This window comes from Pan troglodytes, chromosome 5 (assembly GCF_028858775.2).
Source record: "Pan troglodytes isolate AG18354 chromosome 5, NHGRI_mPanTro3-v2.0_pri, whole genome shotgun sequence".
Lineage (NCBI taxonomy): Eukaryota > Metazoa > Chordata > Mammalia > Primates > Hominidae > Pan > Pan troglodytes.
This window is the reverse complement of record NC_072403.2, coordinates 71,873,091-72,017,269: the sequence shown is the minus strand read 5'-3', so window position 1 is coordinate 72,017,269 and position 144,179 is coordinate 71,873,091. Positions and strand designations below refer to the sequence as shown.

Sequence of the window (144,179 nt, the reverse complement as noted above, 5' to 3'; positions counted from 1 at the left end):
AATTGTTTGCAAGTTGAGATAAAATTTGGTAGTGCATCTTTTAAATCATATTAGCTATCCATTGGTATGACTGATATATGGTAATAGAGTTGTTTAATGACAAATTTAAAGATAAAGAATTGATATTTACTATAACTCCTGGAGGTGTACATATGAGTGGTTCACACCCATAAGAAATAAAATTTCCAGCTTCCATGTATAAGATATCAGACTTCAAAAAATGTTCAATGAGTATTACATGAGTTACTAGTGGTATTTAGTAGACCACTACAACTGGAGAGAGTGAATGAAATAACATTTTTATATAGGGTTCGAACAATTACTGCTCACTTGAAAAAGCTTGCCCATGATTTCTGCATGTGTATATGTGAGGCATAGCAATGGACTCATGAGACTGATTTTCACACCAATCTGAATGCTCATTTGGAATGCTGCATTTCAAACTCCCACTTTGGTGACAACAGACTTGCTCTATTTTTATTGTTGTTTCTCCAATATTTTCAGGACTCTCTAAGGCTCTCAACAGTCAGTTCATTCACTTTGTGCAATGTAAGAAAATGAAAAAAATAAACTTTATTGTATTATGCCATGCAGATTTGGGTGTTTTTTGCTACTCCAGTTTAACCTAGCCTATCTTGATAAATTCAGCATCTACAGAAATAATTCAATATCTAATAGCATGTCAGTAAAGCTGTTTAAAAGTGTTGAGAAGTAGTTTAATCTTCTGGTTTAAAATGCTTTAAATTATCTCTAAATATAGGAATCGTACTGTAGACTAAGGCAAGGTTAAACTTCAGGAACAAAAAAAGTGGCCTCATATTTGGAGAAAAAAGGATTTAAAACAAACAGCCAAGCATTTATAGTTCAGGGAATGATGCATTGCCCAGTGTGACAGACAAGAGTAAATTGTCCAGTGCAGTTGGCATTTACAGTAAGAGATTGGTGGGGGTTGATAATAATGGGCAGTAATGTAAAGTAAATGGCAAAATTAGAAAGTGACATTCTTTGAAAGGTCTTGAATGTTCTGCTAAATAGTTTGAATTTTATGGAGCAGGCAATATCATGGAGTAGTAAAGTGACGTAATCAAAACTGTTAAGGGGAAAGTAATTCTGCAGTGTGAAGAATCCTAGGAGAGGACTGGGTCTTGAGGTTGGTTAACAGGTTTTTGCCATAGTTCAGACAACAGCTAATGAGAGCCATAATGTTATTAGAAAGACATAAAGAACTGTAATGCTAATCTCTTGATAATTAATTCAAAGCACTTTTTACTATACCACGTTACCTAAAGATTAACTTTCATTACATTTTTTACTATATTGATGATTTTGATAGTATAAGAAAAATGTTAAACATTGTGATTTCTCTACACAGTATATGACATTGAATAAACTTCTGGGAATACCTTATCTTGACAATTACATTACTATCTAACAAGGTTGCCTTCAGCTAGTTTACATATAAAGAGGATAAACTGTATATTCTTTTATTTATCTAAAACCCTGAAAAAATAAAGTAGACTATTTCAATGAAATTACTTCGATACCTTTCTGTCCTTATAAATTCATAAGAAAATTATTTTTAAATTAAGATAAAATCAATTACTATTATTATACTATAGATTATTTTTAAATAACAGAGTTAAACAGATAAAATACATACATTCTCAAGGCCATAGTTTACCCATATTAAATTGGGATTGTAATGTTGCCTACTTCATAAGATTATTGTGGATATTAAATAAAATAATATTTATAAAGCACTTGAATTATCTGACACAGTGTAGACTATATAAATATTAGTATTATTAATATTTTTACTATATCAGTCATCAAATAGAAGTAACAGACAAAAATAGAAGTAAAAAAATGAAGTGACAAATGGGTCATTTAATATTATGACAAAATTATGACAAATACTGGCAATAATGTGTTTTCTTTTGCAGAGCTTTTAAATATAGAAATAATTTTAAAATTTAAAAACATTTAAACGTTAAAATTGTCTAAATTATTTTTTCCATCCATTCAACTGATTTTAGTAAGCATCTATTATGTACATTATTCAAGTTTCTGAGCTGGAAAGACATAAAAACACAGTTCTAGCCCCTAAAATTTTAATTCAAATGGGGGAAAAGCCATTTTTAAAAGTAAATATGATTGAAAACATAATATATTAATAAAATTGCATGCAAAAGGTAGTAAGAATATAGCTAATCAGAGCACTTAGACACCTTTTTTAATAGATGGTAGGGTTTTACAGAGAAATTCAGTATCTGTGTTGAATTTTGATGTAAAACTCAGTATATTAAGGACACAACGGTGGAAAACTTTCTACAGAAGTAGAAGGGATGCACACAAGCACATAACAGCAAGTTCATAATAATGGTACATAGTGTTTTTGCTGGGAGTGAGATGAATGGTAATGACAGGAATAAAAATCAGAGGTCTATTTTACAGATAACAAAACTGGGATGGAAAGACTATGGATTGTTTGACCCATTGAGCCAACAAATAGAAGGGTGCTGATTTCAACACAAATATTTTCTGAAATATTTTTGATGTTCTACATTGCTTTAATTTTGAAAGATTTTTTTTCAAACCACTTATGTTTAAACATAAACATAAGTTTATGTTTATGGAACATAACATATCAAAAGGAAACATGTTTCCTTTTGAAGCAATATCTCAGTAGAGTAGTGTTTCTCAGCTGGCTCATTGGCCCCTATTGATCTTGTAACATTTCCAAAACACTTATGAATAATACCATGGTTTACCATCATTTCTAGTGAAAAGTATGGATAAATTATAAGCAGAGGATTGGAGATACATCTCCTTTGACACAACAGCAGTGAATAAAAGGGTGGCCGTGTGTCAGGAGGTGATCAGCAATGGGCCATGTGGAAAGAAAAGGAAGCATACTTCCAGTTCCATTTATATATCAGACATCAGACAGGATGAGGCAGAGGGCAAATTATTTACTGACCACAGCACAAAACATGAGTTTGAAGTGAGTATATCAAAAGCTGTCTTCTAATTATAAAATTATATAAAGTTAAGGCTTCCAAAATAAATAACACTACAAGGTGATGGGGAGGGGATTTTAAATAAAATATGGGTTATGTCCCTATGCTCAAGTAGCTTATTCTCCAACAGGTTAAACAGTACATATGTATTGGTATTAGCAAAATAACGGATGCAAGTGCAGCATTGAATCTGTAGGTGGTGGAAAGAGAAGAAAACATTATTTTTCACTGAAGAATCAAAAACAAAGTCACTGAAGAGAAATAATGTGTAGAACCCTTGAAGGGAAAGCATAATTCACATTGAAAAAACTGTGGCGGCTGGTGTGAGGGCCTTGGTGAGTCATTGGTTGGGGACTTTCTTGAAAATTGGTTGAAAATGACAGGGAAGACAATCTTCTTTCTTTTTGTCATATTAGAGAATCATATTCCTACATTCCACTAAATGAATTCCTCTGTATTTTATAATAGTAAAATATGGCTACTTGGTAGATGTAACATGTGCATTTCATAAAACTACAACCTCCCTAAGCAACATCAAGTCGATGAGAAACTGAATGGTGTCATTTGCACCGTATTATGTAAGATGTTTGGGCTAATTAATTTTTAGCTTGAGGTATACTTTTTATTGACAAATCAGAAAATTTATACAAGTGTTAGAAAATATGCTTGTGTGTTCCCTTATGACATATTTAAATATCTTTGAAGGAAATAAATTATTTTAAATTGACATTGTCTTGTATCACTTTGGCAATAATAATGAATATAGAGCCAAATGACTAACATAATTGGCCGTTCTGAGATGAAAAGAGCAGTGGGGAACCAGAAAAATTCAAAATGATCACCTTTTTTCAATTAATAGAGGCTTTTTGAAAAAGAAAAAAAATATTTTCTATATTTTTTTCACTCTGCAACAGAGTTAACTGTATCACCTTGGATATACCCAGAGATCTTCTGGGGAGAGTTTGTACTATTTTATCATTCTGAAAGTGCTTTTTCTATGCTCTCTAAATCTGGAAGTGGAGAAACAGGTACCTTACTTCAAAAAATAATATTAATACATCACTTCTTTTTATGTTATTTATTCACATGTTAATGTAGCAGACCTTCAGGGAGCATCTGAAATGTTGACTCATGCTATAGAAGCATGCAATATAAAGACAGACATGTGAATAGTTAACTACAAGTAAAGGCACCAGGGACAGGAGGGCAGCATGCACAGATGGCAGTGAGGAGGAATTAACTATTGGTGTCCAGGATTGCTAATTAAAAGCTCCCTGGGCTGAATGGCCTAATGATTTTCTTTTTTTAAAAATAGAAAAGTCAGAACAAACCTGGCAACACTGGCTTACACCTGTAATCCTAGCACTTTGGGAGGCCAAGGCAGGAAGATCGCTTGAGGCCAGTAGTTTCAGACCAGCTTAGACAACATAGCAAGACCCGGTTTCTACAAAAGTTATTTCAAAAAAATAACTGAGCATGCTGGCATGTACCTGTAGCCTTAGCTACTTGGGAGGCTGAGGTGGGAAGATAGCTTGAGCCCAGGAGTTTGAGGTTACAGTGAGCTATGAACATGCTACTGCACTCCAGCCCCTGGGCAATGGAGACCTTGTCTCTTAAAAAAAATCACAACAGTAATGTTTTAATACAACAGTCATACAAATTAAATGATGTTTTTATTCCTTTTACCATTTTAAAAAAGAGGAAGTTAAGCCTTTTGGGTGTTTAAGTGACTTTTTTAATAGAGCAAGAATTGGGCCGAGGACACAATCATGATGATATTTACCTGATATGAAGTGTTTACTATGTGCCAGGAACTGTGTTAAGTATTTGGTATTTTTTCTTTTCACTTACTATTCAGAGCAAACTATGAAGTAGAACCTATTTGTGGAGTATAATGTGAGGCAGAAATACAGTGTATGATACCACATGAGAAAACTTGTCAAATTAAGGAGAGACATTGGGAAAGAGTTATAAGAACTTGTGAACACAAAAATATCTTTGGTAATTCAAACTTGATAGTATTCTGCTGACTTAATTATAATGTGAAATAAAACAGAAAGATATTTGTAAATTTACGTTTTCTCACCTATATTTCCCGTTGGCCATTGCCTCATGGCCAAGAGACCCAGGAGAATCAGCTCAGCTTCAAAGAAAATGTGGCTGTCCATTTTCCTGAATGATGTGTTTCCTCTCCTTTACTGTAGCCAAAAAGAGGAACATAAGTGAAAAGTACAACTGAAACAACACAAATGCTGTATCATTTGGTAGTTTAGGAAAACTGAAGTTTCAGTAAATTACCCAAAGCCTCTCAGGTTAGCAAATTGAACCTAGGCTTTCTGACTACAAAGATTGTTTAACAAATATACTGTATTGTTCTTCTTGAGTACTAACCATGCTACATCTTAACAAAGACCTTCTTCTGATGCAGGTTTGTGAAACAGTCTACTGTACATGAAAATTTACCATGTCAAATCAATTCTGATGAACTAGTAATTCACCATGGCCATCAATATTAATAGCAGGAAGTGAAAAGAAATGATCTGTGGTGCCTGTCATCTCGAGTATGCAAATTTATAATTAATAAGCTTCTGGGATGCCAAAAGGACTTAAGAGTTGTTTTTAAAATGTTCTTTCATATTCATTCTATAATTCTAAGCAATAATCTTTATGAACAAAGAAAAATAAATAAAGGTTGAGTTTATGCTACTAGAAAATATATGTGCTATTTCCTAGTCACCCTGTTTCTAGAACAGGGAAATAACCCCCCATGGTATCACATATGTGTAATTTCATTATACTTTAATAATAGGAAAATATCATTGAAGATTTATGCTAGCCTTAGTTGAACAAGTTATAAATTTATATATAGAAGTCACTGAAACATCTGTGTCTGATAATGAACAAAAATAAGTTTATTATAGCTCACTACAGTGGATAAAAAACACCACATTGACAGAATATAAGCAATGTCACAGAGGAGAAAGTTAGAAATAAGATATTTACCGGGCTCTGGAGGGAAGTTTCAAATGATCAAAGAAGAGGGCCTTTTAGGTTGGAGAACTAAAAATGGACAAAAATGGGGATATAAGAATTTATAATTAATGAGCATAATTAAGGTTGTTGATAAGTAAACTCATTTTGACCAGTTGAGCAAATAATTGTTTCTTGATAAGAATGTCTTGAAACAAAAGGTGAAGTTATTTATTGGTTTAGTCTGATTTTTCCAGCACAAAATTTTTCTGAAACCAATAACTAAGTCATGTTCCCATAGGCGGTCTACAGTCTTATCTAAAATCATGTTGACGACAGATGACACTATGTGAGACCCATTCTGGCTGGTGATCCGTGAGTCCCAAAGTGGGAGTCCCAGAGATCTTCTTTGCTTCTAGTTGTGCCCATTTGTAGCACTGATTACATAATTAATGGCTTCTATCATTCTAACATCTATCAAAAGGTAATGGAAACACATTTTTAATTTGGAAATAGACACACGGTTTTTATTTATCGTTTTTGTTGAAATTTAACTGACATAATTGTATTTATCATTTACTAATATTTACTTTGTAAGTGGCATTAAGATTTCCATGTTGTTGCTGTAATCATAAAATCCAGAAAGGTCATATTAGCAAATTTTTCATTCATTAGTCTTTAAGTGTGTCAGTTGGTACTGACTGCAGACTGACTTATGAATACCAATTACCATTATTTCTATTTATTCATATTAAAGTATTTACTTGTAATAATATTTTGTGTGCTACATCTTTGAGTAAATATTTCACATTAAGATAAATGCTGTAACATTAGTATGCCACTACATTTGCTATACTCTTTAACCTAATAAAGAACACCGCATGATTGTTACTGATTAAACTTAGACTTTTATATTTCAACTCATAATGTTACCAAATACATAAAGTTATAAGAAAGCAAATATCCCCAGAGTTTTATAAAATTACACATATATCTTCCTCTTTTATTTCAGAAACTTCTCATTTTCTTCTAAATCTTCATTGGTTGCCTAATGAGTATAAGTTGACTAATAAATGCTGGATAGTAACTATCATAAACATATTTTTTCATCAAAATAAATGAAAGATCAAAGCTGAAAATTAGTAATTTCTTGTGGCAAAATTGTAGGCTAAATATTACAATTTTAACTCACTTTAGTTTGTAAAAGTACAGTCTTTCATCTTTCATGGGATAACAAAGTGTTTTTAGTTTAATCTCCTCACAAAGGTATGCTTTACAACTAAGGAATAGTATGTGTGGGATTATTAAAGGATGTCATTACAGTGATTTTTAGCTGCTTCTACCCGTAACTTCTTTGTATTAGGTCTCATCTAAGTGCACCTAAGTGTTATTTTTTATGAATAAGTGTCAGGGTGTAAATTGGTATTTGAGAAATACTTTCTCTCTATTTTTGATGTACCTATATCATATTTAAATTCCTTCTATTGAGGTAATACATCGTTTTTCTAAATTTTATAGGTGAAATATTTACATGGTTTCTCAAATTCCTCATTAAATTGATGAGCAAACAGACTTAAAGTTATATTTTGTGTTTCTCAGAAAAGTAAAACCTGAGTTTGATATTCTGAAGGTGGCCAAATATGTATCTTTCAAGTCAAAATGAGGGGGAAACAGTTGGTTTTATAAACACCCCAAATCTATTAACCAAATTTGATTGTGTGTTTTTCTTCTGATCTGCGTTCTTATCACCACACTTCTCCCATGTTGACTTCTGAAATAAATCAATCTGTAATGGGCCACGTGAAGAACAGTCTCAAATAACTGGGAGAACTGACCCATAGAGGCTCCTTCTCACCTCTGTCAAACAAAATGATAAAAATGGCAGTGACAGCAGCACGACCATATTTACTTGGCCTGCATTAGCAAGATCACCAGACGTGAAGGCTTATGGACACCTAGAATCTTGCAGCTGTATTTGACTTGTATTTTAATTTGGTCTTTCCATTTCCTTTTATAGTACATTTTTGTGTAGTAACACAGTACATTTCCAGAATTACTATAAAGCAAACAGGAAATCTCTGATATTGTAATACATGTACACAATGTGTAATGATCAAATGAAGGTATTTAAGATATCTATCACCTCAAATTTTTTTTGTGTTGGGAACATTTCAGTTTTTGCTTCTAGCTCTTATGAAATATAAAATAAGTTGTTAACTACAGTCACCCTACTGTGCTATTGAAGACTAGAACTTATGTCTTCTATCTAATTATATGTTTGTACATATTAGTCAACTCTCTTCACTTCCCCCATCAAAGAGTGTGATGCTTCCAGCTTTGTTCTTTTTGCTCAATATTGCTTTGGTTATTTGGAGTATTGTGATTCCATACAAATTCTAGCATTGCTATTTTCTAGTTCTGTGAAGAATGTCATTGGTATTGTGATACAGATTGCATTGACTTTGTAGATTGCTTTTAGAAGTGTGTTCATTTAAAAAATATTAATTCTTCTGATCCATGAGCATTGAGTATCCTTTCATTTGCTTGTGGCCCCTTCAATTTATTTCATCAGTGTTTTGTTGTTTCCCTTATAGAGGTCTTTTAACTCCTTTGTTAAATTTATTCCTAGGTATTTTTGTAGTTATTGTGAATAGGATTATTTTCTTGATTAATTTTTCAGCTTCTTTGTTGTTGGTATATAGAAACACTATTGATTTTTGTATATTGATTTTGTGTCTGGGCTTTACTGAACTTTTTAAATCAATTCTAAGTGTCTTTTGGCCTAGTCTTTAGGCTTTTCTTTATATAGGATTATATCACCTGCAGACAGACAATTTGACTTCCTCTTTTCTAATCTTGATGGCTTTTATTTTTCGTTCTTGTCTAATTGCTCTACCTAAAATTCCAATGCTATGTTAAATAAGAGTAAGGAACGTGGGCATACTTTTCTTGTGGATATAATATTCTTGACCTGCAGAATTTTTTTCTTTTAGTACTTAAATTTATCCTCCCAGTCTCTCCTATCCTTATGTGACTTGATGCCTTTTTCTCTCTCTGTTTATACAGTTCTCCCTTTGTCTTTGACTTTTGACAGTATGACAATAGTGTCCCTTGGAAGAAGGCTTTTTTGGGTTGAGTCTATTTGGGGAACCTTCAGCTTTTTATGTATGGATGTCTATGTCTCTTGGAAGCCTTGGGAAGTTTTAAGCTATAATTTTGTTAAATAGGTTTTCTATGCCTTTGTCCAACTCATCTCCTTCTAAAATTCTCAAAATTCAAATATTTGTTCTCTTTATGGTGTCCCATATGTCCTGTTGGCTTTTTTATTCTTATGTATTCCTTTTTTTTCTTTGTTTTTGTCAATGTTAGCATAAAAGACTTATCTTCAAGTTTGGAAATTTTTTTTTCTGCTTAAGCTAGTCCAAGTTTGTCCAACTTGCAGCCCATGGGCCATATGCAGCCTTGGATGCCTTAGGATGTGGTCCAACAGTAATTCGTAAGCTTTCTTAAAACATTATGAGACTTTTTGCATTTTTTTAGCTCATTAGCTATAGTTAGTGTATTTTATGTGTGGCCCAAGACAATTCTTCTTCTTCCAGTGTAACCCAGGGCAAAAGATTGGACACCCCGATCTAGTCTGTGGTTGAGGATCTTGATTGTATTTTTCATTTCATTCAATGAGTCATTCAATTCTAGAATTTCTATTCAGTTGTTTTTAAATAATATCTATTTTGTTTTTTAATTTCTCATTCAGATTATCAACTGTTTTCCTGATTATTTTTCTATTGTTTATCTGTATTCTGTGTTACCTCACAATTTCTTTAATATCACTATTTCTAATTATTTTTCCAGAATTTCCTAGTGTAGGGTCCAGCCCCACAGGGTCCATGGGTTTTTCGCTGTGTGTGGAGACAAGAGAGCGTAGAAATAAAGACACAAGACAAAGAGAAAAGACAACTAGGCCCGGGGGACCACTACCACCAAGACGCAGAGACCGGTAGTGGCCCCGAATGCCAGGCTGCGCTGATACTTATTGGATACAAGACAAAGGGGCAGGATAAGGAGTGTGAGCCATCTCCAATGATAGGTAAGGTCACGTGGGTCACGTGTCCACTGGACAGGGGGCCCTTCCCTGCCTGGCAGCCAAGGCAGAGAGAGAGAGGGAGAGAGAGAAACAGCTTACAGCATTATTTTTGCATATCAGAGACTTTTAGTACTTTCACTAATTTTGCTACTGTTATCTAAAAGGCAGAGCCAGGTGTACAGGATGGAACATGCAGGCGGACTAGGAGCGTGACCACTGAAGCACAGCATCACAGGGAGACGGTTAGGCCTCTGGATAACTGTGGGTGGGCCTGACTAATGTCAGGCCCTCCACAAGAGGTGTAGGAGTAGAGTCTTCTCTAAACTCCCCCAGGGAAAGGGAGACTCCCTTTCCTGGTCCACTAAGTAGCGGGTGTTTTTCCTTGACACTAATGCTATCCCTAGACTACGGTCCGCTTGGCAAGGGGCGTCTTCCCAGAAGCTGGCGTCACCCAAGGAGCCCTCTGGTGGCCCTGTCTGGACATAACAGAAGGCTCGCGCTCTTGTCTTCTGGTCACTTCTCATTATGTCCCCTCAGCTCCTATCTCTGTATGGCCTGGCTGTTCCTCGGTTATGATTATAGAGCGAGGATTATTATAACATTGGAATAAAGAGTAAGTACTACTAACTAATGATTAATTATATTTATATATAATCATATCTAAGATCTATATCTGGTATAACTATTCTTGTTTTATATTTTATTATACAGGAACAGCTCGTGCCCTCGGTCTCCTGCCTCGGCACCTGGGTGGCTTGCCGCCCACATCCTAGTTTTATTATTAGAGTTGCTTAGCAGATTATTAGAAAAATGCAAATCAAAATCACAATAAGATACCATCTCACACCAGTCAAAATGGCTGTTAATAAAAAGTCAAAAAATAACAGATGCTAGCGAGGTCGCAGAGAAAAAAGAAAACTTATACACTGCTGTTGAGAATGTAAATTATTTGAGCCATTGTGGAAACCAGTTTGGCAATTTCTCAAATAACTTAAAACAGAATTGACCCAGAAATCCCAACATTGGGTATATACCCAAAGGAGTATAAATCATCCTACCAAAAAGACACATGCACATGTGTGTTCACTGCAGCACTAGTCACAATAGCAAAGACATAGAATAAATGTAAATGCCCATCAGTGGCAGACTGGATAAAGAAAGCATGATATGTATATACCACGGAATACTACACAGCCATGAAGAAATGAGGTAATGTCCTTTACAGCAACAAAGATGAAATTGGACGCCATTATTCTAAGCAAACTAACTCGGGAACAGAAAACCAAATACCACATGTTCTCACTTATAAGTGGGAGCTAAACATTAAGTACATTTGGACACAAAGAAAGGAACAGCAGACACCAGGACCTACTTGAAGGTGGAGGGTGGGAGGAGGGTGAGGATCAAAAAATACATATTGGGTAGTATGTTTTATTACCTGTGTGATCAAATAATCTGTACACCAAGTTCCTGTGACATGCAATTTACCTATGCAACAAACTTGCACACGTACCCCTGAACATAAAATAAAAGCTTTAAAAAGGGAGAGAATTATTTTGTTCCTTTGGAGTTGTCATAATATTTTGGTTTCTCATATCTGTGTAGCAACGTAAAGACACAAGAAACATGAAACAGTCACTTCTTGCAATTGTTTGGATTGGTGTTCATAAGGAAAGACATTTCCCAAAAATGTATTTATGATATGTTCAGGAAAGGTTGATTCTAAATGGACACAGTAATGTAATCTTCATGTGAGTTCTTTAGCTGTAATCAGTGGCAGTGGTGTCAGTTCCTCAGTAGCTTAGGCTGTGTTTATTATTGGAAGCTGTGACAAGGCTTTGTTGGGAACAAGGATGCCAGGCAGTCCAGTCCTTGGACACCTGTAATGATGGCAACAAGCTGGATGTGCTGGTCTTTGGGCCACTGGTGGTGGTGTGGGCAGTGGTATTGATGGGTCTGGGCAGGCTGGTTCTCAGGTCTCCAGACAGCTTGCTTGGGTGCTGGCAGTGGCAGTGGTGGGTTGAGTGCATGAATTAGTCCCTTGACCCCCAAGTAGTATACATGTTGTCAATGGTGGTAGTAGCAGATGCCGGCCAACCCTGAAGCCCCTGAGTGGCACATACAGGTGCCAGCAGTGGCATTAATAGGCTGGACAGGCCAATCCCCAAACCCCTTGCGTGGCATATGCAGATGGGTGCCAGCAGTGGCAGTGGCAAGCTGAGTAGGCTGATCCCTGGGTCCCCAAAAGGTGCATGCAGGTGCCAGCTGTGGGTGGGGTGGGCACTCCCTTATTCCTCTGGATGATACTTCCATATACTGGTAGCAGTGTGAAGAGCAGGCCTATGGCTAGGTCCCCAATAATGTACACAAGCAGTAGTGGTGGGAAAGCAGGCTCATTCTCATGTACCCAGAATGTGTGCGTGGATGTCTTCAGTGGTGGTAATAAGTGGGGTGGTCCTTCCCTCAGGTTCCTCCAGATGTTGTGCACAGATGTCAGCTGTAGCAGGCAGAGCTGATCAATCTCCAGGCCCTAATTCTTCTTTTTGATCAACTCATTAGAATTTACCATGTTGATGAATATTGCATACTTCCTAGTACATATAAGCAAGAGTTTCTTCAGGATGTAAGCATACAATTGGACTTGCTAGATCATAGAGGGTAAAAAAATTAAATTTTTCTTAATTATGTCAAATCAGTTTTTCAAATGCTATCATCTATTTCTAGCCCTACTGACATTATATAACTGTTCTAGCTATTTTAAAATCTTGGAAACACCTGGAATTTTCAGACTGCAATATTTTTGCCAATAAGATAGTTATTTAAAAAAAATCTTAATCAGAGTAATTACATTCCCTGAATACTAATAAATATCAGCATTCCCTGAATACTAATAAATATCAGCATTTTGTCCCATGTTATTAGAAGTTTGCATTTTCTCTTTTGAGAGGAGTTTTTGTAAGACTTTTACACATTTATTTGACTGGATTAATTGCTTTTATTCTTATTAGACTATTGAAGTTTTAGTTTGTCTGTTTGTAGTGAACTTTGGATACCTATCTTCTGTCAGTTATAAGTTACACAAATGTCTTCTCGCTGTTTCTGACTTTTCTTTCCTTTTTATACTTTAGTGTCTTCAGATTAACAGATTTTTTTAGAATTTTAAGTTAAATATATTAAATGACACAAATTGTATATATCTATCATGTGCAACATAATATTTTGAAATATCTATAAATTGTAAAATGGCTAAATCAAGCCAATCAATATGTACATCATCTCACAATACATATCAATTTTTGTGGTAGTAACACTTAAAATGTACACTCTTTGCAATTTTCAAGAATATATTAATATATTGTTATTAACTAGAGTCACCATTTTGTACAATAGATATCTTTAACTTACTCCTTCTAATTGACACTGTACATCCTTTGACCAATATCTTCTCAACCTCCTCCCAAATCCCTGCTAACCAACATTCTACTCTCTGTTTCTTATGAGTTCAACATTTTGGATTCCACATGTAAGTAAGATCATGTCGTATTTGTCTTTCTGTTCCTGGCTTATTCACCTTACATGGTGCTCCCCAACTTCATCTTTTGTCTTGCAAATGACAGGGGTTCTTCCTTTTTTAAGGCTGAATAGTATTCCATTTTGTATATATGCTACATTTTCTTTATCCATTCATCCACTGCTGGATATTTAGATTGATTTTATAAATATCTATTACAAATAATGCTGCAATAAACATGGGGGTGCAGATATCTTTTTTGACATACTCATTTCATTACCTTTGGATGTATACCCAGGAGTGGGATTGCTAGATTATATTATAGTGCTATTTTTTATTTTCTTGAAGAACCTAATACCATTTTCCATAATGGCTGTTCTAATTTATATCCCTATCAACAATGTTCAAGTGTCCCCTTTTGCCACATCTTATTGAATACTTGTTATCTTTCATCTTTTAGATAATAACCATTCTAACAGGCATGAGGTATTATTTCATTGTGGTTTCAATTTATGTTTTTCTACTGATTAGTGATCTTGAGTATTCTTTTCATATACTGTTGGCCATTTGTCTTCTTTTAAGAAGAGTCTATTCATGCCCTTTACTCATTTTTAGAGTTGGAATATTTGTTTTCTTGCTACTGAGTTGTTTCAGTTTCTTAAATATTTTACATATTAATCTCTTAACAGATGTATGGTTTCCAAATATTTTCTCCAATTCTGCAGGTTGTTTCTTCACGGTGGTAATTATTTCCTGGGCTACGCAGAAGATTTTTAATTTGATGTAATCTCATTTGTCTATTTTTTTTTTTTTTTTTACTTTTTTGGCCTATGCTTTTGGTTCACATCCAAAAACATCTTTTCTCAGACCAATGTCATGAACTTCTTCCTCAATGTTTTCTTCAACTAATTTTACAGTTTCGGGTCTTACATTTAAGTGTTTAATCTTTTCAGTTTATTTAATTACATGGTGTGATGTAAAGGTTTATTTTTATTAGTCTGCATGTGGATAACCACTTTCCTCAACACCATTTATAAAAGATATCACTTTCCTTGACATCTTTGCCAAAATTCATTGGCCTTAAATGCATATATTTGTTTCTGGACTCTCTGTTCTGTTCTCTTGGACTGTGTGTCTGTTTTATGCCAGTACTATTGCTGTCTTGATTATTATAGCTTGGTAGTAGATTTTGAAATCAAGTAGTATGCTGCCTCCAGCTTTGTTCTTTTCGCTGAAGTTTGCTTTGGCTATCTAGGATTTTTCTTGTGGCTCCACACAAAATTTTTATTTTTTTTTCTATTTTTGTAAGAATGTCATTGAGATGTTGACAGGGATTACATAGAATCTGTAGATCACTTTGGGTAGTATGAACACATTTAAACAATGTTTACTCTTCAAACATATGAACAAAGGATATCGTTTTCTTTATTTGCGTTTCTTCAGTTTATTTCGTCAATGTTGTTTTGTTTTCAATGTACAGGTCTTTTATCTCTTTTATTAAATTTACTCCTAAGTATTTTACTTATTTACTTATTCTAATATTCATTTATTTATTTTGTAACAAGAATTGTTCTCTTGAATTATTTTTCGTTTTATTTTTAAATGATAGTTTTATTTAAAACATTGCTAGTTCTTTAAAGATTTGTTTTCCAGATTTAATAAAACATTTTTATTTTTATCTTAAGGTAGCTGTAGTTTACATTTGGTTGAAAAAGCATATATTTGTGAACCAAGATGAAATATTTTTTCTCTCTAGAATTCAGAAAGTATTAGTACTTTGTATTTTTATAGCAATGTAGTTATTTGTATAAGTTCAATAATAATCTGTTCTCTTTATAACAGAACATAGTAGGAAACATTTGTTATATCACCCAATTATCTTGACTTCTTTTTTGTAGAGTCTGTTGTTAGTATATAGAGACATTACCAATTTTTGTTGATTTAGTACTTTGCAACTTTGCTGAATTTGTTTGTTAGTTCTAATGGTCTTTTTAGTTGAGTCTTTAGTGTTTCCATATATAAGATTATGTTGCTTGTAAACAGGGACAATTTAACTATTTCTTTTTCAATTTGGCTGCCTTTTATCATTTTTTTCTTTGCTAATTACTTTGGCTTGGACTTCCAGGATTATGTTGAATATAAAGCACCCTCGTCTTGTTCCTGATCTAAGAAATGTGAATGTGAGAACTTATAACTTTTCACATTCTGATATTAGCTGTAGGTTTATCATCTATAGCTTATTTTGCTTTGAGATGCATTCCTTCTATACCTAGTTTGTTGAGAGTTTTTTATCACGAAGGAATGTTGAGTCTTGTCAAATGATTTTTTTGCTTCTATTGAGATGATCACATGATTTTTGTCCTTTGTTCTGTTAATATAATGTATCACAATTATAGATTTGGGTAGGTTGAACCATCCTTGTATCCCTGGGATAAACCCCATTTGTTCATGGAAAACAATGATTTTAATGTGTTGTTCAATTTTGATTTGCTAGTATTTTGTTGAGAAGTATATAGGAGTATCTTATGTTTCAAGGACGTTGGTCTGTAATTTTCTCTTTTTGTTGTGACCTTATCTGGCTTTGATATAAGGGTAATGGGATAATGCTAGCTTCATGCAATGAATTTGGAAGTATTCCCTCCTCTTTAATATTTTGGGAGAGTTTGATAAGAATTGGTATAAGTTCATTAATTTTTTGGTAGAAGTTAGCAGTGAAGCCATCAGCGGGGATTTTGTTTGATAAGAAACACATTATTACTGATTCAGTCTTCTTATTTGCTATCTCTTATGATCCTTTATATTTCTGTGGTATTATTTGTAATGTGTCTTTTTCATTTTTGATTTCATTTATTTGACTTTACATTCATAGTGACATGCTTATAGAGTGAAGCATAATATCTTCTTGTGCTCTTATATTTTCCACTAAGTTATGCATCTAATTGCATTATTTTCACTTTTCCCTAACTTTCAAAATCTGAAAATTTAAAATATCAAATATTCAAAGTCTCCCATTGGCTTTACAATATTCTATAAGGTACTGAAAATTATTATCAAGGCAATTCTAGAATGTAAGGATCAGCCTGAAGGCAGCAAAGGCTTAACTAATATTTGTATATTTAGATGAAAAGTAGTTCAATATATCATAATGTAGAATGTTTCCCTAGAAGGATAGCTGACTACAGGCCTAGCATCTGTTGATAAACTTATCTTGTTAACAAACCAAAGGTCAGAATTGTAATATAATCCTGATATGGGAGGCAGAGTGCACACATATTTTGGATGTACCTTTAAGATTAAAGCTGAGGGGCCAGGCACAGTGGCTCCCGCCTGTAATCCCAGCACTTTGGGAGGCCTAGGTGGGCAGATCACCAGGTCAGGAGATCGAGACCATCCTGGCTAACACGGTGAAACCCCGTCTCTAGTAAAAAAAATCCAAAAAATAATTAGCCGGGCGTGGTGGCGGGCGCCTGTAGTCCCAGCTGCTTAGGAGGCCTTGGCAGGAGAATGGCGTGAACCTGGGAGGCGAAGCTTGCAGTGAGCCAGAGATCTCGCCACTGCACTCCAGCCTGGGCGACAGAGCGAGACTCCATCTCAAAAAAAAAAAAAAAAAAAGATTAAAGCTGAGAATAAGCTATACTTGAAAGCAGTTCTGTAGAGAAGTAGGAAAGAATTTTGATAGCTTTTTAAACGAAAGATATAGAATAATTAAAATTAGCATTCCAGTTGAAGATAATGAAATAATTTACATAGATTTACCTGTACTCCCTCCTGAAATCCCGCAAATAATTAGTAAAATATTTGTTAAAGCTAGCAACCCACTAGAATAAGACAGGAGGAGAAAAAAGACAAAATCTTGGAAGCTAAAAAACAATTAAACAAGTATTAACAGACTTGGGAGATCTGAGAATTTGGAAACTGAAATTGGCAGTGAGAAAACTGGTGAAGCATGATGATTGATAGCACAGCATCCACAAAAGCCTCAGGAAGTGGTGACACTAGATAACCAGAAGGATGAGTAAAAGTGGATTAAAAATTCTACTAGTTAAATGTTTTCAAGTTGATACATTTTTCACCAAACCATCTATGTGCTGACATATCCAACAGTCTTTGAATAAAATCACACTAATTTTTAACCTTAATATGTCAGAGAATTCTGCATAACCCACTGAGCCCAGTGAGATGTACAAGGACATCCAGATGACAGGAAACTTCAAATTTGTACAAGATATTTTCTTAATTAAATACTGTTTTTATATCTCTCATTTTGATTGCAATTTATTCTCTAAGCATTATGTCATCCAAGTTAGTCAATACATCTGTATCTTACACAACTTTAAAATTAAAAGGATTTAAGTTACACAATGAAATTATTTCTCAATAAAATTGTGAAGTAGGTTTTTTATAACAGGAAAAATAGAAATATTAAGTGCTTGTTACAGTTTTGAGAAACTCTAATAGTTAACAAACACATTTTAAAGCATTTTATACACAAATTGTTACTTCTTAAATGTTTCCTGTCCATTCATTTACAAGTATAATATAGATAAGTAATATAAAATCTGTAAGTTTCTAGAAGGGAAATTTATTGCTTTTTTTAATAAAAGAAAAACAACTTAGCCTTTTTATTCAATAGTATGAGTTCCAAATTATTTCTTCAAAATCAAAATAAAATTAATTTTCAAAATATGCATCCTGAAAACAAACTTGCCAAAACTATCATATTGAAAATATTTTAAAATGACAATTTTTATATAGACATATTATCATAATTGTTTCCAAAATTTACACAACTATAAAGTAATGAGTCCACATTCAAACTAGGTCTTCTGAGTAAAGATCCACTCTTCTTACTGTTAAAATTATTGCTCTCGTTCAGCTTTCAGTAATATAAATGTGCATTTCTGTTAAACCACTGGAATTTCCACAGTCACTGGAGTATAAAGAAAATAAGGCAAAATATTTTTTAAATGTGTCTAAAGAACACAAAATCTATATTTAATGTACTTGTTCCTCAATCTTCCATTAATGCCACCACCAGACTGTTACCATATATAAACCCCTGCTAGTCATTTCTCCTAAACCTGCCCTCCCTGACTGCTCATCTCCATGTTGGGAATTGCAGTTTTTTGGCTTGTAAACCTTCCTCCTGCATCTCACAATCAATCAATCAATCAATCAGTCAATCAATCCTCTCTCATTTCTTTTATCCACAATATAATCCAGGAAGAGTAATGGTTTGAAAGAATGTCATATAATGCAAATAATTGAGAAAAAATCATATTTATGTGGTTAATGCATTAACTTATTTTAATCATAGACTTTTAGATAACCAAAAGGCATACTAAAATGTTAGTGGTCAATAAGCCTTAGAGTTTTCAACAAGCAGCTATTCTCAATATAAATATTCCTTACATGAAACTTCCAACCTCCAACATTGCCTGAGGGGAAATGTTCACCTGCAGGAAGCACTCCCATCAGCGGGAGTCATATTAAGGACTGCCCTGTGTTTGTGCACTATGTTTGTGTGTGTCTATGCTCAGTATAATATTACATGTACTTTTTTATTTGCATATTCTTTGTCTGTATACCTATATCCCCAAATTTTGAGAAGAATGATTTTTTCTTTCTGTACCTTCCTCTGAAGCCAACTGCTGGTTAATAGTAGAAATCAGTGCTGAATTTTTAACAATGTTGAAAAATCAGATGAAGAGTTGAAAATCACATTTGATTAAAAGCTGATTGCTAGAAATAAGGTAAAATATGAAAAATCACTATCAACACCTCTACTCCTCCTCTTAACTATCAGAAAACCTGAACATTAAGAAGAATTAAAGCTGATGATTTCCAAGACAGCTTGAGGAGGACCATTAGACCATAGGCATTTCTGAAGCAAAGTGATAGATTGTGAAATAAAATTCACTTTAGAAAGATACTACATTAGTAAATACAAAGAATGTATAATTATATCTCATCATATATGAGTAAAGAATTGTTCGCTTTTTTAAGCATAAGGAATCTATGGAATCTATGTGACTCTCTAAACATTGCTTCAAACAAGCAGCAACATATCTGGAAAATTAGGAATGAGATTTTCCAATGTGTGTTAATTGTAACATACATTATTGAGATAGATTATTTGATTATGTTGCATATGGGAATAGTACTGAGAGTAGCATTTGTATTTTGTTTCACTGGAGATTAAACAAGCAACACACATCAGTGATCAACTTTTAGATCTTGTTAAGTCCTTAATTTTCAAATGTATTATGGATAATCATTACAGCATAAATCCAATGGCTTCTGAAGGCTATATAACATAACTACTTAATATTTATCCACATTTTATGCCATAGTGTATTATAATTATGCCCATTGAGATGACAAAGTTTCTCATTCAATATATTTTTTAAAAACATTTTGTCATCACCAATCTTCTACTTAGAAAATGGAATCTGTTGAAATTGTAAGAAAAAATAATAATATAGGGACCTGGCATTGAAACAATGGGCTCCATCCAAAATTTGAATAAAAGTCATTGAGGAAAGAGTCCTGGCACAACAGTCACTAGTTTTTGGGGTTTTGTCTTTTTTTTTTTTTTTTTCTGGATTTTACTTGGCCAGGAGATGTGATGGTTAATATTGAGTGTCAACTTGATTGGATTGAAGGATGCAAAGTATTGTTCTTGGGTGTGTCTATGAGAGTATTGCTAAAGGAAATTAACATTTGAGTCAGTGGACTGTGAGAGACAGACCCACCCTCAATCTGGGTGGGCACTATCTAATCAGCTGTCAGTGCAGCTAGAATAAATCGGGCAGAAGAAAGTGGAGTGAAGAGACTGTTCAGTCTTCCAGCATTCATCTTTTTCCCATGCTGGCTGCTTCCTGCCCTCAAACATCAGACTCAGCTCTTGGATTCTTGGACTCACACCAGTGATTTTCCAGGGGCTCTCAGGCCTTCAACCACAGACTGCAGGCTGCACTGTCGGCTTCCCTACTTTTGAGGTTTGGGGACTCAGACTGGCTTCCTTGCTGCTCAGCTTGCAGATGGCCTATTGTGGTACTTCACCTTGTGATAGTGTGAGTTAATTCTCCTAATAAAATCCCCTTCAAATATAAGTATATCCCATTAGTTCTCTCTCTTTAGAGAACACTAATACAAGAGATGAAAGGTTTAAGAAAAAATAAGGATTCCCCAGTGTTCTCATACTCTCATTTAACTGCAGAAATACATTTTCTCATCACATTACCTTTTAAATAGTGCATAGACTTCCAGCCTATTTATGAAACCCTGTGTAGCCTATGATATTCTTTACATATTCAACAACAGAAGAAGGAAAAGGAAAAAGATTATACAAGTCATCTCAAAGATTAAACATGTTAATTTCAAATTATTATGAACTTGCTATGAGTTTAATAGTTACTTATAAGTTATTTTTTAAAAACATAATTCTCAAAACCTAGCTTATGATACATTTTGGAACTCACTGGTAAGTGGAGCAGTGTTTATACATTCACTAATACTAATTGTTACACCACTCTCTCAATGTGGAATTCGTATAAGGAACCACACTGGATGTCTTAGAAATGAGAATGTTTAAAGTATTGCAAAGACTGTGTTTAACATAATGAACAGTCTGTTCACACAGGATAAAACTGGTGTTAAAAAACATGTGCCTTGATGAATGAAGCCCATTTCTAAGTTCCATGATTTTGAACAAATTACCTTCACAAGCCTCGGTTATTTAGCATAAAAAATATAGGGATCAAAGGATTTCCATGGAGGGGTGGAACAAGATGATACAGTAGTACTTTCCATAAGTTTTTACTAATATTTTTAGTAACCTGGAGAAATATGCAAATATCCCATTAAAAAAATCAGATTCAATCCAAATAAGACTATCGAAAGATATAATCATATTCTCAAAAAATCAGAGATAATAAGAGGATGCTAAGACCATCAAAAGAAAAGAAGCAAATAAAATATAAGGGAGTTTCAACATGCCTAGCTGCAGACTTTGCAGCCAAAACCTTATGTGCCAGGAGATTGTGGAATGATAGAGTCAAAGTGCTGAAGAAAAAGAAAAAAAACAAATTATTAACCAAGATTATCTTACCCATCAAAGCCATCCTTCAGAAATAAAGGAGAAATAGACTTTTCTAACACACAAAGCCCAAGGGAGTTTATCACCACCAGACTTGTTTTAGATGAAATGCTAAAGATAGTTCTTCAAGCTAAAAAAAAGGTACTAAGCAACACAAAAACATTTAGAAGTATAAAACTGACTAGTACAAGTAAGTATACAGTCAAATTCAGAATATTGTAATACTGTAAGGGTGGTATGTAAATCACATATATCTGTAGTCTAAAGGTTTGAAAAACTATCAAAAATAATAGGTGCAATAATTTCTGAAGGTATATGTAATTTAAGAAAATGTAACTTGTGACATCATGAATTTACAATGTGGGCCGTAAATGGAGTCAAAGTGTAGAGATTTCTTTTTTCTGATCATAGTTACATTGTCATTCATTAAAATAATCTATTATAACTACAAAATTTTTTTATATAATAAGCCCCATGGTAACCACAAAGCAAAATCCTATAGATACACACACACAAACAAAATAAAAAGCAACAAGAAAGGATTTATAGAAAAGCTAGAAAACTGCAGTTATAAGTCCGTATCTATCAGTAGTTACCCTGAATGTAAATGGAGTAAATTCTCCAGTCAAAAACATAGCATGACAAATGGGGGGGAAAAAAATGACCCAACTACATGCTGCCTACAAGAGACTCATTTCACTTGTAAGGACCCACAAATTGAAAATGAAGAACTGAAAAAAGATATTTCAGAAAAATGGAAACCAAAAGAAAGAGTAGCTATCCATATTTCAGATAAAATGGATTTTAATTCAAAAATGACGTTAAAAAGACAAAGGAGGTCACTATAGTATGATAAAGTGGTCAATTCAACAAGAGGATATAACAATATATGCAGCAAGCATCAGAGGATCTAAACACATAAAGAAAATATCAATAGATACGAAGGGAGAGAGAGACTGCAATATGATAATAGTAGGCAATTTCAGTGCCTCACTTTTAGCAATGAACAGATTATCCAAACGTAAAATCAGAAAAGGATCATGAAACTTAAAATGTATTCCAGAGCAAATGGACCTAAAGACACATATACAGAAAATTTTATTTAACATCTGCAGAGTATGCATTTTTTCAACTAAACATAAAACATTCTCTAGGATAGATCATATATAAAACCACAAAAAGTCTGAAAACTGTAAGAAGACTGCAATCATATCAAGTATCATTTTTGACCATGGTGGTATAAAATGTGAAATCAATAACAAAAGAAATATTGGAAAATTAACAAATACATACAAATTAACATGCTTCTAAACAACTAAGGAGTTAATAAATAAATTGAAAGGAAGTTTAAAATGTTCTTAAGACAAACAAAAATGAAAACACAGCATACAAAAACCTATGGGTTACCTCAAAAGCAGTTCTAAGGGGTAAGTTTGTAGCAATAAACACCTACATCAAAAAAGGTCATAATAACATTGGCTTTACACACTTTTCAGATTGAAGTTAGAATGAATTAGGTAATGTATGTAAAAGTGCTATGTAAAGAGTAAAGGACAATGTAATATGCATTATTCTTATAAGTAAAATTTATAGCCTTAACAATTAGACAGTTAAAAATGTGAGCTGTTTTTTTAATAATGGGAAATGAGAGTCTTTTATGTACCACAGTGGAAGCCTTAGGGCTCCTTCCAGATCTGTTTAATATGGTAATGCCATGTGCTTCAGACTTTTCCAAATACATGCCTCAGAAAAATTTAGAGCATATGCCTGCAAAAAAACCCACTTTATAAATGAAATTTTGTTGCAATAACTTTCTATTTTATTACAAGAAAATGTTTTCTTCCCTAAATACAATCTGGAGCAAATTCTAACATCTAGTGTTCTTATATAGTATAACATAACAACCCTCTTGTAGCCATGGTATTGATGAAAAAACTGAAAGATTCAAGGAGGTTAAAAGATTTCTTCAAGATCCCATATATGTAATTGGTAAACAACATAATTAAACTCAAGAGGACTAGCTAAAATTGACCTGTTGTACCTACAGGCTTATAATAAATTTTACCCTAGTTTTATGGGTAAAGGTAAGGAAAGTGGAGAAGTGAAATGACTTCACAAATTAAGGTACCAAATTAATATTAAAACTAAGTCTTCTTGAAGTCAGTCCTTTTCAACTATAACATTCTGATTCTTAATCAATAAATTAAATGAAACCTTTTGTAGTTAGTTTAGGATGTGTGAAATCCACAATTTTGTTGTTTGACATGGAATTTGAGTGGTGAGTCAACTAAAACTCTTACACAAATTTGTGTTACCAAATTTGTTTAAAGAAGCTAAATAAAACTTTGGTATGAAAATCAGAAAAGGTATCATGAACAATGAAAATTCAAAGGCAATGTCAATCATCAACATAGATGCAAATATCCTAAATATAAATTATTAAAAATGAAATTCATATGTGTACATACCATCAGAACAGTTGATATATTCCTGGGGTAAAATAATGGGTTAATATTAAAATACCAAAGTTGTTCACAGTATAATCATATCAGTAAGTGAACAAACGTAATTAATGTTAAATTCTGTCAAAATTTCTAGCAAACTAAGAATAGAAGGAAAGTTTTTTAATGAGTTAAAGGGTATCACTTATAAAAGAACTGAAAACTTCATGTCCTTTGCAGGGAAATGGATGAAGCTAGAAACCATCATTCTCAGTAAAATAACACAGGAACACAAAACCAAACACCACATGTTCTCACTCATAAGTGGGATTTGAAAAACGAGAACACGTAGACACAGGGAAGGGAATATCACACACCAGGTCTTGTCGGGAGGGTTGGGGACATGGGGAGGGAGTGCATTAGGACAAATACCTAATGCATGTGGGGCTTAAAACCTAGATGATGGGTTGATAGGTGCAGCAAACCACCATGGCACATGTCTACCTATGTAACATACCTGCATGTTCAGCACATAGATCCCAGAACTTAAAATAAAATAAAATAATAATAATAATAATAAAACAAAAGAACAGAAAACTTTGAACTCAAATGTGAAAGCTTAAAAGTCTTACATGAAAAATCAAAACAAGAAAAGAAATCTTATTGTCATTATTTCAGTTCAGTGTTGTTTCTGAAGGTTCTAGGCAGGGAATAAACTAGTAAACTATTTTAAGAATTAGAAACAAAAGAAGGGTCTCATTATTCACAGATGATATAGTATTATTAAAAATAAACGTGTTTGGGTGTGGTGGCTCATGCCTGCCTATAATCGTAACACTCTGTGAGGCAGAGGAGGGAGGATTGCCTGAGTCCAAGAGTTCAACATCAGCCTGGGTAACATAGCGAGATCCTGTCTCCACACACACACAAATAAATAAATAGAAGTAGAAGAGTTCGACAAGGTTGCTCAATATGTAAATGAATTGCATGTCTATACATCAATATAATGAGTTAAATATATGTTATAAAATATTTTAAAATGGCAACAAATTAATAAGATTTCTATAAGTTAACTTGAGAAAGTAAGCACATGCTCTTTATGAAGATAAATTATGAAACTACATTAAAAATGTCATAGAAGTTGTCATATAAGGGAGACATCTACCGTATCCACATACAAGAAGATAAAATATCACAAGGATGTAAATTAGAGTTATCCCTACATATCTCTTTGTGGTGGGCATTGGTTCCAAAATTCCCACACACACCAATACCAAAATCTGTGGATACTTAAGTAATGCAGTTGGCACTACAAAAATCCAGTAGAACCCCCACATATGAAAAGTGTCCCCCACACAACCCTACATATAGATTTCTTATACCACAAGTATATATGTTGTATTTTTGGTTGGCATTTTGTTGGAGATACAGAACCCACTAATTGGGAGTACAGAATGTATTTATTGAAAAAAAATTAGCATTTAAGTGGACCTGCACAGATCAAACTCATGTTGTTCAAGGGTCAAGTGTACTTTTACATTTTCAGTAAAATCAATGGAATTCACATTATTTTCTAATGAGTTTTTATGCAACTTAATAGGATGCTTGCATATGTAGCTAATTTCAATATTTATATAAAAGGGCACAGGGCAAAAATAAAACAACACAACCCTGAAGAAGAAGAACAATATGCAGAACTTGACCTATGCTATACAAAATCTCATCAAAAAACCAATTAACTCTGTGTTTGATTGGCTGAGAGTTGACAATCTGTCAAATGGAATAGGATAATGAGCCCAGAAACAGATTCAGGTACATGGAAGAACACTGCCTGACAGAGCCAAAATACAGAAGAATAAAGGAAGGATGATTGTTTTGTATGTTATCCTAGAATAATTGGTACTCTACATTCCAAGGCCAAAGGCAGGGGTGGAAGGATTCTATACAGAGTGAATGCTAAACAGTTTTGTCATAGCCAACTGGTAACAAATGTTTTTTTTTTATTATTATTATACTTTAAGTTTTAGGGTACATGTGCACAACGTGCGGGTTTGTTACATATGTATATATGTGCCAAGTTGGTGTGCTGCACACATTAACTCGTCATTTAGCATTAGGTATATCTCCCAATGCTATCCCTCCCCCCTCCCCCCACCCCTCAACAGTCCCCGGTGTGTGATTTTCCCCTTCCTGTGTCCATGTGTTCTCATTGTTCAATTCCCACCTACGAGTGAGAACATGTGTTGTTTGGTTTTTTGTCCTTGCGATAGTGTGCTGAGAATGATGGTTTCCAGCTTCATCCATGTTCCTACAAAGGACATGAACTCATCATTTTTTATGGCTGCATAGTATCCCATGGTGTAAATGTGACACATTTTCTTAATCCAGTCTATCATTGTTGGACATTTGGGTTGGTTCCAAGTCTTTGCTATTGTGAATAGTGCCGCAATAAACATACATGTGCATGTGTCTTTATAGCAGCATGATTTATAATCCTCTGGGTAGATACCCAGTAATGGGATGGCTGGGTCAAATGGTATTTCTAGTTCTAGATCCCTGAGGAATCGCCACACCAATTTCCATAATGGTTGAACTAGTTTACAGTCCCACCAACAGTGTAAAAGTGTTCCTATTTCTCCACATCCCCTCCGGCACCTGTTCTTTCCTGACTTTTTAATGATCGCCATTCTAAGTGGTGTGAGATGGTATCTCATTGTGGTTTTGATTTGCATTTCTCTGATGGCCAGTGATGATGAGCATTTTTTCATGTGTATTTTGGCTGCATAAATGTCTTCTCTTGAGAAGTGTCTGTTCATATCCTTCGGCCACTTTTTGATGGGATTGTTTGTTTTTTTTCTTGTAAATTTGTTGGAGTTCATTGCATATTCTGGATATTAGCCCTTTTTCAGATGAGGTTGCAAAAATTTTCTCCCATTCTGTAGGTTGCCTTTCACTCTGATGGTGGTTTCTTTTGGTGTGCAGAAGCTCTTTAGTTTAATTAGATCCCATTTGTCAACTTTGGCTTTTGTTGCCATTGCTTTTGGTGTTTTACACATGAAGTCCTTGCCCATGCCTATGTCCTGAATGGTATTGCCTAGGTTTTCTTCTAGGGTTTTTACGGTTTCAGGTCTAACATTTAAGTCTTTAATCCATCTTGAATTAATTTTTGTATAAGGTGTAAGGAAGGGATCCAGTTTCAGCTTTCTACATATGGCTAGCCAGTTTTCCCAGCAGCATTTATTAAATAGGGGATCGTTTCTCCATTGCTTGTTTTTGTCAGGTTTGTCAAAGATCAGATGGTTGTAGATATGCGGCATTATTTCTGAGGGCTCTGTTCTGTTCCATTGGTCTATATCTCTGTTTTGGTAACAGTAACATGCTGTTTTGGTTACTGTAGCCTTGTAGTATAGTTTGAAGTCAGGTAGTGTGATGCCTCCAGCTTTGTTCTTTCGGCTTAGGATTGATTGGCAATGCGGGCTCTTTTTTGGTTCCATATGAACTTTAAAGTAGTTTTTTCCAATTCTGTGAAGAAAGCCATTGGTAGCTTGATAGGGATGACATTGAATCTGTAAATTACCTGGGGCAGTATGGCCATTTTCACGACATTGATTCTTCCTACCCATGAGCATGGAATGTTCTTCCATTTGTTTCTGTCCTCTTTTATTTAATTGAGCAGTGGTTTGTAGTTCTCCTTGAAGAGGTCCTTCACATCCCTTGTAAGTTGGATTCCTAGGTATTTTATTCTCTTTGAAGCAATTGTGAATGGGAGTTCACTCATGATTTGGCTCTCTGTTTGTCTGTTATTGGTGTATAAGAATGCTTGTGATTTTTGCACATTGATTTTGTATCCTGAGACTTTGCTGAAGTTGCTTATCAGCTTAAGGAGATTTTGGGCTGAGACGAGGGGTTTTCTAGATATATAATGATGTTGTCTGCCAACAGGGACAATTTGACTTCCTCTTTTCCTAATTGAATGCCCTTTATTTCCTTCTCCTGCCTGATTGCCCTGGCCAGAACTTCCAACACTATGTTGAATAGGAGTGGTGAGAGAGGGCATCCCTGTCTTGTGCCACTTTTCAAAGGGAATGCTTCCAGTTCTTGCCCATTCAGTATGATATTGGCTGTGGGTTTGTCATAGATAGCTCTTATTATTTTGAGATACGTCCCATCAATACCTAATTTATTGAGAGTTTTTAGCATGAAGGTTGTTCAATTTTGTCAAAGGCTTTTTCTGCATCTATTGAGATAATCATGTGGTTTTTGTCTTTGGTTCTGTTTATATGCTGGATTACGTTTATTGATTTGCATATGTTGAACCAGCCTTGCATCCCAGGGATGAAGCCCACTTGATCATGGTGGATAAGCTTTTTGATGTGTTGCTGGATTCGGTTTGCCAGTAGTTTATTGAGGATTTTTGCATCAATGTTCGTCAAGGATATTGGTCTAAAATTCTCTTTTTTTGTTGTGTCTTTGCCAGGCTTTGGTATCAGGATGATGCTGGCCTCATAAAATGAGTTAGGGAGGATTCCCTCTTTTTCTATTGATTGGAATAGTTTCAGAAGGAATGGTACCATCTCCTCCTTGTACCTCTGGTAGAATTCGGCTGTGAATCCATCTGGTCCTGCACTTTTTTTGGTTGGTAAGCTATTAATTATTGCCTGAATTTCACAGCCTGTTATTGGTCTATTCAGAGATTCAACTTCTTCCTGGTTTAGTCTTGGGAGAGTGTGTGTGTCATGGAATTTATCCATTTCTTTTAGATTTTCTAGTTTATTTGCGTAGAGACGTTTACAGTATTCTCTGATGGTAGTTTGTATTTCTGTGGGATCAGTGGTGATATCCCCTTTGTCATTTTTTATTGCATCTATTTGATTCTTCTCTCTTTTCTTCTTTATTAGTCTTGCTAGCAGTCTATCAATTTTGTTGATCTTTTCAAAAAAACCAGCTCCTGGACTCATTGATTTTTTGAAGGGTTTTTTGTGTCTCTATTTCCTTCAGTTCTGCTCGATCTTAGTTATTTCTTGCCTTCTGCTAGCTTTTGAATGTGTTTGCTCTTGCTTCTCCAGTTCTTTTAATTGTGATGTTAGGGTCTCAATTTTAGATCTTTCCTGCTTTCTCTTGTGGGCGTTGAGTGCTATAAATTTCCCTCTATACACTGCTTTGAATGTGTCCCAGAGATTCTGATATGTTGTGTCTTTGTTCTCGTTGGTTTCAAAGAACATCTTTATTTCTGCCTTCATTTCATTATGTACCCAGTAGTCATTCAGGAGCAGGTTGTTCAGTTTCCATGTAGTTGAGTGGTTTTGAGTGAGTTTCTTAATCCTGAGTTCTAGTTTGATTGCACTGTGGTCTGAGAGACAGTTTGTTATCATTTCTGTTCTTTTACATTTGCTGAGGGGTGCTTTACTTCCAAGTATGTGGTCAATTTTGGAATAGTTGTGGTGTGGTGCTGAAAGAATGTATATTCTGTTGATTTGGGGTGGAGAGTTCTGTAAATGTCTATTAGGTCTACTTGGTGCAGAGCTGAGTTCAATTCCTGGATATCCTTGTTAACTTTCTGTCTCGTTGATCTGTCTAATGTTGACAGTGGGGTGTTAAAGTCTCCCATTATTATTGTGTGGGAGTCTAAGTCTCTTTGTAGGTCACTAAGGACTTGCTTTACGAATCTGGGTGCTCCTGTATTGGGTGCATATATATTTAGGATAGTTAGCTCTTCTTGTTGAATTGATCCCTTTACCATTATGTAATGGCCTTCTTTGTCTCTTTTTATCTTTGTTGGTTTAAAGTCTGTTTTATCAGAGACTAGGATTGCAACCCCTGCTTTTTTTTGTCTTCCATTTGCTTGGTAGATCTTCTTCCATCCCTTTATTTTGAGCCTATGTGTGTCTCTGTATGCGAGATGGGTTTCCTGAATACAGCACACTGATGGGTCTTGACTCTTTATCCAATTTGCCAGGTTGTGCCTTTTAATTGGAGCATTTATCCCATTTACATTTAAGGTTAGTATTGTTATGTGTGAATTTGATCTTGTCATTATGATGTTAGCTGGTTATTTTGCTCGTTAGTTGATGCAGTTTCTTCCTAGCCTTGATGGTCTTTACAATTTGTCATGTTTCTGCAGTGGCTGGTACCGATTGTTCCTTTTCATGTTTAGTGCTTCCTTCAGGAGCTCTTTTAGGGCAGGCCTGGTGGTGACAAAATCTCTCAGCATTTGCTTGTCTGTAACGTATTTTATTTCTCCTTCACTTATGAAGCTTAGTTTGGCTGGATATGAAATTCTGGGTTGAAAATTCTTTTCTTTAAGAATGTTGAATATTGGCCCCCACTCTCTTCTGGCTTGTAGAGTTTCTGTGGAGAGATCAGCTGTTAGTCTGATGGGCTTCCCTTTGTAGGTAACCCAACCTTTCTCTCTGGCTACCCTTAACATTTTTTCCTTCATTTCAACTTTGGTGAATCTGACAATTATGTGTCTTGGAGTTGCTCTTCTCGAGGAGTATCTTTGTGGCATTCTCTGTATTTCCTGAATTTGAATGTTGGCCTGCCTTGCTAGATTGGGGAAGTTCTCCTGGGTAATATCCTGCAGAGTGTTTTCCAACTTGGTTCCATTCTCCTCGTCACTTTCAGGTACACCAATGAGAAGTAGAGTTGGTCTTTTCACATAGTCCCATATGTCTTGGAGGCTTTGTTCATTTCTTTTTATTTTTTTTTCTCTAACCTTCTCTTCACGCTTCATTTCATTCATTTCGTCTTCCATCGCTGATACCCTTTCTTCCAGTTGATTGCGTCGGTTACTGAGGTTTGTGCATTCGTCACGTAGTTCTCCTGCCATGGTTTTCAGCTCCATGAAGTCCTTTAAGGACTTCTCTGCATTGGTTATTCTAGTTATCCATTTGTCTAATATTTTTTTAAAGTTTTTATCTTCTTTGCCATTGGTTTGAACTTCCTTCTTTAGCTCAGAGTAGTTTGATCTTCTGAAGCCTTCCTCTCTCAACTCATCAAAGTCATTCTCCGTCCAGCTTTGTTCCGTTGCTGGTGAGGAGCTGCGTTCCTTTGGAGGAGGAGAGGCTCTCTGATTTTTAGAGTTTCCCGTTTTTCTGCTCTGTTTTTTCCCCATCTTTGTGGTTTTATCTACCTCTGATCTTTGATGATGGTGACATACAGATGGGTTTTTGGTGTGGATTTCCTTTCTGTTTGTTAGTTTTCCTTCTAACAGTCAGGACCCTCAGCTGCAGGTCTGTTGGAGTTTACTGGAGGTCCACTCCAGACCCTGTTTGCCTGGGTATCAGCAGTGGAGGCTGCAGAACAGCAGATATTGGTGAACCGCAAATGCTGCTGCCTGATCGTTCCTCTGGAAGTTTTGTCTCAGAGGAGTACCCGGCTGTGTGAGATGTCAGTCCGCCCCTACTGGGGGGTGCCTCCCAGTTAGGCTACTCGGGGGTCAGGGACCCACTTGAGGAGGCAGTCTGCTGGTTCTCAGATCTCAAGCCGCATACTGGGAGAACCACTACTCTCTTCAAAGCTGTCAGACAGGGACATTTAAGTCTGCAGAGGTTATTGCTGTCTTTTGTTTGTCTGTGCCCTGCCCCCAGAGGTGGAGCCTACAGAGGCAGGAAGGCCTCCTTGAGCTGTGGTGGGCTCCACCCATTTCCAGCTTCCAGGCCACTTTGTTTACCTACTCAAGCCCAAGCAATGGCTGGCACCCCTCCCCCAGCCTCACTGCCACCTTGCAGTTTGATCTCAGACTGCTGTGCTAGCAATCAGCAAGGCTCCGTGGGCATAGGACCTTCAGAGCCACCTGCGGGATATAATCTCCTGGTGTGCCGTTTGATAAGCCCATTGGAAAAGCACAGTATTACCCGATTTTCCAGGTGCCATCTGTCACCCCTTTCTTTGACTAGGAAAGGGAATTCCCTGACCCCTTGCACTTCCCGGGTGAGGTAATGCCTCACCCTGCTTAGGCTCATGCACGGTGCACTGCACCCACTGTCCTGCACCCACTGTCCGGCACTTATGTTTTTAACCAGGGAAGTGGCATGATTTGATTTTTATTTTAGAAAGTTACTTCCTATCCTTACGGATTGCTATTAAATAATTTTTTCCCTAATCAATCTCCATTTCATGGTGAAGAGAAATATTATGATTATAGATGTTTTTCTTCCCTTCAAAAAGATCATTGATTGCTTTCAGTAAAAAAAGTTATTCAACGACTTGACTAGTCCACCTGGACATTCCCTTGCAATAATCTATTTTCATATAATCTGCCACTACTTATATATTTCCTTTAGCCACATTGAGGAGTCTCTGCAAATCTTAAACTCTGTAGTCTAGCTTTTAATTTCAGTATTATTGATTGTTTTGTAAACTTTTTTTGGCATTTTATGATTAATACTTGCTTTAAAATATGCTTTATATAAATTAGTGACTTTTGATCAATGTACTAATGAATTTGTGGAAACCTATTAAAGAAACAAATGTATTTCCTAACTTATTTTGAAACATTTTCATATAATATAAATCTTTACATTGTCAGGAAAAAAAATCAGAATTTCAAGAAGCATATGTAAAGCTTCTAATAAAACCTATCATATAGTAAATAAATAAATGCTAATTTTCCTACTTTATCCTGCTCTATTAGTGGGTATTAAGCTAATTGGGATGAGCTAAAATGGATTATGTAAATTTGGATTTTAAGGTGAATTAGACACAATTTGTAGAACACAGAAATTTAAAGTATTAAATATGCAGAGATTTTGTAATGATAAAATTCAAGCTCTTCTTTACAGAAATAACACAAAGAGACACAAGTTTTAGACAGTATCTGTGGGTAATACACCGTTGCTGATCTGCTTACTGTTAAAATCATGAATCAAGATGTGATACAGGTTTCTTAATAAACAGCATAGTAAATCTTTCAATATTAATTATATTTAAGTGTCATACATAAAATTTTTTCTCAAATTAATACTTCACTTAACAGAAAAAGTTGCAAATGTACATGAGCACCCCCCCACACACACACACATACATTATAAATTTCCATTATTGTTTCTTAGATATTGCTTTCAAGAAACCTGGAGAAAGGGATCATTTTACATTTTGGTTGCAAAATATTTCCTAACATTTATCTAATGATATATACTGCGGAGAGCAATACATAATTATTTCTTTGGGCAGTTATTCATGGATTATACTATATTGGTAATAACTACCAGATATGGGACCAAATTATATATATCTTTACTTAAGCTACCTGATCACTACAGAGTAATTATCAAACTATCAATTTTATAGAAAATCCTAGTATTCAATTATTCTCTCATAATATTCCAACTTTCACATTTAATCTTGTATATAGAAACACTAACTATAAAAAATACTTGATTTTTAAAAATTGATATAGAATTTTATGATCTGCTAACCAAAACAAAACAAAAAAAAATGAAAAATGCCCCAAGCTAAGATGCCTTTACACTTTCAAAAATATATATTTGTTTTATTAAAAGTAATATGTGGTGTTGGAGTAAATATTCATAATTAATCTGAGAGAAATATTATACTCATTTGGTGTATTTTCTATATATACACATATATACTTCAGAGTTTCTATTATTCATTTCTTCTAAAATACATGTATTCTATTATATTTCTAGTCTATTAAAAAAAACTCTGTTGCAGTAGAGAGGGAAGGTTCATTGATTCCTGATTTTTCTCTTACACAGCTTTTAAGTTTTCGTTATTCTCATGCAAGGGGAGTGGCTATTAGTATGTACTGAAAACTTAAATAATTACATGTGAAAAATAAAAGCTGGCAACTGGCAACTACCCACCTAGCAACAACCATGTTTCAAGTAAATTTTTAAATGGCTAGACTCATCCTTAAACTCCATATGAGTTTCTAGAAATAAAGGCAAGAGCTACTGCATATAAAGAGAAACAGGCAGGAAGTTGAAGATGAAAGTTAATATCTTTAGCTTGGACATGTGATTGTGTATCTTAAGTCTTTAATCTGACAATCAGATATAATTCAGGACATAATTCATGAATGTGGAGAAATACTGGAATTAGATGTTGAGGTTTTCCTCCTAACAGAATACCAGTTTTGCCCATTATGAACCCTGGTCCATAGCTCTCAGTGGGAGCTGAGTCCGTCCTCATCTCCAACAGAGGGCTTCATTGGTCACCCAGTTCTAGCCAGTTAACTTCTAGGAAAGGTTCTCCTTAACTTGAGAAAGTTTTTTCTTCCTCCTATTACAGAAGAACAGTTTTGGAAACGGAGTGACTAGCCATCACACTGGAATCATGTGAAAAGCAAGTCTCATATTAAAACTCAGCCTGTGAATATCAGAGTGGAGAGACAGGAGTAATCTAGGTATTTTATGAGAAGTCAGTTAAGCTTTTCCATAAACATACATCCATCTGAAAACCCACCCTGTTCTTGAACTTCCTTTTATTTAACCTATTTCATTTCTTTATTGCTGAAACTATTTGGAATTAGAATTTCTGGTTATTTGTACCAAAAGCATACAAAATTATAGGTATAATCATAATATGAATCCATACAATTCAGATAAAGTTTCTTCTATTTAGGAAGGTAAAAACTTAAGTGCAGAAGTTTATTATTTAATTCTAGACAATAAAAATGTATAGAATTATTATTTTACTTTAGCCCATTATTACTGAAAATAATCTCAGTATTTATGTTTTCTTCACAAAGCTATTCTGTGCTTGCTATAATCATTATTCTCATCTGTTTAAAATTTTTGCTGAGGGAAGCATAAAATAAAATCTGTACTTATATATTTAAATAGAAAACACCACAAATATGATTGAAAACTGTGTGCAAAATATCTTCCTGACTTTTAAAAATCTATATTTAACTATAATTTTCCAAGCACATTTAAACAAAAGCAATTATATTTTCTATTAGATAGTGTGTTAGTCTGTTTTGTATTGCTATCAAGAGATACCTGAGGCTGGGTAATTTATAAAAGAAAGAGGTTTAATTGGTTCATGGTTCAGCAGGCTGTACCAGCATAGCACCAACATCTCCTCAGCTTCTGGTGAGGCCCTCAGGAATCATGGTGGAGGTGAAGTGGGAGGCAGGGTGTCATATGGCAAGAGAGGAAACAAGAGAGAAAGGAAGTACCACACTCTTTTAAACAGCCATATATCATGTGAACTCAGAGTGAGAACTCACTCATTACTGTGAGGATGGCACCAAGCCATTCATGAATGATCAGCCCCAGTGATCCAAACACCTTCCACTTGGCTCCAACTTCAACATTGGGGATTACATTTCCACATGGGATTTGGAGGGGACAAACATCCAAGCTATAGTATGTGCTTTCAGATGCTTGACAGAATCATGTATCGTGCTAGGTTATTGGAATAGAATGATAAATCCAGCATACTCTCAAGTACTTTACAATTGAATGCATATATGGGTTTCTATACAGATAATTAGTCACATAATGAAAAAGCCACTGAATTTTTTAAAATCTAGTCTATAAAATATATATCTTAATAATATTAAGGAGTTTCTGAGTTTTTTATTGTCAGTTAGGCGGTATATTTCTTTCTAAAGGCTATAAAATAATATGAAAAGACTTTGAAATGTTGTGAAAAATGGTATTAGATAAAAATTTTAAAAATTAGCTTTATTTCTCAACATAAACCTCATCAAGGTCAACACACTTTTACAAGCAATGATACCAACCATTTAGTCCATCTCTAAGGAAATGAGTGTCCTGGGACCTTACCCATGTCAATGCAGCCATTTTACATTATTAACTGAAGAAAAATAAAGATTAGAAAACAAAAAGAAGTCAGAAAGAGGCAAATCAGAACTATAAGGTGGATGCCTAATGATTTTCTATTGTTAATCTCAGAAATTACCCCTAACTTCATGAGAAGAATAAGCAGGAGCATTGTCATGGTGGAGTAGTACTCTCTGGTGAAGCTTTCATGGGCATGTTTCTGCTAAAGCTTTGACTAACTTTCTTAAAACACTGTAATAATAGGGACATGTTATCCTTCTTTGGCCCTCCAGAAAGTCAAAAAGAAAAATGTCTTGAGCATCCCCCAGAAATCTTTTTAATGACTCTATTAGTCCATTTTCATGCTGCTGATAAGGTCATAACTGAGACTGGGCAGTTTACAAAAGAAAGAGTTTTATTGGACTTACAGTTCCACATGGCTGGGGAGGCCTCACAATCATGGCCAAAGACGAGGAGCAAGTCACATATTACGTAGATGGCAGCAGGCAAAGAGAGAGATTGTGCTGAGAAAAAGAGAGATGGCAGCAGGCAAAGAGAGAAACTCTTGTTTTTAAAACTATCAGATCTTGGAAGAACCATTCATAATCACAAGAACAGCACAGGAAAGACCTGCCCCCATGATTCAATCATCTCTCACCAGGTTCCTCCTACAACATGTGAGAATTATGGGAGCTACAAGATGAGATTTGGGTGAGGACACAGAGCCAAATCTTGTCATTTCACACCTGGCCCCTCCCAAAACTCATATCTTCACATTTCAAAACCAATTGTGCCTTCCCAATAGTTCCCCAAAGTCTCAACTCATTTGAGCATTAACTCAAAAGTCCACAGTCCAAAGACTCATCTGAGACAAGGCAAGTCCCTCCCCACTATGAGCCTGTAAAAGCAAAAGCAAGTTAATTGCTTCCTAGATACAATAGGGGCTACAGGCATTGGGTAAATACATCCATTCCAAATGGGAAAACTTGGCCAAAACCAAGTAGCTACAGGTCCCATGCAAGTCCAAAATCCAGCAGGGCAGTCAAATTTTAAAGCTCCAGAATGATCTCCTTTGACTCCATGTCTTACATCCAAGTCACACTGATGCAAGAAGTGGGTTCCCATTGTCTTGGGCACCTCCACAACTGTGGCTTTGCAGGGTACAGCTTCTCTCCTGGCTGCCTTCGTGGGCTGGCGTTGAGTGTCTGTGGCTTTTCCAGGTGCACAGTGCAAGCCGTCAGTGGATCTACCATTCTGAGTTCTGGAGAATGGTGGTCCTCTTCTCACAACTCCACTAGGCAGTGCCCCAGTAGGGACTCTGTGTCAGGGCTCCCACCCAACATTTCCCTTCTGCACTGCCCTGACAGAAGTTCTCCATGAGGACATTGCCCCTATAGCAAACTCCTGCCTGGGCATCCAGATGTTTCCATATATCTTCTGAAATCTAGGCAGAGGTTCCCAAATCTCAATTCTTGACTTCTGTGCACCCGCAGGCTCAACACCACATGGAAGCTTCCAAGGCTTGGGGCTTCCACCCTCTGAAGCAATGGCTCAAGCTATACCTTGGCCCCTTTTAGTCATGGCTGGAACAGCTGGAAAATAGGACATCAAATCCCTAGACTGCACACAGCGGAAATACCCTTAGCCTGGCCCACAAAATCACATTTTCCTTCTAGGTCTCCAGGCCTGTAATGAGAGGGGCTGCCATGAAGACCTCTGACATGCCTTGGAGATATTTTCCCCATTATCTTGGGGGATTAACATTTGGCTTCTCATTACTTATGCAAATATCAGCAGCAGGCTTTAATTTCTCCTCAGAAAATGGGATTTTCTTTTCTATCGCATTGTCAGGGTGCAAATTTTCTGAACTTTTATGCTCTGCTTCACTTATAAAACTGAATGCCTTTAACAGCACCCAAGTCACCTCTTGAATGTTTTGCTGCTTAGAAATTTTTTCTGCCAGATATCCTAAATCATGTTCCTCAAGTGCAAAGTTCTACAATTCTCTGGGGCAGGGGCAGAATACCTCCAGTCTCTTTTCTAAAACATAACAAGGGTCACCTTTGCTCCATTTCCCAACAAGTTCCTCATCTCTGTCTTAGACCACCTTAGCCTGGATTTCATTGTCCATATCATTATCAGCATTTTGGTCAAAGCCATTCAACAAGCCTCTAGGGAATTCCAAACTTTCCCACATTTTCCTGTCTTCTTCTGAGCCCTCCAAACTCTTCCAACCTCTGCCTGTTGCCCAGTTCCAAAGTCAATTCCACATTTTCAGGTATCTTTTCAGCAGTGCCCACTCTACTGGTACCAATTTACTTCATTAATCTGTTTTCATGCTGCTGATAAAAACATACCTGAGACTGGGTGATTTGCAAAAGAAAGAGGTTTATTGGACTTACAGTTCCACATGGCTGGAGAGGCCTCATAATCATGGTGGAAGGCAAGGAGGAGCAAGTCACCTCTTACATGGATGGCAGCAGGCAGAGATAGCTTGTGCAGGGCAACTCTTGTTTTTAAAATCATCAGATCTCATGAGACCCATTCACTATTGCAAGAACAGCACGGGAAAAACATTCAGTCATATCCCACTGGGTCCCTCCCACAACACACGGGAACTGTGGGAGCTACAAAATGAGATTTGGGTGGGGACACAGAGCCAAACCATATCAATGATGTTTGATCTTAACTGCTCCACTTTTGCTCTGACTGGACCACTTCCACCTCTTGATAGCCATTCCTTTGATTGTGCTTTGTGTTCAATATCATACTAGTGGAGCCATGTTTCATCTCCTGTTACAACTCTTCAAAGATATACTTCAAGATCTTGTTCTTGTTTGTTTAAAATTGCAATTGAAAGCTCTGTTTTGTCTACAGCTGATCTGGACACAACAGTTTTGACATCCCCTGAGTGGAAAGTTTGCTCAACTTTAATTTTTCATTCAGAGTTGTGTAACCTGAACCAGTTGAGATGTCAATAGTGTTGGCTATTGTTTTTATTGTTAATTATTGGTCCTCTTCAGTTAGGACATGAATATGATTAATTTTTCCCTTGAAAATTGATATGGATGGTCAGTCACTAAGGACTTCATCTTCAACGTAGTCTTGTCCCTTCTTAAAACAAGTTTTTCACTTGTAAACTGTGAATTTCTTTGGGGCATTGTCCACATAATTTCTTTGTAAAGCATCAATGATTTTACCATTCTTTCACCCAAGCGTCATCGTAAATTTGGTATTTGTTCTTGCTTCAATTTTAGCAGAATTCATGTTCCGATAGGGGCTGTTTTCAAACAGATGTCTTATCCTTCTTAGTAACTCAAATATATTCTGTTCAGACATGTCATGATGAGTGAAATTCATCCATAGTTTTTAAATAATACATATTTTATGTGAACTTTTTGAAGACCCCTGTATGTAATTTTTTTTAATTTCATCAATATTGGGTATATTCTTGTTGTAATGTTTGTTTTTGAAACATTTTATGCTCTTTCACAATTTGAATTTTAAATCAAACTGATACATGACTTTATTCTCAATTTGTTAAAATAAATGCCTGAAATCTTTAAAACAATTTCTTGTTGTTTGAAATGTTATTGTATTATGCTTTTAACATCACCATTGAAACGCTACATGGGGAAAAAAAATACGTCCCTATCATTTAACAACTGAAAAAATTAGAATGTCAAAATTGAAAGGACATTGTTATTTTTTCAGTCATTAACTTGTCCTTCACTAATGAAGTCAGTCCTTGATTAAACACACACACAAACACACACACATATACTCATGCTTTTATGTCTATAAAGTGCAAATGCTTCCTGGCACTATTTTGAACCTCCTTATTTCCAGTGAAAAAAATTAATTTGGGGCTTGCTGGTTATTTCTTTAGAAATTGTTACAAGTTTGAAAATGTAGCAAAATGAGTAATTCTAAAGCATCATTAAAAATTCCAAATAAAGACAGCACACATAGGATATAAAATTTCTTGAAGTTTTAAAGTACAGATTCGAAAATGAATATTATCCTGTGATAGACAGCAAACTAAAACTCACATGGTTTTATAAATAATATTTTCTAGTAGTTATAAATAATACATAATTCGAAAGTTTTAAAAGAGAAAGAAAGCTTGTGTTGGGGACGTCATGAAAATAACAAAAGAAGAAAGGAACTGGAAGAAAGGCGATATTCAAATCCATTGTTTCAGGAATCATTAGCCAAGAACAATCAATCCAGTATTTATCAAGCAAAAAAAATGATTTAATAATAATATAAAGTAGTTAACAACTTATTCAAAAATAAGCTAACTTGGTTTTATTAATCACATATTTATAAATTTAAGAAATTTAACTGTGGAGTATTTTGCTCAAAGTGTCTTCATTTTTTTCTGAAAATCTACAGCTAATTAGAATATCATTCAGAAGGTGAGAGTTGTTAAGAAACTCATATAATTTAGTGTTAATACAAAAGGTTAACAATTTCTATGCCTCTCAATAATCTCTAGCATTCCCTCACAAACCTCCCAAATTAAATTATTAACAATATTAATCATAATTTGTATCAATATCTTATATAAAGAAGAAATAAGTACATATTTAGAAAATGCGCCCTTTTCTGTTAACCTGTAACATAAAATCTAAGTAAAAGCAGTGTTGAAGAGTAATCATCTTGATTTCCTTGCCTTACAATGAGATTTTATCATGAAGCCATCAAATACAAAGAAATCATGACAAAACTGCTATGACTATTCCAAAGGAAAGAAGTGCCTGGGCTTGAAAGAGGCAGGAAAGAGACGTATGAGCCATTAGAGAAAACATGTGCTATGTTAATAATGTGAAACCTAGGTATTGAATATTTATTTCAACCTAAATTGTATTTTCTTTCTGACTCCACAGATTTCAGTTGTGTTCGTTATTATGGAGATTCTTATCTAGAATTTCAGAATGTGGCTTTAAATCCACAAAATAACATCTCCCTAGAATTTCAGACCTTCAGCTCCTATGGACTTCTGCTGTATGTCAAGCAAGACTCAAATTTAGTAGATGGATTTTTTATTCAATTGTTTATTGAAAATGGTACTTTAAAGGTAAGTTATTCAGTTCATTTAATTTTTAAAAAATTACAAAGTTGTTCTAATTATGTGCTTCATTGGTTATTTTCAAAATAAAATTTAAACTTAACTCTATATATTATACTCACCACCAGGATGTCTCTTCTTCTACTTTTATAATTTCTTTCTACGTATATATGAACCAACAACAACCAAGTATTTTTAAGCAAAAAAACTGATTTAATAATAATATAAAGTGGTTAACAACTTATTCAAAAAATAAGCTAACTGGATTTCATTAATCACATATTTATAAATTTAAAAAATATAATTGTCAGAGTATTTTGCTCAAAAGGTCTCTATTTTTTCTGGAAAATATACCTAATTAGAATATCATTCAGAAGGCAAGAGAGTGTTGTTAAGAAGCTCATATACTATACAGAGAAAAATTTACATTCATACTGATAGATCAGTTTATATATATTTAGATATTAATATTTCAAATGGTACATGATTTGAATTAACATTCATTGTCTTTTTTTCTCCTTATTTTCAACTTTTCTTCTACTTCTTTATTGACCAGTTTCCCAATTTCTTACTTTCTCAATGATAATAATTGTTACCATTTTTATAACCTTAAGGGCAGGTAGAGTCTGGGAAACCCTAGGGAATCCCAAGATATTTTTAGAGGATCCTCAAGAGAAAACCTGTTTGTAAGTTTTCTGTAGGCAAGGGGTGTTATTTGCCTTATTCACTTTTACTCTCATAAGTGTATAGTAGAGTTTTCCAGAGGCTACATGACATGCAATTATATCCTTGCTCTAATCGCTAATGTATCATTTTATTATGTATTATTGTATTTTAAAAATGTGTGTTGTAATTTTTAGCAATGTAAATATTGATAGACACAACTGAGTTAACAAAAACTCCTTGGGGTTCTCAATAAATGTTAAGAATGCAAAGAGACTGTGAGATCAAAAAGTTTGAGATTGCTGACTTTGCACTTGGTAAGTGTTATAAGAAGAACCTTTCAAAAGTCCAAGGTTATGCAGCTAATAACATTTTGAAACCAACTTCATTTGAAAGTGCATGCTCTTTTCCCAACATCATTCTACCTTAACAAATTTTCTCATATCCCTGCTCTGAATACCTGGTTTAGGGAACTCATCCCAATCATCATTGCAATAACTCAGCACAATAAGGTAATTAACTTATATAATTCTAATATATGAAACATAATAACAGCATTTGGGCTACCATTTCTTTTATGATGTGATTTAAGTGTACATGTTGTGAATTTCCATGAAAGGATGAGTTATACCTTATTATTTAAATAGGCAAATTCCCTTAGTTTGATTTTCTTTGAATGCTCATGTTTCTGAAGTAATATAATATGTATACATATAGCACCATGGCACTCCAGCCTGGGAGATAGAGCCAAAAAAAAAAGGAAAAAAAAGCTAGCCTTCATAGCCTTCATATATAATTATGTCCCAGGTATAATTCTGTGTGTTCTACTTTGATTGACTTATTTGCCCATTTATAATATTTACTTCACAATATTCATTCATTTACCAATTTAAATCACACAAAAATTTGTATTACCCCATTTTACAAGTGAGTAGATTTTAGCACAAAGCACATGTGAAGTCTCAAAACTTCCAAGTAACAGAGCTGGGATTTGAACTCTGATCATCTAGCTGAAATGTAAATGATCTTAAATTTTCTTAAGATGGAGATTGGCAAATTATTACAATTAAGTAAATAATAGTAATTATTGTAGACTTGTAAGTATATATCCTTTCTTTTTCATAAAACAAAAGGGAAAGAAATTCTATACCTCTATTCACTAGTTAGTTTTATGGTTCCTAAATATCTTCGTTTAACCTATTGTGAATTAATTTTTTTCCCATTTGATAGGGAAAGTAGTGGCTATCCATTAGTCTTAATAATACATTATTTCATAAAATATTTTCACCTACAATCCTACAAGTCTCCAATAATTCCTCCTAATGCTTCTTATTGGAGTTTTTAAAGTCAACTGACAATAAATAATCTTATAAAGGAAAGGAGTCTTTTGCAATGGCCAAATATCATAAAAAGTTAAAATATATAGCATTATCTTTATCTTTGGACTATATGTGAGAGGATTTGGGTATATCAACTTAAATACAGCTAGGGGCACAAGTTATGAAACACAATGCAAGTGAGTTTCTTAACACATGTGGGTTATAGATCACTTTTAGATACAATAAAAATATTAAAGCCCCTCTCTGGGAAAGAATAGACACAATATAATCCATATACATGTAGGCACATGCTTGCTAAGAAGCTTAATAAGCCACTATAGCACATCCATGTATTTCCTGGGGATACTTGGTTAATCATACCTGATATAGACATGATTTTTCCTCTCTAGATCATAACTTAGTTGCCATTAGCAGTAATTCTACAAATGAACCCAGACACCCTGACATCTCAAAAAACTTGGAATGAATGGTCAGTTTTCACAATCTTGAAGTTTGCCTTCCTGGGACATTAATATTGCCCTCTAGATTTTATTAACCATTCTTTGCCTTGCTCAATTGCTGTTATGTAAGGAAAATTCCTAAAATACTTGCTTTCTGCTAGTAGAGGATGTTGCTTTTCTCAACCATGTTCCTCAGAATACTGGAAAAGAATCTAGACATGTATGTGTACACATGTATGCATGTGTATTTATATCTATATAATACTCATATATTTGTATGTATTAAATCTAGGACATATCAGTTGTAAACCTTCAGTTATCACTTCTCTTTAAGTTTCAAACTTCATGTCTCTCCAAAGTGATGTAAAATATATTGATAAATTATAAAGTCCAGTGCAAATATACGGTATTAATTTCATGCTGAAAAACTGAGGACAAACTTTTTTCCCCAAACAGTACCACTTTTACTGTCCTGGTGAAGCAAAATTTAAAAGCATTAATACTACTGTTAGAGTGGACAACGGGCAAAAGTATACACTGCTTATCAGGTAAGATAATTATTTCTTTTCCACTTAATCTCATTAAGTAGCAAGGGCTATTCTTCATAATATTGTCCTTGTCATTTCAAAATTGAGGTTATACTGATTAGTATTAACATGTGCATGTGTATGAATTAATGTTTGTCAAGCTTTTCTATATATTCTAAAAAATGTACTGAGAAAAGAATATTATAGGGATTACATTATCAATGAACTCTCATAAGGAGATTTACAAAAGATCCATAAAAGCCTCATATTTTTCTCATATGGCTGTTGTAACAAATCAACTAAACTGGTAATTTCTTTTGATGAACAAAGTAAATTATATTCAGTGTAGAAAATGTGGCACTTCCAGAAAAGCATAAAGAAGGAAATTAAAATGGCCCACCACAATCCAGATTGAGTAATTAAGATATATTATTAATATTTTCAAAAGCTATGTTTGAAGGTGACCCTATCCCCAAATGCTCATGAACATCTGAAATAAATCAGTTTGCCAATCTAAGTAAACTTTTCCTCTTTCTCATTTGATTTTTAGTAAATTTTAATTTTTAATATAGATGTAATGCTTTTCTGTTATCTGCCTTACCTCCCTCCACCTTTTTTATTTCTTTGAGTGATGCTGAAAACACATACCACAGCCATAAGCTGGTATGTAGATTAAATTATTTTCTGGCAATAGATTATTTAGTAAAAGGAAACGTCTGTTTAAAGCCAATAAAAAGGGGAAAAAGAAGAAGAAGAAGAAGAAGAAGTCCTAAACAGAGACTGGGAAAAAAGTTAAATGAGAGGTTTTAAGGAAGTTCTATCTTCCTTAGGCCAGAACTACCCAAATTCTGTTATCTAGAATACAGATTCTTACAAATGATTGACCAAAAAATAATGTATCATCAAATAAATTGAGGAAAGCCTACATCACATCTACTTCCCACCCAGAATACTCAAAATGAACATGAACATTTTAAGAACTCTGAGATGCTATTTAATAAATCATATTTTTTTCTTTTTTTTCTTAATGCTTAGTGTCACTATACTTAAAAGTGCCATGACACAGACACACATTTAATATCTTTCTTCATCATTTTAATCTCCTAAATAACAAATGCTGGGGGCAGTACACTTTGGAAAATGCCATCTCAGTCGAGGTAATAATTTCCCTGGGCAGGGATGACCATCATCTGTAGGGAAGCAAGTGCATGAGCCTTGGGTGGCAGTAAGAATCAAATCATGAAGGACATAGATGGGCTCCTGAATAAAGCAAAATGACAGATTGGTATCATGAAGAGACAGAGGGAAAACCCACAGAAGCTGTTCCGGCCTCAGGCATGGTTGAAAAAGAGTAAAAAAATACATTTTTAAAAAATCATAATTATAGTTTCTTCAACAGGAATTTATATCAAGTACTAATTGTATTACATATATGAATGTATTCCTATAAACAATTATAATTATCTACACTTTTCAGATGCAAAACTGAGAGACAGGGAGATTAAGTACAGATAATGACATAACTAGAAAATGACACAATCTCAAGGCTGCTTTCACTCCAAAATCTGTAAGTGTGACGCTACAGGCCCCATGAACCATGCTAGAGAAATGTAATATGAATTGAATTCCTGTTTTCCCCCACCAGGAAAGAACTGCTGTATGTTCAAGATCAGGTAAAGATAAGAGTTATAAATGATGTGTCCAGTAAAAATACTAGCAGAAGAAACAACAATATTAATTAACACACACTAAACAATTAACATGTGCCATATGCTTTACACACACATAACTACATCTAATCATCATAAAACTTATAATGCCTATTTTACTAGGATGCTGGGCTGCCATAACAAAGTGGCAGACAAGGTGGCTCAAACAACAGAAATTAATTTTCTCACTATTCTACAGGCAATTTAATCTCACAATTGCAATTTAGTCTCACAATTCTGAGATCAAAATGACAACAGGTTTGATTTCTTCTGAGGTCTCCTTTTGCTTGTAGATGGCTGTATTCTCTCTGTGTCTTCATATCATCTCCCCTTTGTATGTGTCTATCTCCTAATTTCCTCTTGTAATAAGATCACCAGACACATTGGATTAAAGCCTACCCTAATGACCTCATTTTAGCTTATTACTTCTTTGAAGACCCTGTTTCCAAATATAGTCACATTCTCAGGTACTGATGGCTAGGGCATCAACATATGAATTTTGAGTGAAACACAATTCAGCCCATAGCAGTCATTTTGCATATTTGAAAGCTGAGACTCATAGAAGCTGGACAACTTTCTCTATCACATTGCTAGTCAGTAAGGGAGCAAGATTAGAACCCAGATCTCCTGCCCCTTGACCTGATCATTGTTTCTACTAAACATGGACAGTCTGTATTTTTAAAGTAACAAAACACTAGTCTTCTTTAAAAGAAACATTAGATGTTCAAGATTTTTTAAATCCCAAGAATACATATTTTTCACTATCCTTATTACAAAATGTCACTTTTAAGAATACTTAACCAAAAAATCACTTTCTTTTATGTTATATGACTATAATTTTGTTTCAATTTACATACACCATTGCTTCTTATTTTTATCAAAAATTAGTTGATATCCTGTCTATATCTGATCTAAATAATCTAAACTCAGAAATATTTCTTCTCAGGTTTTTGGTTTGTTTGAAGTAATAAAAAATTTATAGAAATATATTTTGTCCATGATTATCATCTATAAAGTACAAAAGTGAAGCTCCATTAATTTTATTTTTCAGTATCTTTAAAATATAGTCCTGGGGAAAAAAAGTCAAAAACACAAATTATGAGTTGAACACAATTCATGAATGTTGCAGCTAAAATTTTTTGACCATTTACATATTCTTCTAAGTAAAAGTAAATGGTGTGCACACAATTCACCCCCAGTTTTACCCTCTTTTATTTTGTTATTGTTGAAATATGGCTTTCTTCTTGAATATGAATATAGGAGAAAGATCTTGCCTTACGTACTCTTATAGAACTGGGAAGAAAAAGGACAGCAAAATTGTGCTAGGCCCATGATGATCTATCTCAGAAAAAGCGAAACAAATATGCTCTATGAAAAAGTAACCTGGCTCATTATTTTTGAGAACAAGGAAAGACAAGCTGTTCTGCAGAGCAGGATGGCCGTTGTGAAAAAGAAATGTGTGATTGCTTAAAATAACAAAAGCGGGAAGGAAAATATGGAGTGCTTAAAATCAGGTGAAATACAGTTTGGCATAATAAAGATACTAAAATCACACATACTAAAAATTATTTTAGTGACAAATTAACTATAGCTGGTGCTCATATTTTAATGAAAGGGACAGTCAAAATGGGACAAAGCAGTAAAGTTAGAAGGCAGAAAAATAGCATAGAGTATGTCATGAAGCAAAATGCAAATGGGTGAGCATTTGTCACTCCACTGTTGAACACCACCAGGTAGAACATTAAGGTAGAAGGTGCTGCTGAGAAGCTGAAGATAGTGGCACATGTATTTTCTGTAAAGCACAAATATGAGAGTCTGATGTTATAGTTTATTCATGTCTGTTGGTATAGTTATAATTATGCATGTGTATTGTATTAAGTTATTAATATACTATATACTACTTATAATCATTGCATATATTACACTATAATATATATTACATTATAATTATATACTAAAATATAATTATATTAACATAATAATTGAGTTTGCCTTTAATAACAAGTGTATTATGGGCCTTTTTCCATTTAAAGTCACCGCTTAAATTCTACCTTGTCCTTGAAGAAGGGTAGAATTTGGGATTAAAAGAGAGTTAAGTTAGGCTTTTCTGACCTCCTAAACTATGGGATTTTAGATTTTTCTAAGTATCTACCAATTAAAAATACTGCCATTAATTTTAAAAAATTACTTTATTTCTTGTCTTAGATTTAAGACAACAATGTCCTAATTTGAGTCAATATCTTAATTTGTAAGTAATTCACAAACACTCTGTCAGTTCTAAAACTGTCTCCTGGAGAAGTTATTGGTTTGGCCCTTTGGCAGCAGGTGGTTCCTATTCTACAAACTCTGCAAAGCCAAATAACCTAGAACAAATGAGAACATCTTTAATTATCCTTGAGACAATAATTTACCAGCTATGTTTATGTACAGTCATCCACATGCATTGGATACAATAAATCATTGCATTAGACATGCAATAAATTACAAAGCATTTTGAAAAAGGGCATATGATTTATATAAACAGTAAATGACATGACACTTTAGAAGACTGACATGTACCAATGAAATCCACACACTGGCAGATATTTTCTCAAGTGATATAGAACCAGATACAAAGCCTGAATGTCATTATATTAATTTGTTAGATGATAATAGGAGAAGGGTGTTCCTTAATTAAGTACTGGTATCAAAAGAAGAGAGGAAGGTAATAATTTGAGATCATTTAGGTAGGAAGGAATGATAATCGGGTATGAAAATGCAGTGGTAGTCAGGTTGTATAGGTCATCAAATGCCACAGTAAGAACTGTGAACTACATCGTATGCAATAGAGTCTTACTGGAGGATATTTAAGTAAGAGATCAGATAAATAATCAAAGGATTACTCACTGTCCTTAATAGGGTAGGCTAATCTACAGTACCCAATAGACTCTCAATGTCTGGGCTTCCCCAGATCCGCTCTACAGCTCATTTCCCGTTTCTTTCTGCGCTGGTCCTCTGAGATTTACTTGTGTGGATTAAATTAGTGGGCTCTTTTATGGATTAAATTGGGTTTTCACAAAATTTATGCATTGAAGTGTTAACCCTCAGCAGCTCAGAATGTGTGCTTATTTAGCTACAGAGTCATTACAGAGGTAATCACATTAAAATGAATTCATCAGGGTGGGCCTTAACAAAATATAATTGGTGTTTTTATAAAAAGAGAAAATTTGGGCATAGAGAGAGACCCATACAGAAGATAGACACCACGAAAACAGAAGACAGCCACCTTCAAGCCAAGGAGAAAGGTCTAGAACAGATTCTTTCTTCATATCAAAAAAATAGGGAGGCAGGAGGGTAAAGCCTGAATGTGTATTCCTTTGACCTTGTGTTGTGTCCCATGGGTTGGTTCTCTCCCTAAAGTCAAAGTCTTTGCTCCTGGCAAATGGCCTTCTACTCTGTTCTGATAACTCCTCTTTTCCTCTAGTCTTTAGATGTAGAGATAGTGTCAGAGTAACTATGTTGTGGTCCTGGCATTCTGTACAATCCTTTGTGGCTTTTCTACTCTCTGACCACATCTTTGTGAAAAGTTCCTTTATTTTACCTTACTCAAATTATATAGTTGAAGTGTTCCATGTATATTCTGCTGAGAAAATGAATTCTCCACCAGTCAGCATGGTGAAGGACTGGTGAAAGGTTTAATGGGGCAGGACTAGAAGTGGCAAATCCCACCCCTTTCTGCATTCTGTTGGCTAGAGATTAGTCACATGGAGACACTTCATGACAAGGGAAGCTGGAAAAGGTTTTCTAGCTTTGCACCCACGAGGAAGAGTACATCAGCTAAAACAATGTGGAATAAACAAGATGAGAATTATTTCTATAAGGGAAAATATAACTGTCTACCTTTAGGATAAAAACAAAAAATCAGTAAACACAATTTATAACACTTAGTAGTTGAATTTGAACCAAAGTGCTCATATTTCTTTTAATCTTGGTTTTTAGTGGTTTATTGCATTGCTTACAAAATATGTACTGATATATATGCTATTTATCTATTAAATAATTATAACTTCATCAAAATGCATAGCATGTCAGATTACATGTTTTAAATAATTGCTTCTTTCTACTATCTATTAAACTACTCCAGGATTCACCCAGTGTACTGGCGCATAATGCCTAGGAATGAAAAACTGTTTCATCATCACATCATATACCTTCTTATGTGTTTGAGTGGTAGAAAATATTATAAAAATGCAGCAAATTGTGCATTCAAAACACAGAGCAGTCTGAAAGAAACCACAAATTTTAGTAACAATTGGAACAAAGACAATGGAAACATTATCACTAGAGTAAGCATCCAAGTTTTGCACTTCATTTGGAAGACATTAAGAATGAAACCAAGAACAGGACATGTGTCGATTAGAGCAGGAACACTTTGGCTCAGAGTGCTGGAAAATCAGTGAAGTGGAACCAAACAAACAAAAATTAGCTATTTAACCACTTTCCAAAAAATAAAAAATTTGTTTCTAATGAAATGTGTACATTATCCCATTAATCCTTTAATTAACCCCTGTCAGTAGTGTCAAGAAAAACATGACCATGGAATACTGATTTTACTTTAACTTGAACAAAATAAAAAATGAACAATTGATTTTCATTTTAAATGATAATTATTCATCCAAGGAATTGTTCCTGTATCATAAACCTATTTTTCTCTTCCTTTCCAAGTGGTATATATTCCTTTAACACAAAAGATAGAGTAGGAGTGAAATTTCATCATTTAACGTGGGAAAAGAGGATCTTAAAATGTAACCTACATAGGCCAGTTAATTAGAATAGAAATTAACCATGTTTAAGTTTTTCTTTGAGACAGTGTCTCAAGAAAGAATCCTGCTCCATCACCCAGGCTGGAGTGCAGTGATGCTACCTCGGCTCACTGCAACATCCATCTCTGTGATTTAAGCGATTCTCCTTCCTCAGCCTCCCGAGTAGCTGGGATTACAGGTGCATGCCACCATGCCCAGCTAATTTTTGTATTTTTAGTAGAGATAGAGTTTCACCATGTTGGCCAGCCTGGTCTCGAACTCCTGACCTCAACTGATCCACCTGCCTTGGCCTCCCAAAGTTCTGGGATTACAGACAGGCCTGAGCCACTGCACCTGGCCTGTAATTTTTAATTCAATTTATTCCAGTGCTCTGATAAATTGGTTACCAATCACCTTTTAGGGGCTATTTTTAAACACAAAATAATTTAAAAAGTAGGACATTTCCCATCATTTTACTTGAAAACATATTACCTATTATAAAATTACTGAAATTAATCTAACAAAATATACTGCTATTATTAATACTGTTAGTCAAATCAGAGGAGCATAGAGTAATTTTGGTTTTACTTGATACATCCATTTAACATCAGAGTTTTGGGGTTTTTTTCTCTTGAAAAAGATATTTGTTATTATTCTATGGAAGTTCAGCTGAAATTATGTAGCTGATGTCAGTCTATAAGTCGTCTGGACCTCAAGAGTTTTGAGAATATTTTTGGTTGGATTTTGATCAAAAAGGGCAGATGTTACCAAAAGAAGCACATAGCAGCTGCATTTATGTGGAATTACTGGGAAGCTATTTTACCCAGGCATTTTATCATATATCTGGGATATAAAAATTCAAAGTATACACAAGTCAAAGGCCTGAGTCTTATTCTTTCAGCAAAAATAATTTCAAAATATATTTTGAAAGCACTTTTTAAAACAAGATAATAATATAGGCTAGAAATAGACAATATCATAAAGTATAATTGGCTTATTTCTGCCAAATGCATGCTTTTAGTAAGAACTGGATAATGGCAATTTAGTGACATTTACTGAGCCATACAAATGTATGCCCCTTAGATGCTCAACAACTTATGGAAACAAAGATTAGCATATCATAGTATAGGCTTCAACAGGTATCCACTGATTACTCGTGTCCTTTAATTTTACCTGAAATACGTCTTGTTTTTGATGATATTTTTTACTCTAACCTGATAAGAGAGGTTCTAGTATAAATGACCTACAGTTAAAATTTCTACTTAAATCTTTCTGCTGCATATGATTCACTTGACTCAGCTGTAATTCTAGCTTGCCTCATTTTTCTCTTATCTTTGCCAAGAGGTCAACTGTCTCCTATGCTAATACAAACATTTTGAAAACAAACTGAAAGTGGATAGTTTATAATTTTAGTATTTCATATAAGAAAACAGAGATGAAAAAATATCCTTGCTAAAAAATAAAACAAGGTTATATTAACCACATTTTTAGAAAACCTTCCTGTGAGATATTTCAGTGTAAATATAAAAATAAAGATTATGGTTATCTTATTAAGAGAAACTTGCAATATTGAAGGCAATTGTTGAATGATAAATTTTAATTCTCATTAACTTGTATTATGATCCAGTTGAGTGCATTTTGAAATGCTAGATACATAATACTTTGAATTTAAGTCTTTAAAATGTTTCTTGTAGATCACCACAGTGTAATTAGTTTACTGAATCAATAGATGTCAGAAAATTCAAAGGTTGAAAGTCAGTTGTGTTATGGGAGGTAAACTCACTTTTGAGAAACATTTAGAATAATCATTATTTCAGAAAATTAATACTTAATTCAAGTCATTTTACAAATACTATCAAATTCCTTTCAGTTTGAAAAGAACATATCCTACTTCATTAAGTGTTACTTAAGTTTTTTCTATTAATGAAAAGTTATTTTGTGAAAAGGAATTCTGAAGTATACATAATAGTTGCTTTCATGTGCTTTCTCATTCTATGTTCATTTAGATGACTTCAGAATCAAAAGTCAAGCCTATATTTGCTTCCTTCAGTTGTATATTATCAGGGTTACAATACCTAATATATTTTTGTTTACATCAAATCTTCTCAAAAAGGATACTCAAATATCTTTTTGTTATATGGCCTTTTTAAATATATAATGAGAGCATATTGAAGGTAGCAAGCTTCAAGTTAAATCAATACAACAATAGGAAAGTTAAGTTTCAAAGCATTCTAATTAGGAAGTATGGAACACTTCCAAAAGGGTCTTCACAGTTAATTGACTAGAGCCTACATGGAATAATGCAGTCTGTATATCATTTAGCTTATATACATCAGTCTCTCCCCAGGTTGACATTCTCTATAGTTGTTGGTTACCTGCTGCTTTGGTGTACTCTCTGTTATGACCTTGTAGGTTGCTTTAATTGTTAAAGCCTCATTGATCACTGCATGTCAATAAAAATGAATACATTAAGTCCATATCCACAGATTCTCTAGCAGAATACTTCTAGGAACCACTGAAATGTAAATTCCTAGATAATCCTGTCAGATGTATTTATTTTTTAAGGGAACTAACCATTAATGACTAATTATCATGCTAACTGCAATAAAACACAGTGCTAATGAAATTTGCCCAAATTTAAGCTAAAAGAAAAATTGATCTAGTTATTTTTCACTTGATAGACAAAAAGCTGAGAAACAATGATCTAGTTTTTTTTTAGAAAAGGCTTTGCAAGATTTTCATATCATTTGAAACAATGCAATAATATTATGCAAAATGGTTCTCATATATAATTGACTAAAAAATAACTAGAAATAGTGATTCTGTAATTACCAGAAACAGAATAATTCTTAAAAAGTCAGAGTTCAGCATAGCTGGAGACTTCCATTTGAAAACTGTGGATAATCATGGCATGATAAGTTGCTTATAGAAGAAGTTTAGAACAGAATGGTCACATATCTGAAGGACAGGGTTTAAGAGAAATAGTTTATCCCTCTTGCCACTGGGAGGACTTGACCCAATTCTGTCCAAAGCCAACCCCTTTGCCAACCGCTAGACTCCACCCTTTTTCACATTTTCAAGGACTTCTCTTCTTCAGGATCACCTTTATTTTCTTGTATTATCCATCTTTTTCTCTCTGCTGAACCATTTCCAAAAAAAAGAAAAAAAAGGCTTTAAAATTTCTCAGCTGCAACACAGCACCTCTCGAGATCTTATATTACTTTGATTCTGTTCCTCTTCAAAGTCAACATGTCAAAAGTTTGCCACACATGAGATTTTGATTTTGTTACTTGTTCTTTACTATTCAGTCCTATCCAATCTGGTATCCATGTTCCCACAACTGACACAGCTTTTGTTACTGTCACCTGTGAGTAGAGAATTTTATCATTCAAACTGATAAATATTTAAAAATAAAAAAGTGTTGTTAGTTATGACTCTGGGACAACATGTACAAACAGAAACTATTCTAAGCAGTGTGAGACAATGGTCACTCTATACGACCTTCATGTTGACAAAGCCAATTTTCTGTCTCCATTGTACTAAGCATTTTAGTGAATACACTCTATCATCTTGAAGTAATTTTCTATGTCTGCTTCAAAAAGAGTAAGTTGTTGGTGTTTCTCCTATCTCGGTGACCAATTATTTTTTCTCTTTTTATGCCTGTTCCAGCATGGAACTTTCTTATGAATTCTAGACTCATCTATCTAAACACCTACCTAATATTTTCTCTTGTATGCCTCATCTGTATCTTAAATTTAACATATCCAAAATACAATTCCTGGTCTCCTACTCCTAACATCGCTTCTCTACTTTCCATTCCTTCCTTCCTTCCCCATTCACACATCCCTCCATGGCCTTTTCTGTCTCAGCAAATAACACTATTGTCTACCTATATAATGAAAGTCATTTTTTACTCATCAGTTCGCTCTTTATATTCAAGCCTTTTCAGAAAGTCCTTTTCAACATTTCGTCTTACATCTACTTATTTTTTCTCTGTCACCTCTGAAACCATTCTGGTCAAAGCTTCCTTTTTTTTTTTTTTTTTTTTTTTTCTGGGATGGAGTTTTACTCTTGTTGCCCAGGCTGGAGTGCAATGGCGTGATCTCAGCTAACTGCAACTTCCGACTCCCAGGTTCAAGCGATTCTCCTGCCTCAGCCTCTCAAGTAGCTGGGATTACAGGCAGACACCACCACACCCGGCTAATTTTGGATTTTTAGTAGAGACGGGGTTATGCCATGTGGGCCAGTCTGGTCTCAAACTCCCGACCTTGGGTGATCCTCCCGTTTTGGCCTCCCAAAGTGCTGGGATTACAGGCGTGAGCCACCACACCTGGCTGCTTCCATCATTTTTTTATTTGGGCTCTGGCAGTTCTCTCTTGCCTGCTTCTCAACGTTGTAGCCACTATGGCCAGGGTGTTTTTTAAAAAAACATATTACGTCAAATCACTTCCCTGTTTGAAGGTTCTTCATTGGCTTACTTGTACTCTGAAAATAAAATCCAGACTTCTTGTCATTGCCAACAAGACCCTGCATGGTTGTGTTCCTGCCTGTGTTCCTCGACCTCACCCAATACCTGACTTCCTCCCTCTCACACGCTGCATTCACTTTGACATTCCATTACTTCTAGGACTCTCTGAAATGCTTTTTACCCCAGAGCCCTTAATCTCACTGCTTCTTCCAACTGGAATAATGTGTCGTTTTCAGTAGTTTTCTCTTCTGTTCCCACATTGGTTCCGTGTGGCCTCCTCCTCCTTCTTCAAATTTTAGGTTAAAAGTCATCTCTAGAGGTAAATCCTCCTTAACTGTTCTGTCTAAAATTTTTCCTCTCAAGTTATCTGTTATAGCACCTACTTTCATTTTATATTTACTTGTTTTACTCATTGATTTTCTATATTCCTAACCAGACTGTAAGCTTCATGTGTTCAGGGATTTCTCTGTCTTCTTCCCGGTTGAATACACACCTGGCACCTAGCGTGTAACTGGGGCATAACTTGTTGATTAATAAATAAATATTAAATAATGAATGAAAGGCAGGGATGAAACTTGATTTCAGATTCAACGGTGGGCAGGTGTTGGAGAGGAGAGAAAATTAGCACGGGAAGAAATGCAATCTTAGAGTGAGCCACATCTGTTGTCTTAAAAACACGCAGGGTTTGCAGTGAAATAAAGCAGATGCAGTTTGGTGCAGCCATAAAAATCAGAAGTTCTGTTTCAGTAGGGTCGCTAGGCTGTCTAACTACTTAGACTTAGTCACAAATATTTTTTTCTCCAGAGTTGCATGAAATTATTTGCATGCTCACAATAACCTGGGTAAAAATCTGGTACATCATAGGTATTGAATAAAATATTGATAATAAAATATCAGTGTTTTAAATGAGTCCTCCTCTCTCAAATATCTTAAAATATTTTCTGTTTTTAAACAGATGCCTATGAAGTTTACTGGATGTTTTATATTTGTGTGCATATTTTATGTAGGTCGTAAACTGTCAAAAATATGAAAACGGGGGTTGATTTAGCTGAGTTATCACTACTGTGGTTATTTTAAATAGATAAAATCATTAACTCAACTTTTGAGTCAAACTTTATATCATAATATTTTATAGTTGAAGAATATGTTATGTTAATTATTGAAGAACTTTCTCACTAAAATGGAAACTTAATTTTATTCAAATGGTTGAAAATTTTAGGATAGCATTTAAAAGGGAATGCAAAATGAAAGGTTAAGTGCTAAAATAAACATTTTCTTCCAAGAAATGTTAGCATTTAAAATAATCAAAAGTGATTGTGTTCATATTAAGTTTATATACAAGCAACTTAAGTAACGTGACCCATTCAGAATTATATAAAGCTTGCCATTGGTGATCTCATTGGCAACTCTAAAGAATTTTTTTTTCCCTCATGATGGAGTCTTGCTCTGTCGTCCAGGCTGGAGTGCAGTGGCATGATCTCGGCTCACTGCAACCTCTGCCTTCCCCGAGTTCAAGCAATTCTCCTGCCTCCGCCTCCTGAGTAGCTGGGATTACAGGCACACGCCACCACGCCTGGCTAATTTTTGTATTCTTAATAGAGTCAGGGTTTCACCATGTTAGCTAGGCTGGTCTGGAACTCTTGACCTTGTGATCCGCCTGCTTTGGCCAAGAATTTGGTTTCTTAACATACCTGTGAAAGGAAAGCGATTCCTCTGTTGGTATTATATCACCTCAAGAGGCATGACGATTCTATAATGTTAGGAAACACTACCTACTACATGTCTGTCAGTAATTAGAACTAATTAGAAACATTGTGTATATTTCAATTTGAATATACTAAACTTATAGTTAAAATGTTTAGCTGGCTGAATTTGAAATGGACATTGATTTTACAACTAGGAAATTAAATTGCTTAATGGTCTAGGTTTGATGGTTTCAAATTAATCTGTATAGCATGTGACATCTTACTTGAAATGAAAGTGGTTATACAATTGAATTGACTTCCTTTGCAATCAGTTTTCATATCAATAATTGTTAATCCATGAAGAGAAAATACTCTAAAATTAAAATCTGAGTACTTTGAGAGTGAAAACTTCGCTTATTCTTTTTTATATTCTCAAGATCTAACAAAATGCTTTGCAGAAAAATCAGTAAATCCTTACTGAGTGATTGATTGAATGAATGAATAAATGAATTAAATATTTACAAAACAGGCATTCAACATTTTCAAAACAAAATTATCTAAAAGAAAAACCAAAAAATAAAAAAGAAAGTATTTTATATGCCTATAGTCCTAATAGACATGTATTACATTTTAAAAGACACTTATAAAATGTTATCTACATAAAATGAACTATTTATTATGCACATTATTATTCTGAAGGAAAAATCTACACTACAAATGAAAGTAATGAATACTCTCAGATACACTTGTAAGGTGACAGGAATATTAAACCAAGTGGTAGCACAAGATTAACATAGACATTATGCTCATAATAATTAACCTCTCACTCCATCGTTCTAAGAACAATTAAGACCAAATGTATTAATAGGGTCTATTACACTAATGTGATAATAATAATCATGTGAAGATTACTTCTGAGACTCTTCTAATAAAAAAAGCAAAAGAGGATTCAAAGATAACACTAAGAAAATATTTTTGTACTCAACCTATTGAGGCTTCACAACAGAAAGTTCCATGTTTCCTCCCTGAGGCATCCCAGCCATTCCAATTGACCAAATACCATAAGGTTGTAAGGTACGAAGGTCCTCAGCAGATTTAAAATAGCAATATGACCTAACAACCCTTGTCCACCATTGCCTTATTTCTTGCTACAAAGTAGAACATACATGCTTATCCATATTCCAAGAGGGATAGGCCCTTGGCGTTTCTGTATCCCTTTCAGCACTGCACAGATGCCCCACACTTATTTGCCTAATGGAATGGGGCAATTGAGTGACTGTTCTCAAAACAAAGAAGGTAATATGTTTCGAGTAACATGAAGTCTTCCCTTCAATGGGCACCCTTTAAATGTCTTTATTAGGAAAAAAAAAAGTCTATCTGTCTGTCGTCTATCTATCTATCTGTCTATCTATCTATCTATTATCTATCTATCTATCTATCTATCTGTCAATCATCTAGATCAGCACTATTGACATTGGGGCTAGATAATTATTTGTTGTAAGGTGCTGTCCTTTGTATTGTAGGATGTTTAGCTGCAACTCTGGATTCTACCCCTTCCCTCAGTTGGGAGGAGCCAAAATCGTTCCAGTTGTTGTGAAATGTTTCTTGATGGGGAGGATGGAGAGGGCAAAAATCACAATCCCTGTTTGAGAACCACTGATCTACACACACACACACACACACACACACACACACACACACACACACACACCCCAAACAAAAAAATGCGCTCTCTCTCTTCTTCCCTCCCTCCCTGAAATATTTGAAAACACTAATCAGCAGTTTCCAAGTTATTACAAAAGATTGGTAATTATTTTTATTTTTGTATCCTAGTTTTGAGAAAGAGAAAAAGAGCAAGCTCTTAATCTGTGCATTTTGATTTTTTAGAAGAGTAAATAGCATACTGATTGTGTTTAGCATTTAGGAAGTGGATTATCTTTAAATGATTCATGAGCCAAAGATAAATTGTTACTTGTCAGCCTGACCTTACTAGAAGAATGTATTTAATTAAAAAAAATTCCCTAGATATGAAAGACAAAATTAACATTTATTTCTGCTTGAGAATTTAAGAGTTATACTAATGAGAAATGACATCATCCTAAATTGCCCTCCCCTTCAACCATAGCCACTGATATGATTTGGCTTTGTCCCCACCCAAATCTTATCTTGAATTGTAGGTCTCATAATCCCCACGTTCATGAGAGGGAGCCAGTAGGAGGTGATTGAATCACAGGGACAGTTTCTTCCAAGCTATTTTTATGATATTAAGTTCTCATGAGATCTGAGGGTTTTTTTAAGGGGCTTCCCCTTTTGCACTGCTTTCGTTCTTCTCCTTCCTGCTGCCATGTGAAGAAGGACATGTTTACTTCCCCTCCCACCATGATTTTAAGTTTCTTGTGGCCTCCCCAGCCATGCTGAACTGTGAGTTAATTAAACCTCTTTCATTTATAAATACCCAGTCTCAGGTATGTCTTTATTAGCAGTGTGAGAATGGACTAATACAGTATGTTGGTACCACAGAGAGTGAGGTGCTGCTGTAAAGATACCTGAAAATTTGGAAGCGACTTTGAAGCTGAGTAACAGGGAGAGGGTGAAATAGTTTGGAGGGTTCAGAAGAAGAAAGAAAAATGTGGGAAAGTTTGGAACTTCCTAGAGACTTGTTGAATAGCTTTGACCAAAATGCTGATGGTGAAATGGACAAGGAAGTCCAGGCTGAGGTGGTCTCAGATGGAGATGAAGAACTTATTGGGAACGGGAATAAAGGTGATTCTTGCTATGCTTTATCAAGGAGACTGGCAGCATTTTGTCCCTACCCAAGAGATCTGTGGAACTTTGAACATGAGAGAGATGATTTAGGGTATCTGGCAGAAGAAATTTCTAAGTGGCAAGGCATTCAAGAGGAAGCAGGGCATAAAAGTTTGAAAAATTTGCAGCCTGATGATGCAGCCTTTGATGCCCAAAGTCACAAAATACAGCTCTAGCTGTGGCTTCAGAGGGTGTAAGCTCCAAATCTTGGCAGTTTCCATGTGGTGTTGAGCCTGTGGATGCACAGAAGTTAATGGAAAACCAAAACCCATTTTCTGGGGAGAAATTCAGGCCTGCTACAGAAATTTGCATAAGTAACAAGGAGCTGAATGCTAATCACCAAGACAATGGGGAAAATATCTCCAGGGCATGTCAAAGACCTTCACGGCAGGTCCTCCCAACACAGGCCCAGAGACCTAAGAGGAAAATATGGTTCATAGGCCAGGCCCAGGCTCCCCTGGCTATGTGCAGCCTAGGGAATTGGTGCCTTGCATTCCAGCCACTGTAGCGGTGGCTCAAAGTCACAAGGTACAGTTCTGGCTGTGGCTTCAGAGGGTGTAAGCCCCAGGTCTTGGCAGTTTCCACATAGTGTTGAGCCTGTGGATGCACAGAAGTCGAGAACTGAGGTTTGGGGAGCTCTGCCTAGATTTCAGAGGTATGAAATCTAGGTGTGAAATCTTTCATACCTCCGCCAGGTATGGAAATGCCTGGATGTCTAGGCAGAAGTTTGCTTCAGGGGCAGAGCCCTCATGGAGAACCTCTGCTAGGGCAGTGCAGAAGGGAAATGTGGGGTCAAAGACCCCACACAGAATCCCCACTTGTGCACTGCCTAGTGGAGCTGTGAGAAGAAAGACACTGTCCTCCAGACCCCAGAATGGTAGATCCACCAACAACATGCACTGTGTGCCTGGAAAAGCCACAGACATTCAACACCAGCCCCTGAAAGCAGCCAGGAGGGGTTGCTGTACCCTGCAAAGCCACAGGGGCAGTGCTGCCCAAGGCTGTGGGAGCTCACCTCTTGCATCAGTGTGACTCAGATGTGAGACATGGCTTCAAAGGAGATCATTTCAGAACTTTAAGGTTTAATGACTGCCCTGTTGGATTTTGGACTTTGTTCTGGTTGACCAATTTCTCCCAGTTGGAGCAAGTGTATTTACCCAGTCCCTTTACCGCCATTTTATCTAGGAAGTAACTAACTTTCTTTTGATTTTATAGGCTTATAGGCAGAAGCAACTTGCCTTGTCTCAGATGAGACTTTGGATTTGGACTTTTAGGTTAATGCTGGAATGAGCTAAGACTTTGAGGGACTGTTGGAAAGGCATAATTGAGTTTTGAAATGTGAGGACATGAGATTTGGGAGGGCCCCGGGATAGAATGATATGATTTGGCTGTGTCCTCACCCAAATCTCATCTTAAATTGTAGTTCCCATAATTCTCATTTGGTGGAGGGAACCCCATGGGAGGTAATTGAATCATGGAGGTGGTTTCCCTCATGCTATTCTCGTGATAGCCATGCTAAACTGTGAGTCAATTAAACTTTTTTCCTTTATAAATTACCCAGTCTTGGGTATCTCTTTATTAGCAGCATGAGAATGGACTAATATAGCTACTTATAATTGTCTATAGAGAGGATTTGTGGGGAACTAGCCAGGATGAAATTTTGAGGAACTCAGATGGGAGCCATAGCGAATATTTAAATTGTAGTCAGAGTCAGGGCTGTTCTATTTGATCTTGCATTTTTCCAGTTCAGCTGACACCCTGGCACCCCCACACTACTCCAGACATTTCTGGAAGCAGAAACCTGGTGACCATTAACCACTGTTCACAAAGCATCCTTAATACCACAGCATACCTCACCTTTTCTCAGGGACTGTGTGATCAAATCACAATATAAATCTAACTTGAAACCAAAGTCGGGAATAGAGTGGAGGAGCATGACTCTGGTGAAACTTACTCTTTTTTTTCTATGGGACAGAACCTTCCCTCAATTATAGTCATATATTCCAATTGCAGCATACAGGAATCTCTGCCAATAACTCAGGTATGCAAGACATATAATTTTATTTTCTATATCTCAACTTAATTTACATTTCTAGCCCCTATTCTGATGAGATAACAGAAAATCAATTTCAGTCAATGAGAGTTTCCTTCTCTCTCCCTGTGATTTTATCACAGTGCCAAGGCATAGATGGTGCAGGTAATCACGTAGATATTAATGTGATCTGATCACACCGGTCTCTGGTGAAATAGACCTATTTTGCCTGGTTTTCTCATTCGAACACACAGAGGGCAGAACACAGGAAAGACTCCTTTAGACTTAAAGGCAAGAAAAAACTCACTTTAGTGCTTTCTGACCTATAAGAAATAGCATAGACCTGGTTATTAGAAAATAAAAAGGTTATGATTTTCCAAAGTATTACTCTGAAGCTTCTTAAGATACATACTTTAATATGTATCAAGCGTACTCAATCATGAAGAACTAAATAGCCATACCACAAATTTGCAGAGAGTTTTTTTTTTTTAAACAAGGTGTTATGTAGATAGCTACAGTATGAAATAATTAAAGGATAGCCTCTTGTGTTTGAGACCTGGATTGGAGATAATAGGAAGAGTTGGGTAGGGAACTATTGGCCCCACCCTGTGGTTTCCCTGTCTCCCCTAAAATTTCTCCTATGTCACCACTCTGGAATCTAAACAATCATATGAAAACATTTTTGAAAAACATTGTTGTGTTATAAATATTTTAATTTGAATAATATTAATAGCAAGACCGTAGGCCAGGCGCAGTGGCTCATGCCTGTAATCCCAGCATTTTGGGAGGCCAATGCAGGTGGATCCCTTGAGGTCTGGAGTTCAAGACTAGCCTGGCCTATATGGTGAAACCCATCTCCACTAAAGATACAAAACAATTAGCCAGGCTTGGTGGTGTACACCTGTAGTGCCAGCTACTTGGGAGGCTGAGGCAGAAGAATCGCTTGAACCCAGGAGGCCGAGGTTGCAGTGAGCCAAGATTGTGCCACTGCACTCCAGCCTGGGCAACACAGTGAGATGCTGTCAAAAAAAAAAAAAAAAAAAAAGCCAACCCTTACAGGTAAAAATATGCATTATTTGCTAGAGTTTAAAAACTAGATTTTTAAAATATTATTCCTGAAATAATAACTAGTATGCAACTAAATAAAAAAAATTCTTCCTGAATATCGCTGCTTTATAATTGTCAGAAACTTGTCCTTATTCAATGCAATCTAATTCACCACCAACAATATGTATCTAAATGGCCTATTTTGATAAGGTATAAATGGTTTTCACTTTTTTTTTTTAAGAGAGGAAGTAAAGCATACCAATTAAAACAAGTTTCTGGAAACAAGCAAATTAAAAGCAAATTCTAGCACTGCTACCCATTGTAAACCCCTGTACCTGTTACCAAAGAACTCAGAACCTGAAATATCTCATTTGTTAAATGCAGGTAATAATAATACCTGCTGCAGAGGGTAATTGTGCATATAGTATAAGGTACTACATATGCCTTGCATACAGAAAGTGCTCAATAAATGTTTGTAATTGTTTTTACTCTTGAGCATTTTAAAATTACAAATATATGTGTATAGCTTTTCATTGTAATGTATAAAAGCTCTAATTATCATACCACTGTGTCCAGGACCATGAAGTAATGGTTCAGTCAACATTATGTCATTATTATTGCAGTACCATACAATGTTGTCTTGAAAAGAATGAGTTCTTGAGTTGGACAACCAGAGTTCTACTACCACCATCACTTGCTGTGCAATTTGGGTCAAGTCCCACAACTTCTCAGTTTTCCTGGGTTTACTGAGGATCAGAAAAGCTAAAATAGGTGAAACCATTTAGTATCACTTAATAAATGTTAGCTAATAAGATTATTATTAGGTTATCAACATTGATTATTTTTTGTTATGTATCATTGTCTTTTACCTAAGGACAGCCATATTAAGCTGAGTAATATTTGGAAACTTTACCCAAGTGCCTGGATGGAACTTAGAAAATTTTACTAAGATGTACCACTAATGTCTCAAAAAAGTTCAAAATAAAGATGCAGAAATAAAGTTAAACCTCCAATTTCTTAGCACTTAGCTATGGTGAGTGATAAATATTAAGTATTTATAAAGTTTTGCCTAATGAATAAATGAATGAATTAAGTGTGAATAAATGAGTTAAAATAAGGAAGACAAAACAAACCAGAGGAAAAGAAAAAAAAAAAAAGAAGACCTAACGGCTTATAAAGAACTCATAAAACTCATGCAGAGATGCATTCACATACACTAAAATATGGAATAATTTTAATAAGCTCAGAAATTGAGTGGTTTACTGCTGGTTTTGTTAATCTGGCATAAGTTCAGCTGCCATAGATCAGAGACTAGAAAATGAAGATTTGATAACACCAGGATGAGAATTACTTTAAGCATCAGAATTTTATATCTGAGTTTAGGTTCTTATTCCTTTTGATTATAAATGTAGAAAAAGGGATTTGACTTTGAAAGTACTTGCTAAGGAATGATCATACAAGCAAAAACACAAATTCCAGGAACTGAGCCAGGCTATGATTTCTTCTGTCCCTGGAGTGCTTTATTTAAGGAAACCATTGATTTCTGCCACTACTCTGAAGAAATTCATGTGCGAAGGTAGCCAAAAAATCTGCCTCCAATTCAGTTTTCTAGGATCCTTTCCAAGGAGAGACCAACTTCTTTTGGAATAGCACATGAGCAGCTTTGCTGAAAGTAGCCTTTTATACATTAAGCTCAGTTTTTGTCCAATATGTTAAAAAGGAAAGACAAAACTCTCTGTGATAGTTTCTATAAAGCTTAGAAACTTCAGCTTGCTTTATTTTAATATTTAGGAGAAGAGAAATACTACTATAATCAAATGAAGTTTTTCCAAAGGGAATGTCAACAGCTTACCATTTGCCTGAGGCTTGAGAGCATTTCCTTACAAGATGCTAAAGTGCAATTAAAAACATCTAGCTTTATGCCTTATGATTTGAAGAACACTGCAAAATCACTAGCAATTTTTATTGAGTAAGCATACTTTCAAAATAGGTCAGTAAAAAATCCCACACTTTGCAGCTTAAAATAATGGAACATATGAACTTCTCCCAGTAACTGAAGCATTTACTCTTAATGCATATGGACAGAACATTGTGCCCTCAGAATGGGCCTCAGACTCATTCATAACACATCCAAGAGCAATGTGATACAGGCAGAGCATGCTTGATGTTCTCACCAAGAGTAATTCTCTATTAGGACAGAGAGAACGTAAACCATGATGACGTTTAGTCTCAGATAAACATGGCCAGTGATGCCATGACTGAGAAGCTACATAGATGCAGTTTGAATAAAACATTTATTGTTTTTTAGAGCATCAGAAAAAGCAGAATTGAAAATACAGGGGTGCCATGTGACCTTGTGGAACTTGTGCTTTGTGTGTCCGAAGACATAAGGCCTATGTTGTTGTTTGAAATGAATTTACTTATAGTTACATGAAAAACACCTGTGTGGCTCTCAGTGTACTTCAAACACCACCAAGGTTGCCACCAGATGCTAAAGGTGCTACAATCCATTTAGTGTAGTTGTTGGTTGGCAACACCCAGAATTTTTTCTTCGCCAGTGTGGTTCTTCTAGTCACATATTGCCTATTCTTGTGTTTGTGTTCATACAACTATTGTGTTTGTTGCATTTTTGCACTGGATTTTATATCAAAGTCATCTGTAATTTTATTAGAAAATTAGAGAGAGACATACTCATCCTCTCCAAATCCTACTTTATTTCAAAGGTAATTACCTATATATTTTCAGGAGTTTCTTCTATATTTCAATATTCATACTTCCAAGTAAAAAGTGTGTTTTACTGTTTTTATGTATTCATTTCCAAAATTATCACTGACTTTTTGTTACGAAGAATGAGGATTTACCTATCTTACATCAACCCTGATTGTTTTGCTTGATCATCCCCAAAATTAGGTCCATTGTTTGAAAAGCAACGGGCAAAGTATAAACCATTATAAATGGCATATGCTGATGTTTGGCACAGCCAAGTATTATACTACAGTGAGCTTTCCTTTTCTTATAACCTCACCACCTTCTGCCCAGTAAATAATGTCCTTGTTTATTATTTGCATAATTTTATTATGCTTATCTTTTTTTAACTCTTCATGAGATTTACTTTATGGCTCCTAGCAATGAAACTTCACTTTGCTATTCTTCTATGTTTGGCCAAATGGTTATTGAATGTCTTATTTTCTGTTACTTATTTTGTTTCATTTGTCTGATATAAAATGCTGGAACATAGTATATATTAGGTTTTTGAATCAAGGTTGCCTGGAAAGTGACAATCTTGCCACATCTTTATGTATATCTGTTCTACCCTCAAACTTAATTTTACACAAATTTATACACAAAACGTGAACCATTTCCCTCAGAATTTTGAAGGCATGGCTCCATTGATTTCTAGCATCCTGTGTTCCTATGAAATATCTAATAACTTTCAGATATTTATTTGTATATGATATCTTTTAATTTCTCTTCATTTCTCAGGAAACTTTTAAGGTTTCTTCTCTATTTTTAGGCTCCTGAAATTTCACAAAGTTGTACAATATTACTTCATTTTGGCTGCTATAACAAAATACTATGAACTGGGTAACTTATAAATAACAGAAAATGAATTGTCACAGTTCTGAAGGCTAGGAAGTACATCATCTAGGAACCAGCTGATTCAGTCATTGGTAAGGGCAAAATTCCTGGTTCATAGATGACGCCTTCTCATAGTGTCCTTATGTGGTGGAGAAGGTGAATGGTCTCTCTCAGACTTTTCCTCTAAAGGCACTAATCTTATTCATGAGGAATCTGCCTCCGTGACCTAACCACCTCTCAAACATGTCACATCCTAATACCATCAACTTGGGCGTTAGAATTTCAACATATGAATTTGGGAAGACAAAAATATTTAGACCATAGCATGCACTTAGTGTTTTTCCTTTATCTTTCACTCTGCTGGATTCCCATAAGCCTTTGTGGCATGGTACAGCAGTACTAGTATCTTAGTCCCTTAAATTATTTCATTGATTTTCTATATTTTTATATTTTGTCCTAACCTTTACAATATTTTCTGTACTTTGTGTTCTTCCTGATACTGTTTTTTTTTTGGGGGGGGGGAGGTTTTTTTTTGGGTGGTTGTTGTTGTTGTTGTTGTTGTTGTTGTTTGGACAAGAATAACCTTCTGTTTTCTCCCTGAGGATATTATTCAATTACAGTTTTTTGAAGATTTTGTCTGTTCTCTGATGTATCAATCGTGGTCCCAGACGGAGACAAATACATTTATAATCAAAGGGCTTAAACAGAGTTTAATGAAAAGATAATTTATAGATGTTTGGACATTGGCAAGGGAAGCATCAGGAGACTAATGATGGCTGAGAAGCCATTACCAACTGCAGGCCTGAGAAGGAGGAAGTATGACCGCAGCCTAGATCTTCGAGCTGTGTAGAAGGCACAATCTGACAGGAGTTTGGAGGGTGGAGAATAAGAACCACTGCCAAAACTATGGCAGAGTAGAGGGGATAAATATCTAATCTCTTTTAAGGGAGAGTGGGGAATATATGGCTGCACAAGGTGAGGAAGGGGAATTTACTTGCCCTGAACATAAGCTTCAACTAGTATCCACAGTTTTAATCCTGCTCCTTGCAGCCTGTATAGGAGTTTGGCCTTTTAGCAGTTTTGTGGAATAAGCTGGCTCTCTTCTACTAGTATCCTCCTCCACAGGCATGCATCATAAATTCTGCTAAATTAGTTAGCACTTCTCCATCCAAAATTTTGTCTCTGTTTTTTTTAACTTTACCATCCACTTCTATACACGTGCATTTTGTATATCTTTGTGAATTTTTAGTTTGTTTTATTCATAGTAAAGAAAAAGAAAGTTGAATCTCACTAAGCAGAGGTGATAGAAGATAATTGCACATGTCTGATTCTTTATCTTTAAACAGAACTAGTAATCCAATTAACTTTTGCGATAATATCCATTTGTGATGTAGTGGCCATGCTAATTTCCACCAGAAGAATACAGTACATGCTTCACAGCTGACACACTTGAGGTTCCTCAGGAAAAGAGAGAAAAAAAAATTTTTAAATGAGTATATTACTAGACATCAACTTTTACTATTTTTGAAAAACAAATTTGCCATTATTAACATCCTCAGCATCTCAAATGCCTTCTCCTTTTCTTCTATACTTATGCATCCTCCTATATATCTCTACCAACCCCAATATTCATCTGATATAATTAGGTAGACACAGCATTAGATAAATAAAAACTAACAAAGACCTTTCAAGATCTCCTCAGTCTCAATTGCCTGAGTCCTCATTCTTCATTATTTGTTTGGGGACAATTGTTTTAAATAGGCTATTCACATTTTTTCTTTAAAACTTCTTACACTAGTTTGTCAAAGAATGATTAATTTTTGTGTGCTTTTAGTAAAATTTACCAAAATATTATTGATTGCAAAATATAAAACAAATATAAAATATTCTGTGGATATTAGAAAATTATGTATATTCTGTGTATAGGCAAAATTTTGATGTATAGATTTTAATTACATTTTATTGGCCATATTTTTCAAATGTTCTATATTATTTATTTTTTCAGTTTATTTCATAATCTAGTAATGATGTATTAAATTTCTAGGCTATATTTGGATATCAATTCATTCCTCTTGAATTCATAACAGATTTTACTAATACACGTTTATCATTTTATATATACTTGTGTATATATACATATATGCATGCATATATAAACATATATACATATATGCATGCATATATAAACATACATACTATATATGTGTATATATTACATACATATATACAAATATACATATATGCAAACATATATGTGTCTCTCATATATGTGTATATTCATATACAATCATAATCATAGCTCACTGCAGCCTCAAACTCCTAGGCTCAAGGAGGCCTCCTAAATCAGCCTCTCAAATAGCTAGGACTACAAGTGCAAGCCACCACACCTGGCTAGTTTTGAAATAAACTTTTGTATATTAGTAGGATCTCACTATGTTGTCCAGGCTAGTCTGGAACCCCTGGCCTCAAGTGATCATCCTGCCTCAGCCTCACAAAGTGCGGATATTATAAGTTTGAGCCATGCCACTCAGCCTATTTTATATATTTAAACTGCTTTGTGACTTTTATAAATGTATGAGCCTAATTGTCTTATTTTCTGTTTTGAATTTTGATTGCTACTGACTGCTAATGCTTGACCTGATTTTTTGGATTCCATTTGTATGATCTAACTTTGCCAGCTTACTTCTGAGTCATTGGTTCTCACATGTGTCTTTTATTTAATTCTTCAAATTTGAGATACTTTAACCTAATTTCAATAATTTGTGTTCTGCTTGTTACTGTTTTATGTTTTATGGATTGTCAAGATTTTTCTCCTATATGGTGTTATATGATGCTGTATTGTAGTCATTTTCTCACTAACTTCTAATATAAACCATTATTTTATAATTTGTGAATGGTCAGGTTAATTTTTATATAAAATCTTCAATATATCATTAAATAGCTGTCATACTTAAAAATAGAACTATGGCTTTTCAACATCCCTTTAAGGAAGATTCAGTGTTTCTCTCCTGATTATCCCCACACATACACTTTGTAATGTGTAAAATCATTCATCTTGAGCTTCTAAAGACTTAAAACAGTCCACATTTTCTTAAAAGCTGATTAAACTTTATGCTGGTAGTTAAAACCAAGATTAAAATAAAGATTACTACCCAACTAAAAATTTTGAGTATCCAAAATTCTAATGTTTTTCACTCAGCATAAATGTTACAGATTTTGTCTGAGGAAAGAAAGTGTCTTTTAACAGTGCACAGAAATTTTATCATCATAGTAGGTGAGAGTACATAGACACACAGTAAAAACCAATATATACACATCAGGGTGACCATGTAATATTTCAGTCAAGCCAATGTTCTGGCTAGAGTCGATGTGTTTTATTTGTCATATTACTCTAAAAGACAAAGACAGAATTTTTCATGTTTTATGAAAATATTATAAACATGCTTTCCTCACAAATACATACACACAACAATGAATTGGGCTTCTTAGATTTAAATATGACTGTGAAAGAAAGACAGAATGGCATTTGGAACCAGATAATAAAAAATATTTAGTTTTCATTTAAATCCAACTAAGATTGTCTTTCAATGGCAGTGATTATTAGCCATCTTTTCCCCTTAGAGACAGTTTCAATTCTTGCTTCAGTGGAAGTAAAAGGCTCATTGGACATGGAGATTCCCAATAGCGACAAGATAGCAATGAGACTCATTTTCAATTAGTAAAGCCTTGAAACTAGGTATAATAAAAATCATATTCAGTCTCAGATACTATTTTGAGGATTCACTCTCATTCCATGGTAAGAAAATATAATAAATCAGATTTTATTTTTAACTTGAGTTTCCATCAGCCATCAGGGAATGCTGCAGAACAGAATCTGACTGTTGGATGCAAAGATAAAATGTTAGCCAGGACCCCAAAATGTTGTGTTAATTCACAGACTCATGGGTCCTGCCTGGTTAAATGCCCTGAATCTCTTTTTTTATCTGCACTAACACAGTCCTATTAAATCTTAAGAGTCCATGAATGCCCTAATTTTTACAATTATAAATGCCCCAGGAGTAACTCGTCTGTGTTCCCCTCTACTGATAAGAATCACTAGTTACTTTTAAAGGTAGTGCTGGATTTTTTAAACCCAGGCTATATAAAATATAAACTTACCCCTAAATAAATGAATTTGTTTTCCCTCCTTTTGTCTCCCAAATAAATCCTCACTAAGAGCACTTTCATAGTACATGTCTTTAAAAAAATTTAGATTTATCAAAATGTGCATAAATGTACTTGAGACCCTATAGACCTATCAACATAAATTGATATATCAACAAATTACCATAGTGTGTGTTACTAGCTTCCCTGAACAAAAACCATGTATCTCTTACCTTTACTCAGGTTTCATTTTGCTTTCTACTTTCTGAAACAAGCCAATGCGCCCAAAATAATAAGAGCATTTTTTCAGATTCTAATAATCAACATATAAAATTGGTGAAGTTAGTTCAACCAAAGCCTCATGACCAGTGGCATGGTCTATTTGTGGCCATGTCTTGGTAAGAGTTGCTTCGCATTTTGCTAGATTAAACTTCTAGCTCTTTGAATGGAAAGAAAAAGAAACAAAACTGTGTTATGCTCTCAAGGATCACCTTTTTCTATGTAGAAGCTCTTTAGTTTAACTTGATCCCACTTGTCAATTTTTGTTTTTGTTACAATTGCTTTTGGAGTCTGGCATGCCTGGTGACTTCTCAAAGAACTTAAAACAGAACTACCATTCAACCCAACAATCCCATTGCTGGGTATATACCTAATGGAATATAAATTGTTCTGCTATAAAAACACATGCAGTCATATGTGCATTGCAGTACTTTTTACAATAGAAAAGATATGGAATCAACCTAGATGCCCATTAATAGTGGACTGGATAAAGAAAGTGCGGTGCATATACACCATGGAATACTATGCAGCCATAAAAGGGAATGAAATCACATCCTTTTCAGTAACATAGATGCAGCTGGAGGCCATAATCCCAAGCAAATTAAAGAACAGAAAACCAAATACAACATGTTCTCACTTATAAGTGAGAGCTAAACAATGAGTACACTTGGAAACAAAAAGAACAATAAGCACAGGGCCTACTTGAAGGTTGAGAATGGGAAGAGGGTGTGAAGAATGAAAATCTTCCTATTGGTTTGTATGATTATTACCTGGGTGACAAAGTCATTTGTACACCAAACCCCAGCAACATACAATTTGCCCATGTAACAAGCCTGCACATATATGCCCTGAACATAGCAAAAATCACACTTACTTTTGCACCAACCTAATACAAGTTGGAAGAAAAAACAAAAGAGTCATATTGACTATGGTATAATTTCAGAGTTTACCAATTCTCTGTACCCTACAGACACTACAGAAGTTTGCTTTTTGTATCTCTTTTCACAGGAGAATGACTACCTTCTATATTGTATTTTTTTCTCACAGAAATACACGTTATGCAGGGCTTTCTAGGAAAGACAAACTCAGTTTTAGGAGAATACCCTGTCTTGGGATTCATACTATCCCTGTACCCCAGTTGGGGCTCAAGTCTTGGAATCACTACTTTCCCAGATATACATCTCCTTTAAGCATTCAGATTTTTAAAATTGTGGAAATATATGTACCGGTGTACTTAAAAATATTTGGTCACGGAATTGTCCTTCATGTTGTTCTTAGGCATCCTCTCTCCCTCCTCAGGTGATTGGAGGGAGGCTGAGTTGCATAGTGTGACTTAATGTTTTTCTTTCTTTTATGTAGCACTCACAATCACATTTATATTTTATATCTAAAGGTCTTACAGGCCTTGAACTATAAAGCATTATGTTTCGAACACATAGTAATGAGAAAACATTTCTTATTACTCATTATTTATTATTTATTTATTTATTTATTATTAACTCATTATTTATTCTCCATTTGCTCTTCCATTAAACCATTCCTTCTCCAAAGGTTTAGAGCAGAATAAGGAGAAATAATACTCCAAAGATAATTTATGGTAAACCTCTGTTATGTATTCCCTTTTAAAAAAAAAATAATGTGTGCGGCCGGACGCCGTGGCTCACGCGTGTAATCCCAGGACTTGAAGAGGCGGGTCAATCACCTGAGGTCAGGAGTTTGAGACCAGCCTGGCCAACATAGTGAAAGCCCATCTCTACTAAAAATACAAAAAATTAGCTGGGCGTGGTGGTGGGCATCTGTAATCTCAGCTACTCGGGAGGCTGAGGCAGGAGAATCACTTGAACCCAGGAGGTGGAGGTTGCAGTGAGCCAAGATCACACCATTGCACTCCAGCCTGGGCAACAAGAGCAAAACTCCACCTCAAAAATAATAATGATAATAATGTGTGCATACATACACATATATGTACATATAAATGCTAATACCATATAGTTATATTTTAAATTGTATGTATCTAATTCTTAAAATAGCATATAAAACATTCCTTGAAAACAATTTATATTTGTATAGTACTGAATCTGGCTTAATATCGCCTGTGAGGAATTAGAAGCCCCACTTCTTTCATTAGCATCAAGTATACCAAGATATTCCAGCACCTCTGTTTTGCCATAAATGGTGTTATCTTCCATATTAATTGATGAACCCTTTTTATTCCTTTTTTAAATTATACTTTAAGTTCTGGGGTACATGTGTAGAATGTGCAGGTTTGTTACATAGGTATACATGTGCCATGGTGCTTTGTTGCACCCATCAACCCGTCATCTACACTAGGTATTTCTCCTAATGCTATCCCTCACCCAGCCCCCCACCCCATGACAGGCCCCAGTGTGTGATGATCCCCTCCCTGTGTCCATGTGATCTCATTTTTAAACTCCCACTTATGAGTGAGAACATGCAGTGTTTGATTTTCTGTTCATGTGTTAGTTTGCTGAGAATGATGGTTTCCTGCTCTATCCATGTCCCTGCAAAGGACATGAATTCATCCTTTTTTATGGCTGCATAGTATTCCATGGTGTATATGGGCCACATTTTCTTTATCCATTCCATCATTGATGGGCATTTGGGTTGGTTCCAAGTGTTTGCACTGTGAACAGTGCTGCAATGAACATATGTGTGCATGTGTCTTTATAGTAGAATGATTTATTATCCTTCGGGTATATACCCAGTAATGGGACTGCTGGGTCAATTTTCTAGTTCTAGATCCTTAAGGAATCGCCACACTGTCTTCCACAATGGTTGAACTAATTTATACTCCTACCAACAGTGTAAAAGCATTCCTATTTCTCCACATCCTCTCCAACATCTGTTGTTTCCTGACTTGTTAATGATTGCCATTCTAACTGGCATGAGATGGTATCTCATTGCAGATTTGATTTGCATTTCTTTAATAACCAGTGATGAGCATTTTTTCATGTTAGTTGGCTGCATAAATGTCTTTTTTTGAGAAGTGTCTGTTCATATCCTTCGCTCACTTTTTGGTGGAGTTGTTTTTTTCTTGTAAATGTGTGTAAGTTCTTTGTAGATTCTGGATATTAGCCCTTTGTCAGATGGATAGATTGCAAAAATTTTCTCCCATTCTGTAGGAGGCCTGTTTACTCTGATGATAGTTTCTTTTGCTGTGCAGAAGCTCTTTAGTTTAATTAGATCCCATTTGTCAATTTTAGCTTTTGTTGCCATTGCTTTTGGTGTTTTAGTCATGAAGTCTTTGCCCATGCCTATGTCCTGAATGATACTGCCTAGGTTTTCCTCTAGGGTTTTTATAGTTTTAGGTTTTACATTTAAGTCTTTAATCCATCTTGAGTTAATTTTTGTATAAGATGTAAGGAAGGGATCCAGTTTCAGCTTTCTGCATATGGATAGCCTATTTTCCCAATGCCATTTATTAAATAGGGAATCATTTCCTTATTGCTTGTTTTTGTCAGGTTTGTCAAAGATCAAATTGTTGTAGATGTGTGGTGGTATTTCTGAGGCCTCTGTTATGTTCCACTGGTCTATGCATATCTGTTTTGCTACCAGTACCATGCTGTTTTGGTTACTGTGAACTTGTAGTACAGTTTGAAGTCAGGTAGTGTGATGCCTCCAGCTTTATTCTTTTGGCTTCACATTGTCTTGGCTATGTGGGATTTTTTTTTTGGTTCCATGTGAAATTTAAAGTAGTATTTTCCAATTCTGTGAAGAAAGTCAATGGTAGCTTGATGGGGAATAGCATTGAAATTATAAATTACTTTTCACGATATTGCTTCTTCCTATTCATGAGCATGGAATGTTTTTCCATTTGTTTGTTTCCTCTCGTTTCCTTCAGCATTGGTTTGTAGTTCTCCTTGAGGTCCTTCCCATCCTTGTAAGTTTGAATCCTAGGTATTTTATTCTCTTTGTAGCAATTGTGAAAGGGAGTTCACCCATGATTTGGCTCTCTGTTTGTCTGTTATTGGTGTATAGGAATGCTTGTGATTTTTGCACATTGATTTTGTATCCTGATATTTTGCTGAAGTTGCTTATCAGCTTAAGGAGATTTTGGGCTGAGATGATGGCATTTTCTAAATATACAATCATGTCATCTGCAAACAGAGACAATTTGACTTCTGCTTTTGCTAATTGAATATACTTTATTTCTTTCTCTTGCTTGATTGCTGGGCCAGAACTTCTAATACTATGTTGAATAGGAGTGGTAAGAGAAGGCATCCTTGTCCTGTGCCGGTTTTCAAAGGGAATACTTCCAGTTTTTGCCCATTCAGTATGATATTGGCTGTGGGTTTGTCATAAATAGCTCCAAACCAGAACAAAACAAACTCCCTTTAAGAAGAAAACTAACATCCACTGAACACCTAACTTTGTTCTAATTTCCCAAGTCTCCTATTTGGCAATGAAAGGATGGGTTAATTAAGATATACATTTTTAGCAATAACTTTAGACATGTCACTTCATGGATGTGAAAACTGAATGTGACACTGGGGCCTGTTGGGGGAATAGTCGGGGAGAGCATCAGGAAAAATAGCTAATGCATGCTGGGCTTAATACCTAGGTGATGTGTTGATAGGTGCAGCAAACCACCATGGCATACGTTTATGTATGTAACAAATCTGCACATCCTGCACAGGTACCCGAGAACTTTAAAATAAATAAAATAAAATAAATAAGAGTGTTAAAAAAAGTTAAGTGGCCTTGACTTTTTCTCTAATCCCATTTTCCCCATCAATGTTCCCACACATGGTATGATTCTGCATCAATTCTTCAGGATTTATTTCAACTCATGCCTTCTTACGTTCTGCCCCCAAGAACTTTTGTATATACTGTTCCCTCTGCCTGGCACACTCTTACCTAATTCTGCCAGTCCACTGATGCTTATTTATTATTTAGACTCCATCTCAAATCTCACTTCCTTTGGAGTGTGTTCCCTGACATTTCAGATTAAATCAGTCCCCAACCCCATTAAGCATCTTGATGTTTGATGCATATTGTCCTCTCCCTTGAGATTTGAATTACAAAAGAAGGACCCTAATGCTGTTTTGTTAATCTTGCATCCAGCGTGGACTGTCTTGCCTGACATGTGGTAGTATTTTAAAATACCTATCTGAGAAATAAAAAGTAAAATTCTGCTAGATAATAAATGGTAAAGCTGGGATTTGAAATGGAGCCTTTCTTACTCCAAAGACCAGGCTTTCCCCATTTCCTCTTAAAAGCGCACACGCGCGCGTGCACACACACACACACACACTCACACTCTATATTACAATTTAGAAAAAGGACTAGGGAACAAAAATAATTTGTGTGTTTCTGAAATTAAATTCAGATGAATCAACAGCATATATGGTTTCAAGTGAGTATGCCTCATTGTCTATTTTATCCCTCATGTGTTAAAGCAAAGTAACCTAAAAGCTCCAGTGACATTGTTGAAGGCTAATAGATTTTATGAGTTGTTGTGGATATGCAACTAGATTGAGCTAAAAACTCCCAACTATAATATTGAGCTTTATCAAACTTAATTATGTGACTAATCTGACTAGGGATTTACTCCCCAATTTTACATAATTAAATAGCCATCACTCTTGAAACTGTAATAGGCTAACCACCCCCAGCACAGAATATAAGAAATACACTTTCAAGGTAAGCCCTACACAAACTCCCAACATCTCAGCCACCCAGCGGGCTGATTTTTGGATTCACGAACAAAAAACTGGATTTTCCTCTGAAAAAATCCAGTTTCTCAGAGGAAAATTGCATTACACAAGTCATTTTGAAGGTGTCTTTTGATCTTCCCTTTATTTCTCTACATAAGCAGTCTTGCTTTATCACCTCTACTTCTGGTGTTTTCTTGAATTGTTCTTGCTGATCTGAGGAAGGCTTGGAGGTGTTCACAACATGACCCAATATTCTTTTCAGGATTGCCCATGATAGGAAGAAAAGTATCTAGCAAATTAAATTTAAAAGTTACTTTCAGGGTGGGCACAGTAGCTCACGCCTGTAATCCCAGCACTTTGGGAAGCTGAGGCAGGCAGATCACAAGGTCAGGAGTTCGAGGCCAGCCTGGCCAATATGGTGAAACCCCATCTCTATTAAAAATACAAAAAAATTAGCCAGGCGTGGTGCCACATGCCTGTAATCCCAGCTGCTTGGGAGGCTGAGGCAGGAGAATTGCTTGAACCCAGGAGGCGGAGGTTGCAGTGAGCCAAGATTGCACCACTGCACTACACCCTGGGTGACAGAGCGAGACGCCGTCTCAGAAAAAAAGAATTACTTTTATCTTATCCTTTTTATCCTTTTAATGATTAAGAAAAATAAAATTTCAAAGACATATTTTGTGAATATTCATAAATTGTCAAGTACCATATTTTTAAATATTTTAACACAATTTTGCCAAATAATATAAAATATAAATGTATGCTAAATTAACCTAGTTCTCTTGGTGTTTTCTTTTTATAAAGTCTATATTTTATCTCAAGGGAATATTACTAGATGTGGCTTAATTGCTTATAATGATAACGATAATTGGATATATTGTTCTTGATTAAATTTTCAATGATCTTAGTATTTAATAATCTAATGTCAATTATTTTATTATTGAGTATTGTTTTACAGCTCCTGAAATATAATATAATTAGAATCACAATGATTAATGTGGAGTGTTAACCATATCACTGATAATTAATCTCAATCACAAATGCAAAAACATATTTTAAAATCTATTCGGTGGAAAGATCTGAAGTTCTAGCAGTCCTTTCAGAAGAATCATAACACGATATGGAAATATTTTTTGTCCCACATACAAACACAAAAGGAAAAAGAAGGTCTATTTACATGGTTCTTAAGAGTATGTACCCTAAAAGAAAAAAATCAACCAGAATAATCTTTACTTTAGAATTTGCCAGAGAACAATTGAATTGCATGGTATTTTTAATATTGAATTCAAAATTTTTAGCTAATCTTTGTTCAATTGCCCGTCAATGTTAGAAAATCTGACTAGTGCTCAATGAATGCAAACAGTTACTTTGCCAGTGGGAAGCCCCATGGGCAAACGAATGATCTGATCCTAACATAAAGACCAGAAGCAATCTGTGATAGAAGGAGGTGCCATTTAAGCACCTGGCAACTTGATGGCTTCCTGCAAATGAAAAGGTCACTACCTTAGAAACACATTTATTTAGGATAGAAGGGAATATTTGGTACATTTCTAGGAACACAGTTTTTCCTATCAACTAAAACTCAAAATTTTATTTTCTAAGTCTTTAATCAAAAGCCTAAGTTTTATTAAGAAATCAAAGATGGATAAATCACAACTCTGCCAATTGAGAGGTTATTTTTTTTACTGGAGAAACAAAACATAAATATCATACAATCACATAAAAGGAGAAAGCAATATGTAATTGAGTGCAAAAATGAGTGGCACACTTTAATGGTGTTAGACATTAAAGAGATCACTAAGACTGAAAATATTAGAAACTTTTTAGGTAATAGGTGGATCTTAGATAAAGTCTTAATTATAAGTAATATATCAGTTGGCAAAATAAAAACCTTGGCAAGTGGGGAAACAGGATTCAGCAAAGGGCCAGAAGAATTCATAGACGAGTGGACATGGTAAGATAACTAAGAGACTGACAAGTACAGCATAAAATTTCTGTTGTTGAGCTGTCATAGATATAGATAACCAAATAAGAAAAGCCTAAACAGGAAACGTGGGGGCTTGAATTCCAAATGAACGTGTTTAGACTTAATTCTTTTGGCAATAGTCTACCATTCAAAGTTTTAAGTGAGGAAATTCATTTTAAGTTTTTCAGAGATATGACAAGATATACTGGAATCTGGGGACAGTTCCATGTCACCTGTGGAACTTGAATAAATATGAGAATTGAATAAGTCTCCCTAACAGAAATATCCACTATATCTATTTAAATCCCTTTAAAAATCAATTTGTAGTTGCAGTTTAATAAGCATTTTTAAGCTAATGAATATATTTTATATTTACTTAAATATAAAATATCTGTAGATATATGGGGTAATTTGTTAAGATAAAAATATTGCCCCAAAAATCACATGTAGCCCATAAATATGTACAAGTATCATGTATCAATAAAAAAAGTGTGTCTTCATCAAAAATCTAAGTTGATGCTTATAATTTTTATTTATATTTGTGGGAATAGCCAACTTACAGGCCTGAATCTTTCTTAAAAGTGTACATTTGCTTTTATTTCATACTAATTCCTTTATATTTTTACAACTGATGGAATCAATTTTTTAATGCAAATATGATAAACAACAAAGTAGATACACACATACTCAGGTTTTATAGGAAGGTTTATTGCTTTCAATTAAGAACAATTTTGTTAAGCTTAAGGTTTGAGTCAGTAATTTCTGAAGGTTGACGATCGTAATGCTCAAAAATGATCAGATGAGAGAGTTGATTTCCAACACGATGGAATTTTGCTATTTTCTGCCTTTTTGAATATTTACCTACAGAATTTGCCTATTTCATCTATCTCCTTAGTCTTTGCTAACACCTGTGCAAGTTTAGAACTTGCTGTGTAATGATACGGTAGCTATGTGAGTAATATCACAGTAGGTCACCCTCATCTCTGTGGTGTTGAGCAGTTACTTGACCTTTCCAGGCATCTACTCTGAATACATAAACTTAATGGATAGAATTTATGGCTCACTAAATTTTTCTTCCATACTCTATTTAGTGGAGAGTAGTTAGTGATTACTATTATGTCAGTCCAAATGACAAACCTGAGCAATCACTGTAAGTTTGGAAGAACAATTAAAGGTAGTTCAAACACCAGTGGTCCTCAAGAGAGTTTTACATACAAGTATGCAAAAAAGAAAAACTATTCTGCTCATTTGACCTTTAAAGCACCCTCGGTGCTGATTTTAGAGAAAGCATTTAAAAAGCCTTGATGGAAAAAATTTACACTGCATGGTGAGCTAAGCAAACTGTTCATCAGCAAATGCTAAACAATAATGTTGTAGGACTGTTTTTCTACGTTCAGTCAATTCATGTTAGATTCAATTGAGCACAATCAGCACAAGATTGCCTCTGCTCTAATAAGCCTAAGAGGAAAGATACGACTGCTGTTAAAAAGTGTGCCTTTTGAATAAAATAACAACCTGCTAGATGAAATATTAGAATTGCATCTATGGCAAAGAAAACCTGATGGCCTACGTAGCTATAATGGAGGCGTGCTTATCTTTCATCTTCCTGCAACATAGCTGCCAGCTCTCTGAATATATGTATGAGAAAAGATGATGTGCCATCCTTGTATTCATTTACAATGGGTAATTTATTTCAGATAAGATAATATCTTTGAAAACAAGAATAACCATGAAGAATTTTAAGTATGAAAGAAAAATTCCCATACTTATCCAAAGGTGAAAACCTGCACAATTATTATATAGATAATAGTATTCCCGATGGTGAAGCTGACTACCTTCTGTGACAATGAATAGATTATTCTCTAAAATAATAAAAATCCTAACTTTCAAGGAAAAACCTCAAATGCAATATATCTATAAATAATTTCCCCCATGATATATTCACTTTTCCCCAAAATCCTTTTTCTCTGTTCATTTATTTATTTCAAAAATCATAGCAATTCTCTAGCTTAGAGTTGATAGTCAAAGGCTAATCACCTGATCCATTGCTGTTCTGCAGAAAATCTTTTTTTTCTTTTATTATTATACTTTAAGTTTTAGGGTACATGTGCACATTGTGCAGGTTAGTTGCATATATATACATGTGCCACGCTGGTGCGCTGCACCCACTAACTCATCATCTAGCATTAGGTGTATCTCTCAATGCTATCCCTCCCCCCTCCCCCCACCCCACAACAGTCCCCAGAGTGTGATGTTCCCCTTCCTGTGTCCATGTGTTCTCATTGTTCAATTCCCACCTATGAGTGAGAATATGCGGTGTTTGGTTTTTTGTTCTTGCGATAGTTTACTGAGAATGATGATTTCCAATTTCATCCATGTCCCTACAAAGGACATGAACTCATCATTTTTCATGGCTGCATAGTATTCCATGGTGTATATGTGCCACATTTTCTTAATCCAGTCTATCATTGTTGGACATTTGGGTTGGTTCCAAGTCTTTGCTATTGTGAATAATGCCGCAATAAACATACGTGTGCATGTGTCTTTATAGCAGCATGATTTATAGTCCTTTGGGTATATACCCAGTAATGGGATGGCTGGGTCAAATGGTATTTCTAGTTCTAGATCCCTGAGGAATCGCCACACTGACTTCCACAATGGTTGAACTAGTTTACAGTCCCACCAACAGTGTAAAAGTGTTCCTATTTCCCCACATCCTCTCCAGCACCTGTTGTTTCCTGACTTTTTAATGATTGCCATTCTAACTGGTGTGAGATGATATCTCATTGTGGTTTTGATTTGCATTTCTCTGATGGCCAGTGATGATCAGCATTTTTTCATGTGTTTTTTGGCTGCATAAATGTCTTCTTTTGAGAAGTGTCTGTTCATGTCCTTCACCCACTTTTTGATGCGGTTGTTTGTTTTTTTCTTGTCAATTTGTTTGAGTTCATTGTAGATTCTGGATATTAGCCCTTTGTCAGACTATACTACAAGGCTACAGTAACCAAAACAGCATGGTACTGGTACCAAAAACAGAGATATAGATCAATGGAACAGAACAGAGCCCTCAGAAATAACGCCACATATCTACAACTATCTGATCTTTGACAAACCTGACAAAAACAAGCAATGGGGAAAGGATTCCCTATTTAATAAATGGTGCTGGGAAAACTGGCTAGCCATATGTAGAAAGCTGAAACTGGATCCCTTCCTTACACCTTATACAAAAATCAATTCAAGATGGATTAAAGACTTAAACGTTAGACCTAAAACCATAAAAACCCTAGAAGAAAACCTAGGCAATACCATTCAGGACATAGGCATGGGCAAGGACTTCATGTCTAAAACACCAAAAGCAATGGCAACAAAAGACAAAATTGACAAATGGGATCTAATTAAACTAAAGAGCTTCTGTACAGCCAAAGAAACTACCATCAGAGTGAACAGGCAACCTACAAAATGGGAGAAAATCTTAAGGAACTGAATTCCATGCAGCTAATACTATTTGAGAGAGACATGAATTGAGATTTTAACAGAAACTATTATCAGGACCAGCTCCAATTAAAAAGTCAAATTTTATACTCCATCAGCACTAATACAGCTCCAAATAAGAAAATATAAGAGATATTTTTGTACAATGAGTCAAAAATTCAGTCATCTTGATACTCTCCATACATCAGGTACCAAAATTTCAGTCAGGGTCGTACCAGGGAAACAGAACTAACAGAAAACTTATATTAAAAAAATTATTTCAAGGAATTGGCTTATGTAATTGTAGGTTTTAGATGAACAGGTACAAAGTTTGCAGAGCAGGCCAGCAATTTGATGACAAATCATTAAAATTGCTTATAATTTGATTCAATAATTCATCTCTAGTGAATAAATTTTCCTTATGAGAAAATAACTAAACAAGGGTGAGATGACTTCCCAAGTATTAATTACTATATAATTGTGGTGTGATTCTATAATTTCAAAAAATAAACTAAACAGACAATAATGGGATTCACTTAAATAGTGATATAGTCATATAAGAGAAAATGGTGAAAACCAGAAAATAAATCCAGATATATAGTTATTGACCTATATTTTAGGTCAATTGATATAATTATAAAAGCCAAGTGTGGATGTTGGGTAAATTTGTTTATTTTTATAAAATTTTATAATGAGCTTATATTGCTTGTATAGTAAGGAAAGAAAACATAGAGTTCATATATATTGTTTTATGTTAGTCTTTCAGTTGTCATAATCAAAGATCAAATAAATATATTTGATATCTTAATGTGTTTCATTTATAAGAAATGAGTTCATTAGCAAAGTGTTAGTGAATAATTATTGTTGCTATTTTAATATCATAAAACAGTACAAACTTTTTCCAAACATTAAATTTTAGAGAATTATTAAAGCAGTTGTGCTTTTTTATTTTTATCATTTAATGAATAGCTTCCTGGAAGCTATATTCTCCCTCAGATATTTTTAACAGTTTAATTGTAAGAAGTAATTAACCCAGAAAGCTTCTAGTTTGCTTCTAAATACAGAATCCAAGAATATCCAGTGGTTTCTAAAAATGTTGAACCATTTTTCTCCCATAGTCTTAACATAGGGAATATCACTGATATTTTCAAAAAATTGTCAAAGCTTTCTTTATCAAAGCCCCAAAGTTGGCTGCATGACCATACCTGGTCTTAGGTCTATGAGGTTTATATCATTATACAGATAGGAGGATTTGAAGAATATGTGTAAATATTTTCTCAAGAAGAAAAAAGGTGCATACATCATAGACATGATTTCACTGTTTTATTATGTTTATTCTAAATGTATTATAAACCTGGATAAATGTGTTTGAATGTCTGTATATTTGTGGTATGTGTGTATATGTGGATAAATGTGTTTGAACGTGTGTATATTTGTGTGTGTGTGTGTGTAAAACCTGACAATATTCACATATCAAGAACACTTCACCAAACAACAGACTTTCCAGTGTCATGAAAATATCATTAAAATTGACCATATGCTGGGCAATGCAGCCTGAGTCAACATATTTCAAAGAATTAAAAGAGAATAATTTACAGGATTGACCTATTTAATCCATCTCCTTCCATCTCCTAATGCGTGTTCAAGTTTCTTACTGAAAGAGAATCATTTACAGGATTGACCTATTTAATCCCTCTCCTTCTGTCTCCTAACACGTGTTCAAGTTTAAAACTTGCTGTGTAATAATGTGGTAAGCATGTAAATAATATCAATGTAGGTCAGCCACAACTTTATGGTGTTCAGCAGTTACTTGGCCTTTCCTGTCATCTACCTTCAATACCTATTATTAAATACCTATAAAATTATTAAAAGTTTAAAGATAATATTTTCTGGACAATCTCAATTTGAGCTAAAATTGGAATATTAAAAAATGACCAGAAAAATACCTGTGTATTTGTGAATTTGACAATGCAATTCTAAATACCACTGAGGCCAAAGAAAACAATCACAAAGGAAATTAGAAAATATTTTGAACAGATAATAATGAAAAATAGAACTTGTTGAATATGGTTAAATTTATGTTTAGAAAAAATTTTCTATCCTGAAAGCACATGTTAGATTAAAAACCTTAGAAACAAAAGAGTAAATAAAGCACAGAGAAAGTTAAAGGAAGGAAATCATAAAGAGTAGAAGTCAATGAAGTAGAAAACAGAGAATGGAGACTATCAACAGTGCCAAAAGTGTGTTCTTTGAAATTTTCTGCTTTCTACCAACATTGATTTACAAAACAAAATTAGAAAGGACACAATTAGCCAAATACCATACCAAAAAATGGCAGATGTGGGAGTTCCAAAACCAATACCAATAACAAAAGGAAATTATGAAACATTTTTGCCAATAACTTTGAAATTTTAGATTAAAAAATCCTATAAAAATACAATGTGACAAAACAGACATGATCATAGATAATTTATATCAACTAAATACATGTAATCCATATTTATCATCTCCACAAAGAAAACACAAAGAAAATTTCAGTCCCAGTAGGCTATACTAGTGAATTCTATCATACATAAAAGGTAGATATAACATCAGTGTAACACAATCTTTCTGAATGTGAGGACAGCATAGGCTTGATACTAAAATTTTACCAGAGCAGTACACGGATTGAAATTGAAAGGTCTATCCCTTATTAACTGTATGTAAAAATTCCTTAATATATGGAAAAGTAAATCCACTGTTATATAAGAAAGCCATATATCATAACCAAGTTAAACTTACTCCAAGAATACACCCAAACTTTTGAAAACCAGCAAACATAATTCATTACACATAAGAGAGAAAGAAAGGGATATTTAATTATCTCAATTAAAAAAACTGAGCAAAGTAAGGTAATTTACTATATAAAATATCAATACTTATAAGGCGTTAGGCAGTATCAGTATCAGGCAGTGTAATATTGACACAAAGGTAGAAATATGAACCAATAAAAGAGAGAGAGCCCAGGAACACACACACACGCACACCCTTGTGTGCACACACATGCGTGCACACACACAGCCAAAACAATGTTAAGGGGGAAAAAATGAAGTAGGAGGACTTACTATACTGTGTATTAAATACTGTACTTTTAGAGTAAGTCTTAAGACATTGATATATTGGTACAAATATAGAAAAATTGACCAGTAGAACAGAAAAGAGAGTCTAGAAACAGACCTACATATATATGGACATGATTTATGACAGAAGCGATATACAGAACAGTGGAGAATGGATAGTTTTCTTCCACTCATGTTACTGAGTCGATTGGATTTCCATAGAGAAAAAATAAAAACTGATACATACTTGGGACTATATAAAAACCAATCTCAGGTGGATTGTAGATCTAAATGTCAATACTAAAATATAGTTTCAAAAATGGAGTAAGTCAGGAACAACAACAAAATACTAATTATTAAGGAAAAGATTGATCAATTGGTATAAATTAAGATGAAAAACTTCTGATTATTAAACAACACCATTAAAAAACTAAAACAGTAAGATACCCAAAGTAAAAAGAAAATCCTTGCAAAATATAAAATCAGTAGAGCACATATACTGAACATAGAACTCTAAGTACTTTTTTGTTAAATGCTCAACAGAAATGCACATTTCTGTACATCAAACAATACATACAAGCATGTCTATAGCAGCATTATTCATAGCTCAACAATTTAAAATTTCACAGTATACCAACATTAGAATAATTTGTGAAGTATCTGACTATATATCTTGAAAATAAATAAACTATTCAATTCAAAAATATATATCTCAAAAACATAATGTTGAATGAGGATAGAAGAGTTGTGAGAGAGAGTATGCGTGTGCGTGTGTGTCAGTGCATGTGTGTGCATGCTTGTGTATATTGTGGTGGAGTAGTCTAGGTAGTAATTTTGTGCCTTTTGTCCTGGGTAGTGGTTACTTGACTATGTTCACAATATAATATTTCATAGAGCTTTATCCTTTACCCTCTTTATTATGTATGCCATAATTCAATATAAATATATGAAAACCAGAATGTCACATATTCATGGAACAGAATGGCATTGATTGTTGGATGCTATGTAGGTGTCTTTTATAATATGTGTACTATTATTTTGTTTTTTTGTTTTTTTTTTCTTTTTTTAATTATACTTTAAGTTTTAGGGTACATGTGCACATTGTGCAGGTTAGTTACATATGTATACATGTGCCATGCTGGTGCGCTTCACCCACTAACTCGTCATCTAGCATTACGTATATTTCCCAATGCCATCCCTCCCCCCTCCCCCCACCCCACCACAGTCCCCAGAGTGTGATATTCCCCTTCCTGTGTCCATGTGATCTCATTGTTCAATTCCCACCTATGAGTGAGAATATGCGGTGTTTGGTTTTTTGTTCTTGCGATAGTTTACTGAGAATGATGATTTCCAATTTCATCCATGTCCCTACAAAGGACACGAACTCATCATTTTTGATGGCTGCATAGTATTCCATGGTGTATATGTGACACATTTTCTTAATCCAGTCTATCATTGTTGGACATTTGGGTTGGTTCCAAGTCTTTGCTATTGTGAATAATGCTGCAATAAACATACGTGTGCATGTGTCTTTATAGCAGTATGATTTAGAGTCCTTTGGGTATATACCCAGTAATGGGATGGCTGGGTCAAATGGTATTTCCAGTTCTAGATCCCTGAGGAATCGCCACACTGACTTCCACAATGGTTGAACTAGTTTACAGTCCCACCAACAGTGTAAAAGTGTTCCTATTTCTCTACATCCTCTCCAGCACCTGTTTCCTGACTTTTTAATGATTGCCATTCTAACTGGTGTGAGATGGTATCTCAACATGGTTTTGATTTGCATTTCTCTGATGGCCAGTGATGATGAGCATTTTTTCATGTGTCTGTTGGCTGCATAAATGTCTTCTTTCGAGAAGTGTCTGTTCATATCCTTCGCCCACTTTTTGATGGGGTTGTTTGTTTTTTTCTTGTAAATTTGTTTGAGTTCATTGTAGATTCTGGATATTAGCCCTTTGTCAGATGAGTAGGTTGCAAAAATTTTCTCCCATTTTGTCAGCTGCCTGTTCACTCTGATGGTAGTTTCTTTTGCTGTGCAGAAGCTCTTTAGTTTAATTAGATCCCATTTGTCAATTTTGGCTTTTGTTGCCATTGCTTTTGGTATTTTAGACATGAAGTCCTTGCCCATGCCTATGTCCTGAATGGTAATGCCCAGGTTTTCTTCTAGGGTTTTTCTGGTTTTAGGTCTAACGTTTAAGTCTTTAATCCATCTTGAATTGATTTTTGTATAAGGTGTAAGGAAGGGATCCAGTTTCAGCTTTCTACATATGGCTAGCCAGTTTTCCCAGCACCATTTATTAAATAGGGAATCATTTCCCTATTTCTTGTTTTTGTCAGGTTTGTCAAAGATCAGATAGTTGTAGATATGCGACGTTATTTCAGAGGGCTCTATTCTGTTCCATTGATCTATATCTCTGTTTTGGTACCAGTGCCATGCTGTTTTGGTTACTGTAGCCTTGTAGTATAGTTTGAAGTCAGGTAGCGTGATGCCTCCAGCTTTGTTCTTTCGGCTTAGGATTGACTTGGCGATGCGGGCTCTTTTTTGGTTCCATATGAATTTTAAAGTAGTTTTTTCCAATTCTGTGAAGAAAGGCATTGGTAGCTTGATGGGGATGGCAATGAATCTGTAAATTACCTTGGGCAGTATGGCCATTTTCACAATATTGATTCTTCCTACCCATGAGCATGGAATGTTCTTCCATTTGTTTCTGTCCTCTTTTATTTAATTGAGCAGTGGTTTGTAGTTCTCCTTGAAGAGGTCCTTCACATCCCTTGTAAGTTGGATTCCTAGGTATTTTATTCTCTTTGAAGCAATTGTGAATGGGAGTTCACTCATGATTTGGCTCTCTGTTTGTCTGTTATTGGTGTATAAGAATGCTTGTGATTTTTGTACATTGATTTTGTATCCTGAGACTTTGCTGAAGTTGCTTATCAGCTTAAGGAGATTTTGGGCTGAGACAATGGGGTTTTCTAGATATATAATCATGTCGTCTGCAAACAGGGACAATTTGACTTCCTCTTTTCCTAAATGAATACCATTTATTTCCTTCTCCTGCCTAATTGCCCTGGCCAGAACTTCCAACACTATGTTGAATAGGAGTGGTGAGAGAGGGCATGCCTGTCTTGTGCCAGTTTTCAAAGGGAATGCTTCCAGTTTTTGTCCATTCAGTATGATATTGGCTGTGGGTTTGTCATAGATAGCTCTTATTATTTTGAAATACGTCCCATCAATACCTAATTTATTGAGAGTTTTTAGCATGAAGGGTTGTTGAATTTTGTCAAAGGCCTTTTCTGCATCTATTGAGATAATCATGTGGTTTTTGTCTTTGGCTCTGTTTATATGCTGGATTACATTTATTGATTTGCATATGTGGAACCAGCCTTGCATCCCAGGGATGAAGCCCACTTGATCATGGTGGATAAGCTTTTTGATGTGTTGCTGGATTCGTTTTGCCAGTATTTTATTGAGGATTTTTGCATCAATGTTCATCAAGGATATTGGTCTAAAATTCTCTTTTTTTGTTGTGTCTCTTCCTGGCTTTGGTATCAGAATGATGCTGGCCTTATAAAATGAGTTAGGGAGGATTCCCTCTTTTTCTGTTGATTGGAATAGTTTCAGAAGGAATGGTACCATCTCCTCCTTGTACCTCTGGTAGAATTCGGCTATGAATCCATCTGGTCCTGGACTCTTTTTGGTTGGTAAGCTATTGATTATTGCCACAATTTCAGATCCTGTTATTGGTCTATTCAGAGATTCAACTTCTTCCTGGTTTAGTCTTGGGAGAGTGTATGTGTCGAGGAATTTATCCATTTCTTCTAGATTTTCTACTTTACTATTTGTGTAGAGGTGTTTGTAGTATTCTCTGATGGTAGCTTGTTTTTCTGTGGGATTGGTGGTGATATCCCCTTTATCATTTTTTATTGCGTCTATTTGATTCTTTTCTCATTTTTTCTTTATTAGTCTTGCTAGCAGTCTATCAATTTTGTTGATCCTTTCAAAAATCCAGCTCCTGGATTCATTAATTTTTTGAAGGGTTTTTTGTGTCTGTATTTCCTTCAGTTCTGCTCTGATTTTAGTTATTTCTTGCCTTCTGCTAGCTTTTGAATGTGTTTGCTCTTGCTTTTCTAGTTCTTTTAATTGTGATGTTAGGGTGTCAATTTTGCATCTTTCCTGCTTTCTCTTGTGGGCATTTAGTGGTATAAATTTCCCTCTACACACTGCTTTGAATGCGTCCCAGAGATTCCGGTATGTTGTGTCTTTGTTCTCATTGGTTTCAAAGAACATCTTTATTTCTGTCTTCATTTCGTTATGTACCCAGTAGTCATTCAGGAGCAGGTTGTTCAGTTTCCATGTAGTTGAGCGGTTTTGAGTGAGTTTCTTAGTCCTGAGTTCTAGTTTGATTGCACTGTGGTCTGAGAGATAGTTTGTTATAATTTCTGTTCTTTTACATTTGCTGAGGAGAGCTTTACTTCTAAGTATGTGGTCAATTTTGGAATAGGTGTGGTGTGGTGCTGAAAAAAATCTATATTCTGTTGATTTGGGGTGGAGAGTTCTGTAGATGTCTATTAGGTCCACTTGGTGCAGAGCTAAGTTCAATTCCTGGGTATCCTTGTTGACTTTCTGTCTCGTTGATCTGTCTAATGTTGACAGTGGGGTGTTAAAGTCTCCCATTATTAATGTGTGGGAGTCTAAGTCTCTTTGTAGGTCACTCAGGACTTGCTTTATGGATCTTGGTGCTCCTGTATTGGGTGCATATATATTTAGGATAGTTAGCTCTTCTTGTTGAGTTGATCCCTTTACCATTATGTAATGGCCTTCTTTGTCTCTTTTGATCTTTGTTGGTTTAAAGTCTGTTTTATCATAGACTAGGATTGCAACCCCTGCCTTTTTTTGTTTTCCATTTGCTTGGTAGATCTTCCTCCATCCTTTTATTTTGAGCCTATATGTGTCTCTGCACATGAGATGGGTTTCCTGAATACAGCACACTGATGGGACTTGACTCTTTATCCAATTTGCCAGTCTTTGTCTTTTAATTGGAGCATTTAGTTCATTTACATTTAAAGTTAATATTGTTATGTGTGAATTTGATCCTGTCATTATGATGTTAGCTGGTTATTTTGCTCAATAGTTGATGCAGTTTCTTCCTAGTCTTGATGGTCTTTACATTTTGGCATGATTTTGCAGCAGCTGGTACCGGTTGTTCCTTTCCATGTTTAGCGCTTCCTTCAGGAGCTCTTTTAGGGCAGGCCTGGTGGTGACAAAATCTCTCAGCATTTGCTTGTTTGTAAAGTATTTTATTTCTCCTTCGCTTATGAAGCTTAGTTTGGCTGGATATGAAATTCTGGGTTGAAAATTCTTTTCTTTAAGAATGTTGAATATTGGCCCCCACTCTCTTCTGGCTTGTAGGGTTTCTGCCGAGAGATCTGCTGTTAGTCTGATGGGCTTCCCTTGGAGGGTAAACCGACCTTTCTCTCTGGCTGCCCTTAACATTTTTTCCTTCATTTCAACTTTGGTGAATCTGACAATTATGTGTCTTGGAGTTGCTCTTCTCGAGGAGTATCTTTGTGGCGTTCTCTGTATTTCCTGAATCTTAACGTTGGCCTGCCTTGCTAGATTGGGGAAGTTCTCCTGGATAATATCCTGCAGAGTGTTTTCCAACTTGGTTCCATTCTCCGCATCACTTTCAGGTACACCAATCAGAAGTAGATTTGGTCTTTTCACATAGTCGCATATTTCTTGGAGGCTTTGCTCCTTTCTTTTTATTCTTTTTTCTCTAAACTTCCCTTCTCGCTTCATTTCATTCATTTTATCTTCCATCACTGATACCCTTTCTTTCAGTTGATCGCATCGGCTCCTGAGGCTTCTGCATTCTTCACGTAGTTCTCGAGCCTTGGTTTTCAGCTCCATCAGCTCCTTTAAGCACTTCTCTGTATTGGTTATTCTAGTTACACATTCTTCTAAATTTTTTTCAAAGTTTTCACCTTCTTTGCCTTTGGTTTGAATGTCCTCCCGTAGCTCAGTGTAATTTGATCGTCTGAAGCCTTCTTCTCTCAGCTCGTCAAAGTCATTCTCCATCCAGCTTTGTTCTGTTGCTGGTGAGGAACTGCGTTCCTTTGGAGGAGGAGAGGCGCTCTGCTTTTTAGAGTTTCCAGTTTTTCTGTTCTGTTTTTTCCCCATCTTTGTGGTTTTATCTACTTTTGGTCTTTGATGATGGTGATGTACAGATGGGTTTTTGGTATGGATGTCCTTTCTGTTTGTTAGTTTTCCTTCTAACAGACAGGACCCTCAGCTGCAGGTCTGTTGGAATACCCTGCCCTGTGAGGTGTCAGTGTGCCCCTGCTGGGGGGTGCCTCCCAGTTAGGCTGCTCGGGGGTCAGGGGTCAGGGACCCACTTGAGGAGGCAGTCTGCCCGTTCTGAGATCTCCAGCTGCGTGCTGGGAGAACCACTGCTCTCTTCAAAGCTGTCAGACAGGGACATTTAAGTCTGCAGAGGTTACTGCTGTCTTTTTGTTTGTCCGTGCCCTGCCCCCAGAGGTGGAGCCTACAGAGGCAGACCGGCCTCCTTGAGCTGTGGTGGGCTCCACCCAGTTGGAGCTTCCTGGCTGCTTTGTTTACCTAATCAAGCCTGGGCAATGGCGGGCGCCCCTCCCCCAGTCTCGCTGCCGCCTTGCAGTTTGATCTCAGACTGCTGTGCTAGCAATCAGCGAGACTCCGTGGGCATAGGACCCTCCGAGCCAGGTGCGGGATATAATCTCGTGATGTGCCGTTTTTTAAGCCCGTCGGAAAAGCGCAGTATTCGGGTGGGAGTGACCCGATTTTCCAGGTGCCATCCATCACCCCTTTCTTTGACTCGGAAAGGGAACTCCCTGACCCCTTGCGCTTCCCAAGTGAGGCAATGCCTCGCCCTGCTTCGGCTGGCGCACGGTGTGCGCACCCACTGACCTGCGCCCACTGTCTGGCACTCCCTAGTGAGATGAACCCGGTACCTCAGATGGAAATGGCAGAAATCACCCGTCTTCTGCGTCGCTCACGCTGGGAGCTGTAGACCGGAGCTGTTCCTATTCAGCCATCTTGGCTCCTCCCAAGAATGTGTACTATTATTTTGAAAAGGATTATGATAAAGCTTACTTGCTTGGTTAATAGATAAATTGAATAGTGCATCTACCAACTTTTTCTATAAGGGTTAGATAGTAAATATTTTTGGGCTTTTGGGACTTAAAGTCTTGTTTCAATTATTCAATTCTGTTATGAAAAAACCCATAGACTATATGTAAAGAAACATATGGCTGTGTGCCAATTAAACTATATTTACTTAGAGATGGCAGGCAAGATTTGGCCTAGGGTATAGTTTGCCAATCTCTGGATTAAACAGTTAGTTAAACATATGGCTAGAGTAAATGACACATGCATATCTACATGTTAAAGTATTGACAAAGTATTTTGTCTTTTTCATCTTTCTAAAAGAATGGGCATATGGAAATTATTACTCTGATCTTCCTAATTAAGTTATATTTGATTTATTCATTTGTTCATTTTTCTGTGCTTTGCTTATTGGTATAATTTATATTTCTACAACTAATTACTGTCTGCAAATATCTGTTTTCCACCTAAGTATATATTGTACACTGTATGACTGCATTGAAATTTGATTCTTTTTAATATTTTTCACTCATACAGAAAATTTAATAATGTAAAAAGCTAAAATGGAATACTGTAATCCATCATTGTTTCAGTTACAATTGAGAAAGATCTGTTTATCAGGATTTATTTATTTCATTGGTTGATTGCTATAATTTGTTGTTTTGTCAAACTGTAACTTTGTGTTTATGTACTTAAAGCATTAAGGATTCTAATTTATAACAGATTAATCTGCTTCTGGCTTTGTTTTATTGTGAAATAATCTATTTACTTAAATTATTCTTTTGATAATAGTTTAATTAATTTGTCAGATAAATGTTTATATGACTCATACTAAAACCATTCATTTCTTTCTTAAATGGTTACAGGCAAGAATTGGATCCATGTAAAGCTGAGCTGACTATTTTAGGGAGGAATACACAAATATGCGAATCTATCAATCAGGTACTCGGAAAACCCCTGCCAAAATCAGGATCTGTCTTCATTGGTGGATTTCCAGACCTTCATGGGAAAATCCAGGTATTTCTATAGATGTTTTGAAATATTAATTATTGAAAATAATTATTGAAAATCATCATATTGATAAATGAAAAAGAAAAACTTTAGAAATATTTTCTGGCTAGTGGGGCCATCTGCATGGTTTCAAAAAAGTTTTTGAGTGACTCTACTAACATATATATTTTTATCTATCATACCAAAGTATAATAGAAGTTTACTGTTCTCGTTAAAAAATTGCTCCAATGTCAGTCTGTTTTTCCATCTTATGGCTATAGTATGTGTATTACATTTCTCAATACTATTTAGCATGTGTGATTTGTCCACTAAGATAGTGATTTTCACTGGATATTTCAAAGGATTCACTTAATAACACACCAAAAATATAGTTTGAGAAAAGGAATTGGAAGACCATCCCCAGTCTCTGTTTTGTATGAGATTACCAAAATGTGAGAACATTTATTACAGAGTTTTGCCCACATGCCAGCCCACTCTCTAAATTTCTATTTAGATAATTAGCTTATTGTCTTCATTATTAAGCTATATTTAAGGAAAATAGTTTGAAAGCTGACTTAAATGCTATTATTTGGTTCCATTTTATGTTGTTGCAGCAAATTGCTTTAAAAATTGAAGGTTGTTAAGTATACCAGTAGCTTATTACATTTATTAATCTTTTCCCTTATTATATTTACCATTGCATTTTACCTATTTGAACATACTATTTTTATATTATTGGAAATATAAAATGCTATTGTTTCACAGTCCCACAAATAATGCAAATTGATATACATACATCTACATACTGTAAATATCATGACTCCATAGTATACAAGATAAAATAAAACAAAAATAGACATAAAAACAAAATTGACGAGCATATTTGATGTGATACATATGCCTTTAAGGAAATAAGATAATTCTGTATCTGTAAGCATGCAGAGATTTAGATTCAGATTTACTCCATTAGCAGTATGTTTATTGATCATTAAACAGATATTTGTGACTTTTTCTATAACATTAATGTGCTTCATTGACTTTTTCGTAAATGAAACCATTCTAAAAGTTCCATGATAGTAAAAAATATGTTTTGTTTATTTTTTTATACAACAAGGCAAGGACAGTTCCTGTCACATTGTTGGAGCTCAATGAACAGCTTTTAAATAGAGGCCTCAGTTAAAGAAAGGATGAAACATAAATAAAACCTTTCATAATTTACATTTGTCCTCTTATTTCATAACTATATTTTTCCCAAATAAAATATAAATTTTAATATAAAACTAAATTTAATTGAGTATACATTAATTGAGTGTAATTTCTCAACTCAATTAGCTACCCCTGAATATAAATATAGCTGAGCATTTACTTTATTATAAATATAAACATGCAGAAGCAATATGGAAAAATAGAAAAAGATGTCTTCTGACCTCTCTGAAGAAGTAGAGGAGTTGTAATTAGAAATTTGAAGAAAGATCAAGTGTCTTCCTTGTAAATAATATGTAGGCTGTCATTGTAGACAGAGACAATATTACATATACACAGGCTTAGGTAATGGAAAGGTCTGAGGGATGGGGAGGTGGAGTAGACATAATTTATTATTATGGAGACATGGGGTTTGATATGAAGTGAGCAGAAAGAAGACTTGATTTTGGATAGGTGAGTGGGAGCCAGAGAATAATTAATCCTATGTAAAATGCAAAATAGTATATATTTACATATTGCTGCCATATATATATACTATACATTACATACTTCTTAAATGGGGGAGCCATTTAAAAAGTTTGAGTAGGAATTGTCATCATGCTATGTTCTCTCTGATAGCAACCAAAGTGTACAACTGGAGGGGTTAGGACTACATCGTAAGAAATGGCAAAGTCAGGTTTATTCAGAATAATTAAACAAAAAAGGTATTTTGGCAGTAAGGGTGGGAGAATAATTATGAATGCTATTGAACTTAAAAATAATTATTGGCAAAAATATATAGAAAATTTGGAATTTTAATGACCAGGTTGGCTTATGTAACCATAGAATTTATAGTCCCATTCTCAAAATGGGGGATGAATCTAGGATTATTTATAGGGAAAACGGCAGGTTTATCATTGCATTTGAGTTGCTGATATGGTTTGGCTGTGTCCCTACCTAAATCTCACCTTGAGTTGTAATAATCTCCATGTGTCAAGGGTGGGGCCAGGTGGAGATAATTGAATCATGAGGGTAGTTCTGTTCCCCATACTGTTCTCCTGGTAGTGAATAAGTCTCAGGAGATGTGATGGTTTTGTAAATGGGGGCTCCCCTGCACAAGCTCTTGCCTGATGCCATATAAGACGTGACTTTGCTCCACATTTGCCTTCCACTGTGATTGTGAGGCCTCACCAGCTGTGTGGAACTGTGAGTCAATTAAACCTCTTTCCTTTATCAATTACCCAGTCTCAAGTATGTCTTTATTAGCAATGTGAGAACAGACTAATACAGTTGCTTTTGGGCAGAAATGATTTTCAAATATTTAACAACTGGCTTGCCATCACCACTAATCCATCAGTCCTTTGTGTGTGTTCTTGCTGAATATCATTCCTATTAGTGGAATGTTGTGAGGCACAAGTCATTTGAAATACGGGCCTTCGGTTCACAAAAGATCATTAACATATGGTTGTGGGAGTCTGCACAGGAGATGGTGGAAGCCATAATAACTGATTGAATTGATTTTGAGGATTAAAATAAAAGAAGGCTGAGAATTGGGAATCAGCAATCAAGAACTAGGCTAAGAAAGAGGTACATGCCAAATTAGTTAAGGAATAGAGAGGCTGGCCGTAGACAAAGGAAAAAAATGTCACAAGAACCAAAGATGGAAAAAGAAGCATCTGTTGAGCACCAGTGTTACAAAAGTTCACCCACCAGTTTCTGGAGAAAAATGTTAACAAAAATCAAATTGTAATATTCTGAGGAAGAATAAATGAACTGGAAGAAGCAACAGAGTGGTTTTAGGTTATTTTTCTAGAAGCTTGTTAATAAGTCAGAGAGGTTGTTATGTAGGGGAAGACAGAGTTTTGAAATTGCAGAAAGATGATGATAATAATTGACTATATTTCGAAAGACTTTTTCTCCTAAAACCTTGTCTGAAACATTGGCCTTTACTAAAGGATTATCTCACTAAAAAACTCGACATTCATCCTGTGATGTAAGGGAACTGGACATTTGTTATAATCAAATTTGGAGGAACATTCAGTATTGGGACCAATAAAGTTACCTTGAAATTAAAAAGGCAGCCAGCTAAGCAGGTTTTCCCTCCTTGTTAAATATGCTGTAGTTGAAAGATTTTATGTCAGCCCCTCATTGATTTTTTATTTTTTTTATACTGTTACAGTGTCACAGTAACTATGTGTGTATGTGTGTGTGCTAGAATATGTATGTGAGACATACACTTATATTGCTATATACCAGATGACTGATACAAACTGTAAAATGTATCTAGATGATAATTCTTAAAGAGAACTCGTATGATGAATCAGAAAAAGAAAGATAGGAAATTCAGCCTTCTGAATGTGTTTCTGGGCAATGCAACTCCTCTGAATATCTAAGTATCATGCAGGCTCTATCTAATCATTGTGTTCTGATTAAAAGCTGTTTAAGCACAGTAGGCTGTTAGTGCTCAGAAAATTAAAAACAACAGGTTTGTAATATAAAACACTAAGGAAAAGAACTATAGTTGATTCCTCGAGCCAAAAAGTGTTAAGTTACATTTATGCTCTCACCCCTAAGTTTCCAATAATGTCTTTCTGAACTGGCCAGAGCCCCTCCACATGATAAGAGTCCCTAATCCAATGTGTATGTGCTGACAGGTTGTTTAATGCTTCCTTTAACAAAATCACCCAGAGCTCAGTATGTGAGAAGAGAATGAAACAGACACTTTCAATTTTGTGCCTGGGGTGTGAAAAACTCTGCTTCCCCTGATGACCATAAATGATGATAACTTTCAAGGTCTGAGAGTAAATGCCTTCTCTCTGGTGGTAGAAAAACACTTTCCTTGGTAGTGCTTTAATTGCTTACACTTTTCAGTGCATGGACTCTTGCTTTCGGGTCCAAGTTAGTTAAGGACACCAAATCTTAATTCCTAGTAAATGCAGATGTTACCAGCTATTCTCTTTGCTAAGTATGAGAGGAAATAAAATAATTATGGAAAGAAATAAATATTGTTAATCAATTAGATTTGTTTTTTATATACGCAGAAGTTGATATTATAAGTTCTAGAAAGATGCTACCTTTTTTTCAGATGCAAGTAAGTCACTAGGATTGAAAACACATGTGTGATTGCATGTACTATTATATTTGACTGGAATTTTTGAAGAATTAGTGACCGACTCCAAAAATCTAAACATTATCTTAATTTTCAAATTAGTTTATAATTTCAACACAGTAAAGAAGTTTAATAATTTAATTTTTTTTAATTTCTAGTGAATCCATTTGGAAATAGGGACACTGGTAAAGCAAATAAGTGTTATGCACTTCATGTATGTTCAAGACATTGACTTACAAAGTCAATAATTAGTTTGCTCCATTCACTTTTATAAAAAGGCCTGTCAATCATTAGCCATCAAAATCCTTTAGCCAAAATAAATTACTATTAAATGTCTAAAACACAAAAACAGGATTCTCTTTAAGGACTTGTGAGAGATTCCTGAAGAACAAATGAAGAAAGAAACCACTTCAGTTATCTGTAGAAAATATGGGTTGCTTATATTACTTGTCCCAGCTTATCAAGTTAGAGACATTATATGTATCTAATGGCACCTCACTAAATGTGTTTATGATATTCTGTAAAAGAATGCGTGTCAACCTTTTTCAGCTCTTCAAAGACACTTGTCTAATGGACACAAAATAATTAGAAAAAATTAAAACACACCATTGAAGAAATCAAGAAAGGTAACAACATTCAACACTTTTGGGTTTTGTAAATTATAGGGATAAAAGTTAATCATTACCCTGTCCTCATTTTCTGTCCAACAATGTGTAAAAAGAGAATCACTGCACAACAAATATAAGTCTCTTAAATAGCCATTTATAGGGGTCCACTTACTGGTGAAAATAAACCCAAACCTCTGATAAACATAAGCAAAGTAATAGAGACATCAAGGTTTCACTGCCATGTTTTATGACCCATTGCTCCTTCTAGAAGTTATGTGGTAAATGATTCATTCATTCACCCATCTGCTTATTCCGCTGGACTACCATTTGGACTTGGGCATCTGGTGTCTATTCTGCTGAGGGCACTGAATCACAAGTCAAGACATTATCAGATGCAGACTCATCCAATAAGAATTATTTCCCATTCCTTGCACCTATAAGAATCACTCTCAATTTACAATTTATTCCTAAATGAGGACCCACCTTATTTTTTGTTTGTTTGTTTGTTTTGAGACAGGTTCTCACTTTTGTCACCCAGGCTGAAGTGCACTGGTGCAATCTCGGCTCACTGCAGCCTCGACCTCCTGGGCTCAAACAATCTTCCCACCTCAGCCCCGCTAGTAGCTGGGACTACAGGCATGTACCACCATACCCTGCTATTTGAATTTAATTTAATTTTTATTTTTTGTAGATATGGGGTTTCTCTATGTTTCCCAGGCTTGTCTCAAACTCCTGAGCTCAAGTGATCCATCTACCTCAGCCTCCCAAATAGCTAGGATTACAAGCATGAGCCACTGTGCCCAGGCAGGCCTTGCCTTTCTTAGTGAGACAACAATACACCATGGATTGGACTCCACTCCCTGGAGCAGCAGAAACTGGCTCCTACCCAACAGAAGGAAACCTCTTTTCCCACCACTCCACTTTTTCCCACCCACCACTCTTCCCATTTTTTACTGTGATGCATCTTTTTTTCAGCTCTGCATCTATGTATTCCTGCCCTTATAAAACTCCTGAGTGCCAATAGTCCGGAAGGGCCTGTCCCTGGATCTGTCTCCACTCAAGATTCTCTCTTAATCTGTGTGTTTTCAACATCCTTCGGACCTCTGTTTGATCTCTCCATTTGTGTGTGCTTCTAGTTTGAAACGGTCTCCATTCATTTAATCATAGTTTCTTCTATTCAAGCACTCTCTGGTTTAGATGTACCACTGTATTTATATCATCCTAATTATTTAATCTAATTAGAAAATGCAGAAATAAACTGTACACTTGCACATGTAAACCTATGAAGATGTGAGAGGGAGATGTCAAGCATCAGCCTCAGACTTCTGGATTAAGCAACTAAATGGAGGTGAGGGTCATCATTAAGATGGGGAAGATTGAGAAGAAAATATTTAGGGGAGAATAACAAGATAATTAGTTTGGGCACTTTTAAGTTTGAGGTGTTTCTGAGGCTTGTAGGGAAGGTTACCAAGTTAACACTTACATTCATGATTCAGGAAGTTCTCAGGCTATAGTATTTAAATACGTGAGGCCAGATGACATAACCTCAGGAGAGAGTGAAGAGAATGAGATAGGAAGGTCCAGAACAAAGTCCTGAGGAAATCTGACATTTAATAAGAAAGTAATTCAATATCAGGCAGAAAAACAGGCAGAGGGGCAAGGGCACAGCCGAGAAAATGTATTATCATTAAAGCCAGAAGAACAAAGTTTTGAGAAGGAGGGGCTGTTCAATCTTGCTGCAGTGAAGTCTAGCAAGAATAAGGGCTAAAACTGAAACCAAAAATGAAAAAACAAAATAGAATAAGGGCTGAAAGACATCCACTGGATTCTTTGATATGGATATTATTAATACACTTATAAAAGAAATGACCACCTCTATTAAAGCCCATGATGATGAGTAAAGGAACACCATCTGTATTCTTTTAAGAACTAATGCTTTGCCCTGACAAAAGGGGGATATTTTAGATGAATTTGCTTACTTAACTGATAAGTATGTAAATTGCAACTGCAGGGAAAAGTTTAATACATATATAGTTTTTCTAAATCTGCATTAAAAAAGCCATCTGGCATCACTTAAAAAGTTGAAGATGTACATATCCAATACACCAAAATTTTCCTGTTTAGGTGAAATTCTTTGATGTATATATAAGGAGACATGGTGCTGGAATGTTCATAACAAAAGTCTTTATAATATAAAAAGTAAAAACAACAATAACATCCACTTACAGTAGTATGTATACTGTATATACCAAAAAACATATGCAGTAGTGAAAATCAGTGATTCTCACCTGTACACATCAACATGAATACATCTCAAAAAAATAACATGGAAGAGAAAAAAAGAAAGTCATAAACAAATATCCCCATTATATAAATTTCCCAAATAGGAGAACTTAAACAATATGTAATCTCTGATATATTTTTGTGTGTATGTGTGTGTGTGCATATATATGTTTGGTAGATGATAAAGAAATAAAGGACTAGAAAACTTAGAAATCAGTACAGGGATAACCACGTAAGAACAGAGAAGAGATCAAAGAGTAGTTTTTAAGGCTCAAAGCAGGTATCACCATTGCTCATAATGCCTTATACTAACTAGGTAGAGTTAGTATAAAGAACGTTAGTATAAAGAACGTTAGTATAAAGAAAGTTAGTAAAAAGAACATGCATGTTCATTTTATCACTAGTCTTTAAAGTACTCATATCCTCATATCCATTATATATTGGTATGCATATACACCTGTGGGTATTATACATGTAATATCTGTGTTGTAATCTTTTTTTTTTTTTTTTTTTTTTCTGAGATGGAGTCTTGCTCTGTTACCCAGGCTGGAGTGCAGTGGCACGATTTCTCGGCTCACTGCAACCTCCGCCTCCCGGGTTCAAGCAATTCTCCTGCCTCAGCCTCCTGAGTGGCTGGGATTACAGGCACCCACCACCACTCCTGGCTGATTTTTGTATTTTTAGTAGAGACGGGTTTCGCCATATTTGCAAGGCTCGTCTCGAACTCCTGACTTCATGATCCACCTGCCTTGGACTCCCAAAGTGCTGGGATTATAGGCGTGAGCCACCCTGCTCGGCCATAATCTTTATTTTTTAAAGTGCCTGTATTATAACAATCAGTGCTAAAATTATTTGGTGTATAGCAATTTAATTTTACCAGATTCATACCAATAATTACATTAAGTTAAATAGTCTAACTTCAATTTTATGACTTTGTGGACTTGTTTCTATTTAGCTTGTCAAATTGTTTTGGTTTTTTAATTTTGTGAGGCAATAAATATGAGGAAATTGTATCTAAGTTTATATTTCACATAAAGTGTATAAAATAGTAATATTTTACTAAAATTAGTAGTAAGGGAATACTGAAGATTTCTGAAACTTATTTTTCTGTGAAAAATGTCCGTACATCACTCAGCTTTGAGCAATATCAGTACTGAGTTTGAAAAGTGATGAAGCTATAAATGAAAAGAAACCAGATAGAGGGCCAAGTAGTTTCCTACAGCTATTATACATGAGGTGATTATTGAAATCCCAAACACAAATTAACACATTTACATTTGTTTGTACAAGTTGTTGTTTCAAGCATACAGTTATTAAGCATGCTTCATAGCCTTTTGGTACTCAAGCCAAAATCTTTACCCTCAGAGAGAATGATGTCTATAATGTAATGCTCTGTAACTCTGCCTGGAATAAAAAAAAAAAATTGAAGTTGCAAATCAGCAAATATTGCTACATGGGGGAAAATCTATATTTTAATAAATTTATATTCTTTTCCCAGACACAATTTGAGTTGATAGAAAAAATACCAGGCTTGAAACAAGGACACCTGATTTTTAGTCATGCCTCTGCCAAAAAATAATGTTTTGTGACATTGTTAACCATTACTTGAAATCTCTTTCCCCTAAGCTACTCTTCCATAAATGATGAAGTTGGACTATGTTATTTTTTTAAGTTCATTCCAGTTCACGATGATTCTATGCATATATATGTAGGCATATGTACATATATATGTCACATACCATTTCCTCAGCATATAAATTGCACAGACATTCTTTGTATTAAGATATTATCTCAGTCACAAATTCTATTGTGTTCCGCTCACCTAAGATCACCTCACTTTCATGTGATATCCCTGAGGACACTTCTTGAGAGACTCCCATCTGGTGTTCCTTCTGTTCTGCTTAAATTTTCATTTAATTCTAAAAGATCTCAAAGGCTTTTCATTTTAAAACTAACAAAAACAAATCAACAAAACCATATAATAACACATCTAAGGTCTATAGTTTAAACTACGAAATAAATTTACAGAAGAAAATAGAGACAAATGAATATATATTCACTTTTTTCTATATTAATAGATTTATCAAATCAAAGTCCATCAATATACCCTTGCAAGTGGTTAGGGAAAAATGGGTAAAGTAAAACAAGAAGTAATCTGGTTTATATTAGTTAGGGAATTCTAGTAATATAGATCACAATTTAAAAACCCTGTTTAATTTTGCAGTGTGGTCTATGTAACTCAACAGCAAGTAAAATAAAATCAATTTTTGGCTTAAGTGCTTTGGGGCTATTAATTTGGGAGATAGTTTTCTAGTGAAATTTAAGGACTTAAGGCTAATTTAGCTAAAGGCTATAGAACAGAAACCCCAGGTGAATGATCTTACATAAGAAAATCATAATGTAAAATTTAAGGAGGGTGAGAACTGAAAAAAATATGTGAAGCATGAATTTAGAGAATTTTCAGCATAATCCATAAAGATAAAAATAAAGTACTTTGTAAAGTCAATTGTAAAATATTACATTGCTTTATCAGTAACTACACTGCTCCTTCGAAGACAGAAACTGAACAGTATCTAGTTACAGGGCATGATATGACAAAACTAGCTTTCTGATAATTAAAAACCAATCCTCTTAGTGCTAAGACTTTGTCAACTTAAGGTTTTTGAGATATACTCCATTTTCTCCATGACATGCAATAGTGCTTTCTTATGAAGCCAGTAATATCACTACAAGTGCTAATTCAAAAGGGCCAGTAGAGATGTGGGATTAAGAATTGTAGGTCTGGAGTTGGATTCCTAGCTCCCTCAATTCATTGCCATGGTGCCTTGGACAAGCCATTTATGCTTGCTTGGGCTTTTTCTTTACCTGCAAAATAGAGACTCTACCTTCTTAAGGTTTAAGGAAGAATGATTAAGATATTGCACATTAAACACTTAATAACTGTTATCCTTTACTATTATTTTAAGTTTCCCCCCAGCATTGATATTTCATTCTACTCTGTGCTAATCAAACATAAAACAATAGTTTTGAAGTTATTTCTAGTCCTATATACTCCATTCTGGAAATGAAAGTTTAGAAATTGACTGTGATGCATAAATAGAAGCTCATGTTATGAAGCATTTGATCCTAGTTCATATGCTAATATTAATAATTTTTTAAATATTTAGTTTAAAAATAATTATCATTTTGGTTTTCTAAAATACTCGCCATGTTTTATTTTTATATTACTTAGAAAAACAGATTAATGAATATTCAGCCTGCTGGTATTTAAGACAGTGTAACTTGTCTACCCTTCTAGAATAAGAAAACAAAAATTATTTTCATACTTCCATGAAATCTTGTTCTTCACTGTCACTGATGTTGTCTGTTAACCGTTCCTCAGGCTTTGACACTATATCCATTAATCTTTATTATTAAAGGGAGGAAACACATCATGCATACAACATTAAAGGACATTCATGCACTCATTCAACAAGTAAGCAAGCATTCTGGAGCATGTAGCTTTTTTTGTTTGTTTGTTTGTTTGGCTAGGGTCAGCTGTAAGTTCATTACAAATATTAGCTCATTTAATCCTTACAACAACCCAGTAGATGCGTACTTACCCATATTTTACAGCTGAGGAAACTGAAGCACAGCAATAACAAGTAATTTGTTCAAGCTTATACAACTAGGCAGTGATGGTATGAGGATTTGAACCCAGTCAGCATAGCTCCAGGATCTACTTTATTGTAAATCTCGCTTGCTTTGCTTATTAGACCACAATGGAGAGATCGGGTCTGATGTTTCAGCCATGTAAGATCATTTTGGAAGATCATTTGTTCATTAAAAAAAAATCAAGAACACAATTTTACAAAATGCCTTTATAAAATTATTGTCCTTCTAATAGTAGTTAATAGTTATTAAGCACATTCCCTTTGGTAAATACTCTTATAATTACTTCACATTTACTATCCCAATGTTTTAAGTAACTCTTTGCAGTAAGTAATATTAGTATCTCCATTTCACAGATAAGGGAATTGAGGCACAGAGAGGCTGAATGGCCTGACTTTAGTTACACAGTCATTGAATACAAGGGCCAAAATTCAAACCCACACTTTTAAAACCTACGCTATACTGTCTCACTACAAATAACAAAGTCAAACACCTTTTACCCAAACCATTGTTTTGGGTCTACTTTGAGTGACTTTTAATGCAATGTCTGTTTTAAACAAAGTTTTAAAAGCATTTAGTATTGTAACAAATTTAAAAATCCTAATATGTTTCTTTGGATTCACTATCTATGGACGCTCCTTTTGAATCAGTTCATATTCTGAAAAAGATCTTAATTCATTAGTATGCTTTTTTTCAATGAGATAAGAGCCGACAAAAATAAATGAGAAATTCATTCATTTATTAATCCAACAAATGTATCTATCTATCTATCTATCTATCTATCTATCTATTCATCCAGCTAGAGAGTATCCACTATGTGCCAGGGATTATTCTGTGTTGGGGATTCACTGGTGAATAATCTCCATCTTCCTGGATCTTATGCATTAATGAAAATATTCACAAAGCCTTTCTCTGCCTTCTCAGGGTCAGTGTTTTAAGGTGAGGTAGTGGTGTAGTCAAGGATATCAGCCAGGTTTCTGTTCTGGGCTGATGATGTAGCTGAGGAAACCTATCCTGAGATAGAAAATATAGGAAAGGAAGCAAGTCAATAAGAAAAGATGATAAATTCACTTTTAAAAAAATAAATTTTATTATGTATATTGGAGGCTTGTTGTAAGCCTCAAATGACGAATCTACTTTTGTACCAATTAGTCTAAAGTGCCTGTGGGAAAATCAGGTTGAGATTTCCCTGAGACAATGACTTCATCCCAGAGGCGATGTCTGATAGGTTAGCTGTAGGGGAAGCAATGAAAGGGAATGCGATTATCCTAGAGAGAGTGCAGAATTCTAAAGCCACCTCTCAGAAAACAAAATAGCTCAGGCCCCTCACATACCTTGTAGAAATTGTTGGAATTCTCAGTATGCGTGGAGCAGGGAAGTTTCTAAGATATTATGTCACCGACTTATTTCAGATTCTTCAGCCTCCTTTTATTCCAGTTTGCTAACACTAATTTTTCCCCAGTCCTTCATTTGCCTGGGTATTTATCCTCAGGGTTGTAATTCCATGTAGTTGTCCCCAGACCCCATTTTGTCTGTATCTTTGGTGTGAGTTCTTGTCTCTACCTAGAAGACCATCTCTAATTGCCCCCAGGAATCTCCTGTTGTCCTGTCCTCCAATTCCTCAAGGAAGGTTTCCCTGACAATGAAGTCTGAGTTAACTTCCCCTAAACAGGATTCCACAGAAACCTGTAGATTTGTGTCTATTCTAGCAAATATTATCTTATTTTTACTGCAATCATCACTTTGTCTTCTGTCCTCTTCCACTATGGTACATACTCTTTGAAATGATAGATCTTTCTTATTTTGCTTTGTAATCTCCATGGTTTATATCTGCCTCTAGAAGGACTCACAATTTTTTTATTGAATAGCAGGATATTGAATATAATTTTATTTTTGGTTTGTATTAATTTCAATGGAATAAAATTTAGTCTGCATTAGGCTCACTGGTAAAAATGAAAGAAAACACAATTGTTGACAAAAGGATACTCTTGCATTGATTTGGTATCATTTCTATTGTTTGAGATTGTGTATTACAGAGCCTTATACAGAATGTATCATTTTTTAAACTTTCAAATATATCTTTGCTTTTGTCTGTCTCCTTTCCTTTGTCCTTCTCTAAAAAACCTATTAATACAAAGTGGAGAAAATAATCTATAATAATCAAACCTCTTCTTTACTCCTCATTCTTACTATCATTGGCCAGAATTCCCTCTTTTTGCAAACTGTCTTGAGTCAATTTGGCTCTTCAGCTGTCTTCAGGTTTTTTGTAAGCACCTGAAGACTCTGGTAGGTAGATAGTATCTGCCATATCTCCTACCCCACACCCTCACCTGCATGTGGTATATTACAAAGAAAGCAAGCCTAGGTTAAACTCTGTCCAACATGCAAACATATATTAGCCGAGAGGCATAAATAGTTATTACCACCCTTTCATTTAGTCTGGAAAAATCTCACACTATCCTTAAGCTCTTTAACTCATGTTTTCAATGAAGAGTTAATTTTGAGGCTAACATATGACATTCTGATGGCAGCAATAGCAAATCAGCATTGCGATATAGTCAAGTGACAGCTTCTGTCAAGTGGATGAAAAAAATGACAAATGAGGCTGCATACCAAAAGTCATTCTTTGCTTGCCATACATATTCTTATACTTAATTGGAAAATCTTTCTAAATGACCACAGGATTGGAAAATACTTATTCATATACTAATTAACAAAATATATTTTGTATTTTCATAAGGACATCTGAAGTATTAAGTAACCAATTTTTAAGTGTTACTTTCTGACTAAGATATTTATTTATTGCTTTGTAATGAACTAACTCCAAAACCTTAGTACTTAAAAATAACAGATATAACTTATTTCCTCACAGTTCTGCAATTTTGCTAAGAGTCAGTGAAGAGAACTCTTTTTTGCTCCACTTGGAATCTTTTAGGAATGAAATGTCCAAAATGACCTTTTCATTTACGTGTCTCAGCAAAGACAGTTGGAAAAGAAGACTGACTAGACTGCCGGCTCTCTCCCTCTCCCTGTCTCTGTCTCTCTCATTCTCTCCATAGTACCTTTCTGTATGCTTAGCTGGGACTACTTTACCGTTTGGCAGCTTCAGGGTACTAGATTTCTCCCAAACATAAAAGCATAAGCTAAGATGGGAGACAAGCAGCAGCTCTTGTATGCCACTCTCACGTAGAGGAAACAAAAGGGCAGGTGAAAACTGGCCCTGTAAGGCTGATCATCTGAGAAACTAGTTGGGATCAATTAAAGCAGAAGGGGAACACAAGAAGCAGAGAAGAGCAAAGCTGGGCACCCGCCTATCTGGCCTCAGCATGGAGCTAGGAAAACCTCTCCAACCTGGGAAAGGGTGAATAAGTGAGAGTGCCCAGGGGCATTCATGCTCTCCACAGGGATCTGTGCAAGACTGGGATAGAGAAAATCCCCCAGCTCCCCTGCACCCACCCCACACCCACCGGCCTTCTGCACTGAAGCAGAGAACCACTTGGATGTTATGCAGAGGTAATTCTCAAGTCCAGAAGGACTTCTACAAGCCTTGGGCCACAAAGCCTGCCAGCACTGGTGCCATAGACCCAATAGAGGCCATAGTTGTGGTGCCTCGTATTAGATTGCTCCAACCCCCAGGCCCTAACCCCCACACCACTCATCCCCCACCCCCCACACCTCCACCCTCCCATACCCCCCGCCAACCCTACCAAAGGGAATTTGGCACCAGCTTTCAGCCCAGTGGTCTCCCTTCACCCTGAACTGGGCCAGCCACTTTACCTGCCCCGCCACTAGTAGCCAGGTAGGCAATGCTTGCTAGAGTTTCCAGCAAAGTGGTCCTGCTTCTGTGTGAACTCAACTGGAGAGTGCAGCTCGAAGCACCTGGAAGGGCAGGCATCCCCACACACCCCAGCTGCTGATAGCCAGGCAGGTAATGCCTATTAGCTCTTCTGACCCTGTGGTCCTGCTTCTGTAAAACTCAGCTGGAGAGCACGGCTTCTATTGTCCCAGGAAACATGGAAAGCAGGGTGCATGACCCACCCACCTCCACCGATAGCCAGGTGGGAAAAGCCTACTAGAGCTTCTGGTCCAACGGTCCTGCTTCTATGGGAACTTAGCTGGCAGGCATAGACTTCTTTTGTCCCTGGAGGAACCCAGATGCTCTACCCACCCCTCCTGCTGATAGCCAGGTGAGCCATACCTGCTAGAGCTTCTGGCTCAGCCATCCTACTTCTTCCTGAATTTGCCAAGGGACACAGCTTCCTGTTGCCCTGGAAACACCCGGATGGCAGGGCAGGCAACTCCACCCACACCAACCTCTCCTTGCTAGACAGGCTACACCCACTAGAGCTTCCAACCCAGTGGTCCCAATTCCACCTAAACTCCGCATGCAGGCACAATCCTCTGTTTCACATGAAGCACACAGACAGCAGTTTAGGGCCAACCTGACAATACAGCTTGTCTGCCAACAGCAGCCCCTGCCTGAAGGATCCTTGTGGGCCAGAACAAAAGAAATGTGGGCATGGAGACAGTAATCAGAGAGGGCTCCTCCAAGACCCAGGAGTGGACTAGAAGTGAAGCCATTCAACCAAGCACACCTATACCATAATCAATCCCTCAAAGAAGAAAACAACAACAACAATAAAATCCATCCAAGGGACAGCAACTTCAAAGATTGAAATAACATAATCCACCCAAATAAGGAAAAAACAGCACAATAACTCTGGAAACTCAAAAAGCCAGAGTGTCTTCTTACCTCCAAACAACCACAATAGCTCCCTAGCAATGGTTCTCAACCAAGCTAAAATGGCTGAAATGTCAGAAACATAATTAAGAATATGGATAGGAATAAAGATTATCAACATACAGGAGAGAGTCAAAACCCAACCAAATCTAAGGATTACAATAAAACAATACAGGAGCTGGTAGACAAAATGGCCATTATAAGAAAGAGCCAACTGATTTTATGGAGAAGAAAAACACACTAGAAAAATTTCATAATGCAATCACAAGTATTAACAGCAGAATTGACCAAACTTTAACAGCAGAATTGACCAAACTGAGGAAACAATCTCAGAGTTTAAATACTGGCTCTCCAAAATAAATTAGTCAGACAAAAATAAAGGAAAAACAATAAAGAATGAACAAAATCTCTGACAAATATGGGATTATGTAAAGAGACCAAATCTGTAACTCATTTGTGTCCCTGCAAAAGAGGGTTAAAAGCTAAGCAACTTGGAAATCACATTTCAGGATATTATCCATGAAAATTTCCCCAACGTTACTAGAGAGGTCAACATTCAAATCAAAATGCAGAGAAACCCTGCAAAATACTACACCATCCCCAAGAAGACCACCCCCAAGACACAGAGTCATCAGACTCTCCAATGTGGAGATGAAAGAAAAAATGTTAAAGGCAGCTAGAAAGTAGGGGCAGGTTACCCACAGAGGATACCCTGTCAGGCTAACAGCAGACTTGTCAGCAGAAACCCTACAAATCAGAAGAGATTGGGGGCATATATTCAGCATTCTTAAAGAAAATAATTTTCATCCAAGGATTTCATATTCAGCCAAAGTAAGCTTCGTAAGCAAAGGAGAAATAAGACCCTTTTCAGCCAATCAAATGCTGAGAGAATTTTTTATCACCAGACCTACCTTACAAAAAGTCCTGAAGGGAGGGCTAAATATGGAAAGGAAAGACCATTCCTGGCCACTACAAAAAAAAAAAAAATACAAAACACAAGTATACAGACCAGTGATGCTATAAAGCAGCCACACAAACAAGTCTGCATAATAACCAGCTAACAACATGATGACAAGATCAAATCTGCACATGTCAATACATGTTCACTTGAAAGTGAACAGTCTAAATGCTTCAATTAAAAGGCACAGAGTGGAAGGTTAGATAAAGAAGCAAAACCCAATGTTATTCTGTCTTCAGGAGACCAATCTCACATGCAGTGACACCCATAGGCTCAAATAAAAGGGATGGAGAAAAACCTACCATGCAAATGGAAAACAAAAAGGAAAGGGGTGCTCTTTTAATTTTAGACAACACAGATTTTAAACCAACAAGGATTTAAAAAAAAGACAAAGAAGTGCATTTACATAATGGTAAAGGTCTAATTCAACTAGAAGACCTAACTGTCCTAAAAAAATATGCACCCAACACCGGAGCATTCAGATTCATAGATCAAGCTCTTAGAGACCTAAAAAGAGACTTAGATGACCACACAATAATAGTGGAAGACTTGAACACCCCATTGACAGTATTAGACAGATCATCAAGGCAGAAAATTAACAAAGATATTTGGGATCTCAATTCAACTTGACCAAATAGACCTAATAAACATACTATAGAACTCTCCTCCCAATACCAACAGAATATGCCTTCTTCTGATCCGCACATGCCACATACTCTAAAATTACCCACACAATCAGGCATAAAACAATTCTCAATTAATTTCTAAAAACCCAAAATTGTTCCAACCATGCTCTCAGAATATGGCACAATAAAAATAGAAACCAATGCAAAAAAAAAAACCAATCATAAAATTACATAGAAATCAAACAACCTGCTCCTGAATGACTTCTGGGTAAACAAAAAAATAAGTCAGAAATTAAGAAATTCTTTGAAACTAATGGAAAAACAATACAACATTCCAGAATCTCTGGGATATAGCCAAAGCAGTGTTCCAAGGGAAACTTATAGCACTAAACACTTACATCAAAAAGTTAGGAAGATCTCAAATAAACAACCTAACATCACAATTAGAGGAACTAGAAAAACAAAAGCAAACCAACACCAAGGCTAGCAGAAGACAAGAAATAACCCAAATCATAGCTAAATTGAAGGAAAGTAAGATTCAAAAAACCATAAAGGATCAATGAATTTAGGAGCTTGCTCTTTGAAAGAATTAATATGATAGATAGACTGCTAGCTAGACTAATGAAGAAAAACAGAAGATCCAAATAAACGCAATCAGAAATGACAAAGGGGACATTGCCACTGAACCCACAGAAATACAAAAAACTGTCAGAGACTATTATGAACACCTCTATGCATGCGAGCTAGACAACATAGTAGAAATGGAAAAATTCCTGGAAACATACAACCACACAAGATTGAACCGAGAAGAGATTGAATCCCTGAACAGACCAATAACAAGTTCCAAAATTGAATCATTAATAAAAACCCTACAAACTAGAAATAACCCAGGACCAGATGAATTTACAGCCAAATTCTACCAGATGTATAAGGAAGAGCTGGTACTATTAATACTGAAACTATTCTGAAAAAATGAGGAGGGGGGATTTCTCCCTAACTCATTCTGTGAGGCCAAAATCATCTTGATGCCAAAACCTGGAAGAGACACAACATAAAAATAAAACTTTGGCCAATATCCTTGAAGAACATAGATGCAAAAATTCTAAACAAAACACTAGCAAACCAAATTCAGCAGCACATCAAAAAGCTAATCCACCATGATCAAGTAGGCTCTGTCCCTGGAATGCAAGGTTGGTTTAGCATACACAAATCAATAAATGTGATTCACCACATAAACAGAATTAAAAATAACCACATGGACATCACAATAGATAATGAAAAGGCTTTCAATAAAATCCACATCCCTTCATGTTAAAAACCCTCAACAAACTAGGCATTTGAAGGACAATACTTCAAAATAATAAGAGCCATCTATGACAAATACATAGTCAGTATCATACTGAATGGGCTAAAGCTGGAAATAATCCCCTTGAAAACTGGCACAAGACAAGGATGCCCTCTCTCACCACTCCTATTCAGTAGTACTGGAATTCCTAGCCAAAGCAATTATGCAAGAGAAAGAAATAAAACACATCCAAATAGGAAGAAAGGAAGTCAAACTATCCCTGTTTGCAGACAATATGATTCTATACCAAGAAAACTCCATAGTCTCTGCCCCAAAGCTCCATGACCTTATAAACAACTTTGGCAAAGTGTTAGGATATAAAATCAATGTACAAAAATCAGTAGCAGTCCTATACAACAACAATATCCAAGGTGAAATCCAAATCAAGAATGCAATCCCATTCACAATAGCCACAAAAAGAATAAAATACCTAGGAATACAGCTCTACAATAGAGCTTTAGGGCAAAGACTATGGGATTTTCTTGGTATAGAATCCTATTGTCTGCAAACAGGGATATCGTGGCTATTTTATTGGTGTCTGTTTTGATCAATGTTCTGTAATTTTCACTGTAGAGGTGAAAGACTTCTAAATGAGAATTACAAATCATTGCTCAAAGAAACCAAGGATGACAGAAACAAATGAAAACACATTCCATGCTTATAGATGGGAAGAATCAATATTGTGAAAGTGGTCATACTGCCTAAAGTAATTCACAGATTAAATGCTATTCCCATTCAACTACCAGTGACATTCTTCAAAGAATTAGAAAAAACTTTTAAAATTCATGTGGAACCAAAAAAGAGCCTGAATAGCCAAGGCAATGCTAAGCCAAAGACCAAAGCTGAAGTGATCACATTACCAGACTATACTACAAGGCTACAATAACCAAAACAAGATGGCAGTGGTATAAAAATAGACACATAGAACAATGGAACAAAATCGAGAGCCCAGATATAATGCTGTACACCTATAACTATCTGATTGACAAAACTGACATAAACAAGTAATAGGGAAAGGACTCCCTATTTGATAAATTGGTGCTGGAATAACTATTTGACAAATGGTTCTGGAATAGCCATATGCAGAAGATTGGAACTAGACCCTTTCCTTATACCATATACAAAAATTAACTCAAGGTGGTTAAAAGACTTAAGTGTAACCCTCAAACTATAAAATCCCTGGAAGATAACCTAGGAAATACCATTCTCAACATAGGACCTGGTAAGGATTACATGATGCAGACACTAAGAGCAGTTGCATCAAAAACAAAAGCTGACAAATGGGACCTAATTAAGCTAAAGAGCTCCTGCACAGCAAAGGAAATATCAACAAAGTAAACCAACAAACTACAGAATGAGGGAAAATATTTGAAAACTATGCATACAGCAAAGGTCTAGTATCCAGAATCTATAAGAAATTTGAAGAAATTTACAAGCAAAAACAACCCCATTTAAAAATGGGCAAAGGACATGAACAGACAGTTTTCAAAAGAAGACACACATGTGGGCAACAAACATATGAAAAATGCTCAAAATCACTAATCATTAGAGAAATGCAAATCAAAACCACAATGAGATGCAGTCTCACACCATCAGAATGGCTATTATTAAAAAGTCAAAAAATAACATGCTGGCAAGGCTACAGAGAAAAGAGAATACTCCTATACTGCTGGTGACAATGCAAATTAGTTGGCAATTTCTCAATGAACTTAAAAAAATTACCATTCAACAAGCAATCCCATTATTGGATTCCTAGAAGAATATAAATCATTCTAACCTAAAGACACATGCACATATGTTTATCGCAGCACTATTCACAAAGAGCAAGGCAAAGACATGGAATCAAAGTAAGTGCCTGTCAATGGTAGACTGGATTAAAAATATGTGGTACATATACACCACGAAAGAAGTCATAAATAAGAATGCTATCATGTCCTTTGAAGCAACACGGATGGAGCAGGAGGCCATTATTGTGAACAAACTAACACAGGAACAGAAAGCCAAACACCACATGTTTTCACTTACAAGTGAGAACTAAACTTTGAGCACCTGTGGACGCAGAAGAGAAAAACAGACACCAGGACCTACTTGAAGGCGGAGGGTGGCAAGAGGTTGAGGATCGAAAAACTACCTATTGGATACTATGCTTATTACCTGGCTGATGAAATAATCTGTACACCAAACCCCCACCACACACAATTTACCTATATAACAAACATGTATATGTATGCCTGAACCTAAAATAAAAGTTAAACAAAAGTAGAAGATGTCAGGCTCCTTGTGTCTAGGCTCAAATATTCCAGAATGCTGCATTCAGTTGGTCAAAGTTTGCACAGGACAAACCCAGATTCAAGATGAGTGGCACGAGATCTAACCTTAAAGAAGTAATGCCATGGTCACATTGTGGAAGAGCTGTGGGAAGGGAGCCTCCGGGTAGCTCCCCACGCTGCCGTTGCATAAGTACAGCTCTTCAATGCAGCCGCTCTGAATTCAATGACATATGCAATATAGAATACATTATCTCATCCCCATAGACCCCATTCACAATGTAAAAAGATCAAAGATAACAGCCATAAATTTTTTTTTTCTGAAATCCAACTAGGTGTTTATCACCACTTCCTATTTTAGAAACTTTGCTATATGCCCTGGGAGTGGCTCTTAGACACACTCTCTGGTATCTGTGTTCCATCCTCCCTCTCTTTCCAAAAACACTGAATTAAGTTGTAACTGAATAGCTTTCTTTAATAAGTTGAAGGATAGGAGAGCAGAAGTCTCTATATTTTGACCCATCTCTGTCCATTGTATTACAAATATATATAATTTTTTAAATTGTGGGTTTCCTTGCTATTAGATAAGTGGTTCATACCCTTAGAAAAAAGCCACACTTATGAATCTCCTTAAGACAGATTTCTTTCTATTTTGGGCTTGGATCAGTGTCCATGAGATTCTCATGAGCCATTTTTGCTAGGAAGAGAGGATCTATAAAGCATACTTAATATATTCATATGCCCATTTCCTCAGCAGAGACTCTTTAGGAAATGCCACCTTAAATCTTTCTGAGGTTTCAAAAAAGTTAAACCTTTGTTTTGGTATTTATTATGGGGCTAAATTTGGTGAAATCACTTGGGATTCGACCATTGTTCTGTAACTATTTTTTACTTTGATAATCTTTTCTAATTTTAAGCAAGAATGAGGATGAGAAACAGTTTATTTTCAAATCTGACATGTCCAAGCTCCTTTATATTGCACTAAATTCTTCTTAAACGCTGAACATTCTTTCCACATCTCATTCCTTCTAAACTTTGTCATAATCAACTAAAAGAACTTTGTCATGACCAACAAAAAGAAATGCAACTAAAAAGAGTAAGCACTTTCAACAGCCTAGAAATCTTCCTACTCAGATCACAAGATCATTAAGTTTTCTTCCTATTGTCCACATTGCCACAGGTATTAATTTTGCTAATTTTTTTTCTGCCAGTAGATCACTCAGGATCCCTGTTCTCTGGCCTTCAATAGCAACCTCATCCTGTTCTTGCAGCCTTTGCTAACAGCCTCCTTGAGAATCTTAAAATCTCTACCCAATACCTGGTCCCCAAAATAAGGCAATATGCTTTACCCTTTTGTTCAAACATCATCCCACTCTTAGATATCAATTTATTTTATGTACAGAAAATAAATTGTTTGCAAATGGCATAAAATGACAAATTTTTAAAATGTTAGTGGGTTAAAGCAATAGATAAAATTTATTTGCTTACAGTTCAGCCATTTGGTTGGTCTAGTGAGGATCTCTATCTCTCTCTCTTTCTCACCTATTGCCAGTCCATATGGCTAGCTTGACATTTTTATTGTAAAACATGACCATCTCAACTTTCTTGGACTTCTTACATGGTAGCTCCCTTTTTGGAGCACAAAAGCAGACACTGCCAGGCCTTCTTAATTTCTAAGCTCCCGAAATATCACTATTTGGGGAGTCCTAAAATGTTACCTCTGTTACTTTCATAATGCTGTCACTGAGTCAACCAATATTAACGGGAAAGAAAACTTCACTTCACTTCCTAATGGCAGAAGAGCAAATTCAACCTGAAAAAATTAATGTAGGATAAAGATAAGGTTGCAGACTTAGTTATGCGATCTACAAAACCTTAAAATATTAACCAAATATTCCTAAGGTATAGATGAAAAGTAATTCAGGCACATACATCCATCATGCTATTTATACTAACATATTTTCAAATTACAAACAATATAATTCTCTGAACTCTGTTCTAGTTAGTGCCTCTGCAGATTACAGTAGTCCTTCCTTTTCTACAGTTTCAAATTCCATGGCTTCAGTTACCTGTGTACAACCACAGTCCAAATATATTACAGTATTCTGAGAGGAAGAGAGAGAGATGACATTCATGTAATTCTTAATATAGTATATTGTTATAATTGTTCTAGTTTATACTTGACTATTGTTATTAATATTTTATTGAGTCTAATTTATAAATTAAACTTTATCATAGGTGTATATGTATGCAAAAAGGTATATACTGTATAAGGTTCAATATTATTCTCAGTTCACCATATCACCCATGAATAAGGGGGGAGTACTGTACAAATGAATTGCCCTTTATTTGGAGTGGCACACTCTCAGTGCAGAGATGTCAAAGACTGCTGGTTGTAACTTTCCTGTGAGTGTCCATGGCTGCTCTTATACGTTGTCTTACTCCCATAAAAGTGGCCTGATTTTCCAGAGCTTCAGAGGCACACCTAAGAGTGATGGAGGGGCTGAGACATAGCTTGCCCTATGGTGATGTTCTAGTTGATAGTTCCCCTCTCTCCTCTCTAAGAGCTCTCTTGAGTCTCTGCTGACACAGCTTCAAACTATAGAGATGTATGTCACCCACGTGTTGCCAATTCTGATTATTTCTGCTCTATATGTAGCCTAGCACTCACTTCCCTCCTTTTGCTCTATTTCTTCTGTATTCCTGCTTTTTTCTCTCATTTGCTAGCCAGTAGCTCATTCTTCTATTGCCATTGCCCATGTTCCTTAGGTTATTGTAACTATTTCCAGTTGAAAAGAATCTTTTGTGTGTCGTTATTTTTTATTTCTTTCTTTGATCATTTTAATCACTTCCTAACTTCACCATCATGTTTACTTTTCCTTGATATTCTTCTGAATGGTTGAATTTATGTCTGAACACAAGTAAATTGAATGATACTCGAAGAGTAAAAAAAACAAAAACTTATAAGAACAATAAAAATTCCATTAAAAATAGTCATCTTTTACTAATTATACAGGTTATTTTTATTTTTATAGATTTAGGGGTACCAGTGCTGTTGTGTTACATGAATATATTGTGCAGTAATGAAGTCTGAGCATTTAGTGTACCTATCACCCAAATAGTGTACATTGTACACAATAGGAAGTATTTCATCCCTCACCCCACTCCCACCCACCCACCTTTTAAAGTTTCCAATGTCTATTATTCCACTCTAATTGTACAGTTTTCTTTAAAATGTAAAAGTGGGTAAACATTCTTCAATATAAATTCCAAGAACCACTTAATTTGGGTTAATTAGATTGATTTTTCTAATAATTAGATACATTTTAAAGGTAGAAAAGCCTTTAAAACATGTTACTGCAGCCTGAGATTTATTCACCATTAGCAGGGAAGAGAAAGGGAAATAAATTTTTATCTGTTTTGAGTACCACATTTTTTATTCTCCTACGTTTAAGCAAGAAACTTTTTCACAAAAATAAGCAAATGTTTATTGTTATTTTGCATGTATGCTATATTCATAATGTTCTTGAATTTGGGGTTTAAATAATTAGAAACACATACAAAATTTTAGTTGAAAGTCAGCTTAGAGATCATAGAGTTTAAATCCCTGATTCTATATTATAGAAAACTAAGAGTAAAATGACTGAACTAAGTTTACACAGCTACTAAGAACAGAAACAGGAGAACCAAAGTCAGCCATGGCCAAGATACTAATAAGTCTGTGTCTTGGTCTTTATGGAGAATTTTTTATGGAATTACGTGGTCCCTAGATTTTTCTTGGCCAGAAATTTGGTAAAGGAAACAGGAAAAAGCCTGGAGACTAAATTTCTATGGATAAGAAATAATCAACTGTACAGGGAAAAAAACTGAAATGTTGAAGATGATAGATAAGGGATGCATGATGTGTGTCATAAAAGGCTGAAGATAAGACAGGGTAGAGAGATGAAAGAAGCTCTGGGCCAGCTATTAAAAATGTGGGGTTTATGGAGAGGAAAGAATGTATAAATATACATCTTAGAAAATCTTGTTGTATGACTACACTTATTCTGCCTCCCTTTGGTCTTTATAAATCTTCAGTAGATATACTGTACATTTTAATATGATTTTGATGTTGTTCGCATTTATTTTTGCTGTGATAAAATTAAATGTAAGAAATGAGAAAGATTGTTTAATAAGTTATAGTTAGTTCAAGACATCTTGCATAAATTGTGTTGCACTTCTGACACACTATTTGGTAGATTGACGATGATTTTGCATAGCTTTTAATGAAATAATAGTAAACGTGTATTGACGACATGTTCAGAGCCAGAAGGCCTGTTAAGCACATTACAAAAAAACAAGTAACTTACTTATCACAGCTCTAAGCGGCAGAATCTGTTACTATTTCCATTTAAAAACAAAGAAATTAAACTAATGTCAGAAATATTAAATAATATGTCTAAGTCACAGTTAATAGGTTGCACAGGGGAAAAACGTGATCAAGACATGAAAACATTCATTAATGAAGTCACCACCAAGTCCCTGCCACTCAAGCATGCCTCTCAGCTTAACATCAGTGTGCAATTTAACCGATCACATCAATGCCAAAGTCTAAGTCCACTTTATTTTTTTGCCAACTGTCCAATGTTGAAACACAGGGCAAATCCTATGCAATTGTTTATAAAATAAAAAAATGTATATCTTACAAAAGATAAAGGATTTCTCAGTGTTGATTAAATCGACATTGAAAACCACTTGATTATATGCAGAATCACAAATAAATGAGAATATTGCAGGATTATATCAGTTAAGAATTGAAGAAAAGAAAGTCTAGCCCACATACACCTGTGGTCCCAGCTCTTCTGGAGGTTAAGGTGGGAGGATTGCTTGAGCCTGGGAGACCAAGGCTGCAGTAGTGAGCCATGATCACACACTGCACAAAAAAAAAGAAAGAGAAGATGAAAGAAAATGAAACAGAAAAAGAAGGAAAGAAGGAAAAGGAAAGAAAAGAAAGAAAGAGAAAGAAAATTGACCAGGATATTCACATGATAGGCACTTTAAAAGAGAATGATGTAAATTTTAACAGATTAAATGAAGCGCTGGATAAAACTGATGAAGTCTTCGAGTGGCTTTATAATAATGACCTAACTTGTGACACTACTGTTGAAGTAAAAATCAAAGTAAATACATCCCTTCATATTATTTTATAGTTTTAGTAGAGGGTTATGTCCTCTCACACTGACACTGCCAAAAATAAAGAAAAGAAAAACCTCAGGAATGATACATTCCTGATTCATTCTTGGTCTATTCTAATAATTAAAGAATAATTATATTTTCTGTAATTTGTTGAATATAAACTATAAAATCAGAACCTTGTATCTTGAGATAATATCACGAGAAAATACTTCTGCATATTTACTATGAAATTTTTGTGACATTTGTGGATAGATTGTTTTCAAGTGGTCTTGTCAGAATACCAGTTATTCTTAGCTTCTTTATTAGCAACCTCTACTTTTGGAAAGAAAGAAGTCTTCAACATCATTAGGAAAAATTATTTAGACCGTTTCTTTTTTGTAACTTAAATAACTATTATGCCTGTGGAAAGTATAATCTAGTGTTTTAAACATTATTTTATGAATTTCTATTAAAATTAGAGTATATGATCTGGAAATGTGTTCCTATACTTACGTTTAGTTATTTTCTGTATAGATTTTGTTGCTTATGCAAATTATTTTTCTATGTCTTACTGTTGTCATTTCTACTTATTATCTGAAGGCAAGTAGTTGATGTTGAAGATGTTGAAGCTGAAGCTTTTCTATAAAATTATGAGGAGATAAATGGCAGCACCAGCTCCTACAAAAATATTCTTGAAGGTTTCTTCCAGGCTATTTGATATCATCTCTCTAAACTTAATGTTCAAACAATCCCATATAAACAAAATTAAAAATTTTTCTGGAAAAATTTGACTAAACAATCTAAAGCTATCAGGCAATATAAAATTCAACTTACTCCAATTGCAAGAAAGCAAAGATGCTTCTGAGGAAATGCTTAAATGACATAATAATAGCATGGCCTATTTCTAAATGTCATTTCCATGTACACATCCAACTTACATTTAAAGTAATAATTGCCTTAATCAAGAGAGTGGAGGGAAAATGAAAATATCTAACTCTCACATTGAAACAATGATGAGTGCAATTATATGTGTATGTAAGTGTGTATGTGTTGTGTCCTAAATTATAAGCAACTTTGAAGAAAAAAATGCAATTGTTAAAGGAATACTTTTGTGATCATATTTTCCTCAAGCCCAAAAGAAGATCTTCTTATTTGTGTTAGGTTTGTGAAAATTTGTTTTGAAAGATAGTTGCTTTTATTACAGCAACAATACAACTAGAATATTTAATTAAAATGATCAAAAATGAGCCTGATTGTAGACTAAAAAATGTTAATACTATTTTAAAGTGATATTTTGTATCATATGGACTATATTATCTTCTTCAAATTAAGCTGCATTGTGAATGCTTCCCTGGCCCCTCAGTCACAATCCATCTTTTCCTTATTCGTATTCCTATAACATTGTTTACACATTCCTTTAGTAGTTATCATATCGCTCTGCAGTCAGTTTACTTGTCCATTAATTTTCCGGACAGCAGTTTGCTGGAAACACTCATGAAATTTTATTTTCATTTCTATCCATAGGATTTTGGACAGGGCCTTGCACATAGTAGGCACAAAAAAAAAAACATATTTTCTGATTAAATCATAAAGAAAAGTTTTATCTAAAAATGTATTCTTATACTTCTTAGCACAGTGATGTGATAATCAAAATATATAGTTCCATATTCTTTGGAGCAAAATTTTCCAGGAAGGGTCACTTTTTGGGTGCACTATTATATTAAAAATAAAACAAACCTACAGCATGTTTGTTTCTCCCTGAGATTGATTTTCCTCAGGTTTTCAAGGAAAAACACTTCTGGGTCCCTTTGCTGCAAAAGGGCTGGATCAGCTAAGCTTCTTTTTTGTTTGCTTGTTTGTTGTACATCTGAGAGCCCACAAGGAATAGGAGCATGCTAACATATTGCACTGAAAAGTTAAGTCCCTTAAAATCTGTCTTTCTTTAAGAAATGGTTACTTTCTCTGGCATTCACTAACCTAGCTAGTACATTTTATGAGTAACAGGAATATTGGTGTTCTATTTAGCATTCAGCAGGCCCAACTGCATATAGAAATAGAACTGTGGCTTTATGACTATGCTGCATATATATTTTGTAATAACACAAATTAAGAGAGAAACAAATTTTTCCTCTAAAGTTTCATATTGGGCTTCCTGAAACTGAAACTACTATCTCATAATTGAATTTCCAAAAAATTTAACCTGACAAAAAAATGTATTCACAGCTGAGAAAAATAACAAGGACTACCTCTCCCTCTCATATGTTACTTCCAGGTCAGGAATAGCACCAAGTCTAGTGTACCAAGAAGGTCTAGCCCAAGAGGTAGGTCATGATAATGACATAGCGGCACACAAGAAGGCTGAGTAACTTCTCAGCTAGTGTAGAGCATCTCCAGTGATGGCCTATGTTCACTTCTTCAGTTTAGGGGTGTAGCGTGCCCCTCCAAATATCACAACATGAGGTCAGAGTGTGGAAAAATATGTGAAGTTAGAATTTTCATAGAATGGTCTAAATATATACAACCAAGTGGTTGTGAAAGACAAATTGAAGATCTGTTTCCTCTAGTAGTTAGTTTCCTCATGTCCATTTTTGGGATAGTATCTACATTAGAATTAGAATAATGAGAATAAAAGTTCCTGCTAAGAGAACGTAAACGTGTACAATAAATGTGTTCACATATTTAGTGTTTTAGTTTTTCTTTTTAAAGTGATAAAGATCTTTTGACCCCTATTCAGAGAATTGCCCATATTATGAAGAAACTTGAAACCATTTGAGGAAGGTGAGTAGAGCTTCAGAGAGTTACAATTTTCCAAATAGTGACTGGATTGGTATATGGAAAAGAGATGAGACTTGCTTTACATGGTATTAAAAAGCAAAATGAGGATGATTATGGACTGAATGTGTCCCTCAAAATTCATATGTCCAAGCCCTAATCCCCAATGTGACTGTATTTGGAAATGGGGAAGTGATCAATGTTCAGTGAGGTGATAAGGATGGGGCCCTAATCCAATAGGGTTGTTGCCCTTAAGAGAAAGAAGCTAAAGATCTCTATCTCCTTCAACCATTTGAGGACACAGTGAGAAAGAGGCCATCTGCAAGCCAGGAAGAGAATTCTTACCAGAAACCGAATTCACTGGCACCTCAATCTTTGAATTTCTAGCTTCCAGAACTCTGATTGAGCAAATATTCTGTTGTTGAAGCCACCCAGTCTATGGCCCTTTGTTACAGATGCCGAAGAACTGAGATAAGGACTAATGAAGTGGTTATAGGAAGACAGATTTTATTGTAAAGTACGAATGTATTTCAGAATCTAAGAACAAATGACATACTTCAAGTGGTACAGAATTTTCCATAACTGAAGAAATCTAGACATAGGCCAGCAAACCATTTTACAGGGAGTTTATCAAAGCTATTCAAATATGAGAAGTATTTAAATTGGGTTAATGGTTCCCAAACATTGATTAATAAACAAATGCATTCTCATTATTCTTGGGTAAAATAAGAATTTTTCTTTCAATTTCATAAATTTATTTAAAAATTGGAACATTTTAAATCTTATATTATCTTTTCTATTTTTTTGGCAACAGAATATTCTTTACTTAAAACCATAATACAAGCATATGAGAGTTGTTAATGCTCTTGTTGAGAAAAATAATAAGTGGACAACCTAACATAAGTCTTCTTAATATTTTTTGACATTTGAATTGTCTGTGATATCTGCATGTCTAGAAGAACGGAATAAGAGGACCATTATTTTCTCTTAAATGCCCGAAACTTTTAAATTCTCCCTCTTTATGCCCAGTAATATAGGAAAAATAGGATATTGTATGAAAGGGAAACTCATGCATAAATTTCTCTTTGATGACAAAATTATGGATGATCAAGAAACTAGACTCACTTGGCCACTGATTGTAGCAACTTCTCAGTTAGTATTTGACATTTCTTCTGCTTTGACAAATGCTGCTGTCTATCCTATTACTGCTTTGCCTACTCTCAACTATGAATTTCTTCAGTTTCCATTTTCTGGCATTGAATTCTTGGCATATTTTAGATACTGTCTCAACTCAACATGACCCCAGATTATTCCTATCTGCATGTATATTTGCCATACGCCATAAACTGTGTGACTTGGTTTTTGGAATAGACCCTGAAAAGTGAAGAGAGCCAACTTCCAATAGTCCAGCAAAGGCACTGCAATCCTCATTCATGGCTAACAGAAATGATGGGAAAGGTTTTCATCCTGAGATCTGAGGGTGGCTAGTTTGGCAGTGGAGATTGAATATTCTTGTACTGGAAGACCCCACATGAAGCTACTCAGACTACACTCCTTGGGAAGGAATTGTATCCCAAATACCTGTAGGTACCAGAGCACTTTGGTGATGTATTGCATTTGCTCTCTTTTTATGTGCATTTCAACACTATATTGTCCACCAAGTTTTGCCACTTTGAAGCAGGTTTAACATACCAGGAAGAGTTCAGAAGCATCATAACTTTCTGGCACCCTCTGGTGAAAGAGCCTTTCAGATGCTATTTTGACAGTCTCTATCAAGTTGCAAGCACTGAAGCACAACACCCATGGACACAGATTGGCAAAGGGACCAGGAATAGACACCACCTGGGCAAATGAAACAAGTTTAGCTTTTCTAAATGGCACAGAAAGAATTCAGTACAGACAGGATATTCAATCAGGAATTCAGCATCATTATCCAATAACAGGAGACATATCCATTTTAGTCACCAAAAGACATGGCTCCCATCAGACCTTCTGGAAATTTCCCTGATTTCTTCAGTCACAGCTCCATATACTTGAATGCAATCTGTAAAGAACACAGCCTTGCTTGAATAACTAATGGAAAATACTCTTCCTTGGCTAGGTTTACTTAATCAGTCTTGGCATTAGACTACATCAGTGGTGAAAAAAACACTGCTCTTGGGCGAAATCTGACCTGCCACCTGTTTACAAGTTAAAGTTTTGTTGCAACACAGCCACCACACTTTTAATGTATTGTCTTGTGCTACTTCACACTACAAGGGCATATTTGAGTAGTTGAGACAGAGACCAAGTGGCCCTCAAATCCCAAAACTTGCTCTCTGTCCCTTTATGGAAAAAGTTTCCTGGCCCCAGTATTACATAACTAGAATCAGAACACTTAGGCCTGAACCACTTTGCTTCCTTTCCCAACAGGCTTTCAAAATTTCGTTCACACACATCCCTTTATGTAATGCTTCAAAAGTAGAAAGAGGGTAAGTTAGCCAGATATGTCTGAAAGTTGAGAAACATCCTCCACATTTTTGCCAGAGCCTTGAAAAAAATATTTTGAATTAGTGGCAAAGAAGGATAGGTAATTTCTTTGTACCCCTTTCAGATGAAAAATAAAAATATCACTTGTCATCTATCAACTCAATTTATTTGGCAGTAGAACTTGTGGTTTCTTAAAGTGGAAATAAGACAAGAGGCTGCTCATACACAGACACAGTTGTTGTTATTGTTTACTTTATGTGGTATTTATGATGTTCTCTAAAAAAGGTCATTGACAATTGTCTATATAATTCTGTCATAAGAAACAAATGACCAGAGTCTGAATTCATATTATCTTCACTTCCATTTTTGATGTAGTTTTTTCACTACATATTTTAATTATTTTGTTTTGATTCAAGTTACTTAATGTCACCCACTTATTAATTGTCCAAAGAGAACCACTGAATAAATGCAAATTGATTCTGTCTGCAGAAATAGATGTTGACTAATTCAAGTTTAATGAGCCTCAAAATAGCATTTTAAGTATATTTTTATTTTTTATAGTCTTCAATCATATCTGTCTTTAGGGCTTGGATTTAGAAATGTTAAAGAACTATTCTGGGCTAATTAAGCTTGCTCACCTGACAGGTTTTCCACAGCTCACCAGATTCTCTGCTGAGGGCAATAGCACCCGTAGTTACAATAGGAAAGAAAAAAAGGAGATTATGTTGAAACAGATTTTGACAATTTGGAGACAATTCCATCCTCAAGAATTGCTCTACATAACAATGTTGCATATTTCTTCGAAACTGTGTGTATTTGGCAAACACTGGATAATTGTGTCATCTTTATACCAGAACCTGAAGCCTGTGCTGAGACGCCTCCTCTCTGATCAACGAATTCTTCCAACGCGTAAAGATGTACAAAGGGCTGACAGTTAAAAGAGCAGGAAAATGTAAAATGTTAGTGTGTTACTAAGCCCAGGATAAGAATATTGATTTAGATTATTTTGAATTATGATTTAAATATTCAGAAATATAATTATTCTACACATGATTAAACACATTCTCCTAAAGTATAAACTGCTTCAGGGGCAAGAGGCTAAGTAATTTTGGAAGCTGTGCCAACACTTATGGGACACCAATGTAGCATTTAATTTTCTAAAGAAATAAATTACTAGAGTAAATAGCATTCAAATGGCAAGCCAGTTTTCCCAATACTGTGTATTGAACACGTTGTCTTTTTCCTAGTGTATGTTCTTAGCATGCCTTATCAAAACATCTCATGCACCCCATAAATATACACACCTACTATGAACCCACATACAATAAAAAGTTTAAAAATATATATAAAAACACAAATGGCAAGTCACCAAGTGCGATGGAATACAAGTGAAACAGTAATTCCAAGCCCCCCACATGTAATTTAAAAAAATTTTATAATTTATATTTAGATAATATAAATAAAACAACATGTTGTAATGTTGGCCCTGAGCTCAAACTTCGCTTTTCTGTTACTGCTTTTGCAGAAAGGGAAAACTTATTGGCATGTGGTCAGGAGTAAATGAGATAATGCACATAACGATTTGCAGAGTGCCTGGCATCTTAAAGTTTCTGATCAAATATTAACATCTTCCCAGATTCCCTGAGCTGGAAATCTCCTTACCTTTCACAGAACTTCTGAAGCTCATCTCTTGTGGACCTCTCCTGTGGCACTTGCCACTTGCTAATTATACGAGTGTTATTTGTTAACTCTGCTAGGGAGAGCTCTGCCTGATTGATTCATCTTTGTATCCCTTTCATATCATCTGTCTTGTGCACAGGAGACACTCAGTAAATATTTGAATTAAAGTTTGAATTGATTAATGGATGTCCAAAACAATAAGTTAGCATCTCCCAGGAAATAAACTGCTCAGGAAAGTGGTTTTAGACTTATTTAGAAGCTTCTGCAACTCTATTGAGAACTTGGATTTGGAGCAAATAATCTGGGCTTCAGTTTCAATTTAACAGTTAGTATTGGAGTATTGCATGCATGGAAAAGTCAATGAATACAAATACCCACACAATGATTCTTTAATACACAGTAAAAATTAGCACAAAAAGTGTGTGCGTTATGAACTATGTGAAACTACTCTGAGTTTTTTAATGTTGTCTTAATTCTCACAAGAACCCTGTGAGGTAGATGATTTATTATTCCCATTTTACTAATGAGGAAACTAAGGGACCTGGAAGCCACGTAGCTAAGCAGCAGGATAAGAAGTTAAACCTAGGCAGCTGACTCCAAACTCCAAGCTCTTAATTAATTTGTACACAAAACTCTGTTTTCCCATGTGTATTATACACACAATCGGGAAATTATGAGATAACTGTAGGCAGCACATGGACAATTTTTTTAAATTCTGTATTGATTTTAGTTTGCATTGATATAGCATGCACATTAACTTATTATTTCATGAATATTTTTACTTAGTGAAAGACTAGATTGGGTAATTGTTTTGGTCCTGAGTTGTTTTAAAGAAACATATGAAGTAAAGATTAATATAGGAGGTATTCAGCTACAGAAACAATTGTAAGGCAGTTGCCTGAAGATTAAGAATCCATATTAAGGAATATCTTGAAAAGGGTCTCCTACATTTCAGCTGATAGGAATATATTTTTCCTTCCCTGATGTATTAAATAAATAACCAAAGGATTTGATAACTATGTAATACACATAATTATAATTAAGCATTGCATTATACATATATGGTATTATTTGTATCATTATATGTCATATATTCATACATATGCACATTTTAATAGACTTTAGTAATAAAAATAACACCTTTAATGACCCATTACACATATTTCTTAAAGTTTCAAACTAATCTACATAGTATGCAGAGACAACTAATTTACTGGGAAATTTCAGAATAGCAATTTTCTATTACATCTCAAATGAAGGAAAAAATAGAATAGCACATGAAAATGAGAAAATCATGGCTCTTTTTCCAGATGCTTATATCATGTATCGTGGATTGTGAAAGCAGAAAGAAAACACTTAACATTCTTTTTTTATGGATGAGGAAACAAACTGTGAAGTTAAGCTTCTGTCTTCACTTTTACTTACCCACCTACAGAATCACTAGCATATAGGATTAGAACATATATGTCCTATATAAAAATTAACACTTTAACAAAAAGGAATGATCAATAGTGGTGATGGCGCTTGTGGGAGTAATTTTTTGGCTTTGCAGAAATAATCACTTTGGAACTTATTTTAAAATTAGGGTATCTGTTAACAAAAAATTAAGATTGTGTTTATATATTTTCCAGAAAAGAATATGTAATTGTTTATATCTGACATCTCTGCCAAAGTTTGCTCAAATAAATCAGGGATTGTGATATCTAATACTCTATCGTGTTACCTTTTTGTTTTCAGAAACAAACCTCTGAACTGTATAATTTTGGTTGTTTTGGGTGAGCATCTAGTGCTTTTAGGCTGTTTCAAGTGACTGTTTTCTGCCACCAACAAGAGCAGTGTTCAGGCAAGCCTTTGCCAGTGTAATTACTGCAGCTAACCTCCGGTGGCTCACAGTGCCAGTTGCTGTTCTTTGTATTTACAAATTTACTTCTAATAAACCATATTTTCTGGCAGCCCCAGCACAGATGTTTCCCCTACCTCATCAGGCTGGAAAATCTAGACTGTAGGCAACAATGAACCCACTTGGCAGGGCCAACTTCCTATCTGCCAGTCTCAGGTACCCTCAGTCTTCCTTCAAACTTTCTTCCTGGTGGTGGTGTCCCCCAAGCCCAATATCCCTGCCCTTTTATTAACTTCTTTCCATCAGTTCTTGTTCTCAGGAAAGAAACCGATCAAAGCAATTCTAGCAAGTTGTTAAATGTTTGATAATTTAATATGCTTCCTCTCCCAGGAATAGTTACACTTCAGTAACCTAAACGCCTTTATCCATAAGGATAAATTACAGAGGGTGAGATTTCTGTCATCAACAAACCCAGAGGGAAAAATTTCTGTTTGCTTTTGAGATTTTCCTAATGCCCTTGAAATTACACCAGGTCTGCTTCAACCAAGTAATGGGAAGATCTTTTAAGTTGACCATATTGCCATGTATGCACAGAATTTTCAAATGCCTAATCTAGAAGATGCACAGGTAATGATGGAGAAATAAATTTTTAAAAACTAAAATATTTCAAATGTTTTAATGCTTGCAGGATTGCTACAGGACTCAAACGAGGTATAATGTTCAACTCCTAGTGCATTTGGACTCAAAGTCATAAATTTTTCTATTTCCAACTGAGTTTTACAGACTACTATTCAGAAAGGCTTCTGAATACCACCAATATAATATTATATAGCATTGATTTTAAAAATAAATGCCAGGAATAAAGCAGGAAATAGGGAATTCTGTGTTCCTATATTCATGAAGCACCTAGTCATATTGCATTATAATTATTTTGTGTGTGTAGGGGGAGGTATTCTCTTCCCTATACTGGTAACCACTTTAGGGCAGGGATATGACTTCTTCAGCCATCTGTCTATAGCCCATAGCACAATTTCTAGTGAATATAAGACCCAACAAATAGTTGTTGAATGAATTATAGAGAAATTTCACTGTAGAACTTAGGTAAAAACCATTAGAATGAACTGTATAATTAGATGAAATTAACAATTTTGGAAGGAGTTGAGCAAGAAGATAAGGTTGATGGAGAGAAAATTACAAAATTAACAATAAAATTATATTTTCCCAAGGGGCAAAAACAATTATTACCCTTTGAATAATTACAATTCTGTACCTTTTTCTTCCATATAGATATAAGAACAGGAATTTAAAAATGAGTAAGCAAGTATGTTAGTGTTGAATTCATTTTTCCATCCCATGTATTTTAAGTTATTAAATCACTCATTCAACCAACTTGTCAACAGATATTTATTAAGGACTTGCTATATACCATCACTGAGTTGGATGCAGGGTAAGATGAAAAGACAGGCATACATTTGTGATAAAAACATTGGTGACTTGGACAAGGGTTTCATAGGTTAGTGGGGAGAGAAGCAACCCTAGAAAACAATAGAGATAGTGAATAAAGCAGGATTTCTCAAGATTTGCTCATAAGTTGATGAATGATGCAGATACTAGTGAACGTGTATTGAACACTTAAGGGCCAGGTATAGTTCTAAAATATTTTGCGTATATTAACTTACTAGAGTCCCACAGTAAATGGTAACTAGGTACTATATTGTTATTCTCATTTTACAGATAAAGACCAACCAAAATAATAGAGTTCAGAGGTTTGTTTGGGGTAATGTTAGGCAGCACATGGACAGATTTTTATTTTATTTTTTTAATTCTGTATTTATTTTAGTGTGCATTGAAAGAACATGCACATTAACTCATTATTTCATAAGTATTTTTGCTTATTGAAAGATTAGAATGGGTAGCGGTGTTGGTCCTGGGTTGTTTTAAAGAAACATGTGAAGTAAAGATTAGTATAGGAGGTATTCAGCTACAGCAACAATTACAAGGCAGTTTGTGAATGACTGAAGTTTAAAAATTCATATTAAGGAATATCTTGAAAATGGGGCTCCTACATTTTAGCTCACAGGAATGTATTATTTCGTTCCCTGATATAGTAAATAATCAAAAGATTTGATAACTATGTATACACATAATTACAACTAAGCATGGCATTATACATACATGGTATTATTTGTATCACCATATGTCATATATATGCCCATTTTAATAGAGTGTGGTAATAAAAATAACACCTTTAATGACTGCTTTTCAGAAGGAAAATATCAGGGCTTTTGTTCCCCTAGAAATCCTCAATCACCTGATGAATTATTTATAGACTTGCTTCCTATTTGTTTTAAATGACCTTGTAGTCCACTGAAACAAATATTAATTTTTTGTCTTTGTATATAAATACTTTCAATTTACTAGAAATTATTCTGCTCTCGGGTCTCTTCTTAAATGATTGTGATAGATGATAAATGGAAGCTATCTATCTATAGGCGGATAGTCATATTTACAACTATATGTTGTATCTATAGATAGATATAAATACAAATATGATAGAAGTAGATAGATGATTGATAGATAGATGGATGCATAGATAGATAGAGGCATAATGTAACTATGTAATTCAAGGGAGACAGAAATTCTAGAATCTCTGAATACTACTTGGTTTAGCCGACCTCTGTCAGAATAATTCTTTCCATGTTTGCTACATTTAAATAGACAAAAATAAAACTTGCATAGACTGAAGTAAGACTAAAAGAATCACAGAATACTAAGTTCAGTATTCTTCTTCTTAGTTAACTTAAAATTCGAGTAGATTGTTATACCAGTATCTCAATCTTCACTCAATTTGTTATTGTGTGGAAAACTGAATTTCCTGGATGTATTAATCCATTCTCACGCTACTATGAAGAAATACCTGAGGCTGGGTAATTTATTTAAAAAAAAAAAAGAGGTTTCATTGACTCATAGTTTCACATGGCTGGGTAGGCCTCAGGAAACTTACATCATGTTGGAAGGCGAAGCAAACACATCCTTCTACACATGGCAGCAGGAGACAAGTGCCAAGTGAAGTTGGGAAAAGCCCCTTATAAAACCATCAGATACCATGAGAACTCATTCACCATTACAAGAACAGCATGGGGGACAGGGGCCCATGATCTAATCACCTCCCACGAGGTCCCTCCCACAACACGTTGGGAATTACAATTTGGATTATAATTCAAGATGAGATTTGCATGGGGACACAGAGCTAAATCATATCACTGGGTTTCAACACACCGAATTAACTTGTATACAGACAAATGTGGCATTTGAGGATGTAAGTATCTTCCCAGAATAATTCCAGAGCTTTACACTGAATCCTTCTTAGAGACTTATTTCTCCTTTCAACTATTTCCTTGTCACTTCCAAAACAGATAACGAGAGACTTGAGAGGGATAGTGTAGGCAGATGTGTGACATGCCAGAGCAGAGTGGGGTTGAGATCAGCCTCTTATGCCCAGATCCATACAACTGGCTCTCTCCTTATGTTTTCAAAGTCTGGGAAAATGCTATCAAAATTATTTGCAATAACTGGATAGTGGGTTAACAAGGAATTACTGTAAACTCTGGAATATAGAGAAATGTTTGTGAATTAATTCATTAATTTTAACATTCGGAATTAGGTAAAATAAACTTTTTTTAAGCAAGGGCTTGTCATAGTTACTATCATTCTTAAAGTCTTTACCTTTTTTTCAGATTTATCTAAAATATTCTAAAACATATTTATGTTTCTAAAATTGTTCAATCTATATTCCAACATTATAGATGTGGATCTGAAGTAATACAATGATCTGAAGAATATTATGTATGACAAAAAATGTTATCATTATTAGACTCTGAGTAGAGACACTTCTGTAAAATTGCCAAAATGACTTCTTTTCTGACACACCTAATACAGAATCTAGAGTTAAAAGAATCCTGGAAGTCAAGTTGGTTACTAGTGTCAACACACTGGAATCTCCTTTATTTCTAAACACATTTTCTATTTAGTGAACTATCATTAGCAAAAAAATAAATAAATAAAAATAAAAATCTGAAGCATTTGACTTAAAATTCCATTTATTTTTATTGCTGACTTCTTCAAGTAGATATTTCAAAACGGGAAAAAAACTACATATTTTACTCTTGTAGTTCAAGGCAAAGACAAGATCTACCTTTTCTTATATTATGCCCTAGCAATAAATATTGTTATTGAATAATTATTTTAGAAATCATTCCACTATCAATAGGGCATTAACAAATTGCAGACAGTTTAAGTTTTCTTGAGGAGTTTCTTTGCTTTGAGATTTTTAAATTGAAAAACAAAACTAAAAACACTTTAAATAACGTTCCTTTATTTTTAATAATCAAAGGAGAATTTTCAACTTAAATAAAAATATGCACTTTGTATCAAATAGAAGATTCTATTTATTTTATAGAATCATTAACTCTTACCTAGTATTGAACAATATCACAGACTAAATTTTTATTTTAGCTGGCATTTTCCTAATTGTTCAGGCTGAAAACAAGTATTATTTTATTTTTTGCATCTTAATTTATGGTTTAGTTTTCATAAGGTGCTACTTTCAATAAATAATAAGTTCATGATAAAATCATATAGGAGTTTACTCAATTAGCACCTCTTTAAATTTCAACACTTGGAATGGTACCAGATTTGTGATCCCAAGAAAATACATTGCAAGTCTCAAAATTTCTGAGCTTTACAGACTGAGTTGCGAAACTTCTTCTGTCTATTCTTTAACTGATTGACAAGGTTATCAGCGATTGACACACTTTTTCTTTAGCGCAAACCCAACTGCATAGCTTATTCAATAAGATGGGCTCTAGAGGTCTAAATTTTCTCTCAGAACAATGTAATTTGACTGCAAGTTTTAATAGGAGTTTAAATAAATAAGAGTTTACTCAGAGCTTTTATCTCTAAAATACATATTATATGTCATTTGTATTACCTATAAATTAATTTATATGTAATTAATCAAACAATAAGGATAGCAAGATAATGACATTGCTTACACATTTTATTATTTAGTTGATAGTAATATTATACATTGCTTTTCAAAGTTTTCTTGTAATACTACAATGCAGTTATTCTTATACCAAAACTGAGCATATATTCCAATAATTTGCTGATGTTGATGAAAAGATTTTGTTCTAATTTTAATGTCATTTTTATATAATTTTAAGATCAAAAGCAAACAAGACATGGAATACTGTATTCAGTCTCCACGTTGAAACATTATGGTTATGCGATGATCCATAATAATATTCAAAGTCCTAATAAAAGCACTGGGTAAAACTACAGGATGTAAGGAACCTTCAATAAGCATCACTTGTAATATTCAAACAACTCAATAATGCCAAATGTCATTATTGGTAAAAGGATGGTAAATAAGACTGTAAAGATTCTCAGTATAGGGAAGTAAGGGAGAGCATGATGTCTGCTGTCAATAGCCTGAAATTGAGTCTAGTGCTGCAATGTCATGTCTTAGGTTTGTGACTTTGAAAAAATACCTCATTTTCTAAAATATAAAGGAACTGCAAAGATTTGAAAGATCCCTCCTTTCCCAAACAAGTTTAGAACCAGCTGAAGAACATTTGCAAGGCATCAGAGAAATGAAAATACTTTTGTCAGTTTTGTTATTGATAATTGCTCAGTTAGAGTTGTGGATTTAGATCTTCAACTAGTGGGCTTCCGAATACTTTACCACAGAATGAAACATTCAACTCAGCCAGGCACAGTGTTTGGCAATTTCAGAGAGAGTTCCTCAACACATATCTGAAAGTTGACTTCCATGGGAGTGGCTGACTTCTCATAATAAAGAGAAAGAAAGAACTGAGCTCAGCTTGCATAATGCTTTCTTCCAAACAGGAATGATATGGAAAAAAAATTCAACATTCTCTCTTTGCTTGAAGACCTTACATATGTAAATATGACGCTAGAGAAACGCATGGTCTTCTCAGAATACCAGTAGTATAAACAGTAAACAATAAATAGAAAATAGTAAACAGAATCAATAATCTACATAATAAATTTATCATGAGAAACAAATGAGAAGTGCATAATAGTGCTCAATAGTTATTAGTTGGTATGTTTAAAATTATTGCTATTAGTATTAAAATAATTTCTCAATCAGTTCTTTTAGCAAGCCAGAATTGTCTTGTTGGGCTACTCTAGTGGTTATAGATGTGGGAAGAAAAAATTTTAAATATTAAAATATAAACACAAGATCTCGTTTAACAAAATATTAAAAGATTTATCTTGAATACAAAAATGTGTATCTTTATCTTTAATACAAAAATGTGTATCTTCATCAGTGAGTAGAGGTTGAGAGTAAAATTCTACCCAGAAATAAGGTGAATTTTTTTGTGTTGAGGCCGAAAGTTTGCAAGGTGAGAGTGAAGGAGAAGTGCTATAAAGAAGATAGCACGACACAGTTGAGTGAGTTTCCAGGTATTAGGAAAGGGGTAGATAAGGAAAAGACAAATAAACACATTTAAAATATAAGGAGAAATGGAGATTTTGAAAAACTAGGGCATTTTAAACCAATGTGCTGGAGCTGGAGAACTGCTTGGGATGTCATGATGCCAAGAAAGAAGCAAAGTAAACACCAGTGGAAATCATGTTGGAGTGCCTATAGTAAGAGTTTTTTTTTTCTTTGCGTATCTTCAAACATATGCATAAGTAGATAGAGTAGTATGACAAACCCACTACAGCCATCTGCCAGCTTCAACAAATATAAAAATTCAGCCAAATTTATTTCATCTAATACATCATATGTATACTACACCCTCCATCTTTAGATTTTTGGAAACATACCTCAAAGATCAGAACATTTTATCTGTAAATATTCTATACACATTTCTATAAGCTAAGAAGTCCTCAAAATGTATAACCTCAATTGCATTAGCCTATGTAAGGATTAATAATAATTTCTTAATATCATATATCTAGTTAGTTCCACAATTTTGGCTGTCATAACCTTGTTTTTAAAAGAGTTTGTTTAAATCAAACCAAATAAATTAAACCAAATCAGGTAAATATATTGTAATTAATTAATATACTTCTCAAATATCATTTGATCTATAGGCTCTTCCTCTGTTTTATTATTTGAGCAAAAATTTTTTTGAAGAAACGAGTGCCTTCATACTGTAGAGTTTCCAGTTTCTTTTTTGTCCCTACATGAAGGATTAGATATTTCTCCAAGAATGTGATGCGAAATAGTTTTTAAAGATTATAAATGGAATCTAGATCTGCTTCTTGCTACTGCATTGTCATTATTTTAAGCATTTTTAGTAGTCAAAGCTAGAAAAGTTTTTGTTGGTTTTATAATAAAATACATCAAGAGCTTATAGTGATACATATAATCAAAATTTAGAAGTGTAGGTTTTTTCATTAATTTCCTTCCAAACATGCCAATGACAATATTATAATTACATATTTCATGTTTCTTACAATCAACGGAAGTCTCCACTAGAGTAACTGCGTCATTACTACCCACATCTATTGACTGAAAATGTTTTTTTTTGTTTTGTTTTGTTTAATTTTATTATTATTACACTTTAAGTTTTAGGGTACATGTGCCCAGCGTGCAGGTGTGTTACCTATGTATACATGTGCCATGTTGGTGTACTGCACCCATTAAGTAGTCATTTAGCATTAGGTATATCTCCTAATGCTATCCCTCCCCACTCCCCCCACCCCACAACAATCCCTGGTGTGTGATGTTCCCCTTCCTGTACCCATGTGTTCTCATTGTTCAATTCCTACCTATGAGTGAGAACATGTGGTGTTTGGTTTTTTGTCCTTGTGATAGTTTGCTGAGAATGATGGTTTCCAGCTTCATCCACCTCCCTACAAAGGACATGAACTCATCATTTTTTATGGCTGCATAGTATTCCATGGTGTATATGTGACACATTTTCTTAATCCAGTCTATCATTGTTGGACATTTGGGTTGGTTCCAAGTCTTTGCTATTGTGAATAATGCCACAATAAACATACGTGTGCATGTGTCTTTATAGCAGCATGATTTATAATCCTTTGGGTATATACCCAGTAATGCGATGGCTGGGTCAAATGGTGTTTCTAGTTCTAGATCCCTGAGGAACCACCACACTGACTTCCACAATGGTTGAACTAGTTTACAGTCCCACCAACAGTGTAAAAGTGTTCCTATTTCTCCACATCCTCTCCAGCACCTGTTGTTTCCTGACTTTTTAATGATCACCATTCTAACTGGTGTGAGATGGTATCTCATCGTGGTTTTGATTTGCATTTCTCTGATGGCCAGTGATGATCAGCATTTTTTCATGTATTTTTTGGCTGCATAAATGTCTTGTTTTTGAGAAGTATCTGTTAATATCCTTCGCCCACTTTTTGATAGGGTTTTTTATTTTTTTCTTGTAAATTTGTTTGAGTTCGTTGTAGATTCTGGATATTAGCCCTTTGTCAGAGGAGTAGGTTGCAAAAATTTTCTCCCATTCTGTAGGTTGCCTGTTCACTCTGATGGTAGTTTCTTTTGCTGTGCAGAAGCTCTTTTGTTTAATTATATCCCATTTGTCACTTTTGGCTTTTGTTGCCATTGCTTTTGGTGTTTTAGACATGAAGTCCTTTCCCATGCCTATGTCCTGAATGGTATTGCCTAGGTTTTCTTCTAGGGTTTTTATGGTTTTTGGTCTAACATCTAAGTCTTTAATCCATCTTGAATTAATTTTTGTATAAGGTGTAAGGAAGGGATCCAGTTTCAGCTTTCTACATTGGCTAGCCAGTTTTCCCAGCACCATTTATTAAATAGGGAATCCTTTTCCCATTGCTTGTTTTTGTGAGGTTTGTCAAAGATCAGATAGTTGTAGATATGCAGCATTATTTCTGAGGGCTCTGTTCTGTTCCATTGGTCTATATCTCTGTTTTGGTAGCAATACCCTGCTGTTTTGGTTACTGTAGCCTCGTAGTATAGTTTGAAGTCAGGTAGCATGATGCCTCCGGCTTTGTTCTTTTGGCTTAGCATTGACTTGGCTATGTGGGCTCTTTTTTGTTTCCATATGAACTTTAAAGTAGCTTTTTTCCAATTCTGTGAAGAAAGTCATTGGTAGCTTGATGGGGATGGCATTGACTCTATAAATTACCTTGGGCAGTATGGCCATTTTCATGATATTGATTCTTCCTACCCATGAGCATGGAATGTTCTTCCATTTGTTTGTATCGTCTTTGATTTCGTTGAGCAGCGGTTTGTAGTTCTCCTTGAAGAGGTCCTTCACATCCCTTGTAAGTTGGATTCCTAGGTATTTTATTCTCTTTGAAGCAATTATGAATGGGAGTTCACTCATGATTTGGCTCTCTGTTTGTCTGTTATTGGTGTATAGGAATGCTTGTGATTTTTGCACATTGATTTTGTATCCTGAGACTTTGCTGAAGTTGCTTATCAGCTTAAAGAGATTTTGGGCTGAGACCATGGGGTTTTCTAGATATACAATCATGTCATCTGCAAATAGGGACAATTTGACTTCCTCTTTTCCTAATTGAATGCCCTTTGTTTCCTTCTCCTGCCTGATTGCCCTGGCCAGAACTTCCAACACTATGTTGAATAGGAGTGGTGAGAGAGGGCATCCCTGTCTTGTGCCAGTTTTCAAAGAGAATGTTTCCAGTTTTTGTCCATTCAGTATGATATTGGCTGTGGGTTTGTCATAGATAGCTCTTATTATTTTGAGATACGTCCCATCAATATTGAGAGTTTTTAGCATGAAGAACTGTTGAATTTTGTCAAAGGTCTTTTCTGCATCTATTGAGATAATCATGTGGTTTTTGTCTTTGGTTCTGTTTATATGCTGGATTACGTTTATTGATTTTCATATGTTGAACTAGCCTTGCATCCCAGGGATGAAGCCCGCTTGATCATGGTGGATAAGCTTTTTGATGTGCTGCTGGATTTGGTTTGCCAGTATTTTATTGAGGATTTTTGTATCAATGTTCATCAAGGATATTGGTCTAAAATTCTCTTTTTTGGTTGTGTCTCTGCCAGGCTTTGGTATCAGGATGATGCTGGCCTCATGAAATGAGTTAGGGAGGATTCCCTCTTTTTCTATTGATTGGAATAGTTTCAGAAGGAATGGTGCCAGCTCCTCCTTGTACCTCTGGTAGAATTCGGCTGTGAATCCATCTTGTCCTGGACTTTTTTTGGTTGGTAAGCTATTAATTATTGCCTGAATTTCACAGCCTGTTATTGGTCTATTCAGAGATTCAACTTCTTCCTAGTTTAGTCTTGGGAGTGTGTATGTGTCCAGGAATTTATCCATTTCTTCTAGATTTTCTAGCTTATTTGCGTAGAGGTGTTTATAGTATTCTCTGATGTAGTTTGTATTTCTGTGGGATCGGTGGTGATATCCCCTTTGTCATTTTTTATTGCGTCTATTTGATTCTTCTCTCTTTCTTCTTTATTAGTCTTGCTAGCAGTCTATCAATTTTGTTGATCTTTTCAAAAAACCAGCTGCTGGATTCACTCATTTTTTGAAGGGTTTTTTATGTCTCTATTTCCTTCAGTTCTGCTCTGATCTTCGTTATTTCTTGCCTTCTGCTAGCTTTTGAATGTGTTTGCTCTTGCTTCTCCAGTTCTTTTAATTGTGATGGTAGGGTGTCAATTTTAGATCTTTCCTGCTTTCTCTTGTGGGCATTTAGTGGTATAAATTTCCCTCTACACACTTCTTTGAATGTGTCCCAGATATTCTGGTATGTTGTGTCTTTGTTCTCGTTGGTTTCAAAGAACATCTTTATTTCTGCCTTCATTTCATTATGTACCCAGTAGTCATTCAGAAGCAGGTTGTTCAGTTTCCATGTAGTTGAGCAGTTTTGAGTGAGTTTCTTAATCCTGAGTTCTAGTTTGATTGCACTGTGGTCTGAGAGACAGTTTGTTATAATTTCTGTTCTTTTACATATGCTGAGGAGAGCTTTACTTCCAAGTATGTGGTCAATTTTGGAATAGGTGTGGTGTGGTGCTGAAAAAAATGTATATTCTGTTGATTTGGGGTGGAGAGTTCTGTAGATGTCTATTAGGTCCACTTGGTGCAGAGCTGAGTTCAATTCCTGGGTATTTTTGTTAACTTTCTGTCTCATTGATCTGTCTAATGTTGACAGTGGGGTGTTAAAGTCTCCCATTATTATTGTGTGGGAGTCTAAGTCTCTTTGTAGGTAACTAAGTACTTGCTTTATGAATCTGGGTGCTCCTGTATGGGGTGCATATATATTTAGGATAGTTAGTTCTCCTTGTTGAATTGATCCCTTTACCATTATGTAATGGCCTTCTTTGTCTCTTTTGATCTTTGTTGGTTTAAAGTCTGTTTTATCCAAGACTAGGATTGCAACCCTTGCCTTTTTTTGTTTTCCATTTGCTTGGTAGATCTTCCTCCATCCCTTTATTTTGAGTCTATGTGTGTCTCTGCACGTGAGATGGGTTTCCTGAATACAGCACACTGATGGGTCTAGACTCTTTATCCAATTTGCCTTTTAATTGGAGCATTTATCCCATTTACATTTAAGGTTAGTATTGTTATGTGTGAATTTGATCCTGTCATTATAATGTTTGCTGGTTATTTTGCTCGTTAGTTGATGCAGTTTCTTCCTAGCCTTGATGGTCTTTACAATTTGACATGTTTCTGCAGTGGCTGGTACTGGTTGTTCCTTTCCATGTTTAGTGCTTCCTTCAGGAGCTCTTTTAGGGCAGGACTGGTGGTGACAAAATCTCTCAGCATTTGCTTGTTTGTAAAGTATTTTATTTCTCCTTCACTTATGAAGCTTAGTTTGTCTGGATATGAAATTCTAGGTTGAAAATTCTTTTCTTTAAGAATGTTGAGTATTGGCCCCCCACTCTCTTCTGGCTTGTAGAGTTTCTGTGGAGAGATCAGCTGTTAGTCTGATGGGCTTCCCTTTGTGGGTAACCCGACCTTTCTCTCTGGCTGCCCTTAACATTTTTGGGTGGTTCTTTCTGTCCTTAAGAACCCACTAGAGATGTGTGCCCAAATTACTATATTTTTAAAACATTGGAATAGACAGTTTATGTATTTTTGTACCACCAATGAATGACACAGGATCATTTATTTTACTTCTGATTTTTACATTTTAAATTTTATTTCATTCTATAACTATGCTATAATTATACTATATACAATATTTTTACATGGTTTTAAATGCAAATCCATATCTAAAGATCTGTTTTAAGAAATCTAGTTTCTATTGTGACCTCCACCCATTTCCCTCCTCCTCTTATAAGTAACCATATTTTATGGTTTACTCATTTGTTGTTAAATATCAAAAACACATGCAAGCACATATGTTCCTCCATTATTAAATAATAGCACATTCGGTATTCTTTTATTCATTTTGCTTTTCTTAGTTATGAGTGTATCATGGTGATCATTCTGTTGCAGATTGAGTTCTATGGAAAGGAGACACTGCCATAGAGATTAATGGGCAAGTGTTTAGAGAATGCTTTGGAAACACCATCTATGAAAGATAAAGGAAAGGAAGTAGGATTGGATAGAGGGAGTAGTTGGGATGACATGCAGTCATTTTTTTAAAAATTTCAGCTTTTATTTTAGTTACAATAAAGAGGGGGTAAATGTGAGAATTAGGATTGTTACATGGGTGTAGGGGAGCCAGGTAGTGAGCATAGTACCCAATAGGTAGTTTTTCCACCCATGTACTCCTCTCATCCTCCTCCCTCTAGTAGTCCACAGTGCCTGTTGTTCTCATATTTATGTCCATGGTTGCTCAGTGCTTACCTCCCACTTATAAGTGAGAACATGAGTATTTGGCTTTGTGTTCTAGCATTAATTCATTTAGGCTTATGGCCTCCAGCCATATCCATGCTGCTGCAAAAGACATGATTTCATTCTTTTTTACGGCCATGTAATATTCCATGGTCTATATGTACAGCATTTTATTTATCCAATCCACCATTAATGGGCACTCATATTGATTTAATGTCTTTGCTATTGTGACAATGAACATATAATTCAATGTGTCTTTTTGGTATAATGACTATATTCCTTTGGATATATGGCCAGTAATGGGATTGCTGGGTTGAATGGTAGCTCTAAGTTCTCTGAGAAATTTCCAAACTTCTTTGGGGTGGGGTGGTTGAACCATCCCCACCAACAGTGTATAAGCATTCCCTTTTCTCTGCAGTCTTGCCAGCATGTGTTGTTTTCGATTTTTTATAATTGGCATTCTGAATGGTGTGAGCTGGTATCTCATTGTGGTTTGGATTTGCGTTTCTCTGATGATTAGTGACAATGAGCATTTTTTCAGATGTTTCTTGGCCATTTATGTCTTCTTTTGAGAAGTGTCTGTTTATGTCTTTTGCCCACATTTTAATGGTGTTATTTGATTACTGCTTGTTGATTTCTTTAGGTTACTGATAGATTCTGGATATTAGACCATTGTCAGATGCATAGTTTGTAAATATTTTCTCCCATTCTGTAGGCTATTTACTTTGTTTATCATGTTGTTTGTCATGCAGAAGCTCTTTAGTATAATTAGGCCTCACTTGTCAGTTTTTGGTTTTGTTGCAATTGCTTTTGGGGACTTGGCCATAAATTCTTTGCCAAGGTTGATGTCCAGAAGGATATTTATGGTTTTCTTCTAGAATTCTTGTAGTTTCAAGTCTTCTATTTAAATCTTTAATCCATTTTGACTTAATTGTTGTATACAGTGAAAGGTAAGGGTCCAGTTCCATTCTTCTGCACATGGCTAGCCAGTTATCCCAGCACCATTTATTGAATATGGACATCTTTCTCCATTGCTCATTTTTGTTGGCCTTGTTAAAAATCAGATGGTTGTAGGTGTGAAGCTTTATTCATGAGTTTTCTATTCTTTTCCATTGGTCTTTGTGTCTGTTTTTGTACTAGTGCCATGCTATTCTGTTTCCTATAGCCTCACAATACAGTTTGAAGTTAGGTAGTGTGATGCCTCTGGCTTTATTTTTTTGCTTAGAATTGATTTGGCTATTTGGCTTCTTTTTTGATTCTGTATGAATTTTAGAATACTCTTTTTCTTTCTTTTTTTTTTTTACACACACGCACTTTTTTACTTCTAAACTTTCAGAGGATAGGGCTCTTTCATATACTTCTACAGGGCTGAAAAATAGGCAAAACTTATTTAAATTGTTAAATGTGCATATGTTTTTATTTGTATGCTAATTTAAACATTTTTTTCATAGATTATTTGGGTACAAGTGATATTTGATGAGATGAGTAAGTTCTTTAGTGGTGATTTGTGAGATTTTGGTGGACCTACAACCCAAGAAGTATTCACTGAACCCAACTTGTAGTCTTGTATTCCTTGCCCACCTCCTTCCCTTCTCGCCAAGTCCCCAAAGTCCACTGTATCATTCCTATGACTTTGTGTCCTCACAGTTTAGCTCCCACTTATCAGTGAGAACATATGATGTTTGGTTTTCCATTCCTGAGTTACTTCACTTAAAATAATAGACTCCAATCTCATCCAGGTCGCTGCAAATGCCATAATTCATTCCTTTTTATGGCTGAGTAGTATTCCATCCAATTGCACTGCAGTAAACATGCGTGTGCAGGTATATCTTTTGTATAATGACTTCTTTTCCTCTGGGCAGATACCCAGTAGTGGGATTGCTGGATCAAATGGTAGTTCTACTTTTCGTTCTTTAAAGAATCTCCACACTGTTTTCCACAGTGGCTGTACTAGTTTACATTCCCACCAGCAGTGTGTAGAAGTGTTCCCTGATCATCACATCACTCCAACATCCACTGTTTTTTGAATTTTTTTATTATGACCATACTTGCAGGAGTAAGGTGATAACACAGTGTGGTTTTAATTTGCATTACCCTGATCATTAGTGATGTTGAGCATTTTTTCATGTGTGTCGGCCATTTATATATCTTATTTTGAGAATTGTCTATTTATGTCCTTAACCCACTTTTGATGAGATTGCTTTTTTTTTCTTACTGATATGTTTGAGTTCATTGTAGATTCTGGATATTAGTCCTTTGTCAGATATATACATTGTGAAGATCTTCTCCCACTCTGTGGGTTGTCTGTTTACTCTGCTGACTGTTCCTTTTGCAAAAGCTCTTTAGTTTAATTAAGTCCCAATTATTTATCTTTGTTTTTATTGCATTTGCTTTTGGGTACTTGGTCATGAAATTCTTGCCTAAGCCAATGTCTAGAAGGGTTTTTCCAATGTTATCTTCTAGAATTTTTATAGTTTTAGGTCTTAGATTTAAGTCCTTAATCCATCTTGAGCTGATTTTTGTATAATGTGGGAGATGAGGATCCAGTTTCATTCTCCTATATGTGGTGAGCCAATTATCTCTGCACCATTTGTTAAAAAGGGTATCCTTTCCCTGCTTTATGTTTTTGTTTGCTTTGTTGAAGATCAGTTGGCTGTAAGTATTTGAGTTTATTTCTGGGTTGTCTATTCTGTTCCATTGGTCTATGTGCCTATGTTTATACTAGTACCATGCTGTTTCGGTGAGTATGGCCTTGTAGTATAGTTTGAAATCAGGTAGCATGATGCCTCCAGATTTGTTATTTTTCCTCAGTCTTGCTTTGGCTATGTGGGCTCTTTTTTGGTTCCATATGAATTTTAGAATTGTTTTTTCAAATTATGTTAAGAATGATGGTGGTATTTTGATGGGGATTGCATTGAATTTGTAGATTGCCTTTAGCAGTATGGTCATTTTCCAAATATTGATTCTACTCTACCCATCCATGAGCTTAGGATGCATTTCCATTTGTTTGTGTTGTCTGTGATTTCTTTCGGTAGTGTTTTGTAGTTTTCCTTGTAGAGGTTTTTCACCTCCTTGGTTAGGTATATTCCTAAGTTTTTTTTTTTTTTTTTCTTTCTGCAGCTATTGTAAAAGGGATAGAGTTCTTGATTTGATTCTTTGCTTGGTCGCTGTTGGTGTATAACAGAGCTACTGATTTGTGTAAACTAATCTTGTATCCAGAAACTTTGCTGAATTCTTCATCAGTTCTAGGAGCTTTCTGGAGGAGTCTTTAGGGTTTTCGAGGTAAACAATCATATTGTCAGCAAACAGTGACAGTTTGACTTCCTCTTTACCTATTTGGATGCCCTTTATTTCCTTCTCTTGTCTGACTGCTCTGCCTAAAACTTTCAGTACTATGTTGAAGAGGAGAGGTGAGAGTGGGTATCCTTGTCTTGTTCCAGTTCTCAGAGAGAATGTTTTCAACTTTTCCCCATCCAGTATTATGTTGACTGTGGGTTTGTCATAAATGGCTTTTATTACACTAAGGTGTGTCCCTTGTATGCTGATTTTGCTGATAGTTTTAATCATAAAGCAATACTGAATTTTGCCAAATACTTTTTCTGCATCTATTGAGATGATCATGTGGTGTTTCTTTTTAATTCCATGTATATGGTATATCACATTTATTGACTTGTGTATGTTAAACCACCCCTGCATCCCTAGTATGAAACCCACTTGATCATGGTGGATTATCTTTTTGATATGATGTTGGATTCAGTTGGCTAGTATTTTGTTAAGGATTTTAGTATCTGTATTCATCAGGGATATTGGTCTGTAGTTTTCTTTTTTGGTTATGTCCTTTCCTGGTTTTGGGATTAAGATGATGCTGGCTTCATGGAATGAATTAGGGAGG

At 35.2% G+C, this 144,179-nt stretch overlaps 1 long non-coding RNA gene across 1 annotated transcript; it reads left to right on the top strand.

The window, feature by feature from the left end:
• The first annotated feature begins 40,780 nt into the window (after positions 1-40,780).
• Positions 40,781-92,976, top strand: LOC134810312 (uncharacterized). The gene is made up of 3 exons (XR_010158056.1): positions 40,781-40,966; positions 43,857-43,948; positions 92,679-92,976. It is a non-coding gene; the product is annotated as an uncharacterized LOC134810312 (long non-coding RNA).
• The last annotated feature ends 51,203 nt before the right edge of the window (positions 92,977-144,179 follow it).